At 36.6% G+C, this 144,179-nt stretch overlaps 2 protein-coding genes and 1 long non-coding RNA gene across 5 annotated transcripts in view; all 3 read right to left on the bottom strand.

The window, feature by feature from the left end:
- Positions 1-73,428, bottom strand: part of LOC127525418 (adhesion G protein-coupled receptor A3) — a 154,580-nt gene extending 81,152 nt beyond the window's left edge. For both annotated transcript variants that reach the window (XM_051917952.1, XM_051917953.1), the window contains exons 1-12: positions 72,827-73,428; positions 54,739-54,810; positions 44,729-44,800; positions 40,884-40,955; positions 40,646-40,717; positions 40,037-40,200; positions 32,180-32,393; positions 19,447-19,611; positions 17,784-17,967; positions 16,661-16,810; positions 11,468-11,629; positions 9,235-9,453 (exon numbers count right to left, since the gene is read on the bottom strand). In XM_051917952.1, the coding sequence (XP_051773912.1) occupies positions 9,235-9,453; positions 11,468-11,629; positions 16,661-16,810; positions 17,784-17,967; positions 19,447-19,611; positions 32,180-32,393; positions 40,037-40,200; positions 40,646-40,717; positions 40,884-40,955; positions 44,729-44,800; positions 54,739-54,810; positions 72,827-73,047 (1,767 nt within the window). In that variant the 5' untranslated portion in view covers positions 73,048-73,428. The remainder of the gene's footprint in view (positions 1-9,234; positions 9,454-11,467; positions 11,630-16,660; positions 16,811-17,783; positions 17,968-19,446; positions 19,612-32,179; positions 32,394-40,036; positions 40,201-40,645; positions 40,718-40,883; positions 40,956-44,728; positions 44,801-54,738; positions 54,811-72,826) is intronic.
- A 2,620-nt stretch (positions 73,429-76,048) lies between these two features.
- LOC127525426 (uncharacterized) lies at positions 76,049-86,833 on the bottom strand. 2 transcript variants are annotated; one of them, XR_007933335.1, is made up of 7 exons: positions 86,507-86,833; positions 85,559-85,688; positions 80,060-80,940; positions 78,813-79,141; positions 76,566-77,250; positions 76,407-76,490; positions 76,049-76,174 (listed from the first exon to the last, which is right to left on the bottom strand). It is a non-coding gene; the product is annotated as an uncharacterized LOC127525426 (long non-coding RNA). The 2 variants fall into 2 exon arrangements; XR_007933334.1 differs by having other exon boundaries at positions 76,049-77,250.
- A 6,178-nt stretch (positions 86,834-93,011) lies between these two features.
- Positions 93,012-143,612, bottom strand: LOC127525420 (gamma-aminobutyric acid receptor subunit pi). Its single transcript, XM_051917957.1, is given in 11 exon segments — positions 93,012-97,260; positions 97,262-97,428; positions 100,528-100,721; positions 100,977-101,129; positions 102,778-102,915; positions 107,237-107,319; positions 107,542-107,759; positions 108,960-109,027; positions 113,273-113,385; positions 130,995-131,071; positions 143,378-143,612. Coding segments are annotated over 10 exon segments (1,377 nt in total). The 5' UTR covers positions 131,039-131,071; positions 143,378-143,612; the 3' UTR covers positions 93,012-97,061.
- Positions 143,613-144,179: the final 567 nt, after the last annotated feature.

Here is a 144,179-nt window from a genome sequence, read left to right as displayed (position 1 = left end):
TACGTGTACGAGTATGTGTGTGAGTGTAAGTGAGTGGTCAAAATCCAGAAGATTAAACCCTCTCTGGTCATATTTGGACTCTTGTAGTGACCAGCGGCAGGCCATATGGCGACACCCGTACAGCCGAGAAGAGAAAGATACATCTATCACAGATGGATTCTGTGAAAACCTCAAAAACAGACTGAAACACACTCATGGCAGCACACTGAGATGAGTGCTTTTTCATTTGTCAAATACGGCACGTTTAGCCCATGTTAATCCAGCTCTAGGAGCACACATCAATGTTCATAGGTTTGGGTTCGGCAAACAAGGCAAATTCAGGTCAAAGCACACTAATCTTTAGTGAAATAATCTTTAGAAGTGCAGATATTTCTGATTTTGTGTCTTCACAACAGACACAAGCTTGAGCTTGTTTTACATTAGATCCAAAAGCTTGTGTTTTACCGTACTGTACTTAGTTACACTGCAAAAAATGATATTCTTCCTCAGTAGTTTTGTCTTGTTTTCCAGCACAAATATCTAAACATTCTTAAATCAAGATATATTTACTGGAGAAGCAAAATGACTGAAGATATTAAGTCTTGTGTACTGGAAAACTTAAAAAAATTAAAACTGAAAAAATTAAGTGACTTCATGCTTAAAACAAGAACAAATATCTGCCAATGTGGTCAGAAAAAATAAACAATGTAAAGAGAAAAGTTTATTTTTCTGATTCTATTAAATTTTGATACATTTTTCAGAAATTATCACTTGTTATTATGTAATTTTGCTTCTCAAGTGAATGCATCTTGATTTAAGAATATTTAGATATTTGTACTGGAAAACAAGAATTATATATTCATTTAAAAGAATTAACTGAAAACAACTAAAATATATATTTTTGCAATGTAGTAGTAATTGTTCAAAGTGACTAATAACAAAGCAAAGATGCTCAAACAAATGATATTTTTCTGTATCAAAGATCAGTGTTTGTTATTATTATAACTAAAACTATTAAAAAAAAATCGCTTTCTTTAATTAAAATCAAGCTCAAATAAAATAAAATATTAGATGAAACATGAAAATTAAAAATGTTGCCTTGAATAACTGAAATTTTAAGTTGAAGTACTAAAATGACTAATACTAAAACTGAAATAAATATAAATTTAATTTAAATAATGATAAAAATGACAAAAGCACGCTACAAAATTACTAAAAATAAAATTTAAATAAAAACTGAAGAATTAAGAATAAAAGCTAATTCAAAATATTGTTAAAAATATAATAATAAAAAAAGAATACATCAATAATAATAAAATAACACTAAGATTTGATGCCACTACTCTGGGAGAATATATATATATAATCTATTGGAAACAGTATTAGAAACATATATAATGTGTTGTAAACAGGAAAAACAGGCAAGCGAAAAGATCTGAAAGAGTTTGACAAGGGCCAAATAGTGATACTAGATAACTGGGTCAGAGCATCTCCAAAATGGCATGTCTTGTGGGCTGTTCCCAGCATGCAGTGGTTAGTATCTACCAAAAGTGGTGAAAGGAAGGACAAACGGTGAACCAGCGTCAGGGTCATAGTCGCCAAAGGCTTATTGATGCACATGGGGAGCGAAGGCAAGACCGTCTTGTCCAATCACAGAGAAAAGCTACTGTAATATTTAATTGCTGAGTGCTAATTTGACATGACTGTGCGTCCTACCTAAAGATTGTTGCAGTTGCATTAGAGCTGAATCACTATCCCAGCATAGTGGCTTTTAAACAACCACCATGTGTGAGAAAAAAAAAAAAAAAAAGTTTACATACATAAACTATCACAGACACGTGCTCATGAGTTCACGGCTCTGACACGATGAAAACACGGACTGTGATAAAGTGTCATTCACAGCAGTTAAACGTAACGAGGTGTTACTGTAATTAGCGTCCCTGAAAGCTCCTGCTCCAGCGTACGGCAGCGCTGCTGCTTCTCAGACGCTCCGATCGTCTTCATCTCAGCGTTTTAATTGAAGCCCACAGATGGGCCGCATGCACACAAATTGCAGGGCAATTAGTGAGCGTCCTTCCTCTTTTTTTGGGACTGTGGATGAGAAAAGTAACTTGGCTGAGATCACGTAGATGACTGCGGTGGAGACCTCATTCACTGACTGTAAGAATTAGCACATAATGAGATTTGGGGTTTGAACAGCAGCCATCAAGGGAAATAAGAAACAGATGCATGTGTGGAGTCACTGTGATGTGTGTGAAAAGATCTGTGCTTCTTCTGAGAGATGTCTGATGTGTGTTTGTGTGATCTTAACTGTATTTATAGTATTATATTGCTTAGATTTGATCAAGCTAGAATGAGAGAGAGAAAGAGAGTTAACAGAAAATGATAAATAAGAACCAATTAATACATTCTCAATGGTTTCTCTCTTCATTTGATTAAATGGAGAACAAATGGAGACATTTGCTAAAGTGTCCTGCATCTCAAATGTTCTTCCTGAGAAAAAGGCCCCAGTAATCTCACACGTTTGTCCACTAGAGCTCATGTAACCCCTCCTGTTTGAATTGCCCGCTCTAAGCGGGATTTAAACCCGGGTCCACGGCATGAGAGTCAGGCACTCTAACAAGGAGGCTAAAGACTTCAAAAAGAGATGTCTCAACTTGGAGATCTCAATGTGAACTCACACATTTCTCATCAAATAGTTCTACGATCAAATTGTCTGAGCTGCCTTCCACATTATTTGTGTTGATACTATAATTAAACAGGAAGGTGAATCTTTAATATCTATCTATCTATCTATCTGTCTAACTATCTATCTATAAATATTATTTAACATATAACAAACTAATCAGTTTAGTAAATGAACGAATTAGTTGAGTAAATGATTCAATGATTCACTCATAAAAATAATGTCTGCGTCCGAAATTGCATACTCTCTTGAGTAGGTACTAAAAAAGTATGTTCTGCATAGTATGAATGTGTGAAGTATGAATGTAATCCAGACGTACTACATCTGCCATCATGTGACCTACCAGTGCCACTCACGAATTCTCTCCCGTGGCCTTTACTATGGGAAAGTAAAGGTCATCTGAGTACTTTTTGCCTACTCTTTTATGAGTATCGTGAATTCGGACATACTTCTTTTGTCACATACTGTTTTTCAACTACTATATAGTATGGAAGTATGTGATTTCGGATGCAGATTTCGATTTTGGATTGTTTCCATCCTGAACGAATCAGTGCTTTTGAACGAATTGATTTAGTACATGAATCAATGATTCACTTGTGAAGACAGTCACTTGGCGCCACCTACTGGTGTGTTGGTATATCCTGCAGAAAGTGTCTGAAAAATGTTGCACTTTTGAGAATTTAAGCTGATCAAAATTGCAGTAACAAAAATCTATTGCAGTAATGAGAGTCACACTTAAAAAAATGAGCAAACACATGATAACAATCGCACAATGAAAAAAAAAAAAAAAAAAAATTTGAAAGGTCCTGAAAATAGGCTTCATTACTAATTTATGCAAACTGTATTTTTCATGGAGTGAAATGTGACCTAATCACATTTGTGAACCTCGAGAACTGAGATGTGAAAGACCAGCATCTGAGCAATAACATTTCCACTAGCAGGAGGCGCCGAATGCAAATGTTCTGTTCATTTAGTGTTAATTAACTCTCACAGCAGACATGTTTTCTGCCATTCAGAGACAAGTGGACAGCGGGCGAGATGAAGAGAAACAGCTAATTGAAATCAACAGCTAATTTCATGAATGTTTTCTGTACAATTATCTTATATTGTGATATCACTGATTTCAGATTTACCCACCCTTAAAAGATACTGGGGGTAAAGAAAAATGTTACTGAAATGCTACCTGCCATAATTTGTTTAAAGTACACTGAATTCAATTTATAAGCTTAAATTCAGTTGCTGTCTTAAATTTGTACATACTCAAACTGGACATACAAGTCATTTCAACTCATTTAAAAAAAAAAAATACTTGTATAGCTGAATGCTGTATAACATAGCATGTACATACATACCAGGTTAACAAAAATATGTTTCAAGAATGTTTTGCCAACATTCCCATTAAGTTATAAGAACATTATTTCTGAATGTTCTCTGAACATTCAAAATGTCCAGTTTATATGTATATATATATATATATATATATATATATATATATATATATATATATTTTAAAACCTTTTTTTTTTCTTCGTTATGCAAACGGTAAGGGAACATTCCATCTAATCATTTTTCAAATATTATTGGAATGTTACTTTTGAATGTTGTCTGAACATTCCGAAACAAGTAGTAACATTTAAAAAAATGTTTTGAGAATATTTTTAAATACCAGATAACTTTGAACAAACATTCTAGTTATGTTACTGGAAGAACGTTTGTTCATAACTTTGAGAGAACCTTCTTAGAGCATTCCCTGTTCGCTGGGTAAGAGTTGCTCTAAAGGCCAGTTAGAAACATGCACACGCTCACCGAATCACGCATCACTCCTGCAGATCACAGACAGTCTCTTACTGTACAGAGAAACACTGAACCAACGACAGACGCGCACACATGAAATCAACACCTGGGAGCCTGAAAGTCACATTTTTGTGCACCAAAAAAAAACAAAAGAACGACTTTATTCCACAATATCTAGTGATGTGAGATTTCAAAACACTGCTTCATGAAGCTTCGAAGCTTTACGAATCATTTGTTTTGAATCAGTGGTTCAGAGCGCCAAAATCACATGATCTCAGTAAACGAGGCTTCGTTACGTCATAAGTGTTTTGAAACTTCAATAGTTCACGTGACTATGGGAGTTTGATATGCAATCCGAACCACTGATTCGAAACAAAAGATTCGTAAAGCTTCGAAGCTTCATGAAGCAGTGTTTTGAAATAACCCATCACTAGATATTGTTGAATAAAGTCACTATTTTTGTTATTTTTGGCGTACAAAAAGTATTCTCGTTGCTTCATAACATTAAGGTTGAACCACTGTAGTCACATGAACTGTTTTAAATACGTCTTTAGTAGCTTTCTGTGCATTGAAAAAGGGAGTGTTATTGCTGGTGATGCAGGCCTCACTGAGCCATCGGATTTTATCAAAAACATCTTAATTTGTGTTCTGAAGATGAACGAAGGTCTTACGGGTGTGAAACAACATGAGGGTGAGTAATTAATGACAGAAATTTCATTTTTGGTTGAACTAACCCTTTAAACTAACTGTGGTTACTTCAGGGAAACTACTCACTGCTAAAACTTCTCTGGATATGAATTATTCACTTCTGGAAATGATAATATCAGTGATATGAAGACAATATCAAATTTGCATACACAAATGGACTGGCGTATGGCTATGTAATTATCAGTGAAAATAAATACACAGACCATGACCCAGTCAAAGTGACAGATAATGATTATAGAGAAAGTTCAAATGAACGAGACGAAGCTCTGCATTTCTCTTGCACACTCATGTTTAATTTTGCCCTCACAGGTCAGGTGGGTCAGATATGCTTGATGGTTTAGCTGTCGATGGAAGAGTGTCTTTATCTTTACTTTTATTCAGTGTGATAATGTAGTCGAGTAATTTACAGACTCAATTCTCTCTCTCTTTCTCTCTCTAGCGCAGTGGAGATGAAACGCTTCCAGTGTTTTAGCATTCAGAGGCGTTTCTCTGTTTGCTTCATGCAGGTGAGTGAGTGTCAGAGAGCTGTGCAATACATCTTTAATGCAGCTCTGCAGATGCAACGGCCTAAACACAGAGACACAGAAACAAATGGAGGAGATGAACATAAGAATGAGAAAATCTCACAGATGGACACAAATAATACAAAAGTATGACAAAAAAAAAAAATTTATTGTTTTTTTTGTTTTTTTCTGGCCAGAATATATTTCAAATATATGTTAAATACTGTCTATGTATGTTGTAAACAGCATCGCTTCATGAAATATACATATTTTTCATATGTACACAGCCACAGCCACCTGGGAATACCATTTCCATGAAAGGGTGTACATGGTCTGCAACAATGCTTAGGTAGGTGGTACGTGTCAAAGTAACATCCACATGGATGGCAGGACCCAAGGTTTCCCAGCAGAACATTGCCCAAAGCATCACACTGCCTCCACCGGTTTGCCTTCTTCCCATAGTGCACCTGGTTCCATGTGTTCCCCAGGTAAGCGACGCACACGCACCCGGCCATCCACGTGATGTAAAAGAAAACGTGATTCATCAGACCAGGCCACTTTCTTCCATTGCTCCGTGGTCCAGTTCTGATGCTCACGTGTCCACTGTTGGCTCTTTCGGCGGTGGACAGGGGTCAGCATGAGCACCCTGACTGGTCTGCAGCTATGCAGCTCCATACGCAACAAACTGTGATGCACTGTGTATTCTGACACCTTTCTATCAGAACCAGCATTAACTTCTTGAGCAATTTGAGCTACAGTAGCTCATCTGTTGGATCGAACCACACGGGCCAGCCTTCGCTCCCCACGTGCATCAATGAGCCTTGGCCGCCCATGACCCTGTCGCCGGTTCACCACTGTTCTTTCCTTGGACCACTTTTGATAGATACTGACCACTGCAGACCGGGAACACCCCACAAGAGCTGCAGTTTTGGAGATGCTCTGACCCAGTCGTCTAGCCATCACAATTTGGTCCTTGTCAAACTCGCTCATTTTTCCTGCTTCTAACACATCAACTTTAAAATGTTCACTTGCTGCCTAATATATCCCACCCACTAACAGGTGCCGTGATGAAGAGATAATCAGTGTTATTCAAACAAAGAATCACATGATTTGAGAAGATCTGAAATATAGTGCACGAGTCATATGTCATTTGTGGAGTTGAGTAAATAATGGATTTTCATTTTTGGCTAAACTATTCCAGTAAGGACAGACAGACGACAAAATGGTTTTTGTAATATTTGATTTAAATGTTATATTAAAACTGTATGTGAATGATGTGATCATTATGAATGATCTAAATCTTCCAGAGGCAACTGACACACAGCAGGCAAATGAAGACCTAATCAAAATATATTTCAAAGAGAAGTCAGCGGGTAGTTCACTTGTTAGTGTGCACCAGGGCAGAATGATGATCAATTATACCAACCCCGAGACTGATATATGAGATTAGCCTCCAGCGTTTGTGTGAATTATAGTGAACTTCACTGTTGCTCCTCATTAGACCAATGTTCTGCGTTCTACTCGATGATGTGCTCAACAGTTCTGCATTGAGTCCTGAGGATAAACTTAATCTATATATTTTACAAACACAAAAGAATTATCATAGAACAATCCAGAACTATGCAGCATTTCAAAGAACTGCAGCATTTCAAATCTGACAGCCATTCCGTAAACCAGTGATTCCCAAACGGTTTTGTCAGCTGAACCCATTTTAAGCAAAAAGATTTTAAGCTAATATTTTAATAATAAAAAAAACAAATAAAAAAAAAAAACATATTTGCATGTTCACACTGCTCTGATGTCAGTTAATGGTCACATGATATGCAGGTACTTTTCCAAAAGTTTGGAATAATAAGGATTTTTTTTCACAAAGGATCTGTTCACAAAGGCTGAATTAATTTTTTTATATAAAGCTTGTAATATATTTATACATTTAAACTTATAATATTTTAATATTTAAAACTATATATATTATATATATTTAAACTTATAATTATAGAATTTTAGAATGATTTCTGAAGGATCATGTGACAGTTTACTATATATTCACATAGAAAACAGCTATTTTAAATTGTAATAATATTTCACTATTTTTTACTGTATTTTTGATCAAATAAATGGTGAGCAGAAGAAACTTCTCTTAAAAAACATTTAAAAAAATCATAATTATTCCAAATATTTGACCGCCATCATGAGTGTTTTTATTGTTTTTTATTATTTTATTGTTTTACAATGGGGAAATATTCTATTCTATTCTATTCTATGTCTGCTGATGGATGGATGAGTGAAGCAGTCCATCAGTCAGGTAAACAGTGAGTCTCGGTGTGATTGTGTGTTGGAACCGTTCCTCAGACTGAAGCCTGATCTCCTCATCAGAGCTCCAGAACTCACAGCTGGACGTCCAGAACAGGCACACAGATATTATTAACACCTTCATCTCTCTCTGTTCTTTCCTCCAAACATCACACAAGCTTCAGCCCATCAAACCCAGACTCCTGTTTTAGCTTCATCTCATCACAACAGCCTTGTGTTATCAAGTCACATAAATTCAGTTTGTTTCTATTGTCGCAATCACATTGGATGGTCACTGTCAGAAAATACTGTCTCTTTAAATGGATTTCAGAATACTAGTGTGTTCAATAACAATAACATGCAGTTATAAAAACAAACCATCAGTAGGACTGAGCTTCACTGCTGTGTGAAAGAAACGTTAAGCACATATACACTTAAATGTTAAGTAAATATAAATGTATATTTATTTACACACATAAATATACATGTACAGTCTCTCATCTAAGAAAGCAGATGGAAAATACTGTTGACTCATGTTCTTGCTCTCTGGGGCGGATACAAACCTTTGTCCAATCAAATGCTGTCTAGAATAAGAATGCCCCGCCCCCTCAGTTATAAATACCACCAACTTCTGACAGGCAGTGCTAGTAACAGGTATTGGCTGTGACTTAAACTAAAGGCTAAAAACATGCCAACTTCCTGTTTCACTAGGAAATTCATCAACACAGAAAGAAAAACTATTTGGCCAGAGAGCGAGAGACATAATGACATAATAACTGCTCATATAACCCTGTGAATAAAATATAAAATTATAAAATATTTAAAATCAATGTTTATAATTTAAAATATTTATAATTCTAACATTTAAATAAAATATTTACTTGTTAAAGCATTTAGAGAATCATAATTAGATGACTTAAAACAGACATTAAAACCATTTCAAATTTATAAATAATTAATTATTTCAAGGAAAGACACTACAGGTGAACAGATGTGCAAATTAAGTGGAGATTTCTCACTCAAACTCACCGCCTTTACATCGAAATCTACAGATGCAGATAACAAACACTTAAATGTGTATTTTACAAGTTTTCTTTCCACTAGTCTAAAAGAAGACATGTTATGGAAGCAAAATAGACCTAAAAAAAACTGACCAGTGCATGAAAAAACAATGCTTTTGCCTGAAGTGTCTTGCCTTGATTCAAGTAACTTGGACAGAATAACTAGTTCAAAGGTTATTGGACACATTGGTTGGTTAGTGATGACTCTCACCTGGCTGAGCTGACCCATGGGTGACCCCGAGACATTAACCGTGTGACATCTGAAGTTGAGCAGGGTGTCGTGCTGTGATCCGGTGATGCTGACGCCCTCGCCGTGACCCACGTCAGCCACAGGGGGCAGCAGAGGTGGCCGCTGCACCACGGTACACAATAAACCCATCAGAGCGGCCGGTCTGACCATCAGGGCCTCCAGAGCGATGTTAGCAGAAACCTGCAGAGAAACAGAGACAGAGGACGTTACGCGACCTACTTTCCTCACACTAATTGCTTGTTGGAAAATAAACATCATTCATTGTACGAGGGTTCTGCTGAGTGAGTCAAGGACTGATTATGAAAATATAAAAAGACTAAACAAAGACTCCATTAACGATCTGAGTCTGTACCCTACATTATCAGAATAACAACAGACCAGCAGCTCAGAAACGGATGAAGGCAAATGCGTTTGTGATTACGTCAATATTTACACGTTTAGAGTAGAAACCCACCTGAGATACAGTATTATCTACAGTATTAGTCCACAGATTAGCAAACGCAAGGATCCCACGGCCCAAAATGCATCAGGGAATAAATCAGCAGCACACAAGCCCCTTTTTTAGTGTTTAATGAGCAAATCTCAAGAGTAATTCATGCCAATTCACAAAATAAATGTTTTTAATCAAAAGCAGCATGCATTTCATGCACAATATTGTTTTGCAGTGAACACTTCATTAAAATTAGCTACATATACATACATTCCACCTCTTTTTAAAGTGCATATTTTAATAATGCAATTTTTTTTCCCCTTCTCAAATCAATAAATTTTATGTTTTGTATGGAAGTCAATAACTTTGACTTTTTATTTCACAATTCTGACACTTATATCTAAACTCGGAATTGCGAGAAATAAAGTCAGAATAGCAAGATAAAAACTCGCAAGTGTGAGAAATAAAGATATAAACTTGATATAAAGATAAAGTTATAAACTCATGACACGATACCTGCTGATAACCGGCTGCTTTCAAACACTCCCGTCTGTATTCGTGTTTGCGCTCTGTGAAGAGCTCAAAGGTTTCTATTTACAATGTGTTTTTGCAGCGTTGAGCTTTGTAGCCAATCACAGACAGAGCATGCGAACGCAATGGCCAATCAGAGGCATTTAAAGGGCAACTATTATGCAAAATCCACTTTTACATGGTGTCTGGACATCTTGTAAAAAGGGGCATAATAGGTGCCCTTTAAGTCAGAGTTTGTTCAGAGCGAGCTCTGCATGCTCGCGAATCATTTCGTTAAAACCAACAAAGTCTGAAGACGATGTAAATAAGAGATTAATTGTGCAGCATAGACAGATTATTTTGATTATAACGGGAGTTTTCACCTGTGCTGCGACTGAACTAAAGTGATATCAGCTTCATTGATTATAAAGGCAGTGCTCTTTGATCGCTTTCTGATAGTATAACCTATTCATAATTTGAATAAAAGTTTTATTTTTAATGCTGCAAAGTTTTAGGAGTGACAACTGTATAAAATAAGGGACTAAATGTGAAACTGCGATGTTTGACAATGGATGGGACAAAAAAAAAAAAAAAAAAAAAAAAAATCGGATATATCAAAATAGATCCATGCATTAAAGTGTAAGTTCAACAGACCTGCCACTCGTTCTGTTACCTTGATTTTTTTTAATATTAATACTAGCTTTTCATTGGATTTGTTTAATGTTTATTTAACTGAACAATATTTGAAGGCTACATGCTAATGTTTTAATGTATTATTTACTTATAATCATTAATAGCATTAAAAATGAACCAATTTCATTTATTTAATTTTCAAATAGTTAAATTAAAAAAATGAAAACAAAACAATTACAAAAGTTTTTGCTATGGTACCAAAATTGGTACAAAGAACTGTGAAATTTGACTGGTATTGGTACCGGCTACTGATATGTTTGTACTTTTTGTTGTTTTGCTTTTGTCCTTTTTTTCCTTAACCTGTGCAAAATTCATTACCAAATAAGGTTGTATATGTCACCGTCTGCTTGTAGTACAGTTTAAATGGGATTCAACTATATCGTCATTGCGCATAGTGCAGCACAAAGCCAACGAAATAATTCAAGCAAGAATGTAAACACTGAATACATTTCAATATCAACTATTAAGTAGAAAAGGTTTTTTTCCTTCTCAGAAAAGCAGAAAAAACATTTCTCCCACATAATGAAATCTACCTGAATGAAAGCCTGTATAGAGCATCACCTTTGAGATGACGGTGGTGTTTGTGTTGAGCACGAGATCTGCGATCCGCTCCACGCACTGGACGATACGCGTACAAGCGCGAGCTTCGTTCTGAGCCATCCAGAGAACGTGTTCCTCCACCTGCATCATGTTACTTGCGATGACGAACACCTGGTCACCCAACTACAGAGAAACACACATTCATAAATCACTGCAGTTCAAACACACTGTATGTGTTTGAATTGCATATCAAATTTTCATTCATTTGGATCACACAACTTTGAAGGGGTCCTATTCTGCTGTTTTCCATGTTCATCTGTCTGTAGTGTGTAATGTTGCTGTTTGAGCGTGAAAAAGGTTTCCAAAGTCCCTCCAGCAGGAATTATTCTCTATATCATTGCACACTGTTTCTGAACTCCCTGAAACGCCTCCATTGTAGTCTTGAGTTTTCTTCCGGGAACAAACACGTCACAATATTCCTCATTTAAATAATTCCCGCCCAATCCATACACAGAATAGAGGGGCGGGGCCTGGTTGAGTTAGTTAGTAGTGTGTTGAAACTGATGGTTATGGTAAGGGGCGGGGCATTTCCCAAACACGCTAGAAGTGCTTGACCAATCACAACACACTGCTCCAGCCGACCAATCAGAGCACATTGTGCTTTTCAGAAGGAGGGGCTTTATAGAGACAGGAACTAAACAGAGCGTTACTGACAGACTGGGAAGAGAGGAGCTGCAACAATAGAGAATATGGGGAAAATAATGAACAATCAAGCATGAAAACGTGTTCTAGTAGAGCCCAAAAACAACATCAAGACCTCATAAAAGGGCATAATATGGCCTCTTTAACATAAACAAATAAACTTAATGTGATGCATATTTGTCAGTCATACATAAATGAAACAGGTAAGATTTTTTTTTGCACTTACAATAATCATGGTATAGTTTATTATTAACTATATGAATGTATTTGATTTTATTTAAATAATTTTAATTTCAAAATGCATTTACTGAAATTGCTTAAATTGTACAGTTAAAAAGTATGAACATGGTTAAAATAGGTCTAACTATGGAACAAGCACTGCTTGTTCAAATAGTTAAAATATATGAGATTGAAACAAATTTAATTTATTGATGATAAATATAAACCTGGTTATTGTGTATTTAAAAAACACTGAGTTTATTGGTATTACACAAGGTCACCAACCTGTAGAAAAAAAAAACAATCACAGCTCAGAAGAACGATTGTATAATGATCGCAAATGATCTTCTTCCTCAGTTTTTTATCTTATTTTACAGTACAAACATTTAAACATTCTTAAAACAAGATACATTTACTGGAGAAGCAAAATTGAGTGACTTTACACTTAAAACAAGAGAAATATCTGCCAGTGGGGTCAGAAAAATAAACTTGTTTTCTCTTTAAATTCAGTTTATTTTTCTGACGACTTTGGCAGATTTTTTTCTTCTTCTTGTTTTAAGTATAAACACTTCTTTTTGATCAAATTTTCCAGAAAATAACAGTCTTCCACCTGTCAGTTAAATCCACTCCCTACTCACTTGGTTAAAGCCTGCTTATCCACTTTATCTGGTATAGTAACCGATATTATACATTCTTCTCTAACTTCTGGGGTTGTTCCTTCATCTTTTAAAGTTGCTGTTATAACTCCAAGACTCAAGAAACCGGGTGTTGATCCTAACAACTTTTCCAACTTTCGCCCAATTTCCAATCTACCTTTTCTTTCAAAAATCTTGGAAAAGGTTGTTGCATCTCAGGTTCATGCTCACCTCTTAAAAAAAATAGCCTGTTTGAAAAATTCCAGTCTAGTTTTCGGCCATTGCATAGTACAGAGACTGCCATGGTAAAAGTTGTTAATGATCTGCTGATGGCAGCTGATTCTGGACTCTTAACCATACTTATCTTACTTGATTTAAGTGCGGCCTTTGATACTATTTCCCATCAAGTTCTTTTAGATAGATTACTCTCTATAGGTATCACTGGTGTTCCTCTCACCTGGTTCAGATCTTATCTTTCCAGACGCACTCAATTTGCCCACCTTAAAAATTTCAGGTCATACTCTTCATCTGTTACTACTGGTGTTCCTCAAGGCTCTGTTTTGTGCCCTCTTTTATTTATCATTTACTTATTACCCCTAAAACAGAAAAATAAACTTGTTTCTCTTTAAATTCAGTTTATTTTTCTGACCACTTTGTTACATTTTTTTTCTTCTTGTTTTAAGTGTAAACACTTCTTTTTGATCAAATTTTCCAGAAAATAAGACTTAATATCTTCAGTCATTTTGCTTCTCCAGTAAATGTATCTTGATTTAAGAACGTTTCAATATTTGTACTGGAAAACAAGACAATACTGAGGAAGAACATATTTTTCACCATAAACGGACTGTATTGAACTGAATTTATACAAGCCATCAAAAACTATAAGAGCACTGAGATTTATGATTAAGATGAGTCTCTATAGCAGAACTGAAGGTTATATCTCATTTACTTACAATATTCACAGCTCTTATGTGACCTTGAAGCTCGTAAATGACCTTTGAACCATGACTGGAATACATTATTGTTACTTTAACTTTAAGCTCTCACTAGGCAGTGAATGAGCAGCATTAGTATTAAATCTGAGTGTTTCAAGAGGGCTGTAAATGAAGTGTATGCTTAGCACACAGTTAAAGTCATGTTCTGTTTTTATTTACCCATAAAGCAGCTTTGTGCTAATCATATACAACATGCGGCTCTAATCACGAGAGCTGTAGATTCAGCACTTCAGAAATACAACAAAAAGCATCAACATTAACGCCTCAAGCATTCTCTACACAAGTACATGTGCATTGTTGCTTTCCAAAAGGTTTGATTCCCAGTCAATGCCCATACTTATAAAATACAACTTTGAATGCACAGTCAATAAAATTTGAATGAAAACCTCTTCCAAATGCATGCAAATGTTTGCATACTTAGCGTGGAGTGTGTGTCTGGCCTGAAGGTCACATATGGAAGGAACAGCTCTTCTTCTGTTATGTAATTAATACAAATTTCCCCGAAGCGAGTCTGTTTTCTCCTCATTCACACATTCAACCCCTTCAAGAGCTCTTCTGGCGGAGTCTGCCAGTGTTATTAAAATGCTAAACGTGTTCACTGAACACGTGTACATAACACTTAAAGCTGAAAATAGCTGATAACAATGTGCCGTGACTCAAATTGCACCTAAATTGCACAGTAGCAGAGCGCCGCCTCAATGACAGCCGAGCAAAACAAGCGTGCGGAACAGACATGCAGACAAATCCATCACTCGCTTTAATCAGACCAGCATATCAATACAGTCTTCATCGCATCTGACTGGACATCATATTAACAGGTCACTGCACTTCTTCCTCAATACTTTTAGGCCTAAATTTATTAAGATTTAAGTAGTTGAATTGCATTTAAAATGTCCATTCATTTGGATTACACAGTTTTAACATAAACAAACTAATAAACTTAATGTGATGCATATTTGTCATTAGGAATGGGTATCAAGAACCGGTTCCATTTTAGAAATGGTTCCAAATTACCCTGATCCCTCTGTGCAGGACTGACTGAATACAGGTACATCTCAATAAATTAGAATGTTGTGGAAAAGTTCATTTATTTCAGTAATTCAACTCAAATTGTGGAACTCGTGTATTAAATAAATTCAGTGCACACAGACTGAAGTACTTTGACAATGTACTTTGAAGTCTTTGGTTCTTTTAATTGTGATGATTTTGGCTCACATTTAACAAAAACCCACCAATTCACTATCTCAAAAAATTAAAATACTTCATAAGATCAATAAAAAAAAAAAAGGATATTTTAAACAGAAATGTCAGGCTTCTGAAAAGTATGTTCATTTCTATGCACTCAATACTCGGTTGGGCCTCCTTTTGCCTGAATTATTGCATCAATGTGGCGTGGCATGGAGGCGATCAGCCTGTGGCACTGCTCAGGTGTAATGGAAGCCCAGGTTGCTTTGATAGCGGCCTTCAGGTCATCTGCATTGTTGGGTCTGGTGTCTCTCATCTTCCTCTAGATTCTCTATGGGGTTCAGGTCAGGCGAGTTTGCTGGCCAATCAAGCACAGTAACACCATGGTCAGTGAACCAGCTTTTGGTACCTTTGGCAGTGTGGGCAGGTGCCAAATCCTGCTGGAAAATGAAATCAGCATCTCCATAAAGCTTGTCAGCGGAAGGAAGCATGAAGTGCTCTAAAATTTCCTGGTAGATGGCTGTGTTGACTGTGGACTTCAGAAAACACAGTGGACCAACACCAGCAGATGACATGGCAGCCCAAATCATCACTGACTGTGGAAACTTCACACTGGACTTCAAGCAACATGGTTTCTGTGCCTCTCCTCTCTTCCTCCAGACTCTGGGACCCTGATTTCCAAATGAAATGAAAAATTTACTTTAATCTGAAAAGAGGACTTTGGACCACTGAGCAACAGTCCAGTTCTTTTTCTCCCTAGCCCAGGTAAGACGCTTCTGACGTTGTCTTTGGTTCAGAAGTGGCTTGGTACATGGAATGTGACAGTTGTAGCCCATTTCCTGAAGATGTCTGTGTGCGGTGGCTCTTGATGCACTTCAGTCCACTCCTTTTGAAGCTCTCCTAAGTTCTTAAATCGGCTTCGCCTGACAATCTTCTCAAGCCTGCGGTCATTCCTTTCACTTGTACACCTTTTCCTACCACACTTTTTCTTTCCAGTCAACTTTCCATGAATATGCTTTGGCACAGCACTCTGCGAACAGCCAGCTCTTTCAGCAGTGACCCTCTGTGGCTTACCCTCATTGTAGAGGGTCTTGATGATCGTCTTCTGGACAACTGTCAAGTCAGCAGACTTCCCCATGACTGCTGTTGGGATTACTGACCTAAACCCAGTATTTATACCCTGAGAATGGTCATTTAATAGAACTTGAAATTAAATATTCTAATAATTTGAGATACTGATTTTTTGATTTTGATGAGCAGCAAGCTGTAATCATCAAAATGAAAACAAAAAAGTCTGGAAATATTTTACTTTATGTCTAATAAATCTAGAATATATTTAAGTTTTACTTTTTGAATTAAATAAAATCTTGGCAAAAAAAAAAACTTTTTCATGATATTCTAATTTATTGAGATGCACCTGTATAGTCAGAATCCTGATGGATTAAACAGGTTGAGGCATGATGGGATCTGATTCTCACCTCTCTGATATGATCCACCAGGCGGGTGAGTCTTTCTACCAAATGAGTGACAAATATCACATCCATCATGTCTCCAAACAGCGCCGCCCTGCTGGTGAGAGAGGAGAGCTGCTGCGCCAACACCAGCGCATTGGAGACATTCACTGGTATCTGGATTTGCATTAGAGAGAAAGAGAAAAAAATCTTTACAGAAGATTATGATGCCTTCAGCATATTATTTTTTTTTTTTTTTGGAAAAAAATAATACTTTCATACAGCAAGGATGCAATAAATTAATCAAAAGTGACATTAAAAATATGTATAATGCTACAACAGATTTCAATTTTTAAAAAAAATGCTGTTCTTTTGAAGTTTGTATTCATCAAAGAAAAAATTGTATCACAGTTTCCACACAAATCTGAAGCAGCACAACTTCAACATTGATAATAATCAGAAATGTTTTTTGAGCAGCAAATCATCATATTAGAATGATTTCTGAAGGATCATGTGACACTGAAGACTGGAGTAATGATGCTGAAAATTCAGCTTTGATCACAGGAATAAATTACAATTAACATATATTCACATAAAAAAACAGCTGTTTTAAATTGTAATAATATTTCAACATTTTTACTGTATTTTTGATCAAATAAATTCAGCCTTGGAGACTTTTTTCAAAAACATGAAAAAAATCTAACTGACCCCAAACTTTTAAGCAGTAACGTAAATGCGCTTTTCCAAATTCTACTAGTTAAAATCAGTGTTTTGGCTGCTAGGATTGTGCGTCAGATTATTGCATGTTGTCTGGGACATGTCTGGATGCATTAGTGGTTGCTAAACTTAAAATAATAATTGTGAAGATTATTGAGACATGCATGAGGAATTAAAAAGAGGGCCTGAGCCAATCAAATCTCAAAGAATCCCTTCGCTGTGGATGTTCTCGGGCTTTAACACACAAGTGATTCAGTAAATCAAGGTCTAGTTGAACATCTGCTCAGTATAATCAGGTGTATCGTGCCAGAAGCGATTGCAGCAGGATAACGGCCCTCCAGCAGCATCATTTGGTGCCCAGGCATCTAAGACTCCAATAAAACTCCATGTGCTATTGATGATAATGATGATGATGATGATGAAGATTACAGACCTGTGTGAGCTCATGCAGGCTGCGTGTGAACTGGCTTGCATATGAGCACTGGTTATAGTCATGCTCCGCCCAGCGGCCTGTGCGGTCACACCTCCGCCACGCCCTCTTCTCCTGAGGGGCGGAGCTAGCGCTGGCCACCACACACGGCAGGAAGGCCATGAAACCAGCCAACGTCTTCGGCCACCTGAGAAAGCAACATGTGAATGTGATTCAGCAGATCAAGTGTCTGTATTCTCTTCACTGTTTGAAGTCTCAGTGTTTTGAATCAGTTTTGGTGATTTTAGTGGATTTATGATCAACGTCATCCACTAACCACCAACAAACACAATATAGATTTTTTAACATTGATTTCAACTATCAACATATATTGATTTAGCATTTCAAACCCAACAAACTTTTTTCTCAAATGTTTTGTTTGTAAAGTGTGCTTGAGCATCTTTCTTTACAATAAATGCGACTTAATGGCACTTAATGCACCATAAATGGCTGTGATATTTTGCAATATAACACAATAACATTCAGACATTTTACACTACCATTCAAAGGTTTGGGATGGGTAACATTTTTTAAATGTTTTTGAAAGAAGTTTCTTATGCTCACCAAGGCTGCATTCATTTGTTTAAAAATGATGTGCTAGGTGGTTGACAGGATGTTGCTATGTGGTTGCCAGGGTATGCTGGGTGGTTGCAAGGGTGTTGCTATGTGGTTGCAAGGGTGTGCTAGGTGGGTGCCAGGGTGTGCTAGGAGTTTGCAAGGGTGTTGTTAGGTGGTTGAAGGGTGTTGCTATGTGGTTGCTAGCGTGTGCTAGGTGGTTGCCAGGGTGTTGCTATGTGGTTGCTAGGTGGTTGCCAGGGTGTGTTAGGAGCTTGCATGGGTGTTGGTATGTGGTTTCCAGGGTGTTCCTGTGTAGTCGCTAGTGTGTGCTAGTTGGTTTCAAAGATTGCTATGTCGTTACTAGGTCGCTAGGGTGTGCTAGGTGGTTGCCAGGGTGTACTAGGAGTTTGCAAGGGTATTGCTAGGTGGTTAAAGGGTGTTGCTATGTGGTTGCAAGGGTGTTGCTATGTGGTTGCATGTTGTGCTAGGTGGTTGCTAGGATGTGTTAAATGTTTGCAAGGGCATTGCTTTGTGGTTGCCATGGTGTTCCTGTGAAGTTGCTTGTGTGTGCTAGGTGGTTGCAAGGATGTTGCTATATGGTTATTATGGTGATGCTAAGTGGTTGCCAAGGTGTTGCTATGCAGTTGCTAGGGTGTGCTAGATGGTTGAGCTCAAACTTCTGAATGGCAGTGTAAGTGTGACTTAAGTGTCTTTTCAGGAAATTGATCATGTTCTGAGTTTTAACACAACACTTGAGGTTTGTGAACATGAACAGTGTCCATTTGTTGCTGTCAGTGAAGCACAAATGCTCAGTAATAAATTACACTAATTCCTCTGGTGACAAGGCTAATTTTCCAGCCCATTACAGACATGTCCTGCATAAACACAGAACATGAAGCTATAGAAGCACCAATCAGAGAACTGATATTAAAATACAACAGAGGAACAAAGAGGCACTGAAGCATCACAATTACAGTGATTTGTAAGTTGGTTCTCGGGCCGTAATGGCGTCTGTGTCAGTGTGTGATGTTGCTGATGGTTCACTGGGCTTCTGTAGCTGCGGACACACCTGAATTCACCCTTGTTGCTACTGACCCTCTCGGCCAAGCAGTACAGCGCTGTTGTCTCCAGCACCACGATCTCCATGCCGATTGAGCTGTTGCCACGGGAACTGGTCACGTGACACTGCCAATTACCGGAAACGCCGACATCAATGTTGGACAGGATGAGCTCGCTGCGAGACGGGGGTGAGACGACACTGAGTCACACTTGAACATCAGCCAGTTTAACAGACGGACAGAGTGAATCTCACAAAATCAGTCAAGAACACGTCTGATGAGCATTTGTGTTGAATTATCATGAACATAATGAAAAAAAAAAAAGAAATGTAAATTTTTTCTTTCTTTATTAAAAGATTATGGTTATCTGGACATGTTTTTGTGAGATTCAAGCTCTATGCATCTATTCAAATAACAGTATCACTTTACAATAAGGCCTCATTAGTTAATATTGGTTAATGCATTAAGTAGCATTAACAATGAGCAATACTGTACATTTGATGCAGTATTTATTTATTTTTTGTTAACATTAGTTTATAAAAACACTACTGTTCATTGTTAGTTCATGTTAGCGCAGGTTCATTAAATAATATTAACAGATGCAGCTTTTGATTTTAATAATGCAAATGTTAAAATTAACATGAACAAAGAATAATAAATGCTTTAGAAACATCGTTCAGTGTTCGTTCATGTTAACTAATGTAGTTAACTTAGGTTAACAAATGGGACCTTATAGTGTTACCCAAATAACACTGACGTGATAAATAAAAGATGCACATTTTGTTACTATTTGGGTTGCTGTTTAATAAAAAAAAATAATAAAAAAAAATCCATTAACATTTATGACACTGAGCACCAACAATCACAAGATCTAAGGTTATTCGGTCTCATTCAGCTCTGCATTATTAATATGCTAGAATTTCCAATGGTTTTTGTTCCTGCGTTTCTACAACATTTTCGAGGGAAACATTGAGGGACATGAACGATTCATGCATGCAAACGCTAGCAGAGGAATAGTAAGTGGCTCAGTGAGCGCGCTCAAATCTTTCACAGTAAAAATGATTAGAGGCTCAGAGAGAGAGAGACAGTGACTGCTCAAGCCCGTAATCCCTCACAGACACACACACACACACACACACACACCGGCTCTCCTCAGGAAATGTTTACTGTCTTTCCGTGATATAATGATTGTCAGTTCTCATTCTACATTTGAGTGTGTGGAGGCTGATGTTTGTGTCCTTAAACAAAGATAAACCTTTTTCACAGCAGACTGTTCTTTTTTAATTGTCAATTTTGTAGTTGAGTATTAGATTTACATTTAGCTCAACACAGTGTTAAAGCAGCTATCTGTAATTCTGCACAAAATCTGAAGGCACCAAAAAGAATTACAGTAACTAGCCAGGGTGTTGCTATGTGGTTGCCAGGGTGTTTCAAATTGGTTGCTAGGGTGTGCTAGATGTTTGCTGTCTGGGGTGTTCCAAATTGGTTGCTAGGGTGTGCTAGATGGTTGCTGTCTGGGGTGTTCTAGGTGGTTGCCATGTGGTTGCCAGGGTGTGCTAGGTAGTTCCAGTGGTGTTTTAAGGTGGTTGCAAGGGTGTTGCTTGGTGGCTGCTTACTGGGCCAACAAGATAAGAGTTCACTTCAGAGTCTCTATGATTACTTTTTACAAGGCTTTTTCAGTAAAAAAGGGGGAAAAAATAACCATTACAACAGATGACAAGCAACATGTCATAATTATAAAAGACATACTTCAGTAGAAATGCACAATTTTCTATGAAAAATTAATACCTAGAGTGCAAGGTAGCCCTGTTTAGTGTCTGTTTGGGAGATTATCCAGGTAAAAAGCGGCATAAATCATCCTGATGTGCTGATGACGTCTGATTATGGCACATTATTGTTCTCTGCTGCGGTCCGGCAGCACTTAGATCCCTGATTAACGACCTCGGACCCTCGGACCAGCCCGTGACAGCACTAGAGACTGACCCATCTGTAGCGCATATGGCTCAGAGACCGGTCTGAAGATCATGCGGTCTCTGTGGCGCGAAGCAGAGCTTTGTGGTCCGGCAGTTGTGCTTGTGCCACGTTAAACTGATAACCACACGCCAAAAATAACAGAGTGCTTCCCCTACAGAGATACGAGTGATGACAACAAGCAGAAATACACACAACAAACACAAAGAAAAGACTCTTGCTAAATGTCTTCTGTTGTGTTACACAAAATCAATGAAGTCATCTAGGATTAGAACAATATGAGGTTAAAATTTTATCTCTTTAATATTTATCTCTTTACTTATTGCTCCTAGACAAGAATGAAATTAAATATAGAGTAGATTGCATACCAACAACATGGCAACCACCCACAACACCGTCACAACCACATAGCAACACCCTGGCAACCAATCCATAACATATTAGCAACCACAGCAACACTGTGGCAACGACCCACAAAACAAACACATAGCAACATCCTGGCAACCACCAACGACAAATTAGCAACCTCATAGCAACACCCTGGCAACCACACACAACACATTAATAACAGCATAGCGACACTCTGGCAACCACCCACGACACATTACCAACTAAATACCAACACCCTGGCAACCACCCATAACATATTATCAACCACAGCAACACCCTGTCAACCACCCATAACTGACACATAAATTCACAAGCATAGCAACATCGTGGCAATCACCCACAACACATTAGCAACCACACAGCAACACATTATCAACCACAGCAACACCCTGTCAACCACCCATAACTGACACATAAATTCACAAGCATAGCAACATCCTGGCATCCACCCACGACACATTCACAATCACATAGCAACATTCTGGCAACCACCAACAACACATTACCAACCAAATACCAACACCCTGGCAACCACCCACAACATATTATCAACCACAGCAACACCCTGTCAACCACCCACAATAAATTCACAAGCATAGCAACATTGTGGCAATCAACCACAGCACATTACCAACTATATAGCAACACCCTGGCAACAACACACACACACAACACATTTCTAACAGCATAGCAACACCCTGGCAATCACCCACAACACATTAGCAACCACACAGCAACAACCTGGCAACTACTCACAACACAATCTCATAGCAACATCCTGGCAACCACCCACAACACATTACTAACCACATAACAACACCCTGGCAATCACCCATAACATATTATCAACCACAGCAAGAACCTGTCAACCAACCACAATAAACTAACAAGCAAAGCAACATCGTGGCAATTAACCACAGCACATTACCAACCACATAGCAATACCCTGGCAACCACACAAATAACACATTTGTAACAACAAAGCAACACCTGGGCAACCTCACATAATACATTAGCAACCACATAGCAACCACAAAGCAACACCCTGGCAACCACCCACAACACATTAGCAACCACAGAGCAACACATTGGCAACCACCCACGACACAATCGCATAGCAACACCCTGGCAACCACCCACAACATATTATCAACTACAGCAAGACCCTGTCAACCACCCACAATAATTGACCCACAATAAATTCACAAGCATAGCAACACTGTGGCAATTAACCACAGCACATTACCAACCACATAGAAATACCCTGGCTACCACACAAACAACACTTTTGTAACAGCATAGCAACACCTGGGCAACCTCACACAATTCATTAGCAACCACATAGCAACACCCTGGCAACCACCCACAACACAATCGCATAGCAACGCCTTGGCAACCACCCACATCACATTAGCAACCACATAGCAACACACTGGCAACCACATAGCAACACCCTGGCAACCACCCACAACACATTACTAACCACAGCAACACCCTGTCAACCAACCACAATAAACTAACAAGCATAGCAACATCGTGGCAATTAACCACAGCACATTACCAACCACATAGCAACACCCTGGCAACCACCCACAACACATTAGCAACCACATAACAACACCCTGGCAACCACACACAACATCCAATCATAATAGTAGTGAGTTTTGTACACAGTACTCACATTTTCTTCAAAATAAAATGAAATTCTGTATGTGTCCAAACAAGAGTAGAACAAGCATCAATGAGAACACAAAGACACACACACACACACACACACACACACACACACTGACCTACATTCACACAACAGAGCTCCATTGTCCAGCTGTCCACAATCGTCTCCAAAACGCTTCATTAGCAGCATTCACAATCATGCTCTGATATTTCACAATCGGAGGATAATAACAGGCCTGTAAAGTGTCGAAGTCAGGGGGCTTCACTGATGAATATTTCAAAACCCAGAGCATGAAAATAGTTCTGCCCACTATAGAGGCTCTCTTCCAGTCAGTATCACTGGAGCTTGAACAACAACAAGAAAAGGTAAATAAACGTGAAATATTAATGAAACATTGAATACTAAAAGACCAGTAAAAGGACACAAACGCACTCAGGAACACTTTTTCATTACTCTAGTGTTTGATAAAACTTATTAATTTAGTAGATCTAAAAGCAACCTACAGTGCATTCATGCTATAGACCTACATCTTATCAGCATGGGAATCAAACCCATGACTTTAGTGTTGCGAGCGCCTAAAGGTGCAGCATGATCTTCATTTTTACATATTTTTTTAAACTTTCTATTCATCAAAGAAAAATGTATCACGGCATCCACAAAAACATTTTAAAATAAATTCACATAGAAAACAGTTCTTTAAATTGTTATAATATATAATATTACTATTTGTACTGTACTTGTGATCAAATAAAAGCAGAGCATAGTATAAATTTATTAATATAACAATCATCTGAATAAACACAGTACATTCTGAATGTTTCTACACTATCAATTTAGAGAAGTAACAAATAATCAGTTCAAACATTTACATTTTAAATTCTTCCATGCACTTCATAATGAGTTGAACATTTGAATATATTTCTTCATTTCTTCCATCAGCAGTTTCAATTATGAGGTTTATTTGAGGATGATTTAAGGTTGATCTAAGGTTTGTCTCTGGTTTCAGCTCAACATATGAGACACTGACTATTCCATCATAAAATTCTCAATGTTCCTCTAAAGGTTGAACAAATATTGGCTGCTTATGGAGTCTGAGGCGCCATTAGATCAGGATGATGAAGTGAAATCTGGGTTTATGGGATTAAAGACGAGTTACATACTTGTCTGTACTATATAAACAGCAGGTTACGTGAGACAGTCAAGAGACTGGAAAAACAATGAACTTGACAGGAGTTTATTTGAAAGGATTTACTCATAGAAACACCGAAACACAAACATACTAAAGCAGCGAATGAAATTCACTAGACTAAGTTTGCTGGAAACTGTGAATGTAATTGCCGTTTAGGTCACTCAGTGTGTCAGTCTGTCTGCTGTTAGTCTTTCTCTCATCTGTCTAACCTGAGAGACAGACACAAACCCTCATCAGACAAACGGAGCCATAATGAAAGAATTAAACTCCAGTCGCCATGGTTACCACATCACATCACCCGAGAGCCAATCAGCCAAGAGAGGGCAAAAATCATCAGAGAGAACCAGAGATTGTGTGTGAGTGAGAGAGTTAAAATCAATATTTATAGAGAAGTCGAGATTAACTCAAAATCAACTCCATTTAAGTTCTTAATCATGTAAAGCCTGACATATGAAATAATAGTCAAGATTTTATTATTATTATTTTTTTTTTATTTCAAATGGAAAGGTTGATTGAATCTTTAGACAAAGTATAAAACAAGTTTGCATCTGTTTTTAATGAGTATCATATTTGATACATCAGGCTTTTATGGCTCATATAGTATGAGAATATGAAGGAAAAAAAAGCTCAGCTTCATTCAGAGACTCAAACTGAGCAAAAATATGCAATTTGGTGCAGATGCTGATATTTATATGGATTTATATGGACGCTTGTAATGTAAATCAATGAGATCTTTATAACAGTATAGCAGAAACTGACATAAAATGCATATAAATATCAATATCTGCCAATAATGTCTTAGTAAGATGATATTTAAATGCTTAGTTTTATGATCAAAGCTCTGTAGTTTTAAAACATATAATGCAATATAATGATGATTGAGAGATGAACAAATAAACCTTCCTCAAAAGCCTGATGATCATATTTGATACTCATGATTTTTTCTAATAAGTGAGGTCTGGATAAGTAAGTAAAACATAGTTGCTTCAGCCCAGTTGAAATATTACTAAAAATATCAAAGTTATTCTTGTGTTTACTTGATAAAAATCAGATTTCACAGCAGAAAGACATGTTAAGCACAAGCTGAAGGAGGACGTTTGTGGGTCAATGACGTGACGGATAATTTTTTTGTCCAAAGGCCTTAATAATCTTCTAGATCTCTTTTATTGAATCCAAAAGGTTTTAATTATATTTTGCTACATAAAAAGGTATTTTAAAGATTTTGAAGTGTCAAAAAGTCATTTGTTTTAACCGTCCAAAGGCCAATACAGCCATTTCATTTGTGATTAAAATATATTAAAATGTAATAAATGTATATATTTTTTATTTTGGCATGATTTTATAACATCATATATCAACAGTGCAAAATGGTTTTAAAAATTATGTGTAGAAGTTGTTGCTTTGTTATGAGAACGGAAAAATGAATTTCACTGATGTCATTCGGAGTAACTAATATAAAGGTACCATTTTGGATCAAGTCATGCGGTCAGTATCATGTGACAGGATGTGCCATCATTCAGACACCTGCAAAGGACCACATGGTCATGAAGCAAAGTAACTAACTCTCTTAACTATTTGAAAAATTCATGTTTTGACTTGCTCATACGCATGTCCCGAAACATCAGGTCATTTGGTACAACCGCTATAAAACATGGAAAATGTTGTAATATTTTAAAATATAAAATCTAAATATAAAATGTTTGATTGTTCTTTTGCTAGCTAGATAGTAAGATAACAAGATAGCTAGCTAGATATCAGCCTATTAGCATTTTTTTAAAATATCGTCATTCGGTATAACGAAAAGTGTCATTCTGTAAAAAATTTTGGTTAAACCGAATTACTTTTTTGGTGACAAATTTTGTCCATCTTATAAAAAATGACAAAAGCAGTATTAATTGATTATAAAAACCACATAATCTCATTGTTAACACTTAATAAAACTTCAAAATTAATTATGTCTCCATTAAGTTTTTTACACTTTTAAAAACCTTAAGGGTCAATGACCCTTGTACAATTATACTAAAAGACTTTTACTTAATAAAACAGTCTAAACTATTAATCAGATGACAGAAGGACTGTAGGAGATCGTGTGCGACAGGTTAACCAGCAGAGTTTGATCATTTAGAGGCCTTAGAAGTGTGTATCAAATTTGATACAGTAAGTTTATGGGGTAAATTCATGTTTCTGGTCTTCTTCTGAACGGTTTAGTTCAGTGCATGCAATTTTATTGAAAAAAAGGGTATATAATAACAAGCAGATTTATATAACACAATCCTAAAGTGTAATTTGAAACATTTCAATCCTCAGGTCAAAAACACAAACGTTGAACCTGCAAACGGTCCGACCTGGTCTTAAATCAAACAATTAGCGCTACGGAAAGAACTATGTGTGTAGACGTATGTCATGTACATTGACAGTTTAATAGCTGTGTAGGGCAGAGCTTCATAATGGAGGCTGTATATTTTTACTATAGTACAGCGTCCTGTAGGATCGACCACACTAACTCACTCCATCACTGCCAACATGCACGTTTACAGCTGTGTGTGTGTGATTCTGCTCTGATTAAGGGACTGGTGTTTTGGTTGGCTGGTGGAGTCAGACTGGGCCGTTCCCGTCTCTCTCTCTCCGTCTCTCTCGCCAGAGGATCTCCACGCTGCCAAGAGCAACATTACCGTATAGGTTCCACTCGTAAAATAGAGCAGCACCGTTTGTATGTACAAGGGGAGAGCGGCGATTAATTGAGAGGCCTAATCAGAATGAGAATGTCAAGAAATCCATCACATCCCTGCAGGAACAAGTCTTGGAATGAACGACGGAAAATAGAGAGAAGAATGAGAGCCGGACACAAAACAACAGCAGATGACAACCAGTTTTGAGTGTCCTCATACTCACCTGAATCACACCAGGACAGCTGTCAATCAAACATATCACATGACCAAATACAGCACAGAAAGAACTAGAGCTGCACGATTAATCAAAAAAACAAAATGGTGCAATTATCAAATCACATTACTGCGGTTCATTTAAATAAATATATGCGCTGTGTGTTTCAGAGTGAAGCGTTTGATTTAGTATTTTATATATTTTTATTTAGTAATAAAAACAACAACAATAATAAACAAAATGTAATTTTATTATTATTATATTGATGAAATTACATCCCTTCAAAGCAATGTTATTTTAGTATCACCGAGATACTATAATATTTTTATATTTTGCAATTTTATTTTAATTCTTGTTAAAAGGATAGTTCACCAAAAAATTTTAATTATCCCATAATTTACTCACCCTGAAGCCATCCTATGACTTTCAGTCAAACACAATAGGAGTTATACTAAAAAAATATTCTGGCTTTTCCAAGCTTTATAATAGGAGTGAATGGTAACTGAGATTTTGAAGCCCAAAAACGCACATCCATCCATCATAAAAGTAATCCATACGTCAGGTCAAAATTCACTCTTCCGCCGGAATCGACTCGCCAGTGATTACAGTTTAAAAAAGGTATAAATATAGATGTTTTTCTTACAAAAGCGCTTCGCTTCGCTTCAGAAGGCCTTTATTAACCCCCTGGAGCTGTATGGATTACTCTTATGATGGATGGATGCACTTTTTTTGGGTTTCAAAATCTCATCCCCCAATCTCTCCCATTATAAAGCTGGGAAGAGCCAGGATATTTTTAATATAACTCTGATTGTGTTCGGCTGAAAGAAGAAAGTCATATACACCTAGGATGGCTTGAGGGTGAGTAAATTATGGGATAATTTTCATTTTTGTGTGAACTAACCCTTTAAAGGTTTTGTTTCATTTAATATGTCTATATCATTTTTATATATTGTTATTTCAGTTTTAGTTATTTTAGTACCTAACTGTTTTTAGTTTTAGTTTAGTTAAAGCTGCAGTCTGGAAGTTTCACCTCTTTGTCGCCATCTCTGTTTGAAACCTGCAATTGCAGTTATATGCAGAATTAAATTAAATAATTGCTTAGCTTGGATCATGCCAAACCGTGCAAATGATTATTACTGTTACACTTGGTTCTCAAATTGTTAATGTTAACAACATCAGCATTGCGTGACTGTGTATTTTGTGTGTATTAGCGTTACCTGTAGATTTCAATTTCTGTAGCCTCTCCACAGTCAGTCTTTTGCTTTTGACTACGGGTGAATCTCCAGTTGTCACTGATGATTGCCATTTGGACCTTTCTGGATTACAGTCCGCCATCAAAATGGTAAGTTGAGTTATTTCAGCTGCTGTGAGAACAGGCTATAAATGATCCGCTACAAGCAGCATCCTACTAGCTGGAACTCCTTCCTTTCTGTTTACAGACGTGACGTAATGACGCGAAGACAAACGGCTGCATGCTCGAATTTCTCGCGGAAACCCACCAGTACCACTCTTACTGTATTATAAAACATTATTACAAGCTTACCGTTGTGAATCGGGCTAAGGTAAGAAGATAGTTTTGAACACTGGCTGGTTATCTACTTGCTCAAAAATTGACTTTGGATCATTTTTAACCAAAAAAAGTTACGGACTGCAGCTTTAAGTATAATAACTCTGCTTCAAATAAGCAAAGCAAACCTAGATTTTTAAAATTGCAATCACAATTTTCATCAGAAAAAAAAAATCAAATTTTTTCCTCAAATCATGTAGCCCAAGAAAGAACCGTGAGGTAATGCATCAAGCATACAGACTTTATTTTTATTTACATAATTTAATTGTGGCTGTTTGTGTCTGTTGTGGTTTTAATTCTGACACTGAATACATCTGGTGTATATTAAAGACCATCTGATTATGGAAGCATAAAGCTGGATCAATTCAATGTGAAATGCAATATGCAAAATGGAATATGTAAAGTGGCAATGACAGGGGAATATGTAAACATGTTAATGCAATTCCCTCAGAATGCATTTTTAAGTCCACATACATTCATTGTGCATTATGCAATTTCAAATGTCTTAATAGTGAGTATAAATGCATTTAAAAGATCTTGCCACCCATATTGCATTAACAAATGAAAAAGTTCCCTACATTTCTGCTAATAATTTTGCGAATTATAATGTGTACACCTGTATATTTAAATGTAATGTTAAAACAAGTAAAGGAAACAGAAAATGTAAATTGCATTATTGCATTTGAATTTTCAATTTTGCACCAGATGTCACACAAATGGCAATAAGGGAAAAATAAAATCGAATACACATATTTTACATATTATATTGCCATTTTGTATAATACATTTAAAAATTTAATTTATCCAGATTTTTCATATACCAACAATCTATGATTTTGTAAGAGTAGTTCTAGCTATAAAGATTTTATATCCAGTGAAGCTATTAAACAAAGCATTAAACTAGATGTATGGTAGTATTTAACTAATCAATCTGCTTCGTCTCACTTTCTAATCAAACTTCAGAAACGACTCGCTCAGCTAGTCCTGAGATTATGAGTGAAATCCGAGAGGGAATTTAGTCAGAACAGAACGAGTCCGGACTGCAGAGCAGATGACTCATATGACGGCTGAATGAGTCAGTGTCTCCTCTGCATACTAATAAACAAGTTTACTAATGAAGGGAAATTAGCGCTTGTGTGAAGTTGAGGAAACACCAGCACTCTTTCGCCAGCATGCAGCGCTCCGTCCTCCGCAAAAGGACTTGTTGACACAGGGAAACATATTTCTGTCGGCACTTCATCAATATTTATGCTCAGACGTTACTGCGTGGTGAGAGCTAGTTGAAGTAATTAACCGCCACATGGTTCACTTTCACACAAACAGACTCATGTGTGTGTGTGGGAAATGAAGAGAGAGCCAGAGGAAGAGGCACGGTGGTCTGTGAAGTGCTTGAGAGTCGGCATGTGGCGCATTATCGCCCTAATTACCATGCAGCATATGTTTCTTTAAGCGCACTAAACCTGCTCAACTCTTAGATGACTGCTGAAACACGCCTGCCAAACCTCTGCAGGGACTCACGGACACACAGAGCCACTTGAAACCGGCCAACACAATTCAGTCATGTCTTTTCAGATCACTATCAAGGCCGCTGATAACAAAAGGTAAACCGCAGTTACTGTACCATTCAGCACACAGGATGAGTGTGTGTGTGTACCTAATTAACCATATTTTGGGAACAAATTTGTACCCAGAAGTGAGCTAAACCTGACAAATACTCCCAAAATCTCCTTTTGGGGATGTCCTGATTTGCAATAGAAACAATAGAAGTATATGCACACCCATTTAGATAGCAAAGTAGTGTGTGTGTGTGTGTGTGTGTGTGGCCCATTTTTCTGCATGCTGAACTTTCCAAAAAAATACATATTTTTCCACCTCATGCCTAAAGTACCAGACCGTAACCATCATAGGATGACTTTCCAATGGCTGATTTCTTAACTATAATTCACAATAGGGTGCAAATAACTTGCAACCACAAAGAACACACTAGCGACCGCCAAGAAACAGCCTAATGTGATAATGCAATGAAACATGCCAAATTATAAATTTTGACCAGGTTGTCATTACAAAGAAATGTTTTTACATAGACATCAGATTTAGGAAATCTTTGCGTCATCATCATTCCCTCATTACATAAAAACATCTCTAATCTTCAAATGGACAAAGATAAGTGTTCCAGCTAAAAGACCTGTATCTCTTCTGCTTTGATGTTTAATAACAGAAACTGTACATTATCAATCGACAAGACCGTTGATACATTTTGGAACTGACAAAAGGAGGTTCAGGTACACCTCAGATACTCCGCTAAGAAGACAATAGTGTGAAACACTGCCAAAACCAGCTGATTAATCGCCCTGACCAATGAAGTGACTGTCTTCATGAGTGAATCATTGAATCATTCATTCAAAAGCACTGATTCATTCAGGAATGAAACAAGCAACTGTCTTTATGAGTGACTCTTTACTTCATTCACTTAACCGATTCATTCAGGAATGCTGTGTTTGAAATCACCTCCTATACCCTCATTCACTATTCCCTACATTAGTCCACTAATATAGTTCACTTAAAGGAGTGAATGAAAACGAGTGAATTCGGACCCTGAATGCGCCGGAAGGGCTGCTGCTTTTGCATAGTTTGTGCTTGCCGTTTAATAATCATTTGAAACTCAGCAAACTGGCAGCGCCAATTCTGTAGCTGTTGTGTGTACATCAGTTGTACACTCGTTATTGCGGTGCATTGTGGGATTGAATGAGTGCACTCGATAACATCCACTATGGTTTCGGACACCACTACAAATGGCTGTGCCCTCAAATAGTGCGCTATTTAAGGGTATAGGGAGCGATTTCGGACACAGCCACTGATTCACGTTCAGAAATGTTTATTCATTCACCCAACCGATCCGTTAAAAACACTAATTCATTCAGGTATAAAACAAGCGACTCTCATTGAATCATTCACTTAACCTATTCATTCACCAACACTGATTCATTCAGAAACGCCACTACGGCTTGTTTGAAGCAATGGAGCAAAAACAGACCGGATAATATTGTGTCTAAAATATTATGGTCTCACCTGGTAACGAGGCAGCAGTCGTGAATGATGCTGTCTTCCACATACAGGCCTCTCTCCTCCAGCGTATGGACGGGATGCTGTTCATGGCTCCAGGAGAGTCTGACAGAAGGGTCGAGGTACGAGGCGGTGCACTGCAGGGGCAAACGGTCCCCCCGGAACACCAGCTGCCTCTGGGTGGGAATGAGCTGCAGGACGGGCAGCTCCAGCGGTCCATCTGAGAAACAGACACAATGATGGAGAACAGAGTGCAAAATCAGGCAGGTGGTTGACATGACATACTAAACTCCACCTGAAAACTATTTTTATCGGCATTTCCTTTACAATAATTAGATTCAGCCAAGAAAAGACATTTAACCAATAGTCTAAAACTGCCCAAAACCAGCTGATTAATCACCTGCCACTCACATTTACTTAATCCAATTTAGTGTTACTAATCCTAAAACCGTCAAATTAAGTTCCATAAACATCCATAAAAGTTGCATAAAATTATAACTACCAGAAAATATTTTGAACACCATTTCTTTTGAGAGGCTACATGGAATATTTGTTCTTTTGATACATTTTGGAATTTCATTTGTTGCGCTGCAGGATTATTAAAATCAACTAGTGAAGACAAAAATGGTTATTCAAATGTTGATCAGTTACAGAACGTTCGATACACTTTCCTTTTCATACAGTACATTTAAACTAAAATCAATTGACATGTCAGACATTTTTTTACCTTTATTTTCCAATAAAATTACAAGCAATAAACATGCTATTAATCATTTACATATCAAATACAGTATATAATTTTGATGAACAGATATACAACAACAACAACATAAAAATAAAGGAAAGGGGAAAAAAAAAGCAACATGAGATCTATATGAGATCATCATATACAGTAGTGGCCAAAAGTGATTTAACCATCATATTAAATAATCAATTAAACCATCACAATATGAGGAAACTATTATATATTATATATATATATATATATATATTTATATATATAATACTCTCTATATAATTTTTTTTTTAAATTATTTATTTATTTATTTTTTAATGTTTTAAATATGAGGGAAGAAGAAAACACTAAACTTAGTTAAAATTATTTGGCAAAAAAGGCAAGCTACAGATTTTATTTTATGCAAAAAACAAATGCATAGAAAAATAAAAAGCTGACAGGAAAAAAGCATACATTGACTACAACATAATCAGTTATTAATATTTCAGTGGTTCTCTCTTGTTTTTGCATGTGTTCATAATTTCTTTGTTTGACAGCCTGGCCAAAAATTATGTCTGCACAATAATTTCTTTGCGTTATTATCACAAATAAAACAACTGATATCAAGCACAACTTACAAAATCATATTTAATAATTTTTGAATAAAGAGCGAAGATGTCAATTTTCCTAGGCCGGACTTCACTTTTGGACATCAGATCTAGTTTATCTTAATTACGTGTCAGATATATTTGTAAACTTTGCACTGTAAAAATGCAGTTAGCTATTACAACTTAAAAGTTTGCATTAGAATAAATTTCCTGGATTTAACTTTAATATCAAATATCCAAGCTGTCAATTTGTCAACTACAACTTCACATTTCGAGTCAACTTAAAATTTTAAGGTAGCACTAACACTAACAACTTTTCTATTTTGTTACAGTACTCTGATGCCGTGTTGAAGGGGTTGGTCTGTGCCTCGGACACAGTCATCTCATCTGACTGGACTCTCATATTGAGCTCTGATCAGATTAACCACTCCTGCTGGAATGACCCTCTCCAGAACTAACTTTATAATGACCCTCTCTGTTTACCCGACTCAGATTCCTCATGACTCAAGACTGACTCACCATCTGACGGACTCAACTGGATTAAAATAGTCAGACAGTTAGATGGACGCAGCCTGAAGCAAAAAATTAGATGGTGTTTTTCTTCAAATATCTTGTGGTTTTATAATGCCATATGACACAATCTGGCTCATTTCTTGACTTTTATGTCAAGCAAAGTGAACAAAATGAGCGCAAATTAAATTTAGCATGCGTGTGTGTGTGGGTAGGAGCTTGTGAGTGTGTGTTTGTGTGCACATGAATGTGTGCGTGTGAGTGAATGCGTGTTTGTGTGTGAGTGTGCGCGTGTGCGTTGATTAATCTTAGTTCGTGATAATTTTAGTGTTTATTAATACATTATTAAATTCAAAAGTCGTATATGTTAATATAAATTAATGTTAATACATGAACTAACAGTGAACAGCTGTTTTGCTACAATATAATTAAAATAATTAAGTTTTTTTTTTTATTTAATTCATAAAAAGTAATTTTCTGTTGCAGTTTATCTAAACAAGGCTGTTGTATTATCAGTTGTGTTTTATTTCAGAGGACATGCATGCAGTATTTGCAGCACTTTAACCGGTGCGTCCCTCTCTGACTTCTACACATCTTTCACCTTCTTCAGGCTCACTTGGCCAAATGAAAGCGCGTGGGGATCGTTTTGGCCCCTGAGCGGCCCACGGCAGCTCCTCCAGACTGCAGACACACCAGCAGCAGCTCTGAGCCAAAGTAAATGAATCAGTCGGCCCCAGGGCCGCATATATTATTACCAGACTGTCCTCCAAAAAAAAAAAAAAAAAAACGATTTTCAAGCACCATATTACTACCTATATTTACGTTTTAAAGTCATGTGCCCTCTAGCTGGCGTAAAAATAATGACAGTGTCGTGTTACGCCTGTCGTCATGAAATGACATATGACTGTCACTGCCAATCAAAATGCGTGTTCATTTAAAGGGATAGTTCACCCAAAAATTTAAATTTGATGTTAACCTGCTTACCCCCAGGGCATCCAAGATGTAGGTGACTTTGTTCAGTAGAACACAAATGATGATCTTTAACTCCAACCGTTGCGGTCTGTCAGTCGTATAATGCATGTCAATGGGAACTCCATCTATAAGAGTCAAAAAGACATGCACAGACAAATCCAAATTAAACCCTGCGGCTCATGACGACACATTGATGTCCTAAGACACGAAACGATCGGTTTGTGTGAGAAACCGAACAGTATTTATATCATTTTTTACCTCTAATACACCACTATGTCCAACTGCCTTGAGCATCCGGTGTGTGAGGTCTGAATGCACTCTGATGCCGGAAGTGAACGCTCGCACTCATTGACATATACACGCGAGACATCACTTCCGGCATCAGAGCGCATTTTCAGACCTCACACACCGGATGCTCAAGGCAGTTGGACATAGTGGTGTTTTAGAGGTAAAAAATGATATAAATACTGTTCAGTGCACAAACCGATCGTTTTGGATGTGTCGTCACGAGCCGCAGGGTTTAATTTGGATTTGACTGTGCATGTTTTTTTGACTCTTATAGATGGAGTTCCCATTGACATGCATTATACGACTGACAAACTGCAACGGTTGGAGTTAAAAATCATCATTTGTGTTCTACTGAAGAAACAAAGTCACCTACATCTTGGATGCCCTGGGGGTAAGCAGATAAACATCAAATTTTCATTTTTGGGTGAACTATCCCTTTAAATGCAATGTGTGGACTTTTTACATCATTTGTCCTATTTCCATTTAGCAAAACTCATTTTTTTTTATTAACAACTACACCCACCCCACCCCTAAACCTACCCTTAGTGATTTATAGTGCATATACTCTTCATGAGCACATGCGTTCCCTCGGATCAAACCCACGATCGCATGATCACATGATTTCATATTGTTATATATTGCAATGCTCTGCCAAGTGAGCTACGCGAAACCCAAAATATGACGCAGATAAAAGAGAACAATGCATTAAAATGAAAGTGTCCTGTTGTTGATAGGGGCACAACTTTAGCAAATGCTCCTATGGGTCGTATTTCATTAATTAAAATGAACGTGTCCTGTTGTCGATAGGGGCGCAACTTTAGTAAACGTTCCTATGGGTCGTATTTCAGGGAAGTGACAAACAACCTATATAGGCGTATTGGTTGGAGAACATGTTGATCATTACAGCACCACTCCTGAGAGACAAGACCAGCAGAGGCTGCTGTGGATCCCAGCGGAAGAGCACCTGATCTGGACAGAGGGACGCCGTCATGCCGCCTGCCCACCCTGGAGGACGAGCCACGACCGCTAATAACATAGGGTGAGTCTGTGTGTAATTACACTGGGCTTCTGCTCCATCTGCTACTCATCACAACAGCAGAGAATAACAAATAAAAGAGACAAAACGTGTGTCAAAGAATGAGAGAGAGACGGAGAGACTAGTGCTTGATATTGTTATTGAAAAATAAATAAATAAATAAAAACTAAATTTAAAAGACTTAAAAATGTGAAATGTTGCCTTGGCAACTAACGGAAATGAAATAACTAATTAATGAAGTTAATTAAGTAAAATTAAGTAAAACTGAATTAAAAAAAATTAAATAAATAAAGCTAACAAGAAATGTAAAAAAAAAAAAAAAAAACTAATAAAAATGACAAAAGCACGTAACAAAATCACAAACTGAAAGCTAAAATGAAAACTGGAAAGAAAAATAAAATAAATAAGAATAAAAAAATAAAAATAATAAATACTATAATAGAATTTAAATAATACTAAAATAAGGAAAACGGAAAATAAAAATAAATAAATAAATATACATTTTATTATTTTATAATAAATATAATAAATTTTATATATTAATAAATATTATAATAGTATTGAAATAATACTAAAACTAACATTAAAATAAAAACTGAACAATTTAAATAAATAAAAACTACATTCAAAATATTATATAAATATATATAAATACTCAAGCTAACATTAAACTGAAAACTGAAAAAAAGAAAATAAAACTAAAATGAATATAAAAAATTAAACATTAACAAATACCATAATAGCACATAAAAATACTGAAATTACAATTAAAATAAAAACTGAAAAGAAAAATAAAATAAATAAAAATATAAACTACATTCAAAATATGAATAAATACTATAATAGTATTTATAATACTAAAACTAACATTTAAACTAAAACTGAAAAATAAAATTAAAAAAATTAAATCAAAACAAAAACTACATTGAAAATATTGATAAATAATATACTAGTATATAAATACTACTAAAATGACAATGGACTATAGCAAAGCTACTTTGAAACTAAAATCTTACAACTCTATAACTACACATAAAGTAAATGTAGTTAAACTAAAGCTTTTGAAAAAACGTTTGGAAAAGTAGTTAGTTAACAGTTAACTAACATAAAGTAGCTGAAGCTGTTTAAGGGAAAAATATCTTTGACTACAAAAATGTTTAGAACTACTAGATGATGTCATGATCTTTGCCATCAGATCAGTATTTATGTGAAACAGAAACAATAAATGTGGCGGCATTAAACTTGAACAGATACTTATACACTAAACATAACTAATAAAATTAGCAAATGAATCTTTTTTGAACCATTTACTGAACTGAACCATCTGAGTGAACCAATTCACTAAAATGAATTACACTTCTCTGATATACAGACGAGAATCAGTAGTGCTCCTCATGTGAACAGCACTATATGATGCCTATGTAGTGTGTCTTAAATGAAAGTAGCTGCCTATGTAGACTGTAGGACGCACACTAGGTTTTGGAACAGAGCATCTTACGTAATGATGGTTTCTGAAACACACTGCCAATGTAAATTGTATGTGTAATAAACGTCCCGAGAGCGCTTCTGTTAGTGATCTTATGTTTCAAATAATACTTCACCCAAACACACAGCACAGCGCGCTACAGAAAACCACACAGACATAACGAGCGTCAAACTGAGCCTCGGGACAGCGGATCCAGTGGATGAGTGAGCTGGCATGAGTTTCAGTGTGCTACTGAAGCTCTGTGAAAATAACTGCTGTAATTCTGTAAAAGATGATTCCAGCGGTGCCAAAAATCACAAACACTCTCTGTAGTGCGAATACGTAGAGTAATGCTGACAATACACTTATATGAAACGTGCCAATTCATTTAAACTACACGTACCTCTATATGACACACAGCATTATGAGCTGTTCTGTTAACATAAAATAAAGCAATAAGCCATGAGATACAGATACTTAAGTTTAACAGCACGTCTGTCAGAATGTACAGCACAAAATAGCATGATAAAGCATCTATCTAAAGCATTTTTAAATAATTACATTTATTTACAGCTAATGTGCAGTTGGCTATATACAGTATATGATATTTTACACAAGGTTCATCCAAAAAGATCTCAGAGTTGGGACTGTTTTCTAACATTACATTTTTGTCCATTCATCAATGCAAATTTACTGCGACTCCAGCTATGCAAATGAGGCTTATTGTGAATTGCATGCCAAAATAACGCACACAAACATGCATAATTCAGAATTCATTCTTACTAAATGAATTCCTACAAAAAAAACAAAAAAAAAATGTGGGCATGTTTGTGCAATAATATTTTTTTTATTATAAAAATGCAAAATGTGAAAAAAAATGAAGGTTTTCAACAGTAAAATTTAAATAATTGTATTTTTTTTATTATTTATTTAATTCATAAAAATAAATCTTTCTGTTGCAGTCTATATGAACTTCAAAGTATGCAAACATCAGCTATGCAAATGAGAATCATTGTGAATTGAATCGGGCACCGATACTAAATTTCTCTGCCGATACAGATTATTCAAAATGATATGTATTTTAACTGTATTTTCAGCTGATGAAACACAGATTAAGTGATTACATGAGGCATGATACATTCTGGTAAGCTGTACTGTATCTTTCAAAATCCCTGTTGATGTTCATGCATGTGTTTTGAGACGTAACTTGTATTAATGTGGAAGAAAAGACTCGCACTCCGCGCTGCCGCTTGAGCTACAACAATGTCACGTCACATTTAAGAGCGTCAAAACAGCATGTATTGTTTGAATTTTGTGATAAAATGGACAGAATTTAAAAACTGAGACTTAGTTTCTTATCAGGAGTAACAAAGCACAAAGCCCTTTGTTATTATTGGATGGGAAACGCTACAAATAATGTTTGATGTAGCAAAAAAAAAAAACGTAGACCTGGCAACCCTGGCTTGAACTACGGTCATTCATAGGGTCAAAAAGAGCTAAATTCAACACAAAAAAGGAGCTAAATTCCACCCCTTTTGATTGACAGATATAATCAGCCCTGATCATCGGCTCTTTTTAAACAATCGGCTGATGGCCAATAGTGATAATAATAGCTTTTATTGGCCGGTACGGATTGTTGGCCGATACATCGGTGCATCTCTACACACAACACATGCAAAGTTTGCATAATTCTTTCCTCCTCAATACATTCTTACTAATAAAAATGTGGGGATGTTTTTGCAATATATATATATTTTTTTAATTCAAAAAATGCAAAAAATAAAGGTTTTCAACTGTAAAATCAAAATAAATATTTATTATTTCATATAATTTATTAAAATTAATCTTGCAGTCTATATAAACAAGTCTATTCTCTTAAAATGTTTTCACTTCAGAGGAGATGTACTTGCAGGACATGTATTTGCAGCACTTTGCAGCAAAAAGATTTTTAGAGTTGGATCTCTAAAATCATTACATTTTTGTCCAATGGTCAACGCAAACTTCAGCTATGCAAATGAGGCTTATTATGAATCGAATCGGATTAACAGAAAAGTGTGGGCGTGTTTGTGCATCACCTGTTTGCATAATTCCTTTAGTGAATCACATGCTAAAATAATGCACACAAATACAATGTCATCAGTGTGATTAATTCACTCTTACTGAATTCCTACATAAATTTGGTCACTCAAGATAATAAAATTCACCAGATATATATTTAATCTATTTACATTATTTTAGCATTGCAGAGTAATACTGTGTCAAGTCTTACCACAGGTGAGCTGGTGTTCCTGAAGGCTGCGGAGCTCCAGTCCATGAAGACGGCTCGGATACACACATACGGATTCATTGCCCACACGCACAGACTGAATCCTGACCCACGACAACAACCAGCGCAGCTGACAATCACAGAACAGATAGTCTGTGCCCATGCTCCTGGAAACACACAACAACAAGCTTTAAAAGATCATATTAGTAATATTATTGATTCAATGAGAACAGAATTTGAACTGAACTGAGCTGAGCTGAACAACAACACTAACTTTGCAACAACGACACTGTTATTGAACTGAACTGAATCAACATTTAACTGAATTGATCTGAATAATGAGACTATTGTGCTCTTAGAGCTAAAAATGTAATATTTCATAATTGATGAATTCTATAACATTATCTTTCTGGGTTTTTTTATGCAATATCCCAAAATTTGCATCAAAAACATGTGGGTGGGAACTCATTTTTGCAGTTTTGCTTCAATTATTGTTCGTCTTGGACCGGAAAGAGAATTTTGAACTCTGAAACTTTCAGTAGTTTTTCAAAGTACAATCAAATCATGACCCAGTTTAACAGATTTACACGTACAAAATAGTGCAAATCTTACAGCACTCTGAGGGAAGGCACGTGTGTGAAAAGCCCCTCCGGCAGTGTGGAGAAAATATTCCCAGACAGATTCCTGAAAGACACACAGACGTTACACTAAAACCTCTAAGACAATTCATGCCAAGGCATTAAAACAGAACTAAGAATATAAATTATTAGCGATAAACAGTTCCCAGTGCTCATAAGAGAGAGATAAAGATATATATACACAGAGAGAGGAAGAAAGAAACTGCACTCACAGTTTGGAGAGGCGGCCAAGGTCAAGAAACATATCAGCAGAGAAGCAGCCAATCCTGTTGCTGGAAAGATCCCTGAGGAAACACACACACAGACACACACAGTCTGTCAGCTGAGATAAATGATCTGACATCAAACACCAGCATCAAAACCTTCAGACTGGATTGTGAATATATGAAGATCTGTGTGAGTGTTTGAGCATAAACACTCCTGGATCCATTTGGGTTTGATTTGGTTATTTCTTTCGATACCAGTGTTGACCTTTCCTGACCCGACCTCTGGATCAGCGAGATTACTGAAACAACACATTAACCCAGACAAAAACACTTAAACAACTTCATAGCATAGAAAAATCTAATTCTTACATTTTCCGACAGGTGATTCCCTGTGCAAAACTCACTGCAATAACTGGCCAAGGCGTTACTATGCAGTTGCTGCGGTGATCTAATTGCTCAGGGGGTTGCCAAGGTGTTACTTTGCAGTCGCTATGGTAATCTAATGGTTTTAAAGCATTGCTCAGGTGGTTGCCAAGGTGTTACTATGCAGTTGCTGAGGTGATCTAATGGTTTTAAAGCATTACTCAGGGGGTTGCCAAGGCGTTACTATGTAGTTGCTGTGGTGATCTAATGGTTTTAAAGCATTGCTCAGGTAGTTGCCAAGGCGTTGCTATCCAGTTGCTATGGTTACCTAATGGTTATAGAGAATTGCTTAGGTGGTTGCCAAGGCATTTCTGGTTTTAAAGCATTGCTCAGGTGGTTGCCACGGCATTATTATGTAGTTGCTATGGTGATCTAATTGTTTTAAAGCATTGCATCGGTGGTTGTCAAGGTGTTACTATGCAGTTGCTATGGTGATCTAATGGTTTTAAAGCATTGCTCAAGTGGTTGCCAAGGCGTTGCTATGCAGTTGATGTGGTGATCTAATGGTTTTAAAGCATTGCTCTGGTGGTTGCCAAGGAATTACTGGTTTTAAAGCATTGCTCAGGTGGTTGCCAAGGCGTTATTATGCAGTTACTATGGTGATCTAATGGTTTTAAAGCATTGCTCAAGTGACCCCAGTAATCTCACATGTGTCTCCTCTAGATCTCAACAATGTCTCAAATCATGCTCAGATCCCAATATCTGGAATCAAAATGAAAACGATATAAACTCAATATGAACATTTCCTAGCAGGGTTATTTTAGAATTATTTTTTTGCTATTATAGTATTATATTAATATTTTAATATTAATATTATTCACTTTTATTTTCAGTTTTAATTTTAATTTAAGCTTTAGTAATTGTGTTATGTGCTTTTGTATTTTTTTTTTTATATTTCTACTTAAGTTTTATTTATTATTTACTGGAATTTTAGCAATTTTAGTACTTACACTTTATTTCAGTTAGTTGCCTTTTTTTTTTAACTTTCATTTAAGTTTTTTAAGTTTAAGTGTTACATTTAATATTTATATTGGATTTTATTATTTTTTTTGTTTGTTTGTTTGATTTTAATTTATGTCAGCTTAAACCATTAAAAGTTATTTTTTAAGTTTTAGATAACAATAACAGCACTGCATCCAAGACCAAATGATCTGACTATTATATGACTATGTGAACTATTGACTCCTTACTGTAATTTTATTTCTGCAGTTAAATTAGTGGGAGAAACATCTGAGACAGAGTTTACATTAAACACAACTGAGTCTCCATTAAATCACTAGAGCAATGAAAGAGCAACCGCTGAGCACCCGGTTTCTGCATCCATAAATGAACCGGTTACTCTTTATCAGGCACATTTCATCTGAAGAGACGTTCACTGAGGTAACGGGACCCTTGAGGAAAATAAGGGTTAAGTGCTTTAGGAGCTGGACTCTAATCTTAGTAACTCGCCAATTACTCCTACTTGAGACTGAACCCACGACCGGAGCAGATCCTGAACGTTTGGCAACCACAGCGACGAACCTCCAGTGATACGAACAAACCTTCCATTCAATAACTCGACATGAAGCATAACTCGGCAGCTGTGGTGTGTTGTGTGTGTGAGTGCGTGCGTGCGTGCGTGTGTGTGTGTGTGTGTGTGGTTTCATGCCCGCTGTAATGAGAAACATGCGCTGCTGCGGTGCAGTGGGAGCGGTTCAGTTCAGTGCTGTAATCATCGGTTGCGAGCTCTTAAATTAGACCTGCCGCTTAAATTATACGCGTACAGCAGCCTGGCACACACACATCCACAATCAGCCGCTCAAATCCACCAATCAGTGTCACATTAAACCGTCCACACGGCTCCCGTTTCTCCTGCCACATCTGTGCGTCGAGATGCTAAAAGCCTCTTCACAACAGAATTAACCTTCAGATCGGCTTCGGCTCTGATTCTGAAGGGTGTTGCATAAAGATGTGATCTAATATTCACAAATGGGGGATCAAATGTAAAAGTTTAAGAACATATTTTCCCAGCTATCCCAGCTAACAGGGAATGTTCTCAGAACTTTAGCTAAAGTTGTGGCAAGTTTCAAACAAACATTCTTCCAGGAATGTTCAAAGTGGTCTTTAATAATGTTCCCAAAACGTTAGCACAAAACACATCGTTCATGGAATGTTTTTAAATGTTGTAACTTGTTTCGGAATGTTCAAAGTTAAGTTCCAATAATGTTTGCAAAATGATAAAACGGAATGTTCTCTTAACGTTCATACAACCAAGAAAAGACGTTTTTTGTTGAACTTTTTGTTGTTTTGAACGTTCAGAGAACATTCAGAAGTATCTTTTGCAATGGGAACGTTAGCAAAATGTTCTAAGAACATATTGTTAGCTGTGGTGCTTCTGGCTCTGCTTTTACTTTTACTGCAAAAACTGCTGAAAAACTTCGAAAATCACCCGAATAAAGTTCAATTTTTTACACCTTTTTTATGCAAATTAATTTCTATTTCCTATCAAATTAAACAAAATAAATGTAATAATGACTTGTGGTTTAGAAACAATGTGCTCGGCCAAACTTAACGGCTACTAGTAGCCAATCAGATGAGTAAATTATTCAGTCACATGACTCGTTGTGTTCAGGAATAAATGTTTCCATCATAGTTTATGAGCATGTCTTCTTATAAAATGAAAAAAAAAAGTAATGTGCATTTTTTGTGTAGTTTTTTATGCAATATCCGAAAATCCGAAAATCAAATTCCTTGTATTATCTATTTAAACAGTACAGAATAGCATACAAATATTACAGAGTTTTGCTATTTTCTGAGCACCAAAAGTTTCAATAAAACCTGAAATCACCTATACTGTGGGTAATTTTCACACTGCAAATAATCATGTTCTTCCTCAGTGTTTCTGTCTTGTTTTCCAGCAAAAATATCAAACACTCTTAAATCAAGATACATTTACTGGAGAAGCAAAATGACTGAAGATATTAAGTCATAAGAAGATATAAAATATATGAAAATTAAATTAAATAAGACTTAATACCTAAAGTCATTTTGCTTCTCAGTGAAATATTTCTTGATTTTATTAATGTTTAGAAATTTGTACTGAGTGAAGTAACAGATTTAAAAATAGTACGTTTTTAATGCAACAGCCCCCATGACCAAAATAGTTTTATAATGTTTTATATAATATAAATAAGCACTTAATATCTTAATTTAAATCTAAAGGGTTTCTGTTTCCAGCATCAAGTAATTTATCTGTTATCACAGCCAGTCAGAACATATTGGATGTGTAAAATATGGGATTATGGACAGTTCATCTTTAAGAAACGGTTGGAAAACTGTTGGTCTTCTGATGAGAGATTCTAGTTCCAGAAACATTTCTAGAACATTGTAGCATCAAGAAAACACGATAATTGCAGGTTTTCATTATCCGAGGTCATAATCATACTTACAATCTCTTCAGAGCTGTCAGGCCATGAAACGCACCGGGGGCGATTCTGCTGATGAGATTACTTCTGAGATCCCTAAAGACATCAGCGAGAGAGACATAGAGATACATGACAAAAGCAAAACTATTGAGCGAAAGAACAGTTCACAGTATAAATAAATAAATACTACCATACAAAAGCTTGGGGTCAGTTTTTTTAAGAAATTAATATTTTATTCAGCAAGCACAAATTAAATTGATCAAATCAATGATTTCTGAAGGATCATGTGACACCGAAGACTGATCAGAGAAATAAATTACATTTTATAATATATTTTCAAATAGAAAACTCTTATTTCAAAATTGCAATAATATTTCATAATATTACTCCAAACTTTTGAACAGTAGGGTGTGTAAAAAAAAAAGGAAAAAAACTTGCATATAAACACATATAATTATATATCATGTATATAAATTATACATTATATATATAAATTATATACAAGTTATACTTGTATAACAGTGTAAATTTGCTGTCCCCTCAAAACAACTCAACACACAGCCATTGATGTCTAAACCGCTGGCAACAAAAGTGAGTACACCCCTAAGTGAAAATGTCCAAATTGGGCCCAATTAGCAATTTTCTCTCCTCGGTGTCATGTGACTCATTAGTGTTACAAGGTCTCAGGTGTGAATGGGGAGCAGGTGTGTTAAATTTGGTGTTATTCGCTCTCACTCTCTCATACTGGTCACTGGAAGTTCAACATGGCACCTCATGGCAAAGAACTCTCTGAGGATCTGAAAAAAAGAATTGTTGCTCTACATAAAGATGGCATAGGCTATAAGAAGATTGCCAAGACCCTGAAACTGAGCTGCAGCACAGTGGCCAAACAGTTTGCTGAAGACAAGCAGACTAAGGACATGGATTACTGGAACCATGTCCTGTGATCTGATGAGACCAAGATAAACTTATTTGGTTCAGATGGTGTCGAGCGTGTGTGGCGGCAACCAGGTGAGAAGCACAAAGACAAGTGTGTCTTGCCTACAGTCAAGCATGGTGGTGAGAGTGTCATGGTCTGGGGCTGCATGAGTGCTGCCGGCACTGGGGAGCTACAGTTCATTGAGGGAACCATGAATGACAACATGTACTGTGACATACTGAAGCAGAGCATGATCCCCTCTCTTCAGAGACTGGGCCGCAGGGCAGTATTCCAACATGATAACGACCCCAAACACACCTCCAAGACGACCACTGCCTTGCTAAAGAAGCTGAGGGTAAAGGTGATGGACTAAACCCTATTGAGCATCTGTGGGGCATCCTCAAACAGAAGGTGGAGGAGCGCAAGGTCTCTAACATCCACCAGCTCTGTGATGTCGTCATGGAGGAGTGGAAGAGGACTCCAGTGGCAACCTGTGAAGCTCTGGTGAACTCCATGCCCAAGAGGGTTAAGGCAGTGCTGGAAAATAATGGTGGCCACACAAAATATTGACATTTTGGGCCCAGTTTGGACATTTTTACTTAGGGGTGTACTCTCTTTTGTGGCCAGCGGTTTAGACATTAATGGCTGTGTGTTGAGTTATTTTGAGGGGACAGCAAATTTACACTGTTATACAAGCTGTACACTCACTACTTTACATTGTAGCAAAGTGTCATTTCTTCAGTGTTGTCACATGAAAAGATATAATAAAATATTTACAAAAATGTGAAGGGTGTACTCACTTCTGTGAGATACTGTATATATATATATTATATATATATATATATATATATATATATATATATATATATATATATATATATATATATATATATATATATAAACAAGTTTACAAGTGGTTTAATTCATAAAATGTAATAAAAAAATAAAAATTAATTAAAACAAAATGAATTAATTAAAACTAACATTAAAATGATCACATGATGGAAAGCCCTAAAAGGTTCTATATATGAAGTGTGTGACGGAACCCTTTAAGGTTCCATATAGAACTTTTCTTCTTAAATTTTATAACTCCACACTTCCAACCACACATAAACACTTCAAACCTCTGTGTTCAGCTCTGACTGACTGTCTCAGTCCAAGTGCACTAAAAATACATGACACGATATCATGATATGACTCCTGGCTTTCCTCTGAGGCCAAAACAAACTTCCTGAAATTGTGTCGCAGTGTTTCCTGTGTCTGAGGGGAGTGACAGGAGACCCTCCACATGTCTGTACACAATGAGTCCAGCTCACACACATTTGCGGACAAACCGTGCAGGAAAAATGTCATAAGACAGATTTTTGACCTTTCATAATCCTTCTTTCTTGGAAGATCGGAGGCCTTCTGGTTTCCTGTTTGGTTATTTGCGAAGCAATAGCAACAACTGAATGTTTTAGAAGCTTTTCAAAAACAAAAACACCAAGATATGCATTTCAAATCATTCATCTGGTTATAAATCACAGTTCTCAGCACTTTTGGATTGATTAAATGTGGTTAATGTGAAATATTTAACGCTCAAGTGTGACGGTCATTACTGCTGATAAATGGCTTCTGTCCGGCTCAAATGGTGTGTGACTCCAGTGAAACGGTAAGTTCGGAAACACTTTTGTTCAGCACCATTAAACTTTTCTGTTCATCCCACTTGTTTCCAGAGCGTAAAGGAAGTTTGCATGCCATCTTTCAAAAACGTTCATACGCAATATTTCATGGTCTTAAAAGTGCCATCTATCATTTGATATGCATCTGTGTTGATCAAGACGAAAACACATATGCCATGCATGCTTAAAAATTATTTGCATTAGGGTTCCTTTAATTCATTTAACTCAGAATAGTAAGGACAATTTACTACAACTGCAAAAAATGATCTTCTTCCTCAGTGTTTCTGTCTTGTTTTCCAGCACAAATATCTAAACATTCTTAAATCAAGATACATTTACTGGAGAAGCAAAATGACTGAAGATATTAAGTTTTGTTTCAAATTAAAACAAAATTAAGTGAGTTTATGCTTAAAACAAACAAAAAAATATCAATGTCAGTGGGGTCAGAAAAACTAAACTGAGAGGGAAAACAAGATAATGTTTGACCTCACTGACAGTTTTTTTTCTTGTTTTAAGCATAAACTCAATTAATTTGGTTTATTTTATTATTATTATTTATTTATTTTTTTTGGAAAGCAAGAATTAATATCTTAAGTAATTTTGATTCTCAATGATATGCATATTTATTCAATAATGTTTAGATATTTGTAATGGAAAACAAAACAAAAAATACTAAATAAGAAAATAATTAAAAAACTAAATTAATTAAACTGAAGAAAAAAATGTGAACAATTGTTTTAAGCATAAATTCACTTAATTTTGACTTTTTTTCAAAATAGATATTTGTAATTGAAAACAAAACAAAAATAATAAGTAAGAAAATCATGTTTTGCAGCATAAGAGACTCAGATTTGTGTTGTGTCTCTGGCTCGACTCACTGCTGTAAAGTTTTTCAAACTAAAGCCTGTTTGACATCTAGATGATTTCCTCATGTCTATACTGACTTTATGGGCTCAGCAGAGAGTTAAACACCTGATAAACTTCACCAGCCAGTAATTATCTTCCATAACCCATAATATCTACAGGGGAATCCATTCAGCCTGAGCTAAAGGTGGCGGCGTGGCTCGCACATGACACTAATGTGTAGATTTATATCCTAATCGTCACGCTCACATGTGTAGGCCTTTCAGAAACGTGCCGGAATGGAATGAATGTGTGTTTCTTCAAGACAATTAATGGAGCGTACGAGTGGATTAACCTAAACTAACAAACGGCAGACGCTGTAGAAGAGTTTGACAGAGAGCAGAGCTGAAAGTCTCTCATTAGTGAGAATCCAGCAGCGTTTTAATGACACTTCTGAGGGGGATGATTTCACTAAAACACCACGTCATGTTGAGAAAGTACTATATGTTTAAACAATCTACGTCTGTTGAGAAAGACTAAATGTCTAAATGTGCTTCTGTGAAGTGTCACATCACATCCTGTACAACATTATAAAACACAAAGGGAGAAATAGCGAGCATTCAAATGCTGCTTCAACAACCAGTAGGAAAGATAGATCACAAAGGAGGCGGAGCTGAACTCTGATTGGCCCCTTCAGTGATTCTGAGCTGGACAGTGATTGGTTACAAAAAATGAGCAACTGTAAATGGTTTTAAACTGTTTTTAAGAAGGCAAAATTATGACAAGAGACTTGCAAATGTCTCATAATGGGCTGATTAAAAATATATTTTTATCTCATAATTAAATTGATGACCAAAGTTGACGTGCTTTTGTTCTTAAATTGCTTGAAAAATAAGTAACACATGTGATTGTCTTGAATTAGCCACTAGAAATATTGAAATGAAAAATAAATCTTGTAACATTACAAATGAGTATCTCAACTGTTGAGATTAAACAGAGAGCAGTTCCTCTAAAGTTTCAGCAAAAACCTCAACAATCTCTCAAAATGTGCTCCGATTTGCCAAGAAACTACGTCTGCAATAAAAAGTCTTAATATGAACATTTCTCATCATATACTCCTGAAGCCAAATGGTCTGAGCTGCTGTCAACATTTAGCTCTGTATTCCTTACTGGGGAATTTTTAGGAGAAACATCCGAGACAAAGTTTGTTCATTCATGAAAATGCTAAAAAACTTTCTAAAGTTTTCTAAAGTGAATGAGCAGACGGTAAACAATAAAGATTTCCTCTGGGAGAGTAAAATAAAACTTTCAGTCACAATGGCACAAGCACTGAAAGGGCTTTTATTGTGTAATGATGCTGAGTTACTGGAAATGACGGTGACTCTAAAGCAAGATTGGGGTCAGAGCTCCGGTGTGTGTCCTACTAACCGAGCCAGTTCTCATCAGTCTAATTGCAACTGTAAATAAAAAGAGGAACACACACAGACACACAACAACAACGTCTACAATTGTTGCTGCTGTTTTGAGATGGACAGGAAACCAAGCTGGTGTAAAAAGGTCACCTATGCGTCCGTTGTGACATCACTGTCTAAAAGTCCACTTCCTGTTGCAGTTTCCTTCCAATAACAGGGTCAGCCATTATAAAGAGCTCTCAGTGGAACTGCTTGAGTTGAGAGCCAGATTTATGGTGACTGATGACCTCTGATACATCACTGTCTCTCAGGCCCAAATGTGCTATTTCACCGCTAACTCAAGGAACGTGACAGGAAGATGGAAAATAATGTAAAACGTTACATGCATGTGATTGTGGTCTGACAGTTTTCCGTTGTTGACATTTGAAATTAAATTCTGCATAGAGCCCTGATGAAGTCAACATGCTAAGAGCGCTAGCAAATGTTGGTAAGTTCCCTGCAAATGTTGATTTACTTTGCTGGAATTAATGCTAAACACACTTTTGAAAATATGATACAGAGTGGATGGATGGAGGGCTGGATGGAGGGATGAAGGGATGATGGATGGAAAGATGATGGATGGATGGATGGATGGAGGGATGAAGGGAGGGATGATGGATGGATGGAGGGATGGATGGAAGGAGAGATGATGGAGGGTGGGAGGGATGATGATGAATGCATGATGATGGATGGATGGATGGATGATAGAGGGATGATGAATGGATGGATGATAGATGGAGGGAGGGATGGATGGAGATATGGATGGATGGAGGAACAACTAAATGGAGGGATGGATGGAGAGATGATGGATGGATGGAGGGATGGACAGAGGGATGAGGAATGGATGGATGGATGGAGGAATAGATAAATGGAGGGATAGATGGATGCATGGATGGATGGATGGATGGATGGAGGAATAGATAAATGGAGGGATAGATGGATGGACGGAGGGATGATGGATGGATGGAGGAATAGATAAATCGAGGAATGGACGGATGGATGGAGGAATAGATAAATGGAGGGATAGATGGATGGACAGAGGGATGATGGATGGATGGATGGAGGAATAGATAAATGGAGGGATAGATGGATGGATGGACGGATGGATGGGTGGAGAGATGATGGATGGATGGATGGATGGATGGACAGATGGACGGATGGATGGATGGATTGAGGAACAGATAAATGGTGGGATGGATGGATGATGGATGAATGGATGGAGGGAGGGATGGACAGAGGGATGAGAGATGATGGATGAATGGATGGAGAGATGATGGATGGATGGATGAGAGATGATGATGAATGGATGGATGGATGGAAGGATGGACAGAGGGATGGATGGATGGATGGATGGATGGATGGATGGAGGGAGGGAGGGATGATGGATGGATGGATGGATGGAGGGAGGGAGGGATGGACAGAGGGATGGAGGGATGATGGATGGATGGATGGATGGATGGAGGGACAGAGGGAGGGAGGGAAGGAGGGATGATGGATGGATGGATGGATGGATGGACAGAGGAATGAGAGATGATGGATGATTGGATGGAGAGATGATGGATGGATGGATGGATGGATGAGAGATGATGATGAATGGATGGATGGATGGACAGAGGGAGGGAGGGAGGGAGGGAGGGATGATGGATGGATGGATGGAGGGAGGGATGGACAGAGGGATGGAGGGATGATGGATGGATGGATGGATGGATGGATGGAGGGATGGATGGATGGATGGATGGAGGGACAGAGGGAGGGAGGGAAGGAGGGATGATGGATGGATGGATGGATGGATGGATGAGAGATGATGGATGGATGGATGGATGGATGGATGGAGGGATGGATGGAGGGATGATGGATGGATGGATGGAGGGAGGGATGGATGGATGGATGGATGGATGGAGGGATGGATAGAGGGATAAGAGATGATGGATGGATGGATGGATGGATGGAGGGATGGATAGAGGGATAAGAGATGATGGATGGATGGATGGATGGATGGACTGATGGATGGAGAGATGGAGGGATAATGGATGGATGGATGGATGGATGGAGGGATGGATAGAGGGATGAGAGATGATGGATGGAGGGAGGGAGGGATGGACAGAGGGAGGGAGGGATGATGGATGGATGAATGGATGGATAGATGGATGGATGGAGGGAGGGAGGGATGGATGGGGATGGATAAGCAGTCTGCTGACTAGAAAACATTTTGGTGAGTTATTAATGTTAATATCAATATAATCATATTGTAATGAATCATATAATTAAATGACATTTCTGCAGTAGATTTAAAGCATCCAATCTGCATTCACTTTAGAGATTTTATCATAAATTCCTCTTTGACAGCTCTGTTCTGATTAAACTGACCTTCAAATATTAAACTGGGTCTTTTTTTAGTAATTAGTAACAATTTGCCAATGACCCAATTAACTGATATAAATGTTAATAAATACAGGCACATATTTCCTCTCACTGAATCCATTCATCACCTCATGACAGACGCTGAGCAGCTCGAAGCATTAAACCAGCAGCTGGTCTCAAACAGACCCTGTCAACAGCAAAGACAAAAAACCAGCGAGAGCCACAGAAGGATCCTTGAGCGGCTCGTCTGACGGACACATTCAGACAGGAAGTAGCAGCTGAATGAATACTGATGCGGCTCTTGAGAGGGACTGAACTCGCCTCAGTCCAAACGGCACCTCACTTATCAAAGGCAGACGGTCGAACCTCCTGCGAGCTTCACGCAGGAATCTCACACACCGCACTTCCTTCAGGGAAAACAAAACTGTCGGTCCATTTGAAATGAAGTGAAAACAAGTTTAAGAAAACAACCATGAAAACCACTTTGTGTTTCTGTAATGATGAGATCATTTGAGTCACTTTTCGACCACTAGTTTGAATCGGCAAATTCCTGCGACTGCGATCACGTCTAAATCACTGCATTAATAAAGTGCTGAAGAGTTTTAAAAGCCTGCAATACATCAAAAACAGAAGTTTCAGTTTATCAAGAGACGAAAATATTCTGTAAACTACTGTTGTTGGCGAAATCCTGTGTTGCCTCAGCAATGCCGGCGCACCGGTTCACATCTCATGCACACAAATTTCACTGCATATTCATAAAAGCTGCTCTCATCAGACCATCAGAATGTCCCGAGTAAATCTCACGCACCAAGAAAATGGCCCTGCAAAACACACAATGACCTGCACACTTCAAAAAGGAATCGCTTTTTCCAGGTATTTCATTGTTTTAAACCCCAACAGTATCATTTATTTATATATAAGAAGAACCTGTTACTCAAAATACTTCCACTGACTTATTATAATTTTTTTGTTGTTGTTGTTCAACATCTATCAATGATTTAAGAGATAAATAATTACAATATTTAAATGATGTTGGTGTACCGTACAATACTGATCTCACTGGAAAACTGCTGCTATTATATATTATTAATATTAATAAATTATATTAATTAAATTATATTCATGTAATATATTAATATTACTTTAATATGATAATTAAATTAATAAATTACATAAATTCGAATATATTAATTTAATATATTAATATTACTTTAATATAATAAATATACTTATCCCACCAGAAAACTGTTGCTATTTATTATATTAAATATAATCAATTGTATTAATATATTAAAATATTATTATTATTACTTTAATATAATAAACATACTTATCCCACCACAAAACTGTTGCTATTGTATATTATTAATATTAATACATGAATTTTACTGTAATATATTAAATATAATCACGCCACTGGAAAACTATTGCTAATATATTATTCTATTAATTCTAATACATTATAATAATATTAATATTACTTGAATACATTAAATATACTCATCCTACTAAAAAACTGTTGCTATTATTAATATTTTTATTGAAATTAATTTATAATATATTATTATATTATATTAATATTATTTTAATATATTAAATATACACATCCCACTGGAAAACTGTTGCTATTATATATTATTGATATTGAAATATTATATTAAATATGTTGTATTAATATATTAAAACATTATTATTACTTTAAAATAATAAATATACTTATCCCAACAGAAAACTGTTGCTATTATATATTATTAATATTAATATATTATTATATTATATTAAATATACTCATCCTACTGAAAAACTGTTGCTATTATTAATATTTGTGTGGATATTAATTTATAATATATTATTATAATATATTAATATTACTTTAAAATATTAAATATACACATCCCACTGAAAAACTATTGCTATTATATATTATTAATATTAATATATTATTCTATTAATTCTAATACATTATATTAATATGACTTTAATACATTCAAATATATTTTTCGGACCATACAACTGTTGCTATGGTTTCCTCCTGAAAATGATGCATTCACCCAAAGTGACGTCCAGTGCATGACAGTGATCTCTGGCTCAGCTAGTGAGACTGACAGGTCACGGTGAAGCTGGGATGAATTCAGTGCACAGAATTCACACACATCCAGCTGAACTGCATGGAAGCGTCTCACATCATTGACACAGGAACTAAATAAAAGCTCCCTGCCCTTTGCATGTATCTGATCATTTCTATGTGCTTTGACTCTGCATGGTGAAACTCACGGAAAGCAAAATATCAGCAGCTCAATGCAGCGCGTCTGGAGGGACGATAAGAGCTTAAATAAGGGAGTGATGAAGGACGAATCAATCGCCGACCTCAGACAGGGTCAACCCAAAGACTTCTTTACCTCGAAACGTACAATAGAGCTGTTTTTTCCTCTATATTCTCACTATATTATACTATATATATATATATATATATATATATATATATACATATACATATATGTCAGGCTTTATAAGGCTCATATCAGGTGTTCATGTCAACTGTTGCTTTAATACGCCACATAGCTCCTCCGGATATCTGGATAATACTGATGTATGTGTGTTGAAACACAGACCTTTACACCTGATAATCACCTGGAACTAGAAGCAGATATGAAAACACATACTTCTAGTGATTGATGGGCCTCATTTCATATAGTTATTGATATATACATTTCTACATGACTTGGAGCCAAATCTCCAGTCCCGCTACGTCTCCTCTACACAGATCTATAATGGGATGGAAATGGTGATTGTACTCACAGTCTCTCCAGAGCTCTCAGGCCGAGGAAAGAGTTATTCTTCAGCGCCGAGATCTTATTGTTGCTCAGGATCCTGAGGAGACACAACAACACAAAGCCATAATTACAGGCGAACCGCTGCCATCTAAGGATTTACACACACACCGTCATCTTTACAGCCACGGCGAAAATTTATATGACTGTAAATCTCCAGCCTGCTTTATATTGTTGGAGTATTTGTGGCTGTTTGTGGTCAGAGCGATGAAAACAAAACTTCTCCAGCAACACTTACTATGAAGTTGTTGAAAGTTTCAACTAGTTATGATGACCACTGTTTATAAAGGGTCGTATTTATATCATATCAGACACTTTTATCCAAAGCAACTTACAATGTATTCAAGGCGCATATTTAATTAGTTCATGTATATTCCCTATGACCTAATGTGGCCTTGTTATTGCTAGTGTCATGCTCTACTGTTGCTACAGAAACACTATGAGAAATCAAATTTACTTAGATCTATTTAACAATATCCATCAGAGTATTTCACTCTGATAAGAACAGTTTAAGCAAAAATACAGGCATTTACATAGAGATAATAAAGGCACGGTTGCAAAAAAAAAAAAAAAAAAAAAAAACTTGTAAGTGTCATTGAGATAGTGGAAAATGGTTATGAAATACTAAATTCTGATTTTGGTCATAAAAAAGACACTATATTTTACATTATATTATATCAGCATGTGTGGGTCTACTTTACATGCATGACAAGACCCTTGTGTGATTCCCAATGCACACAAACACATATAACGAAGGTCACGCATCTCTCATGGTGATCATGTGTGAATGCAGTAGCACAGATCACCTCCGTCACGCATTCAATGCAGCATTCGAACAGCTGATGAGGCAGTTTCAGTCTCACGTGGCCTTCAGGACACAGCAAAGACACACATGATAAAGGCAACGCAAAATGATAATAAATTGTGAACGCCAGTAATAATACACATAATAATAATACATAAATACACATAATAATACACATAAAACTAAGTAATCACACGGATCTCTGAAGAATCAGAAAGACAGAATCAAGAAATGCCCTCTGTATGTCACTCACTGTGTGTGTTTGGGTTTGCTGGCATCAGATTGGCTGTGTCTGTGGAGGGCGGGGCTTAGGAGTGAGAGGCAACGCTTTTATATTTTTATATATTGTTTTCAATATCTTTGAAATCTTCAACCTTAAATAATGGCGATTTAACCATTTATTAATGCTTTATATTTTTGGTATATCTATATCTATATATATATATATATATATATATATATATATATATATATATATATATATATATATATATAAAAACACACACACATATATTATGTACAGTATACTTCTATGGAAGCTTGTTTCCGCCACTAAATAAAAAAATAAAAAAGGTAATTGCGACTTTTTATCTCACAATTCTGACTTTTTTTCTTTCTTTTTTTTTTCAAAGAATTGTGAGATTTAAACTCGTACTTTCGAGTTATAAAGTCAGAATTGCATGATATAAAGTTCCATTTCTGACTTTTTTTCTGGTAATTGCGAGTTTTTATCACGCAATTCTGACTTTATATCTCACGATTCTGACTTTTTTTTCTCAGAATTGCGAGTTTATATCTTGCGATATCTTGCTATATTTATAGTTATAGTTATAAAGTCAGAATTATGAGATATAAACGTCAGTCTTTTTTCCCTCACAACTGGACATTATAACACGCAATTGTGAGTTTATATCTCACAGTTCTGACTTTATAACTCGCAATTGTGAGTTTAAATCTCGCAATTCTGAGAAAAAAATTCAGAATTGTGAGATAAAAAGTCGCAATTACCTTTTTTATTTTTTATTTCATGGTGGAAACAAGCTTCCATAAGCTTCAGATTTTAAATGTATGCCCATGGTGACCTGTTGGTTCATCAATGAATTAGCATATTAATAATTAAGACGCTTGCAGCAGCACTAAAATTTGTCCATAAAAATAAAAAAAAGGTGAGAAGACCGTCACTAGTGATTTCCAGAATACGACCTGTTAAAATATAATTTTATGGATTTGTGAGAAGCTGCTGTGAAAGTCACAATGAGATATCTGAAATGTTTAACAAGATTCATTGAACAAGAACCACTTATAAAGTTTTCTGATGCAGAGTTTTGATGCTCGGTCTGTGTGCTGCAGAATCGAGCGCATTATTCCTCGGCGTCTGAGTCTGTAAGCTCATGTACTGCGGCACTGACAGCCAGCTCAGTGTTTTTTGCAAAACTGAGCGTGTCGTGGTGCGGAGCACGAGGTCCTTCGCTCCCACATGCCTTTTCCAGGCCTCTGTCTAACATCCAGGAAATGGCAGGCAAAACATAATTGTACATTATGTAAACAGTGCATGCCGAAACTCTACAGTATCCTTCCAACTTTCTATTTACAATATCAATTATGTTCTCCAAGGATAAGCAGAGAGAGAGAATGTGGGGACAAATTAAATATCGTCTTTCTTGAACCGCTGGAGCAAATGGTCTATGTCATTGAACTCGTTGTGTGTGATTTCTCCCAGCAGCTAAAGGTTATGACACACACACACACACACACACACACACACACACACACTATTGCTGTCTGATATTCCCATATACAGTATGCAAAGTCCGACAGGACTTCAGGAAGACCCTCCTTTTTCAAGACAAATACATCACTATCAAACTACTATTACTTTTTTAGCAGTTTTCAGTGAACTGTGCACAATATGCAATATTTCTGTTTGGATAAAATATATTTGCCAAAACATGCATTATCACTCTTAAAAATAAAGGTTCCAAACTAAGTTTTTCACAATGCCACAGAAGAACCATTTTTGGTTCCCCAAAGAACCTTTCAGTGAACAGTTCTTAATAGAACCATTATTTTTACTTGAAGAACATTTTGATAAACTAAAGAAACTTTTTTCCACTATAAAGAACCTTTTGAGCAATGGAAAGAATCCACGGATGTTAAAGGTTCTTTATGGAACCATCGAGGTCAATGACAGCACATGACATCACAGTAGGCAGAGTCACTGCGGTCACACCCACTGAGTGACGGCATCGGTGCTCAGTGAGAATGCAGTGAGTTACACACCAAAAAATGGGAAAGAGCTGTACGATTGACTACAAACAGATTCAACAAGAAATCAAAATCTTTTTTACAGACTGCTGAAAGCTACAGGAAAGAAAAAATTGATCGCTGCAATTCACAGAAACAACTGGAATCCAGGCAGAGAAAAGATTTGCAGTTACAATTTTGTCTCAGATTCACTATATTGCAAAAGGTTTTGGGATGCCTGCCTTTATGTGCACATGAACTTTAATGAAATCCCATTCTTAATCCATAGGGTTTAATATGGAGTTGGCCCACCCTTTGCAGCTATAACAGCCTCAACTCTTCTGGGAAGGCTTTCCACAAGGTTTAGGAGTGTGTTTATAGGAATTTTTGACCATTCTTCTGTAAGCACATTTGTGAGGTCAGGCACTGATGTTGGATTAGAAGGCCTGGCTCACAGTCTCTGCTCTAATTCATCCCAAAGGTGTTCTGTCGGGTTGAGGTCAGGACTCTGGTGGTCAGGACCCCTCCACCAAACTTTACACTTGGCACAATGCAGTCAGGCAAGTACCGTTCTCCTGGCAACCACCAAACCCAGACTCGTCCATCGGATTGCCAGACAGAGAAGCGTGATTCGTCACTCCAGAGAACACGTCTCCACTGCTCTAGAGTCCAGTGGCGGCGTGCTTTACACCACTGCATCCGACGCTTTGCATTGCACTTGGTGATATAAGGCTTGGATGCAGCCGCTCGGCCATAGAAACCCATTCCATGAAGCTCTCTACACACTGTTCCTGAGCTAATCTGAAGGCCACATGAAGTTTGGAGGTCTGTAGATATTGTCTCTGCAGAAAGTTGGCGACTTCTGCACACTGTGCTCCTCAGCATGCGGTGACCCCGCTCTGTGATTTTACGTGGCCTACCACTTCGTGGCTGAGTTGCTGTTGTTCCCAATTGCTTCCACTTTGTTATGATACCACTAACAGTTGACCGTGGAATATTTAGTAGTGAGGAAATTTCACGAATGGACTTATTGCACAGGTGGCAACCTATCACGGTACCACGCTTGAATTCACTGAGCTCCTGAGAGCGACCCGTTCTTTCACAAATGTTTGAAGAAGCAGTCTGCATGCCTAGGTGCTTGATTTTATACACCTGTGGCCATGGAAGTGATTGGAACACCTGAATTCAATGATTTGGAGGGGTGTCCCAATACTTTTGGCAATATAGTGTATGTTACATTTGAGGGTAAAATCAAACCCTAGGTTATATATTATATATTGCATTAATACTGTACTGTACTTAAATATTTACCATCTGTTATTCTGCATAACAGTAAAAAAGTTTGTCTGCATTTATTAAAAAACATCCATTATGATGATCCTTGTGTTCTACAAAAGGGGATGATAGATAATGTTAGACAATGGATGGATGGATGGATGGATGGATGGACGGACGGACGGATGGATGGATAGACAGACAGAAAGACGGATGGATGGATGGATGGATGGACAGATGGATGATTGGATGGATGGATGGACAGATGGATGATTGGATGGATGGAAAGATAGACAGAAAGATAGATGTATGGATGGATGGATGGAAAGACAGACAGGTGGATGGATGGATGGATGGACAGAAAGATACACAGATGGATGGATGGACGAACGGACAGACAGACAGACAGACAGATAGACGGATGGACAGACAGACGGACAGACGGATGCATGAAGAGATTGGTTGGATGAATACATCCATCTGGGTGGACGGACAGACGGACAGAAATACAGACAGACAGATGGATGGATGGATGGATGGACCCATCCGTCCGTCCGTCCATCCATCCATCCATCCATCCACCGCAGGTCACTCCCGGATAACTGAAAATGGGAAAAGAGGAGGGACGTGGTTGGAACTGAGGTGACTGGTTACTGAAACCACGCCCACCTGGCTCGACGTGATCATGTTAGCAGGCAAAGGAGCTATCTATCTAAAATATTAATAAAGATAACAAGTTATATCATTTGAAAATTCTAAAGGTTTACTGTCAATCTACGGTGTCTTTTTTACAATATAGATGCTCCAGCAACAGTAATATTGTAGTTTATGTCAGGTGTGCAAATGACAACATGAAAAATCAAATGGCCTTCATACCTTTATAATGAATCCAATCCGTCGCACTTGGGTAAAATGTCCATGAGTGTCCATTGAAAAACAAACAACAGCACTTTTTGTCCACAAAAGCGCTAAATCCATGAAATATTGATCTATTATCTATTGTTTGCATCACATTTCTTCTGAATGATCTGCTCTCCATCATCGTTCTTCAAGAAATTATGCAACCTGAGCAGCGTTTATGTTGTAAAACCGCATGATCGTATATATCTCACAAACAAATGAGCCCGCGTCCGAAGTATAATTTTTCAAAATGCAGCAGTTTTTGTTATAATATCCAAGCGTGCTGTCTGAGTTTTCTCCTGCCATTGTCATTGTAGTAAATCTCAGGAACAAAACTTTCAGCCAATGCCACGATTCAACAACGTGTGCTCTGTTTATCTTCCACATGTGTGCACATGTACACAGACGTACAGCTGTCTCAAGTCTCGACCATTAACACAGCAAGCCATATTATTTTATTGTATATATTATTATTTTATAATTGTATAATTGTACAGCGGCTTGAATTAGCTGAGGTAAAGTGACGGCTCACAGACAGCAGCGGCAAACCTGTCACTCAAGTGACCACGCCCTTAATTATGCAGAACTTTAAGGCTTAATAAAATTTAAACAGACGAGTTATAAAAAAAAATTCACCCCCTCAGAGTTGTCATGAAGGGCAAAATTAACAGTATAGACCAAAACCACAATTTGTACCAGGCTGTAAACATGTTTTTCTGCTGTAAAGTTGGTCATTTTAATATGGGACTCAATGAGATTCTGCTCTCTTTTGGAGCCTGTCCCTAGTGGCCAGTCGATGAATTGCAGTTTAAGTCACTTCCGTATTGGCTTCAAGAGAAACTGGGGGAGGTTGCCGCTTGAGTTTACCGCCCTCTAGCTGCAAAAAAAGTAATAATACTTCATTCAATTATACTTCATGCTATCACCACAAAATTTGAACCAGATGCAGCTCACATGTAGGAGAGCATCACCAAAAAAGAATTTTTCTCCGATCTTATTTACTTCCTAAGTTATTCCATGTCAAATAAAAAAAATTGAAAGATAATAAAAATTCTATATATTTTGTCTTTTATCAGCAGTTTCTCAGCATGAAAAAATCCAAATGTAATGTAATTTATATTTTCTAAAAATATAAAAAGTGTTCTATCAAACGATACCTACCTTTTGACTCTCCTTGCTATAGTTTTGTGTATGTCACCCAAAAAAACAACTCTAAAAAAGCCTTCAGGTCTTAAAGGGTTACTATAACTCAGTTTGTATTCGTCTGAAAGAAGATAGTCATATACACCTAGGACGGCTTGAGGGTGAGAAAATAATGGGGTAATTTTTCATTTTTGGGTGAACTATCCCTTTAATTCATTATTTGATCCGACGGCCTAATGTCAAGATATTATTACACAAAATTTGACTAAAAATGCAGTTTCTATTTTTGATTGCATTCCGGTGTATATGCAATGACAACATTTACATGCTGTTTCTAATGAAGCTTAGAATTCATCGTTTTACTTCAAAAGCTGTGTTTGGGTTTAGTGTGTCCAGCAGCTCGTCTGTGGGTTTGTACACTGTAAGACTGTCTGTTTTGACATCAATCACACACACAGTATTAACTCGACGCTCCCGTTGGCGATCTGAACCCGATCTCCACACACCCTGCGCCGCTCTATTATTATAAGAGCGACAGAATAAAAATACTCTGAATTACGGCGGTCCGCAGGCACCAATCACAGGGACCACGTCGAGTAAAGATCACAATCTCAACTATTACAAACATCCTGAGCGGACAGCTCCATGATTTCCAACCTCCACGGCTGAAAAGCTCCAGCCCCTGTGTTTTTCTATAATATCAGGTTACTAGGAACAGCTAACCAAAATAACATATTTCATATGGACTAACATTGACCTTGGACATGAAGCAGATTTAGCCATGGAGCTCAAGTGTGTGTTAGGAGAGTCTTGAAGCGACGACAGGCACAATTACACAAAAACAAGAATGAGTCTGAGACCAACAGCAGCACGAACACAAAAGCAATAAAGAGCCACGAAGATCTATTGGTTTTGGACACGTACCACAGTATGACTTTCTTTGAGGTGCTGTACTTTAAAGTACCATGTAAACACCAAGGTACAGGAATACGGTAATCATGTGCAGTAGTACTATGGTTCATACCAAAATAACAGCGCATTTCAGTGCAAAAGCAAAACAAACCACCCACGGTCCAACTTAACCAGCCCATGTATGTGCTGGTTTAATGCAGCTCCACGCATCATTATTTTTTATGTGATCTTGCTGCTTTATATGCAAATGGAGCTTTATTTACAGAATGTGTTTTTGTGTCATTGAGAACTGAATTCAGAATGTCTTTTGAATTCCAATTTAGTTCCTGAATTTGAATTGAGGTAGCAAACAGGATGCAGAGTTGCAAGTTGTTTTGTCTGGAAGGTTTTGATGTTTATATATGGATCAATGACGTGATGGGTCTTTTTTTTTGTCCAAAGGCCATAATAATAATAAAAAACAAAGATATGACATCCAAAGTATGTAAGGTAGTACAACTAGATCTCTTTTATTGAATCCAAAAGGTTTTAATTATATTTTGCTACATATAAAGGTATTTTAAAGATTTTGAAGTGTCAAAAGGTCATTCGGTTTAACCGTCCAAAGGCCAATACGGCCATTTCATTTGTGATTAAAATATCTTAAAATACAAATGCAAGTCAGATATTGCTAGGTGGAGTTCCCTTTCCCTCTCTGTAATAGGTCGTGTGAACCTTATGTTCCAGCATGTTCCAGTCTGCATTAGTAAATCCTTTTTCACTAATTTAGATCAGCAATTGAACGGATTTCTTTGGAATAACAAGCCGGCTCGTATCAGGAAATCAGTTCTCCAGCTTCCCAAATCTGAAGGGGGTTTAGCGCTTCCAAATTTTCAATACTACTTTTGGGCATGTAACATTAATAAATTACTTTACTGGGTTGGCCTTAAAAGTTGTGCCTCTAGTCCGCCCTGGGTGCACATAGAGATATCTTCCTCTCGTTCTTTACTTTCCAAAATCTTTTCCCAGCTTCCACTTGGGGTACACAAACTTTCGAGCAATCCAATAGTTACCAACACTATTAGGATTTGGCTTCAATTCAGGAAACAATTCGGTCTTCACAAAGCTTCAATTCATATGCCAATTTCAAATAATCACTTATTCCCCCCGTCCCTTTCAGACAGCGTCTTTGATATTTGGGCAGCTAAAGGCCTTTCTACTCTGAATGACTGAATGAATGCTTGGTGGGTGGGGGTCTATGTTGCTGTGCTGACCTGTTCTGTTGCTTTTCATTTTTTTTTTTTTTTTTTTTTTCTTAGACACCATGTCCCATTCTGCAACTGTTGTAGCACCTTTTATATGTTTGCAGACATATAAAATATTTTTTAATGTCATATTGCAGACATTAAAAAATCAGGAGTAAAATATCTAAAAATGTAACAAATGTATATTTATTTTATTCTGGCATGATTTTATAACATCATATATCAACATAGTGCAAAATGGTATTAAAATTATGTGTAGAAGTCGTTGCTTTGTTATGAGAAAGAATGTCCGGAAAAATGAATTTCATTGATGTCATTCGGAGTAACTAATATAAAGGGACCATTTCGATCAATTAATGCAGTCAATATCATGTGACAGGATGTGACATCATTCAGACACCTGCAAAGGACCACATGGTCATGAAGCAAAGTAACTAACTCTCTTTTAACTATTTGAAAAATTCATGTTTTCACTTGATCATACGCATGTCCCGAAACATCAGGTCATTTGGTACAACCGCTATAAAACATGGAAAATGTTGTAACATTTCAAAAACTTGTACTAAATATAAAATGTTTGATTGTCCTTTTGCTAGGTAGCTAGATATCAGCCTGTTAGCATTGTTTGAAAATATCGTCATTCGGTATAACCAAAAGTGTCATTCGCTAAAACTTAAACCGAATGACTTTTTTGTGACAAATTTTGTCCATCTTGTAAAAAATGACAAAAGCAGTGTTAATTAATTATAAAAACCACATTATCTCATTGTTAACACTTAATAAAACTTCAAAATTAATTGTATCTCCATTATGTTTTTTTACAATTTTAAAAACCTTATTCGTCAATGACCCATATTATATATATATATGCACTTATTTGATCAATAATACAGTAAAAATTGTGAAATATTTTTACAATTTAAAATAGCTGTTTTCTATGTGAATATATAGTAAAATGTAATTTATTTCTGTGATGCAAAGCTGAATTTTCAGCATCATTACTCCAGTCTTCAGTGTCACATGATCCTTCAGAAATCATTCTAATATGCTGATTTGTCTTGTTTTCTAAAATAATTATCAAAATGAAGTGACTTTACACTTAAAACAAGCACAAATATCTGCCAGTGGGGTCAGAAAAATAAACTTAATTTAAAATGAAAACAAGGTTTTCTGACCTCAATTTGCAGATATTTTTTTTAAGTGCAAACTCACTTCATTTTGATATGTTTTTCATTGAACAATACTTAATATCTTCAGTCATTTTGATTCTCAAGATATTTTTTTACTGGGAAACAAGACAGAAACTCTAAGGAAGAACATGATTTCTTGCAGCGTGTCTCACAGTAAAACCTCTCAACACGTTCTCAACTCTCCGTCTCTTCAGGGCTCGTATGGATTCAACACATTCAGCTGTTCCAAAGATCAGAAGCTGTTTTATGATATTTAGGAAAGCAAGCGAAGGGTCCGGCCATCTTATGACACTTTAAATAACCCCAGTATTGACTCGCCTCAAGAGGGACGCACCGCTAATGTATCCTTGGCAGACACTCTGTTTTCATTTCTTAACATTTTTAGAGAGCTGACACTCCAAACGCGCTCAGACACATTCTTGGGGTTTCTGCAAAGTCCAGACGGATTCATTAGCGTCTATGAGACGGAGCGTATCAGTGTATGTCATGGGAATTCAAATTCATTTACTGGTCCATCTGATGCAGGACAAGCAAAACTTTTACGTCACTGAGCACAAACGCCGTCACAGGTACAATAAAACCATCAACAACAGCCTCCCCTGTGTTTACAAGATAATAAAAGAAAAACGTGGCGCACTTACAAACACGTATGACTTTCTTTCTTACGTGGAACATAAATGAAGATATTTTTGATGGGGACTGCAGCTGTAGAGTTAAAAAAAAACATTCAAAAGTTTGGGGTCAGTAAGCTCATATTTAAAAACAACATGAAGGAACATCATTTGAAGTTTACACTGTATCATCAGCTATGAGGAAACCTGCAGTGATTTCTGGGAAAGATTGTCATCACTCACTGATATAAAGGACTTCGCAGATCTGAAGATGACCATATCGATTTCTTAATCTCAAAGCCATGCGGAACTCAAAATCAACGCTTTATGCGTTTTCTTACATGAAAAGAGTCCAAAGCTGCAGGGCTGAAGTGTATTATGAGATCATGTAGTCGCTTCTATCTGTTACTCTGCTGCCCTGCAGGTTTTCCCACTGTCATTTCACATTTGTGATGACAGACACTTCACCGTGTTGACCGATGTCCTTCAGTGACTCTCACAAAATCACAGACACTAAAACTACACAGAACATCAAGAGAACGGATGATGAAGCAGCATCAGTGCAGTGAGAGACGAGATTGATTGACAACAGATGTAATATTGCACAAAAACCCACAAAACCAAAAATGAGGAATAGTTCACCTAAAAATAAACCCTCACCCACATCCGCATGTCTTTTCAAACCTTTATGACCTTCTTTTTTCAGTGGAACACAGACCAAAATATGTTTAGCAAAATGTTCTTTTCTATTCAATGAAAGTGAATGAGAACATATGTTGTTAAGCTCCAAAAAATTACATTCAGTGTCTTCTAAAATCTAAACACTACCAGCGGGAAAGTCCCTTCCAAGGAAAGTCTGTTCACTCGGCGGCCATATTTGCAACGCCTCTGAGCAGCTATTTCAGACCAAGTCCTATCTATTTGAATGGGGGAATCCTGAAATCTCAAAAACTGCTTGGCGAACTCACAATTAAATATCAAATTTAAATCAGCAACGAAATCTGACATCAACTGTCCCATAAATGAAGACTTCAGATGCAAAGGCCTCTAAGGGTCGTCTGAATTTTTCTTCTAAAATTAGCATTTTTATCAAGCTCGTATATTTAGGTTCAGTAATTTCACTTTAATGGCAATTAATAAGTCCTTTTCATTGCCATTAAAGTGAAATAACTGAACATAAACATACAAGTTTGATAAAAATGCTAATTTTATAAGAAAATTTCAGATGGCACTTAGAAGCTTGCTTCTAAAGTCTTTAAATGTTGTTTCTTATGCTCAAATAGAGTTTAAAAAGCTTATTTTTTAGGCTAGACAAGCCAATGCGCATGTGCAGTCCTAAGCGCGAGTCACAGGTTTCTATGGGGAACCGGAGCTTCTAACGGCTGCTGTAGTGACGCAATTACTTTATCAGTCAGTGACTGGCTCTTTTACTTAGAAGGCGGGACGTATTCCGCCATATTGCGCGTTGCAGTTTCGCCCATTCATAACTAATAGGAGTGAATCATCTTTCTATATCTATAGCCTCTTCTTTGCTACCGGTCAAAATGTTTTTGAAAGAAGTCACCAAGGCTGCATTTATTTGATCAAAAATACAGTAAAAATTATGAAATATTATTACAATTTATAATAGCTGTTTTCTATGTGAATATATAGTAAACTGTAATATATTCCTGTGATCAAAGCTAAATTTTCAGCATCATTACTCCAGTCTTCAGTGTCACATGATCCTTCAGAAATCATTCTAATATGATGATTTGCTGCTCAAGAAACATTTCTGTTTATTATCAATGTTGAAAACAGTTGTGCTGCTTCAGATTTTTGTGGAAACTGTGATATTTTAGAATTCTTTGATAAACAGAAAATTCATAAGAACTGCATTTATTTGAAATAGAATCTTTTGTAACATTATAAATGTCTTTATACTGTCAATTTGATGCATTCTTGATTAATACAAGTATTAATTTCTTTAAAACAATAAAAGAAAATCTTACTTATGACAAAGTTTTGAATGGTAGTACATCAGATTTTTCACAAAAATAAAATAAAAAATAAAATAAAAATCAGCTTTGCATCACTGGAATGAATTACATTTCAATATATATTAAAATGGAAATTTTAAATTGTAAAAATATTTTACAATATTATTGTTTTTACTGTATTTTTGATCAAATACAAGCAGCTTTGGTGAGCAGGCACATCAAGGTAGAGTTAATGTTAGGGTTTAGTAAGAATTGAATAGAAAAGTAAACTCTTTTTGAAGCCACTTGGTACACATTTCACCTATGATAAAGCAAAGCAAGCTTAATGTTTCTAATGTTTCTGCATAGATACGTTTTTTCATGACATCACGCTGCAATTTTAAGTCACTGAAAATCTTCCCCTTCCATTTGTTTCTCACCAACTTTGATCATGAGAAAAAGTGAAAGAGGCTTGAGAAATGCTGTGAAGATTTTCCTTAAATGTCAGACAGTTCCTCACACAATCATATGACTTCAGAAGACTTATAAAACATAGTGCAATAGTTATGATAACCTTCCAATGCTTTATACTTTTTTTAAGGCTTAACAGTAAAAACCCCTTTCCACTTTCATTGCATGGAAAACAGCGATTCAGACATTTTGCTAAACATCTCCTTTTGTGTTCAACAGAAGAAAGAAATTCATACGGGTTTGGAAGGACATGAGAATTAACAATGTTGAATTATTGACCCCATTAAGACAAAGATAAGATGCAAACATTTAGAAATAAAGATAAACCTACAACCACGAAGACTAAAAAATGAGAAGTGCCCTAAATCAGTTTATATAAAAGAGGCTTTTAATGAATAAAACGAAATGAATTAAACATGAGTATCTGCTCCGTCTGTTGCACTTGCAGGGCGAAGCATCTTGCCCAAGATGTTTAATGGAGAAATGATGCCAGAATGATAATGAGGGTTGAACTGAACTACAGTAAATATCATAATACAAGTGTCTGAGGAGGAGAAAAATATGTGAGCTGAGTGCGGTTTATTTATCCTGAACTCAGAAACAAAAGTGAGACGAGGGAAGTCACCGCAGAATTATGAATGTCATGCTTCCTAGAGCAGGAAAAAGGCTTCCTGACAAACCAGAACCAAAACAAGCCACGGATCAGAGTTTAGAAGACAACAATCAGATGAACACAAGCTGAACACATCATACACTAGCAGTCAAGAATCTGGACTCGTGCTCTGTACAGAGCGCAACAATTGGATCTGGAAGTCAAAACTCCATTCATTTTCTCCATAGGAAAATTTTTTAACAATAACTTATAAACCTTAAAAGACAGCATTACTGTGAGCTACGAGGTTTTTAATCGATGGTATTTTCTTCTGTTGAAGCCATCAGCAGATTTCATCTTATTAATGAAATAATCATGTTTACCAGTGGAATTCGTAGTGAAAACTACATTACCCATGATGCTGTACAGAAAATTCCACCAATCAGAGAGTCACAGTGAGCAAATCACTAGTTCCGCCCACTCCCATGAAGCACCATGAATGACGTAATCGAGTCGATCTCTACGCTCTCTATGCAATATATATATATATATATATATATATATATAGCAATAAACCTTAAATGAATAGTTTTGTTTCTCCATTGCTTTTAATTTGATTATGTTGTTCGCAATGCTTCATGGGATTTCCCTCATTAACGTTGTTAAAGGATTAGTTCACTTTCAAATAAAATTTACCTTATCATTTACTCACCCCCATGTCATCCAAGATGTCCATGTCCTTCTTTCTTCAGTCGAAAAGAAATTTAGGTTTTTGATGAAAACATTCCAGGATTATTCTCCTTATAGTGGACTTCAATGGCCTCCAAACGGTTGAAGGTCAAAATTGCAGCTTCAAAGGCCTTTAAACGATGCCAGACGAGGAATAAGAGTCTTATCTAGCGAAACGATCGGTCATTTTCGAAAAAAATACAACTGTATATGTTTTATATAAACAGATGATCGCCTTGCGCGTGCTTCCGCTTTCCGCATTCTTCAAAAAGCTTACGCTGCATGTCCTACACCTTCCCTATTCAACTTACGGAACAGCCGTTTTTTTTCCGTAAGTAGAATAGGGAAGGTGTAGGACATGCAGCGTAAGCTTTTTGAAGAATGCGGAAAGCGGAAGCACGCGCAATGCGATCATTTGTATCAAAGTCCCTTTAAGACAAGTCATTTCACTCGGCGGCCATCTTTGAAACGCCTCTCGGGCATCCTGGGCATCATGCAGCTCATATCTCTTTGAATGGGGAAACATCAAATTCTCCAAAGCTGTTTGCCAAGCTTTCGATTAAATTTCATATTTGAAATCACCAATGAAATCTGACAACAACTGTCTCACAATTTTTTTTTTTTCCAAACGCTCAAATCATGACAAAAAAACAGTATTTAGGCTGGATCAAGCTAATGCGCATGCGCAGACCTAAATGCGCGTCTCTTGTGCCTCATTTCGGAGGCGCGCGTCTGACTGTTTCTATAGAAACCGGTGCTTCTAACGGCCGCTGCAGTGACGCGATGACTTTACAGGTCGGCGATTGGCTCTTATTTTGAAGGCGGGACTTATTCCGCCATATTGAGCGTTACACTTTCTCCCATTCAAAACAATACGAGTGACATGTCTTGTGTTATTCTATAGTCTTTGTTTGTATTTATAAAGCATATACAGTTGTATTTTTTTCGAAAATGACCGATCGTTTCGCTAGATAAGACCCTTATTCCTCGTCTGGTATCGTTTAAAGCCCTCTGAAGCTGCACTGAAACTGTAATTTTGACCTTCAACCATTTGGAAACCATTGAAGTCCACTATAAGGAGAATAATCCTTGAATGTTTTCATCAAAAACCTTAATTTCTTTTCGACTGAAGAAAGAAGGACATGAACATGATCTTGGATGACATGGGGGTGAGTAAATTATCAGGACATTTTTTATTTAAAAGTGGACTAATCCTTTAAGTTCATATTCTTGTATATTTGTATTTTTGTCCGATTTTTAAATACTTTCTTGCTTCAAATCAAAGCTTGTAAAGTTGTGATTCACCTCGTCGCGGTTGATGATGTATTTTTGTATGTTTGCATCACCCTTGTTCCCTCAACTAAACCCAATCTTCCATTGGCTTTTGGATTATTGCAGAAAAAAAGCGAAATTTTATGATTCTTGCACATTTTGTTAATGAAAATCTCACAAATTAGCACAACTCTCATGAATTTTGAAGCCTACAGTAAATACAATAGGCAGAAGTCAAAAGCTAAATGACTATAAAGGAACTACACCATGGTCACATGACCTCAACATCACCATCAGTCTTTATTAAAAAAGAAAATCCCTCAAAGTTTGAGTTAGAATAGTTTGCAAGAGTGGGTTAAGGACATATTTTTGCAACATCGAGATAGTTATTGAAGTGAATTGAGCTATAGAAATAAAGTTGACTTGACCTGTTCAGCGTGAGACATTCAATGTCCCTGACAAACTCTGCAGTCCCATTTAGACTCTTTTTGAAACAAGTCAAAGCTTTAAAAGGTCTCATGGGTGTATTATTAATGTATTTTATGTAATAAAATGAAACAAAAAAAAAAATCTTGAATACCTACTAAAAGCCCATTCAAAAAACCCACTGACTTCAGCACAATGAAACCGGAAGTGCTAAAATGCAACTTGTTTCTGGGTTTGACCTACAAAAATACATCATCCCTGCAGAACTCTATTATGAGTAGAATTATAGTGCAGTGATGAAAACTCTGAAATAACACAAATGGAAATTAGAAATCAAAACCTCTCTTATATTTGAGCTTCTTCTCTGTCTAGTTTCCAGCTCTGATCATTCATGAGGTGCTTTACCCAACATTGTATTCAAAAATCATTTCAAGATTTTAAAACGTTTAGAAGAAAATGTGTTACGACCGTGAGAAAGAAATTCAGTGAAGTGTCCAAACTTTCGACTTCAAGTGTAATTTCTCCCTCGTGGCCTGTGAAAGATGTCTGAATGGAATCAGAGGGAATAACTGAACATAGATTTACGAACAACAGTCTTTGGTCAACAAGAGCTGTGATGTATAAAAACACAAAAGCAGTAAACTTCACTCCAGCAACACGTTTCATTATTTACAAACAGAAACCATTTTATCACTCATTACAGCCAGCAGCTAAAACCATTATAATTAATTAAAACACGACTCACATGTATTAAAGTAATGCTTACTACAAGCCCTCGTTGCAAACGCAGGTACGCCAGGGGAAAATTATTTATGCAATTAAAAATGCATTAGGAGTTTTCAGAGAGCGAATCACAAACGCAGCACTATTGCCCAGAAATCACTCTCCTCAGATTCAATATGGTGCTTTAAAAGAGACTATCTCTAAGAAAAGTTCTTCAAGAGTTCTTCACAGCACCTTTGGGTTTTTTCTTTTCTTTCAAAAACCCTCTTCTTATCAAGAGCATGTTTAGGGATTCTAAAGTTGCAACATAGTTTTTTTTTTTTTTTTTTTTTGGAGATCAATAAAGTTCTTGGTGTTTCTTTATAGTTCCTCAGATCAGCGTTTTGGTCAATTAAAATCACATAAAACACAAATATTTAAATGGTTCTGATATCAGATTCTAATTATGACAATTATTGACTGCAGTGTTGTATTATTCTAGAAATCTGTAGCATTTCTTACATGATTTTCTTCCATGGATTAATCACTTCTACTCCTGTTTTTCTCTCTCTGAAGATATAAGCATTTGCTGAATGAATAAATGTAAAAACAAAACTGATTTGACTCAAAATAATATGACAGGCAAAAAAATGTATGCATTAATGCATGGGTCGTCCATACACTCTAAAAATGTTGGGTTGAAAATGGACAAACCAGTGGTTGGGTTAAATGTTTGCCTAACATGCTGGGCAGTTTTATTTAACCCAACTACAGTACTGTTTAAAAATTACTATATAGCTGGTATAAAATGAACCCAAAATATGTTGGAAATTAAAAATCAGACACATTATTACTAGAGGAAACAATAACAATCAAAAGGTGAACATTTATTAATAAGCAATTTAATAAATGTTTATTGTTTAATTATTATTCATTAAACTCATTAATAAATGTTCATTTCCAACATACTTTGGGTTCATTTTAAGCAAGCAATACTTGAGTTAAATAAAACTACCCAGCATGTTGGGCAAACATTTAACCCAACCACTGGGTTAAAACAACCAAATTGCTGGGTTTGTCCATTGGGTTGTTTTTAACTCAGAATTTTTTTTTTTTTTTTTTGATAGGAGATTCGGATCTCCTATCAAACGGCTAAACTGCTGAAATCACGTGACTTTGGCGCTCTGAGTCACTGATCCGATTCGTAAAGCTCCGAAGCAGTGTTTTGAAATCGGCCCATCACTAGATATTGTTGAATAGTCGTTGTTTTATTTTGTTGGTTTTTTGGCGCACAAAAAGTATTCTCGTCACTTTATAATATTAAGATAGAACCACTGAACTCACATGAACTGTTTCAAACATGTTTTTAGTACCTTTATGGATCTTGAGAGTTACAATGGCGTCGCTGTCTACAGAGGCCTCACTGAGCCATCGGATTTCATCAACAATATCTTAATTTGTGTTCCGAAGATGAACGAAGGTCTTACGGGTGTAGAACGACAGTAATAAATGACATTATTTTCATTTTTGGGTGAACTAACTATTTAACACACATGAACACTTAAGTGTGAGAGTTACTCACAGTGACACTGTCGTGTTGGGTAAAGAGCTGGGCTGCATGGTTTCCATCAGGTCCGCATCACCACACAAAACCTTCACGCGCACGCTCTGCCTATTAAACTCCTTTGATCTCTCTGAAGTGCAATGACAGCTGTCAATCATCAAGTCAGGACAGTATCTGCTGCTGCACGCGCTTCTCCAGCAGCCCGCGAGCGCCGCGCACAGCACGAGGAGCACCTTCATTGCGCACTTGAGGATGATCTATACAGCGCACTGTCACGTTACTTCCAGCCAATCCGGGATACAATTATTGATCATCTCAGGGTAGATCAAATACAGAGGACTATTGGTCCCTAGTGATCAGTGACAAAATATTACCAGTTCTGCATCATACGCCAGTTTAGATGTAGGTTTGCATCCTCATTGCACGCGCTTCTGTTCATCCTTATTATCCAAAAGTGAAGAAAAGTTTTGTTCCAGTGCGCGTCTCGGCGTTCAAGCGCGCACTTCAGCGCATTAGAGCCAGTGTGAGTAACTTCTGCAAGTATGTACTGCTGTCAACAGGTTGCTGTAGGTGGATGAAGTAACTTCTAGCGATGCGCGTCCTGTCACACGCGTTCCTCCTCCCGGCGTCGCGTCCTACTATGCTGAAGGCCTGACTTACGAATATTCAATATCGAACTGTGACGTTTCCCAGAAGGCTGACATGATTGGCTGGTGGGTGGGAGCTACGGGGAAGGGCTGGCTTATGAATAATAATTAAGCTAACAGACTGGCCGTTCCAGAAAGGTTTCGTCAGCATGCCGTCATTAATATTCATAAGCCATGCCTTCGCCATAGCAGGATTTATAATTGTCCCTCCCGGTGAATAAACTTTCTCGGTAATTTTATTGGCTCAAAATCCCACATGACCGCAATTCTCCTTTATTTAGTCTAAAAAGGCGTGGCGATGTAGGATTTCACATTTCTTATGACATTATTATGAGTTACCATCATTACTGGCATACATCTGCACACTTAATGTCATTACCACAAGCACTTCAGCAAACCCTTGTTGGGGTTTTGTCCCTCATACAAATGTAATTTTACCTTTAAGATTTTCTTCTCTCATATGATGGACGATAAGTGCTATGCATTTTCTTGTAAAGGAAAAAAAAAGAATAAGAGTGTTTTTCCCTATAGAATTGTCTCTTTCTGTAACTAGGTTACTGTCTGAATGCCACGCTGAGATTGACGTCAAATAGTTGCTTCATAATCAGAGACAGAAAAGACTAAAGCAGCACATCTCATTTTGAATTTGCAAAGAAATGTTTTACCTTTATTTCCAGGTACATTAATAGTCTTCTTTATCCCCTGACAACCATTCAGATGAAAAGGAGTGGAGATAAAGGACTTGAGCAGGACATCCAGCAGGAACACAGCGGGATCTGGACCTAAAGCCCAAATAATGATCAAGACTAGATCTTGCATTAAACTGACTGAAGTCTTGTTACATCAAGAATTCAGGTTTCACAAAGCGAGTTTTTGACAAGGAAAAAAAATACCGATATTTCTTAAATGCCACATTATGGAATTAAAATGGGCTTACATTCAGAAAAAAATCTTTCCCTCACAAGTAAATTCTTAGAGCAGATAAAGTCCAATCCTGGAACAGCATGATGGTAATGAAATAATCTACGCACTGTCAAATATCTTATCCAATTGGTTCACTGTTTCTTTAAGGGTGTTGAATGTATATGATTATACCTATTCTAAGAACATTTTGCTGGTGTTCCCATTAAATTATAAAAACATTCCCTGTTTTAAAAGTGTTTTTTCTTGGTTATGCAAACATTAAAGTCCCCCTAGTCAATCATTTTATCCTTTAAAACTCATCTTTGATCACCAAAATGACATTTAAACATTTTCCTGTGAAATTTTTTTTTATTCATGCCTTAAAATAGCTTGAATGTAACTCTACACCCTTGCTTCATTTAGTATACATGGATCTATGAATATGCTAATTAGCCCCGCCTCCACTCACTCAGAGATCCACTCTGTCAACTTACTGAGGTAAACGCTGCACAATTGTATTGTATTTTACAACGTCGGACACATAACGGTAATTAATATGATTAGCCTTTTGCTTGACTACATTATCAAACAGCTAATAATGTGTTGCTAATGTTACACAAACCATGTTCCCATTCGCCATCTCAGAGTCAGGCAGCTGCCTTCTAAAAATCAGTATCCTTAGAAATGCTTTGAACAGTTCAGAAGTGGAGAAAGGCATATAGTTCATCATAACATCATAAAATACATCATACACCTGCTATATTGCTAAATCTACTCGATTTTTTTATTTCAACAGAAAAATATTCTGGGATAACCTGGCTTCTTGAGACTCCCCTGCTTCAGAGTGGTAATAGTTAATGATATGGTAAAGCCCGTCGGCACGTTGACGTGATTGGTTACAAGGTAGTTTGTGATGTAAGAAACACCAGCGATTTTAGATCACTGCAGTTTTAAAGAGAAAATCCTCAGCAATGGTGTTGACTTATGAATCTGCACATAGTTTGTCTTAAAGTATATTAAAAACACCACATAGACATATAAACAACATTAAAAACTTAATTTTCACTACAGGGGAGTTTAAGGGAACATTCCATTTTATCATTCTTCAAACATTATTGGAATGTTATTCTCTGAACATTCCGAAACAAGCAGTTACATTTAAAAAAATGTTAGATGAACGCCAACTAAAACGTTTCAGGTTAAAAAAAAACGTTCCATGAATGATGTTTTTGTGCTAAACATTTTGAGGACATTTTTAAACACCGAATAACTTCGAGCGAACGTTCTATTAATACTTGAAGAAAGTTTGTTCATAACTTTGAGAGAGAACGTTCTGAGAAGGTTCTCTGTCAGCTGGGTAATGTCTCTGTGAGACAGAAGCTCGAGCAGCTGCTTCAGCTCTTATAGAGCCGAGAGCGAGACAAACTTCCCCTCGAGCCACGCTGAATCTGCTCTCATTATTTACTCTGAAGCGAGGCGCTTCCTGACCGGCTGACCAACCCAGAGTCTCTCATATTTCACTGCATGACAGCCAAACATGAGGCAGCTCTTTTCCCCTCAACCACTGACAATTCCTCATGATCTCTCCCTTTTTCTTTCTCTGGGGAAAGGCAAGCAATAAAAAACATGGTTGGGTTTTGCGTTCCTTTCAGGTTTCTGCCTGGAGATGTTTAGACAGATGTAGCTTCACCTCGGCGCTGGAACGTGAGAATCTTCCCTCGTGAGACCGAGCCACGCTGCTCTGACATCATCATCTGAAATGATGAATCTTTAAACGGAGAGTAAAAAGCAGGCGCACAGATGCAGTCCGTCTCTCCTGTAATGAGAAGCAGAGATCTTCAGCAGCCTCTTGATACTGAGTAAATATTTTCTCAGTGGTAAAGAAAGAGCATTCAAACCTCCCTAAACACCAGAGCGATAAATAAACGGATGGAGAATTACAGACTGAGTCAGTGTCTCAGATTAAACACAGGTGGAGGTTCACATTTCAGAAGTTGAAGTTTTGTGTCTTGAAGGTAATTCAACATTATGAGATACGAAACTGTTACCTGAATCCAGGGTCAAAATGAACAGTTCTCAAGAAAGAAAACTGACAAAAAATGGCCTTGGCAAGTAAATATCTTCATCTGGATCTGCAACAATACATAGTTTCAGTCAAACAGTGACCAGAAATACATTGTATGTGAGAAAATGAGAAAAAAAGTCACCATTGCCCCCAATCTTCTGTACTAAACACGCATCAAATTCTTATCTTGAACTTTGCTGGATAAGAAAAAAAGATGTGTGACAATTATAAACCCTCATTATGGTATAATTAGGAAGCATTCACAGCAAACAAACAAGTAAACAGCCGTGTCCTCTGCACAGGTGAGCCATCAGGTGTTCAAGAGCTGTTCAAATGCTCTGGAGGGCGTCCCGACACGTCAGGAGTCCCGTCTGACCTAATGAGTGCACTTGTTCCTGACTGCTCTGACTCTGAATCAGCAGGACATGCGTTACAGGTGCTGGCAGGTGCACATGAACACGTGTTCAGGGCAGATGGGCAGTGGGACATACAAGACACTGTCTCTTCCTGAAATATCAAGAACACTGATGAAGAACACAGCAGTGAGGAACTATTCCTACAGCCAAACTAATTTCACAATCAATAAATGGGCTCATAATTAAAAATGAAATAAGAACAAGGTAGGAAAAAGAAAGACAGAGTGAGTGTTTTCACTCAAGAAGGCTGTAAATGTCATTGTGAGGATGTGGGCACCAGCTGCATCTGATCCAGGATCTGTTTTGGTGTGCTGTCCGCTCCTCATTCACATGGTTCTGGTACCAGGGCGGGTCTACAGACCGCCAGCTACTAAACCTCACCAAAAACTGTGGTTTGGCTCCTCATGAACACTGTAACCAACAGGACAGACTCCATGAGAACCAGACTTTAGTCTTCATGCACGCACTTTAAAATCTTCTTTGTAAATGCACGTTATATTATTGCGATTTCTGAAATCAGATTACTTTTTTCAAGTAATGAGTAAAGTACACATCTGAAAGGTTTGTTTAAAGCGGCGCCCTCTACTGTACAGGCGTGAATTTGGATTTTCTTCAGCCTGAGGCTTATTCATTTTACATTTGGTGTGATAAGGCCTCACATTTCCCAGAAACAGAACTTTTTTGTAGTTTTTTTGGTCTGTTTTTGAGGAAAAAGTAACACAAAAGTAATGTAATTACTTTTCATAAAAAGTAACTAAGTAATGCACTTAGTTTACTTTTAAAAGTAACTTTCCTCAACACTGGTTATTAAATTATGTTATAATATTATATGATTAAATAATAAAAATATATAACAAATAATATTTTATATATTAAATCATGACCTAAATTTATTGGTTCTCACTATATATATATATATATATAGCATCTATAATTTTTGGTTCTCACTGTGTTTCTTTGTTTAAAATGTTAAAACTATTATGCATTATATAATTACATTATTCATATTATATTAGTAAATAATAATAATATTTGACATATTATATATAATTTAGTATATACAGTATGTTTCGTTTTAAAACTTATGCATTATATTATTATATTATTCATATTATATTAGTAAATAATAATATTTGACATATATAATAATTTAGTATATACAGTTTGTTTCATTTTAAAACTTATGCATTATATTATTACATTATTCATATTATATTAGTAAATAATAATAATATTTGACATATATAATAATTTAGTATATACAGTATGTTTCGTTTTAAAACGTATGCATTATATTATTACATTATTCATATTATATTAGTAAATAATAATAATAATATTTGACATATTATATATAATAATTTAGTATATACAGTATGTTTCATTTTAAAACATGCATTATATTATTACATTATTCATATTATATTAGTTAATATTAATAATATTTGACATATTATATATAATAATTTAGTATATATACAGTATGTTTTGTTTTAAAACTTATGCATTATATTATTACATTATTCATATATTAGTAAATAATAATAATAATAATAATATTTGACATATTATATATAATTTATATTTATTAAATTATTTTATTATATATTACATGATTAATATTATATCAGTAAATAATAATAATAATAATAATTATTATTATTATTATTGTTATTATTATTAAAAAATGAAAAAAACAATAGGAATAATCCTATCGGGTGTGTGTCGAGGGAACCAGGGTGATGCCTACAAATTGCGACTTTAAGATTTTCTTTTTAACCCATTTCTATCTTGCAAAGAAACCCTTGTTTTGGTGCAGTGATGCTCTTCACTGAAGTCAGCTACAGTTCTGATGTGATTTAACGGAGGCAGAAGCTTCACATCAGGAGGTTCAACAGCACAATTTACAGCCGCTCGAATAACGAGAGCTGTTGTCTTATTCTCCCCTCGGGGAAACTGCAGTGGATTCTGACCTGTTCGACACGAGCCTTCAGCGGGAGCGGCCAGGGCCGCCGTAACTCGCTTAGATCCGGCTGGGATAATTAGATGTTGTCTGGATGGAGGGTCCATGTGGAGTTCTCCCATGAAGGAGATTTCATGCCATGTTACGCAGCTGTCTGAAGGTTAGGAGGGCGAGACGGCGTCTCTATTAAGAGGGCACATCGGTTGAAGCCTCATATTGTCAGATGTGTGAGTTTCACAGAGTATTACAGCGTTCTGGTCTCCAGCTTTCCCAGCACATGACCATCATGGTGAAGAGACGTCCTTTGTTCAGTGTAGAAACTGTATGATTTTCCTTGTCCTGTGAAAACAACAGATGTTCAGCACAATTTTCCATACAATAAAAGTGAATACAGATGGTGTTGAGCTCCAAAATGTACATAAGCACCACAGAAGTATAATAACAGTGGTCCATATGATTTAAGTTATTCACTGAAGAAAAAATACTCTCAAAACTGCACAAATTTGCAACGGCGTGACTGGTTGAAACAGCGACTCGCAAACTTTTTTGTTATCCAAATCCCTTTGAGCTAAAATATTATCTTGAAGTCAACCTGAGATTTTAAATTAATATTTCAAAAATTTAACAACACGTTCGCACGGTCACGGTTCTCTGATGTTGGTTAATGGTCACATGACAAGCAGGTAAACAATTAAAATATTGAATCTTTTTGTAATGTTTTATTTTGATTATTTTTATTTTAAAAACATTATTTTTAACTAATTTTAAATCAGTTTAATGTAATTAATATTGATTTATTTAATTAATAGCCTTTTATCAGCTCTCAAACCCTCTAAAGTTTCCTCACAGTTTGGGAAACACTGGGTTAAAAAAATAATAAAACTGTTTTCACATGATAAATAGCATTTGCTAGTGATTTATGTAAAATTCAGCATGACATATAGAACCGAACTTGTTAACTAAACTAAGACTTTAGTTCATCACGTTAAGTGAACACGTTAAAAATGATTTTTTCAAAGTTGTAAATAAGGCAAAGATTATTGACGTAGAAGTACATTTTACATTTTACTTCCAAAATGTCACATTTAATTCAATGTTTTTCCTTCAATTTCTTTGTAAATATTAGTGAAATTTACTAGCAATTGCTTCTACACTCAATTTTTTCAGTGCATGTTCCACTAATAATTCTAAGACGCTAATAATTTCCTTCATTTTCTCTACTAGATCTATTGTTTTATCATTCCAAACCATACACACGTCATTATAGCTCTGTTGGTTGATCTGGGTCATAGTTTGGTGTGTTTGTGTTTGCTGTTTTCCCATCACACATCTGCTCCGGCTGGAGTCTTTGACTGGATCAGGACCACAAGAGTCCCTCAGAACCTTCCCTGACCACAGTAAAGGCCTGATCAGAGCCGGCCCAATGGCAAGGGCACGCAATCCCACAATGCAACTGCTGCTACTACAACCCTGAAAAAACCTGGGGTCGAACACACACACACATTAATGCAGAGGCACTGGAGGAGATTGTAATAAACAGGGTGTGTAAAAGAGAATAAAAACAAGTGAGGGTGTGGAAGAAATGTGCAAAGCAAACAGATGTGTGTGTGACTGAACCAGAGGAAAGAGGAACCTCCGTATTCCTGTGAGCAGCTGCAGTGTGAGTTTGTGCTGAAAGGCACCTGCGTTGTGGGATGTGGGACCACCAGCGTAAAGCACCTGACTCTATAGCTACAGGAAGGGTCCAAAATTAACACTCAACCAATGCCAAATAAAATAAGAATGGCTTTGGAGAGTAAATAAATGTAAAGTACTTTTAAGTTGGATGGTAACTTCATTAGGAACTGCAATATAATACAGGGTTTATAGACAGAACGAAAAAATAACATTATTATTTATTATTTTTCAGCATATTCTGCTTGTATTGCTGTCTTCCTTAGATTAATTGTTTCAGATTGTATTATTCTTCTCACTTTGGTGGACAAAAGCATCTGATAAATGAATAAATGTAAATTTAGTCTGATCCTCACTGCTGTAAGTGAAGCAAATGATTGAAATAAAAACACATACATACAACCTTACAAATCTGTGTGATGGAAAATTTACCTTCACACAGTATGTTCACTTTGGATGTTTACCTGTAGAGACAAAAATGTGGAAATTTTGTCATATTAAAAACAGCAAAACAAACAATAATGAACAAAATTACAATGTGTCTTGTGTTGTTGTGCACTGCTTCATTTCAGAGATGGAGACTGAATCTTATATATACTGTATTATGATTGAAACTGCAATGAAATGGGATTGAACTGGTTAAACTGTAATGACCGATGTCTCAGTCCAGTTCTCTCTCTCTCTCTGGGAAACTGAGTCATGGTTTGGGTCAGAAGCCACGGTGGGTCTTTACAGACGTACATGGACTGAGATGCAGCTGTGTCAACATCACACACTTCTGACGTATACACAAAGATTGAAAATGAAAAATATCATCCTTATTTCATACCAACACAGCAGAGTAAACCACCATGACTCGTTTTACCATGAGCTATACTGTTTTAGTTATATATATATATAGCTTGTACTATGGACAATGTTTGAAACTTTAGATTGCTAGCACTGCTCGAGAACTGCTTGTGTTACTCATTTGTAAGTCACTTTGGATAAATGCATCTGGTAAATGAACAAATGTAAATGTACAATACTGCACAGGAACTTGAAAAGGTGAATCCTTTAAGGAATTGATTCACTTAAAAGAACCATCCAAACAAATTGATTCACTATAGCATGAAATCAGCCTTTGATATAGGACAAAAAAAAAACATTTAGCAAAAAGTCTGCATATTGCAATGCTATTTGTTTGCAGTGCAGAAAAAGTTATTGGTTTTAAAGTAGCTATAAAGAAGAAGAAGCCATCAGATTGAATTAGAAGAGACAGAAAGGGTGAGAATCAGTGAATCAGCAGGTCGAGTCTGTTCTGCTCAATTCTTTCGTCAAACTTAAAAATTAAACGGCCTCCGTTTCCTCTCCCTCTCTCACTGAAGCAGTTTAGCCGTGTGTCTGGTGAATATTGACCTGACGCTGCAGACGGTTTGAGCTCAGGGCAGCTGCAGTACGCCGGTCAAGAGTCAGGCACATATGAAGGATAATCGCCTCACTAAAATAATGCAACGCTCAGTGCAACAGTTAAAGTCCTGAACACCAGCTCAATGTCAGAATTAAAAAGAATGGATATAGCTGAAGGGTCAGTGTTTGGCTGGATGTCATGCACTAGTTACAAAGTCTAAAGTAGGCCATTTAAAAATAGCATTAGTTTCTATTTCTGCATCATTTCACACTCACAAAATCTGCACAGAACGGCATTTCCAACACTCACGCTCTCAGGCCACCATACTAAATCTCTCTCTCTCTCTCTCTCTATATATATATAATATATATATTTAAATATGACTTGCTGGTACCCCTCAAGTTTATTAAATGTTTTAATAAAAAATTTTCTTGGTCGTACGACGGTTAAGGGAACATTCCATTCTTCAAACATTATGGGAATGTTACTTTTGAATGTTCTGTGAACGTTCTGAAACAAGTAGAATGTTGATGCCACTTTTGTTCCATGAATGATGTTTAAATAACATTTTTGTGTTAACTTTTAGAAAACATTATTAAATACCAGGTAACTTTGAAAGAATGGTTTATTAATGTTAATGGAATGTTCATAACCTTGAGAGAACCTTTCCAGAACATTCTGAGAACATTCCCTGTTAGCTGAGCTGTTTCTAAAAATTGTATCTTATACAATATTAACCTTAATAATTAAGTATTAAGATGAAAATAAAAATGAATGTCATCAAAATCTCATTCCAGCCAGGAAGCCAAAGCTGGCAACCCTGATATGCAGTAATATATCATCACATGCTCTGATTGACTGTATTTCAGTGTGGACAGATGAATTACTCACTAGAATCTTGTTTGTGTTGCACATGCACATTTATTGCATGAGGTGTTGTACATTCGCACCATTCGCTGACACTTTCATGAACCGTAAACGTGTTTATATTTAGAGCTCGGGTTTAGATTCGTGTGCATGGGCTTTTAGTGCACTGTCATTCTTCATTGGGGTCACAGCCGTATACAAACACTGCATGCTGGGATATTTTTATCAGGAGATGTGCACTCTGTCAGAGTGCTTCTCTCCTGAGCGTTTGGGGCCTGTTTTCACTTTTACAAAAAGAACAGACAAAAGCCTTGGATGAAAAAAGTGGACTAAAATGTTGTATGGGTCTGTTCCAAAACTTGTGGGGCTGCCTACATAGGGAGCATCCTTTCAATGCAGCATGCTCTACACATAGATAGCAGCTTATAGTGTTCAACACCTGAAGAGTAGTGGAAACTGATTTCAGTATGAGTTTGATGTTATGTTGCTAAACTAAAACACATGATGGGTGAAATAGCCCATAGCATATACTTTTTTTGTATTTAATGAAACCTACACTACTGTTAAAAAGTTTGGGGTAAGATTTTTTTTTTTTTTTTTTGGTAGAAATTAATACTTATATTCATCAGGATGCATTAAATTAATCAAAAGTGACAGTAAAGACATTTATAATGTTACAAAAGATTCTATTTCAAATAAATGCTGTTCTTTTCAACTTTCTATACATCAAAGAATTCCACAAAAATCTGCAGCAACATTTTCAACACTGATAATAATCAGAAATGATTCTTGAGCAGCAAAACAGCATATTAGAATGATTTCTGAAGGATCATGTGACTCTGAAGACTGGAGTAATGATGCTGAAAATTCAGCTTTGATCACAGAAATAAATTACATTTTACTATATATTCACATAGAAGACAGCTATTTTAAATTGCAATAATATTTCATATTTTTTTACTTTATTTTTTATTAAATAAATACAGCCTTGGCGAGCAGAAGATTTTACTGATCCATATATATATATATATATATATATATATATATATATATATATATATATATATATAGACAACTCAGTTTCACTGAACTTGTCACAATGCATTTTAACTTAACATTATGAACACATACTATGCCTTAAAATGCTGTCTATGTAGGAAGCTCACTGGGTTTTGGAACAGTCTGTTTGTGTATGTTCATGTGTGCATTTGTTTGTGGTTTACACAACATGAGCAAGTGCTGATAACCCATACCATAATGCTCCAAACATCAGTTTGCCTTCATATATAAATATTTAATTTGTCTGTCTGGTTTCTTCAATCACGTTTAAAATACTCATGCGGAGCTTCCACTTCATGAATTACTGGATGTTCCGATCATTCCAGACGGAAGAGTAAACACATATCCATTAAGCATCTTCAGACCCGCTATGAATTCAAATGTGCTCCGAGCATCTCTAACTAAATCTGATGTTCACCGCCGTCTAATGACTTCAGAGCTGTTGTTGTGCCTCCAGCACTGAATATTATCACAATCATTCCGTGTTCATGTGTGTGAAAGACCTGAATCGGAATCTTTAATGACTTTTTTAATGACTGCCCATTTATACAGGAGGAGTTTTTAAAGTGACCAATCACAGTTCATGTTGTTTTTGCATGATGTTTAGGAGCAGAAATATCTAAAATATATGAAACTCTGAACTCAGAATACTGTATGTGTAGCAAAAGATTAGAATTTTTGTTTTCAACACTGATAATAATCAGAAATGTTTCTTGAGCAGCAAATCAGCATATTAGAATGATTTCTGAAGGATCATGTGACACTGAAGACTGCAGTAATGATGCTGAAAATTCAGCTTTGCCATCACAGGAATAAATTACAGTTTACAGTATATTCACATAGAAAACAGCTATTTTAATTTGTAATAAATTAATATTTCACAATTAATTAATTGTGAATATTTCAAATATTTTTTATCAAATAATTGCAGCCTTGGTTAGCATGAGAGGACTTTCAGAATTTCTGTCTGTCCAAAATAATAAAAGTACCATCAAAAGTATCAATTGTTTAATAGACATAACTCTGATCATGCAACTATTAGCTCTACTGTAGCAGAATATCCACGAGAGGTCAAAGCTGGCAGCGTGAGAGGTCAACGAAAGGTCACAGTTTTACACAGTCTGGGCTGCGACCACAACGCAGCCCTGACGTATCAGCAGAGATTGAGTCAACTAGATCATCCACTGTGAGGGCCTCATCGACACGACAGCCACGACACAGTTCCTCAACAACCGTCCATACCGGCGTGATGAATACGATCCTAAATTGGATGGAACTGAAATAAATACTTTTAATGTTGCGATCCTATTGGACTTATGATAGCAACCTGAATTGTATCAAAGCACTGTTGGCCAGAGGAGAACTGGCACCCCGACTAAGCCTGGTTTCTCCCAAGGTTTTTTTCTCCATTTTAACACCAATTTGCCACTTGTCTGCCACCTAATGTCACCTGATGGAGTTTGGGTTCCTTGCCGCTGTCGCCTCTGGCTTGCTTAGTTGGGGACACTTGACTTGACATTTGATTTCAACAGTGCTTTGATCTGCCTGCATTGACACTATTCTTTAAGAGCTGCTGTGCAGCCAAACAATGTACCAGTTATCAATGTAAAGCTGCTTTGACACAATCTACATTGTAAAAAGCGCTATATAAATAAAGGTGACTTGACTTGACTTGACAGTCTGAAATATCATAAAGGCAAATTGCTTATTATGGCACTAAACTAGTTTACTGTTAAAGGGATAGTTGACCCAAAAATGAAACTTACCCTCATGTCGTTCCAAACATGTATGACTTAATTTCTTCTGTGGAACACAAAAGAAGATGCTTTGAATAATGTCTCAAGTGTTCTTCTTCTCCAAACAATGGAAGTGAATGGAGACTGAGGCCTTTAAGCTCTGATAAAGACAAAAAAAGCATCATTAAAGTATCACAGCAGTCGCCCATATTTCTTCTGAAGTCATTTGAGCAACATGCAGCCTACATTATAAATAAAATTACTACATTATACATAAAATATGTTGAAATAAATATTTTTACAGCATATAAAATAGTTGATACACTTTACACATATATACAAATACACATTTCACTGTAAAAAAATATATAATATGTGTCAAATAGTGCAATTTCTAAACTTGCAATTTCTAAACTTTTTTATGACTGGTTAAAATATCTATCAAATGCATTTGTGCGCTGTTGTGTTTTAACTTAACTAGTAGTGAATTTTTGCAACCCTAAACAACCAGCGTTCAATTTTGCTAATTTTTCCAAATTTTACCCCGATGCAAATTTAAACAAAATAACTAAATGCTTCCTAAAGACAAAGTTAAGTTTGCATCAAAAATATCAATGCTTGGGTTTCTAAATCCTAAGTCTTGCATAAAATTCATAACATAATGCACTGTGAATGGACACTTTACAGGTCAAGTCTGTGCTTATTGGCCAGAATAAGCTGCAACGTGTTCATACAAGTCTGTCTGCTGTGTGTTTGAGTGTTCATGGTCATCTGTGTGTGTGACATCATTCATGACTCATCAGACAGATGAAAGATATATGAATGAATCAGTGAAAACAGCCACAGGCATCACAGCAGTATCTGTGTTCTCATGCTCTGAACTCTAATTGAAAAGTTTTTTAAGGACTTCTAGGCACAACCGCACAAAACCCCATGATAATCTTCATCACCGTCATCCACAGCACAACAGTTACTCACACTTCTTCAGCGGTCTGGCTTCTGAAACCATTTTCTCCACAGGTAGATTCGTGTAAGCCTTGAACAAACCAACCAGCTCTGTGATGAATCTTTCATTTGAAGCAAAAAAATATGGGAAAATCAGAAAAAAAGAAGAAAAAAAACAGCATGAAATACATCATTAAATGAGAAACAACAGTACAATATAAAACTAAGTCATTCATTGATAGTATTTTCTTTTTGTCTTTTCCAGAGCAAATATCTAAACGTTCTTAAATCAAGATACATTTATTGGAGAAGCAAAATTACTGAAGATATTAAGAACAATATTCAAATTAATTAAAGGAAAACAAGATGATTTTTCTTACCCCACAGACAGATATTTTTTTCTTGTTTCAAGCATAAATTCACTCAATTTTAATAATTTTTAACAGAAAACGAGACTTAGGGCTCTATAATACACCCAGCGCAATGCAACACCAGTGTTTTTTGCTAGTTTCAGCCTGACGCAGTTATCATTTTCACGTCCAGCACCACATTGTTTAAATAGCAAATGCACTCGCGCCCATCTGTTCGCCCATGGGCATGCTGGTCTGAAAACGAGATGTGTTCAGGTGCATTGTTGGCGTGTTGCTATTTTGAGGCAACTGAAAACGACTGCACTGTTGACCAACAAAGACCTGGTTTAAAGTCAATGGCGCAGTATTTTTTATTTATTTAAAGGGCGCGTTAGTAATATGAGCCTATAGTCGGGTGCACAATGTGCGTACACTCTGCTTGTTACACACACAGGGACGCGCAGCAGCACACAAACATGCCAAATATTAAAAATAAAAGGATTACAATGTAAAAGATTATTATTGTGTACATAAAGATAAAAATGCCTACAAACCCGATTCCAAAAAAGTTGGGACACTGTACAAATTGTGAATAAAAAAGGAATGCAATGATGTGGAAGTTTCAAATTTCAATATTTTATTCAGAATACAACATAGATGACATATCAAATGTTTAAACTGAGAAAATGTATCATTTTAAGGGAAAAATAAGTTGATTTTAAATTTCATGGCATCAACACATCTCAAAAAAGTTGGGACAAGGCCATGTTTACCACTGTGTGGAATCCCATCTTCTTTTTATAACAGTCTGCAAACGTCTGGGGACTGAGGAGACAAGTTGCTCAAGTTTAGGAATAGGAATGTTGTCCCATTCTTGTCTAATACAGGCTTCTTTGTCGCATCTTCCTCTTTATGATGCGCCAAATGTTTTCTATGGGTGAAAGATCTGGACTGCAGGCTGGCCATTTCAGTACCCGGATCCTTCTTCTACGCAGCCATGATGTTGTAATTGATGCAGTATGTGGTCTGGCATTGTCATGTTGGAAAATGCAAGGTCTTCCCTGAAAGAGACGACGTCTGGATGGGAGCATATGTTGTTCTAGAACTTGGATATACCTTTCAGCATTGATGGTGCCTTTCCAGATGTGTAAGCTGCCCATGCCACATGCACTCATGCAACCCCATACCATCAGAGATGCAGGCTTCTGAACTGAGCGCTGATAACAACTTGGGTTGTCCTTGTCCTCTTTAGTCCGGATGACATGGCGTCCCAGTTTTCCAAAAAGAACTTCAAATTTTGATTCGTCTGACCACAGAACAGTTTTCCACTTTGCCACAGTCCATTTTAAATGAGCCTTGGCCCAGAGAAAACGCCTGCGCTTCTGGATGATGTTTAGATATGGCTTCTTTTTTGACCTATAGAGTTTTAGCCGGCAACGGCGAATGGCACGGTGGATTGTGTTCACCGACAATGTTTTCTGGAAGTATTCCTGAGCCCATGTTGTGATTTCCATTACAGTAGCATTCCTGTATGTGATGCAGTGCCGTCTAAGGGCCCGAAGATCACGGGCATCCAGTATGGTTTTCTGGCCTTGACCCTTATGCACAGAGATTGTTCCAGATTCTCTGAATCTTTGGATGATATTATGCACTGTAGATGATGATAACTTCAAACTCTTTGCAATTTTTCTCTGAGAAATTTTCTGATATTGCTCCACTATTTTTTGCCGCAGCATTGGGGGAACTGGTGATCCTCTGCCCATCTTGACTTCTGAGAGACACTGCCACTCTGAGAGGCTCTTTTTATACCCAATCATGTTACCAATTGACCTAATAAGTTGCAAATTGGTCCTCCAGCTGTTCCTTATATGTACATTTAACTTTTCCGGCCTCTTATTGCTACCTGTCCCAACTTTTTTGGAATGTGTAGCTCTCGTGAAATCCAAAATGAGCCAATACTTGGCATGACATTTCAAAATGTCTCACTTTCAACATTTGATATGTTATCTATATTCTATTGTGAATAAAATATAAGTTTATGAGATCTGTAAATTATTGAATTTCTTTTTTATTCACAATTTGTACAGTGTCCCAACTTTTTTGGAATCGGGTTTGTACATGTCATAATGGATAGTCATCGCATGTATCAGAATTACCTATTTGCAGTAATGACGAATGAAATTGGCTAACTATTTGACCAATCGTGGCAACAAACACATGTATTTAAACTAACTCGTCAGGTTGAGGGTGTCTATATTCCACCATGTAAATAGCGAATCCGCCATGGAGCAAGCGCACCTGGCTTTTAAAGGGAATGGGAGATGAGACTCTGATTAGTTTATTGCATATTACAGCCAAAACACACCCCTGACTCATTGAGAGACTAAGTACAACACTTTTGGACCATGCACCTGGTGCGCCGACCATTTTTTCCGTCGTTAAACTAGCAAAAGTGGATTCAGACACGCCCTAAGTGCACCTGTGCCATGCGCTTTAGACCATGCGCTTAGATCGTTAAAATAGGGCCCTTCATAAATAAATTTTGCTTCTCAGGCAAATGTATCTTGATTGGGAGCTGCACCAATCAAAAGACTGTATAAAGCATTAATACCAATACTACAAATAATAATAATAATAATAACAACAACAACAACACAAATGCTTCACTGTAGATGGATTATTATTGTTATTATTATTATCATCATCAATCCATCCACAGTGAAGCATTCATGTTCGGCAGTGACACTGATGCTGCTTTCTGATCATTACAGCAGTTCATACGGCATAGTAACAGTGTCCAACAGCGACACCCGCAGGTGAAGTTACAGCGGGAGGCTTGCCTCCACTGTCCCCATTGACTTTAAACAGACACCCTAATGTGTGCCGTGGGTTTAGTGGGGGGTAATTGAGAATGAATGGGGGAAAGTCACGTGAGAGGAGGCAATGCCTCCGTCGCGCTTTGTTTGGATATGATCGATTATGGTTGGATATGATTGGTTCACGCGATAAATCCCGCCTCTTGTTTTCCAGTGCGTTCTTATCAGCCTGATTGGAGGCGATGCCATTAATGGGAACACTAATTAAAAAGTAAGTAAACAACTCAGCCATTTCACCGCTTTATGTCACTCAAAATCAAACTTAAAATGGCCTGAAAACATGATGACTGTGGGGGGTTTTAGAGAGCAATCAGCTTGGGGAAATTAAAGGTACATCTTTGTGTCTGTGACCAATGTGTACAAGCTTGATGACTGCACAAAATCAGTTGACTATTAAAAAGAAAAGCTGAACACACACACACATAATATATATATATATATATATATATATAAAATGTTCATTTAACCAGGAAAATTAAGAACAACGGACATAAAATAACAGACATTTGATATACAGTATATAAAAAAATTTGAGGACTTTGCCTCCTCATTTTAAAACACCTCCGCACACCACTGATGTGCAGGTTGTTTGAAGAGGATCTGAAAGCTTCCTGTAACAACAAATCATTTACACAAAGTCCTGCAGGATCCACAAAGAAACATAAAACAGCACCACAGCAAGGATGACGGTGCAGACCTGCGGCATACGGCTTTAGTCCACACAGATGTGTCAAATAATTCAAACATGGAGTTTGGGAATGTAAGCAGCTTAAAATGCTCAGAGATGTTTTCAGTCGCGTTTCTCATGGTCTGAGTGACTGCAGTGGACGTCTGCGTGTACAATCATCTTTCATAATCGCATTAGGCTGAAGCCTGAGGAATCATAATCTTACTGCAGCACAGTGAACTGTGAGTGAACGGCGCCACCTGCTGGACACAGACGCTCAATCTGCCTGACTGGCTGGGGAATAATTTTGTGTTAGTGGGGTTAATTGTCTATTGATTTCATTTGCTGACCCGAGTGCCTTCCAGAAACACAGTGTTTGATTAGGCACTTTTGGCTGCTTTTCATTTTGTACCGCAGCGGAAAGAATCAACCAGAGATAACAAATGAGCTGCAAAAAATTATGTTTTTCTGACACCATTGGCAGATTTTTTTTTTATACATTTTTCAGAAAATAACACTTGTTATCTGAAGTCATTTTTGCTTCTCCAGTAAGAATGTTACTGGAAAACAAGGCAAAAATACTAAGGAAGCTCCTGTTATCATCAATATGAGAGAGTTACATAATGATTCATGAACAAAACAGGAAGAAAAATCACCAATAAGATCTCATCAAATGATCTGAGCTTCTATCCATATTATGAGACTTCTATCCAAATAATAGCGTCTGAACGTCACATTAACACAAACGCCGTAAACGAGATCATCTGTCTTTAGCCAACTCAGTGATGCTCATCAACAGATTCATAATTAAAATCCAGTAGAGGAATGATTCTTCAGGTGACGTTTGTCTATAATGTGATTACGACATCAATACTCATAATATCAAGTTTTATGCTCATTATCAGGATCGTTATTCAATCTTGTTAGTGTTTAATTAGGCATAATGAGTGATGCTGCAGTCATGTACATCCCATTAAATTATATTGATACTCCATGATCTGAGGAGAGACATAATTGAACAAATCATTCTGCACTCAGATAAACACACAGCAAAACACACACACGATTATCGGTAAAACTTTACAATAAGGTCTCATTAGATAATGCATTAACGAACATGAACTAACAATGAGCAATATATATTTACAGCATTTATTAACCTTTGTTTATTAACTAATACAATTTTGATCTTAAAAATGTATTAGTAAATGTTGAGATTAACACACACACACACACACATATATATATATATATATATATATATATATATATAGGCCATTCTACAGAATTGGTTCAAAGTCAGAGTTGGAAACGTCTTGGAAAAAAATTATCTTTTTCCACAAATTTTTAATGTATGCAAATTGTATAATATCCAAGGTACACATTTCTAGTAATTATGCAGTTAATTCTCATATTGTATTTTCAGCAAGTTTTGGAATATTTTTCTCTCCCCAAATTTGCCACTACTGAAACACAATAAAACATAATTTAATAACAAGGGTTACATTGACCTATTAAGATTTTGTTTACATCTACCTTGTAAATATATTTTTTGCTATTTTTAAAAAAAGTTTTCACCGGTAAATCAATAACAATTACAATTTTAGCAATATTTCAAATGTAATTTATGAGATTTGTTGTATTTTGAATCCAATTTTTCTTTGTAAAAGGCATAAAGTTTATCATACTGATTTCAAAGTGAATTATTCATTAGTTTGAATATACACTGAACCAAACACTATAATAACATCTTAGCTGATAATTCAATATACTTTATTTTTAACAAAACATCCCATGTTTCGGTTGTGACTGCACATTTTCGGTAGTGACAGTAATGTGTTGGTAGCGACTACATCATGTTACACAATTTTAACTCGCATTCTAAAACACTACTAAAACATATTAAAATACTAGTGATTTGCATAACTGTACTAAAATTTTGGAACAACAAAAATTATTCCAATATAATTTTCACAAGTTGAATTTTAAGGGTTAGGGTTCGGGACAGACACCTCCCAATTTAAAGTACCCGATTAATGATGATTTGATATTTAAAATATCAAATTAAAATAACTCACTGATATTTAAAATATTATTGTGGGATTCAATAGATAATAGAAGGATATAGTAAACATCTAAAATTTGAATACTTAAATGTTTTTCAAATGTGTTTTTTGGTTGTGGGACAGCAGTTTGCACCAATTCTGTAGAATGGCCCATATTTAAATATATATATATATATATATATATATTATATTCACCATATCACAATCCAGCCGATAATGGCTTATAACTCAATGGCAGAACTTTGAAACTACAGCACTTTGAACAAACATTCAAATTATTTGTTGGAATTAAGTGTGTAATCATGTATATTTATACAAAGTACAAACATTCTCTGCCCACCGGTGATTGACGCACAAAATGAGTTTAGGGGTTTATTGTTTTCTCACCCATCTGGGGTTTTGTTAGCGAATACACATTAAAATATGATGATGACGAGCTTATTATAGCGCTGTCATGATAATATCTTCTTCAGCGTGTGACAGAGCGTTCAACAGCGTTGTTGTTCTTTAATGATTTATGTTGAACTTCCATCTATTGATCCGCAGAAAATGCTCAGGAAGAAAAATATCACTCATGGATTCTTGTTTGTCTTTTTTATTTGAATTATAATTTGTAGTGTCATTATTAGCATCATGAAGTAAACATCAAGTAAACATGCAGTATTTACAGTCGCTTTTCTATTACCCTCCGTTGTCTATATGCAAATGTTACATTATACACACATATTAACATCAGGATGTTCGAGGGCTTCAGCAACACAAACAGACTGTATCTGCGAGATCAGCATCCCAAAACACTCTGAAATTCACTGGGATGTCATTATGATCGATAAAGTGATGATGGAACTATATAAATGATGGGAAAATAGGTGAAGATGTGGACATTGATCAAATATGCATCAGTTTGCAGGTTATAATTTGAATAGAAGAGCTAAACAAACAATTTATATTGTTTTAGGTGGATTTCTAGACTTGTGAACTCTTTGGCTTACTTGTTTGGCACTGTCATCATCGTCCTATTTACTGGACCAGAGATTAATTATTTTCATAAATACATGAAGATTTCACATGGAGTGTGTTAAGCTGCTTTCTAATATTGGTGTAAATATAATTATACTTTACAAGGATGCTAATTAAATCTAAATAAGGTTCATGAACGTGTCTTACAACAGGAATCGTTAAAGAAAAATTCGATGAATTCTGAATATGCATCAGCTTCATTAAAATACTATTATAGTTTTTTAATTATTTGTTTTTATTTTAATCTTTTCTTTTTTTTAATTTTAATTTTATATTTTAGTAATTTTGTTGCACATTTTTGTCATTTTTATTATTTTTTAAATGTCTATATAGTTGTTGTTTTTTTATATTAGTACATCACATTAAACTAAATCAAAATGTGAAATGCTGCCTTAACTAGCTGAAATAAAACAATTACAATTAATTTATTTCAGTTAACGTTTATTTTATTTCAAGTACTAAAAATGTTTTATGGTTTTAACGATAATAACTCTGATATGCATAATTAACTAAGGTGTTATTGCATTAATTCTCAACTTGCCAAATTAAAAACAACCTATGAATCAACACAAAAAAGTCCCATAAATATGACAATATTAATGTAATATATTACCCTAAAGTGGTACAGAAACATGCATTAAATTGAAAATCAAGCACTTTGTAGTTTGAAACTCTGAACGGAAGGCATTCGGCGAGAAATGAAGGATCCGACTGCATGCCAGTGGCAAACGCCCAAAACATCTAAATGAAGCCGATTAAAAGCCATAGCTTACGAAAACAGCAGATCCATTTGAGAGCATCAGCAATCCTAAATGAAAAACCAGTTTTCAAAACCCTAAACGAGGTCCAGAGAGGAAAATTCGTTCATTCATCTGACCATTATGACATCAAATGCTAATAAAAACTCAATCACAAAGAAAAGGTGAGCATCCACAGCTTAGAAAAGAGTCCTGGATCATGTCCGAAGGGGGCGTTAGTGTGGCTTGTTTGCACTGCCTGTGCTTATTTTAAATAAAGCAAAATTCAAGCATCAGTTTCAGAAAATACATCAGTTTAGATAACCATAACCCAAAGTGTTTAGTCCAGTACAGTATGGGCCATTGACACTCAATCCATCTGACGAGAGCTTTAATGCACGTCCCAAAGACATTTAATGTATTCCAGATAGTTTAGCATCAGTCACCACATGCAGTCCGTGGCCTTTGGTGATTATGACTTGGTCTGGTCCATATCTGAGTCCACAAACACCTCTGGTTCAAAACATGAATCATTAAAGCCAAGTCGCATAAAGAGTTTACACAGCCCCTGCGATCCATCGATCCCGTAATGTGCAAGAAAGAGGCTGAGGCCGGAGGATTTATGGAAGCAATAAACTGTGCGATGGCTTCGGTCTGCCCTCAACACTGCAACTCTGCCGTAACTCATGCTCGAGGACCACAGACACACGAGGAAGACACGCTGTTCAGAGAGAGGAGGTATTACAGTGTGGAAAAGTCGGACACAAGTGAAAGAAAGCTGTGATGTACTAAAGGAGAGAGAGTCGGTCTGCTTCACCTAAAAATCACAATTCTGTCATCATTTACTGACCCTCATGTCTCCAACGGCTCTCAAATCTCATTCATGCTTGTGTTTAATTCACATATTGCAAGTCAAGATGTATTGAGCCGGGCTGAAGCCAAAAAAAAAATATATATATATGTATAAAAATGTCATTTCTGAACATCCAGTTTTTTAAATGTTTAAAAAACTTTTCTTGGTCATACGAATGTACAGGGAACATTCCATTTTATTCTTCAAACATTATGGGAATGCTACATTTAAATGTTCTCTGAACATTCCGAAACAAATAGTAACATTTAAAAAATGTTATATGAACTAAAAAGTTTCATGAACGATGTATCAATAATGTTTTTGTAATCTAGGGATGCACCGATATGGCCGACACCGATAACCGATAATTCTTTATTTTTGAAAGCCGATAACCGATATATTGGCCAATAAATCTACATCCAAATTTTTATAAAAAACAAAAACAGAAGTCTCACCATTAAAAGCCATGTCCCAAACACACAATTATAATGTTCTCATTATAATTTTATGTAGTCTACTGCAGCGCAAGTCTGTCAAATATTTTCCTTTTTGAAGTGATTCCAATCATATTTCAAGCAATTCAACCATCATGGCGAACAGTGCACATCTGAAACGTCTCAGCTGAAGGAAATAATCCATTTTTTATCAGCTTTAATATAATCGGCCAGATTATCTTATTTGGCCGATAACGATAACGTTAAAAATGAACATATATCGGCCGATACCGATATGGTGGCCGATATATTGTGCATCTCTAGTTATTAAAGACCAGATAACTTTGAACAATTTCATATCATATTTGAAATGACTGCAAAACTGAGATTCGAAAGAAAGTAATTCCTATTTGGAACGACTTGAGGGTGAGTAAATGAGTTTTTCTCTTTGGGCAAACTACACCTTTAGGACATCAACTTGTTAGGCCCTTTTTGAATAACATTTTACTGCATCATACTATTTCTGTTAGACTTCTGGACAGGTCGAGCCATCCAGCAACGACTTACAGCCAGTGATGATCAACACACATGTACACAAACGAAAGATATTCACTGACAGTTTCCAACAATCACATTCACACACCTTCAAATATTAAAATGTTCCCCAGAGCATCTACACGTATCCCAGCGGTGACGCTTCTTGGTAAAAATCCATCATTTGCCATCATTGCTATAACCTCTATTACATTAACATTCACCAGCATTAAATGATTTATCTCTGTTTAATCTCGGTTAATTATTGGCAATATTTCAGGCTGCATTAGCTACAACAGCAGCCTAAAACAATGGCTAAATAGCTATTTAACCACTGGTTAACATTAACATTATCCAATAGCCCACACAAAGGGAGAGGAAAGTTGATTCAATTTTGATTTCATGTTGACTTTAAGATCTAGTCTGTTCATCATCTTCCACACGTCAAGTCAAACTGAGACTTCCAGTAATCTGATGCTAACCAGTATGACTAATGACATCAACTTGCATGCATTTTCCTCAATTTATCTGTAGTTATTCAGAGGATTTAATCACCATCAGTCACAGCAAACGTCCGACCTGATGCTACTATCATTGAGATTCATAAATAGGACAATATGGATGTTACATATATATTACACATCTACATCATACTCATCGGGTTCAATACAAGTTAAACTCTGTCAACAGCATCTGTGGCATTTCAAAGCTGGTAAACACACCAACTTTCACACAATAAGCAGAAGGACATTTTCCATAGAGAAAAAGCGACTTAGAAATTATGTTGGTAAGTTTATCCGCCTTGAAAAGTGATCCACTGCAAGAATGATTTACAACACAAACAATAACAGGGATTTACTGTATAATTTAACAAAAATATGAGCTTCACATTTGTGCTTTTAAATGCTCTATTTTATTTACTATAGCACAAATGCTGTTGATAGATCTTAACTTCTCTGTCGAGTCTATATTGGTCTTTCAGACAAACACACGCACACTATCGTACTTACACACACAGAACGCACAGAAATGATTCAACATGAAGTGCTGGTTAAAAGTACAGGTAGTAGGTCCAGTAGAGCAGATTGATGAAGACGAACGACAGTGGGAAGGTTAACCGGGAGTAGTTGTCTATATAATGTGGGTTTTCCACGTGACAGCAGTTGATTGATCTCAGGATCTTCCTCAAGACGGAGATGTTTTTGGCACAGCGGCTGAAGAGCTCTGGTGGGACCTCAGGGGGTCTTGGCTTCGCTGGCGGTCGGGCTGGAGGGCACGAGTCCAGGCTCTCCAGCGGGGGTGGACGCGGGCGCCGAGGCCAGAGAGTCTTTGCGTCTCTTTACCCGGGAGGAATTGCTGGCGATGGTGGTGACGATGCCGTTCATCTCCTCCTCGCAGTCATGCATGTGATGACCGTACTGACAGAGACCAAAGCAAATGAGCAATAAAGTTCAATAAGAGGAAAACTAAAGGCCACAAGTATGATAGTAAATTTGATGAGATGATGATGTAAACAATAAATGATTATAACGATGATCACGGTGATTATGACAATAATGATAAAGACTATAACTGAAATTTTATTAAGAAATTGTAAGTGGTTTTTACTTGTGCAAAAATCACATTAAATCACATATTTAACACACAAATGAAGCAGTGACACTTTAACACATCTACAATGGAGCACATATAAACACACACACACACCATATAACACATAACAGCATGTTCAGGTTTGACTGTAATATTGTGACAATTGCAAAATACTTTAGTACAAAAAAAATGCTACACTTTGTCATTTTAATATTATAATAATGACTTTATAATCTAAACATAAATCTAAAAGAAAAACCATTGAGTAATCCTCTGCAGCCATCTAGTGGCTGTAGTTAAAAAAATCATGTTATTTTTATTTTTAAAAGTGTTTGTTTTCCAGTAGATGGCAGCAATCCTCCACTAAGCCAAATCATATTTTTCATGTTATCACCATGAATGAAACTGAGAAATGTAGATCTTTTCAAGTGGATTTTACATAAAATGTTGCTATTTTATATAAATGTATATATTTAAATTATTACAAATTGAGGCAAATAAATAATAAAAAAAATAACAAATCCCCCAAAATTGCACAACTTTACTGTAAAACATTAATAAAGTGAGCTTAAAAAAGTTACATTATGTTACAAAATCACATTTTTCTCTCTGGTTATGTTAGCTAGTTATGTAAGCAGAAAAAGGAATACTGTTGCCCTATGTGTAATAGCACAGCAAGCAACATAGCATAACATAAGTAATATATTAGCCTATTTATTACATGAAGAATTCAGATACAAAAACCTCTAAGTCTGTCTGACATGTTTTCTTTTAAATGAACATTTTTTATCAGGCTCCTATCCACCTTATTCCTACGCCCCATGATGCTTTGCGCAAATTATGGGTGTAACTTCCGTTAAGCTGTAAACAGTCAGTGAAAGGCTCGCTCTATGAGCACAATAATACGTTTTTTTTTTTTTTTTAAAAACTGGGTACAATGAGATGACATTATTCTACTCACACTTCAAACAGGGTACTTTCAACAGGCCATGAAAAAGCGTGATTCTTTCCACAGCAATAACGGACGGGTTAAATATAACTATAGTAAATATAACTATTACTGTATTATGTAATATACATTGCCTTAATAAAAAATGTTCATGAACTTTCAGCATTGTGTGATACTATTGCAAAGTGATTTCCATCATTTTTACAGATAATAAATTGTATTTACCTGTGAAAACAAACCTGGAAAGAGCCGTGAAGCTTTGAGGAGAAAAACGAGAGATTCTTCGTGCATTCCAGTGAATTATTAATGGTATATATCGTAAATTATATCGGGAGAACAGACCACAAATGTGCAGTATATGTTGTCCTTTTTCATACTATTACAGCGGTATGCAAAGGGACAAAAGAAAATAATCACGAGGATAGAAAGCAGCGGCTGAAAAAAGCTCTTGCCATAGATATTCTTGTTATAACATGTTATGTTAAAATACCAAACGTTACGTTATTCTCATGATGTCTGAAAATAAAACATGAAAGAAAAATTGACAGCTCATTCAGTCAAACTGACGGATAAGCTTTATTTGTAGGGCAACCTTATGATTTGAAACGATTAGTTTCAGTCTTTTTAAATGGAAGTTCCCCAAACTGGAAGTGCAACCCATAATTCGAAACGCAGTAGGCTAGTCAGGAATAAGGTGGATTAGGTTCAGTAATTTCAATTTAATGGCAATGTTAATATTTATTAGGTTAATAGTTACAAGGGTATTAGTCAGTCATTGAAATGCCACTTCAAAAAACTAGTCAATTCAAAAACTAGTCAATTCATTGTGACTGTCTTTTGCTGCAAAACCAGTTAAGTCTATGTGTGCTTTTTTTTTTTTTGCAAAGACCTCTAAGTCCACCTCTTTGGACATCAAGACATAGTAAAACGTCTGTTTCTGTCAGTTTTACAGCAGCAAAAGGAACACTGTTTGAAATTCTGTCATTGCCAGTGTAACGACGGACAAAACATGATAAAAACTTGCAGCTTGGCAATTGAAAGCCGGCTCACATGCACACCGACATTCATCTTGAAATCATATTATTTGATTCACATCTTCCGATTGGTTCTTCTGTGGACTTAGAGGCTTTTGCTGACAAAGGGAAGTGGTGTTTAGCAGTTTCTGCCAACAAACCGGTATTTCTGAATGGGCTGATGGTGGGATTTAGCGGATTTGAAGCGAAAGTATTTGTTGAACGTATACTATGTGCGGAGAGCATCCTCTCAATATCATTGTCTCTTTTTTGACGGAGGTGGTGTTTAGCGGCTTTTGCATCTGAACTCTTCATATGCATAATATTATCACAAGATGAGTAATAGCAGCATACATGCCTTTATCTTTTAAATGTTTCCCCTCCTCCTTTTTCCTCTTTTTTTCCTAAAATGGAAAAATGGGCTTCTGGTGGCTTAGACCCTTTTCTTACCATAATTTCAATTTGTGTTGATTTAGAACGTCTCCCACTCCTGCTCTCCCTAAAGACGTCACATGCTTAAATCCACCAGTATTGCTAAGGTGTTTTTGGTGGATGCTATGTGCTTTCTAAGTTGTTCTGGGTGGTTGCTAGATGTTTCCTTCATGTCTAGTGTGAAAAGCATCTCTGTGATCTTCTGGTCTTTAGATGTGACTCGGGTTCCTCCTTCAGTGTGCGTCCGGGTTTTTTTTTCACCTGTTTTATCATTCAGTGGGTGAATGGAGCATCTGATGACTTAGTGAAGTAGAACTGCACACATGATTTGAGGAATCATTCATGTCTGGAGCACAAACACTGCAAGACGACGCATACCCTCAACTTTAACACCCAGTACAAGTACAGTATGAGCAATAATAGTGCTGCTTACCTTATAAAACACCACAGATGTTGATGAGTACAGGATGATGATGATGATGATGCTGATGATGATGATGATGAAGGCAGAGCCCTCGGGCCTCTCTTACCATGAGTGCGTTGTTGCAGTCGGGGTGATGCAGCGTGCAGAAGTGGGCCACCGCATACTCAATCAGTGCTCCAAAGATGAAGCTGAAGCAGATGCCCAGGTACACGTCTATGGCCTTAATGAAGCAGTTGGCATTGGGCAGAGATGTGCGGGCACCCATCATCAGTGTGGTCATAGTCAGGACAGTGGTCACGCCTGGAACAAGCACAGACAGCACACAGTCTGCTGAAACGCCTGCTGAGTGTTTATGAGTCATAAACTTTCTTTCCAATGTATTGGTCTAAATAGGGTCTAAATATTAAATCTCCACTTAGTATAAGGAACTAATTTATGTTTTATCTGCATGTCTTTTCTTCAGCGTAACATTCTAGAGGAACAGTTTGGGGATCACTCAAACTATTTTATTTTTTCAAAATAAAAATTACACAGTCAATGAAATGCTAACTGTACCTATGCAAATGCGTGCAGGGACAGATGATTGGCTGATCCAGAAAGAGACCCAGGAGAGAACCACCAACAGGCTGGAGGGCACGTATGTTTCCAAGATGAAGTACAGGATGCTCCTCTTCAGCTCGAAATGAAAGACCAGCCTGGGATAATTTCCTGGGAAGAGAATCAAAGAATCTTTTCTCAGTGATATAAAACATTAATGCTAAAGTAGAAAGTCTTCTGCTTCAAGACCATCAATAAATCAGAGATTTAGAAGTTATTGGAGTGGTTTCTATATGTCACTCTTAAAATTATGGGAATAATGACCACATCCAAATAGAGGGTATGCACGTGACGTCACCGTCGACCGTTATAACTGCGGTTACGCCCACTGAGTGGCAAAAAGACTGAGTGGCAGCATTGGTTTTCAGCGTGAATGCCGCGAAAAACACACAAAACGTCCAAAACGGGAAAGAGCTTTGCGATTGACTGTACAAATAGCTTTGACACAAAATCTGAGGTATATTTTTACAGACTGCCAAAAGCTACAGAAAAAAAGAAGCAAGTGAATCGCTGCAATTCACAGAAACAGATGGACTCCAGGCAGAGAAACATGGATTTGCAGTTATCATTTTGTGTCAAAACGATGGATTTTGGGGTAAAATCATACCCTATATATTGTATTGTTATATATTGTGTTGACAACTCATCAATTAAATATTTACTGTCTTATATTCTGCATAATTGGGTGTTTTTAAATAAACACTGACAAAAACTATACCAGTTTTAGGGCTGGACGATATGACAATATATATAACATTGAAGTGATCGCTCCGATTTAGACCTACCTATATTGTATTTATATAAAGCGTTCACTGGTAGATTTGCTTTATGTATTTCCCCGGCGTCGAAATCAGGCACATATAAATGTCAGGAAACACGATTCCTGGCTGCATGTCAATATCCATGGATTAGGTTTCCTTGACATGTTATAAGGAACACTTTCGAGCTCAAACTTTAGTGTAATTGTTTGTTTTACTTGCATTTTTGCAGTTTCCCTTATTAAATCCAATTATGCAGCAGGTTCTTTTGTCACTCAGTCCAGCTGAGGGACCGTGTTCTGGCGGGAAAGTGACGTCAATGCATACCCTCTATACGGGAGTGAATTCACCAAATTATTTTTCAGGAGTCACACCTGAACTCACACTGATCATCATTCCAGCTAGCAAAAATATGTTTATATAAATATGTTTAAATAATATTTTGCTAACATTCCCAATAAGTTATAAAAAAGTTATTTCTGAATGTTCTCTGAATGTTCAAAATGTCCAGTTTTTTAAATGTTTTAAAGTTTTTTTCTTGGTTATGCAAACGTTGAGGGAATATTCCATTTTGCAAACATTATGGGAACATTAATTTTGAATGTTCTCTGAATGTTCTGAAACAAGTAGTAACATTTAAAAAATGTCCAACTAAAACATTTCAGAAAAACATTTTATGAATGATGTATAAATAATGTAAATGCGCTAAGGTTTTGAGAACATTATTAAAGCCTGGAACGAACGTTCTGTTAACGTTACTAGAAGACCACTGGTTCATAACTTTGAGAGAACCTTGCCAGAACGTTTGCCAAAGTTCTGAGAATGTTTCCTGTTAGCTGGGATAGTGATAATCTGTAATAATCAGCAATAATCTGCCATAAACAAGAAACATGGACACAGACAATCCTGTTTTGGTGCTATTTTTGATGAAATTATGATCTAGCATATTTTAGTAAACTGCTCATCAGATATTTGACTACCGTATTTGTGGCCTTGTGTACCTGTTTCATATACGGCCTCAGACACTGAGGTGTAATGATCCTCTACAGTGTACTGGGCCAGCCTCAGAGTGTCCAAACCACTCACAGAATCATTCCCACGTGCCCAGTAAAACATCACGTCATTGACATTATAACCCCCTGTGGACAAAGGAACAGTTCTGCTATTATGACAGTATGAACAGCACATGTAAAGATCACACTTTCATATGTGGGAAACAGATCAGACATGTCTCGTCATATTCATCCTAATTGCATGCAAAATTCACCCTTGAATCATATAATAATTTATGAATTGCACTATAAGTATTACACAGAAAAGCCATTCAAATGTTTGGGGTCGGTAAGATTTTTAAAAGTTTTTGAAAGAAGTCTCGTCTGCATTTATTTGATCAAAAATATAGTAAAAACACTGAAATATTATTACAATTTAAAATAACTGTTTTCTATATAGTAAAAAGTAATTTATTCCTGTGATCAAAGATGAATTTTCAGCATCATTACTCCAGTCTTCAGTGAATAAATAAATGAATTGTGCATCAGATCTCACATGTTGTGAAGGTTGTTTTGAAAACAGTTCAAATGCTTAAGCAGAGATTTTAAACTAAATGTCCAACGTTTTTCAAAATATGATCCCAGATTAAATGATATTATGAAATTTGATGAGCAGGAGAAGATAGTTTGATATGTGCAGGTTAATTTTCAAGTGTCACCACATTGTGAACAACCCTACAAAATAAAACAAAATGATTTGAGCATAAAATCAGGCTTGAGGTGTGAATGCATTAATTCATATTTATTTACATATTCAGTTATTAATAATATCTATACACACATATATTGATGTGTAAGTGACTGTATCAGAAAACTCTGTAATTGTTCAAAGATAAATGCCCACAAGTGTCAGTGTGTAATATCATTATGTGTCCTCTTGGTGGCGCTGTGTCACAGTAATCAGATAATATGCAGCTGTAAGATCTGTTTTCTTGCACCAGATGCATGTGACGTTCATTAATGTGTATTTTCCCATGAGTTACTCAGACTCCCTGAGGACAATAATGGCACATGACAGCAGGAGTGTTTATATCACTACTGTTTGTGCGACACTCTCACATTATATATCTGTACAGTAACCCGTGATTTAAGAAACACTGCACTGCAGAAACAACAGCAGGGTGTGAGTTCTGTGTTAACTGCATGCGATACTAACACAACGAGACTTTAAAGACCCTCGTTTGAAACAAAGGCCCCTCAATCTACCACGTCTCCATAAGAAATGATCAGACACAAAGATGGAGAATCTCTCGGCTCCTGTCACCGTCAAATAAATATTTGAGCTCAATTTCAGATGCCTTCGAGCTCTACGTCGATATGAAGCTGAATACTGTACATTTCTAAAAATAAATATCCCTGGAGGAAGTCAAGATTGCATAAGAATGGGTGGACTAGACACATCTGGCATTCATCACACGGTTTGATGTTCAAAATGATTGTATTTGGCATTTGCGTTCAGACAAGTGATGTACAAGTAGTCAAGTTTAAGATTAATTTGTGGCAACCTACTGGATATTGTCATGTGATGGTATTTACTTCATGCTGCCATTTCTGGGTGTTTTCTAATAAAAGCACAGCGCAACTGAAGTGATCAGTGAGCAAAAGCCATTTTATCTGAGCTTATTGTCTTTGCTGAAGTATCTATAGCGAGAAATGTGCCCACCATCGTTAGTAGATGTATTTAAATGATCATTTTATGGAAAAATACACTTTAAAAATTCCAAAAGAACTGACTGTTCATATGAAAGATAATTCTCAAAAAAAACTTTGCAAAAATTCTGGCCTTTTCAAATTTGGGGCAAAATGTGCTTAAATCATCTTTTTTTTGTGAAAAATACACTTAAAAATTGCAAAAGAACGGCACATTACGTTTATATGAAAGATTGTGCAAATAATTCCCTTTAAAAAATCTCTGTGAAAAAATGTGGTCTTTCAGAATTTGGTGCAAAATATGCTTAAATAATATTTACATGAAAAATAAACTTAAAATTGCAAAAGAACTGCACAGAATGTTTATATGAAATATTTTACAAATAATTATTTTACAAATAAAACTCTGAAAAGTCTGGCCTTTAAAAATTTGGTGCAAAATGTGCTTACATCATCTATGCATGAAAAATACACTTTTGCAAATTGCAAAGGAACTGTTCACATGAAAGATTGTGCAAATAATAATGTTTGAAAAATCATTGCGAAAAATGTGATCTTTTATGTGATCCTTTATGTGATAAAAAAAATTGTGACCTTTTAAAATTTGGTGCAAAATCCGCTTAAAGGTGCAGTGTGTAAATTTTAGCGGCATCTAGCGGTGAGGTTGCGAACTGCAACCAACGGTGGCCGTCTGGCTGACACATGACAAAGATGTCGTCGTCTGAGACAGCAGAGAGTAGACAGTCAAGCAATGAGGTTTCTTCTTACTTCTAACAAAGAACAGTCTCTGCTTCTAATAAACCAGACAACAACTACTACTACTACTACTACTTCTTTGTGCGTATTCAATGTAGTGACGATGGAAACTGCCTCTAAAAACAGGAACGATTTAGAAGAACAACATCATATTGATGAAACATAGTTTGTCCATTTAGGGCTACTGTAGAAACATGCCTGCACAAAATGACTACTTAAAGGGTTAGATCACCCAAAAATGAAAATTCTGTCATTTATTACTCACCCTCATGCCATTCCACACCCGTAAGACCTTCGTTAATCTTCGGAACACAAATTAAGATATTTTTGTTGAAATCCGATCATTATATCTGACCATTACCAAGTCATTATTTTGTTTTTTTTTGCCGCACCAAAAATATTCTCGTTGCTTTATAATATTAATATTGAACCACTGTACTCACATGAACTGATTTAAATATGTTTTTAGTACATTAATGGATCTTGAGAGAGGAAATGTTATTGCTGGCTATGGAGGCCTCACTGAGCCATCGGATTTCAACAAAAATATCTTCATTTGTATTCTGAAGATTAACGAAGGTCTTACGGGTGTGGAACGGCATGAGGGTGAGTAATAAATGACAGAATTTTCATTTTTGGGTGAACTAACACTTTAACATGTAAGGGGACCTGAGGTGTATGTAGATAGAAATGGCCCATTCTAAGGTAATAAAAACATAACAGTTCATTATGTAAGGTCTTTATACACCACTGAAAATATAGTTATGTATATTATTTTGCATTTCTATCAATAGATCCTACTAAATTTTACACATTGCACCTTTAAATAATATTTTTATGAAAAATACAATAATGTAATGGCAAAAGAACTGCACAGAATGTTTATATTAGGGCTGCACAATTTATTGCAATTAAACAGCACGCGATTTGGCAAAGGCTGCGATTATTTGCAGAGCTGAATGGCTCTGTGATCAGTAGTAAATGCTTCTCCATCTGATAGTCAGAGGGCGCTCTTGCACAGAAACTCTAAATATGCCCTGCCGCAGAAGTAGATAACGCGTCATATCGCTGTAGCTGAATAAACAGAAGATTGAAAAGCTTTGATTAATCAAACATGATTAATAAACACACGACTGCCTTATTCTGTGTAAGAAGCCACATCATCTCAGAAGGATGCTCAACTGCCGTTATGTAGTGAATTTGGAGTAAAAACATGTTATTAAATGTTGTCTTTTGTTGGACAAGATGTTAATAAATGCTTCTCATGTCTGGAAAGACGTTTGACGCGTGTTGCTTTTTCCTTATTTTGCCTTTTAATTTGCGGAATGTGGTACGACTCAGACGTATCTTGAAATTCACCCATGGGCGGCCGCTAGTAGCTTTCTGTCGTGTCATTAGTGAAAGACTCTACGGATTGTGGGCGACTCTGAGACAGACAGGCAGAGACTTCAGAACCTCCTCTAACCCTCCTACTCTTCATGCCGCTGTGCTCTTATTTAAGCATAAGCAGAAGACGTGGAAGAGAGCCACATCCAAAACTCACAGGCGTCTAAAGAAGAACGAGAAGATCAGAGAACGACAGACAGGCGGAGCGATAAAGACAAAGATAAAGGCAGCAGCTTTACGGCCCAAACGACAGCAAATCAGGTTTCATGGGACACAAAATTGACCCAAATCTAGTGGCTGTCACACACATATCATGCCAAATGCTTCTCAAGGGCAATTTTGACTGATTTCTGCCTGTCTGTAATATTCATTTATATAAATGACCTTATGCAACTGCACATTTGCATCGCATACAAGTGCAAGGAAAATTAACATATTTGAATGCGACTTCTACAGTTGTGCAACACCAACATGTTCTTACAAAATATGAATATGAAACATTGTGCAGTTATATGAGTAGAGATGTCACAAAAAAGAGCCACAAAAACATCAGCTTGTTGCCAGAGCAACACTTAAAAGACACAGTAAAAGATGGAAAATGCTTGAGTTTTCTTACAGCTCTCCAGTTGTAATGTGCACGTCTGTTTGTCCATGGGATATTTGGTCAGGTCCATGTTACAGGCCACAGTGGTGGTGATCCTACAGAAAACACATAGTTCAGATATTCTCATCATTTCTGATATTTAAATGTAATTCAAAGAGGCACAGGCTGCATAACATCCTATACTTAATCAGTATCTTAGTCTTGTTTTCCAGTAGAAAAATCCCAACATCCATAAACCAAGACATTTAAGCACGATGCAAAACATCAAGACCGCTTAAACGGATTCACAGCGATACATCTGTGCTACAGACTCTCACCGGAGGGCATAGAGAACCGTTCCGTTGGGAAAGATCCGGATCAATCGGTTCTCCACTGTAATGTCATGGAGGAAGGACTTCTTGGAGTCCACTATAAAGGTGTCTGGGACCCACAGCAGCTCCACCAGTCGCCCGTCCAGACTTAAACTCTTATTGCCTTCAAACACCAGCCTCTCATCCGTCCAGCGCTGCCGTAGGAAGATGGTGGCCGTGTAGTCCTGCGGACAGGATTTAACCATGCAGGACAATCATGAAGGAATGAAGTACTTGTAATACAACAGCAGAGTATCCTGGGATTTAGCAAAATATACAAACATTTTATGAACAGCGTATTAGAAATTGTGTGGGATGAGCCAAAGTTTAATACTTGAGGTAAAGAATTTGAACAAACCCTTAACTTTAAGTACAAGCAATAATAATAATAATAATAATAATAATCAATGTTGAATTATCATTATTATTATTATTATTATTATTAAACAAATAATACTACTACTAATAAATATTTTTTAAATATTATTTATTTTTACTATTTATTATTGGTGTCAAAAAATAAAAACAACAACAATAATAATAAATTTGTAAATATTATTGTTTATGTTTAATTAATTTATTATTAGTAGTATTATTCTTTTGTATTTTTAAATGAATAATAATAATACATGTTTAAATATTATTTTGAATTATTATTAATATTATATTTAATTTTTGATAATTATTTATTTTCCATTATTGTTGTCATTTAAAATATAATATAATAATAATAATAATTAATAGTAATAAATGTTGAATTATTATTATTTATTATTATTTACTATTATTAAACAAATAATAATACTACTAATAATAATAATATTTTTTAAATATTATTATTTAATTTTTATTTATTATTGATGTCATTAAAAAATAAACATCATCATCAATAATAATAATAATAATATTAATAATTTGTAATTATTATTTATTTTTTATTCATTCATTATTGGGAATATTATTTTCTGTATTTTTAAATTAATAATAATAATAATAATTAATGTTTAAATATAGTTTTGAATTATTAGTAGTATTATATTTATTAATAAACAAAGAATAATAGTAATAATAAATATTTTTTAATAATTATTTATTTTTCATTATTGTTGTGATTTAAAAATTAAAATATCAGTAATAATAATAATACATCATTTTTTTAAATTATTTATTTTCCATTATTCATTTTTTGCAATATTTTTTTTTTTAAATTACTGTTGTTGTTAATAATAATAATAATAATAATAATGGTGTGGGATGAGAAATGTTTATTAGCAATAACTAAATAAATAACTAGCACATTAGAATGTTCAAGTTATTATTCATGTAAACTGCTGTATTTAAAATATTTTAATCACAGATGCGTGAAGCTGCACTGATCCTCTCACCATGTTGATCTCTGAAATCGTATCAATACTGGCGATGTCCAAACTCATGCCCACCGTGACAGGACCATCTAAAGAACAGAGATGGAGAGAAGGCATGTAAATGTCATGTGCATTTCAAGAACACAGCTCTGCAGCACATAATCATTCTTAGAAACGCTGTTAAAGATGGAAACCCTGGGAGCGAAACTCCGCGCTGTACTCTCTGCTCATTAAAGCTGATAAAGTGGAAAGCATATGTTTTACTTCTTTAAATCTTTACATTTACGACGTAACACAGTGAGTCAGAGTCATGTAGATGATTTGGGTGAACATGTGGTAAACAGTTTTGCGCACAAACAAAAAACAGCAATGACTTCAGTGGAACACAACAGGATTTTGAATATTTGCTGAGGCAATAATCAAAACTGCTCCCATCATTGTTTTCCGTACACATACTGCTCTTTCTACGGCTGTTTTTACATTTGGTTTCGCCATTTGAGCTGATTCAATTCCATTGTACATTGGGGTCCACAGTATGTGATTATCAGGGTGAATACAAGCAGCAGCTGTTTACCACTGAAACTAGGCAATGACTTTCACTGTTATTGAAGTGTTTGTCCCTTTGGATTCACCAGTAAATCACACACAGAACGGTGCTCGCGTTTCTCTGCCGCAAATTCACTGCAAGAGATGTGAAGGATGTGAGCAGAAAACAGCAATTTATTCTGAGACAAGCAGCTGTGAGAAATACATTATACTGTATGTGTGACGGGGAACATTGAAGATGCAAATTATTTGCCATCAAAAGCAGATTGCTTTCATACCAACTGCAAACTGTACTGGAGTTAACTGGAGCTTTGTCTCATTAAACAGCTTAAGTTAGTCAGCTACTTTTACATTTGCATTCATGCATTTGGCAGACGCTTTAATCCAATGCATTCAAGGTTTACACTTCATTAGTTCATGCATTTCCTGGGAATCAAACCCATGAATTTGGCATTGCTAGCACCATGATCTACTGTTTACAGGAATACTTTTGTTAGTTGCTTATTATTATCTCCTAAATGGCTTTAAAAAAGCACATCATTATTGTTTTAAATTCATGTGTCTCGTAATCTTGAATCAGAATAACTTCCCCTCCCTCTTGACAACTTGTCACTCACATGAGATCCACTAATAGCAAACCACAACCATCCAATCAATTCCCCACAGACAAAATCAAGCCCCGCCCTACATTTGTTCTTGTTCCAGAAGCCGTTTCACTCGAATATATGGGGAGAAAAGACTACAGCAACTTTTGTTTCATGCCGACTTTAAGTTATAAGCTGACAAACTACAGTTTTAAAATAGATTTCTGTTGGAGAAACAGTGGAGTAGAGAGTGAAGTGATGCTGGTAAGAGACCAGACTGCTGGAGAAGCAACAGAAAAACATCAATAATTTACAACAGGAGCAACAGGAGGAGACGAGGAGAGACACACAGACAGCAATGAGTTTATCTAACCTGTGTGTGCTGAATTTATTTCCTAGTTTATTTTCATTAGGGCTGCACGATTATGACAAAAGTCATAATTGTCGAATTATTCCCTTAAAGCTGCAGTCCGTAGTTTTGCCTCTTTGTCGCCATCTCTGTTTGAAACCTGCAATTGCAGTTGTTTGCGGAATTATTATCTTTACGTGCATTGTGCCTCGGCACGACTCCTCAGCGTGGATGAATCTAATGTTTGCTGTCAATCACCACATCGGTGTGGATACTGTACTTTGGAATCACAGATTATAGTCTTGGAAGTATGGCCAAAGTAAGAATTTTCAACGGAATATGTCATCTGAACAAGTAAGTAACATGTCTGCCACTTTTGTTCTGACTGGGGGAAAAAAGCATTACAGTGATTAAATCTAATCTAAATCTATCGCTTAGCTCGGATCACGTCAAACTGTGCAAATTATTATTATTGGTATACTTTCTCAAATTGTTAACATTAACAACATCAGCATTGCATGACTGTGTATTTGGTGTGTATTAGCGTTACCTATAGATCTAATCTCTAACATTTATTTGTCATACCATACCATCAAAATGATAAGTTTAATTATTGCAGCTGCTGTGACAAAAGGTTATAAATGATCCGTCTCACATGCGATATAGCCTACTAACTGGGACTCGTTTACAGACGTGACAAAATGACACAGAGACAAACGGCGACATACTCAAATTTCCCATGAAAACCCACCAGTACCACCGAATTATAAAACATTATTACAAGCTTACTGTTGTGAATCGAGCTAAGGTAAGGAGATAGTTTTGAACACTGGCTGGTTATGTACTTGCTCAAAAACTGATTTTGGATAATTTTTAATCAAAAAAAGTTATGGACAGCAGCTTTAAAATTGTAATTGCGATTATTAATTATGATTATCACAATTACATTGAATGATGTTTTGAATAGCTTTATACCATTGTTTGAAACAACTGCATGCCATATTTTTATGTAAAAAATAACCCAAGCTGAAAACATTCTTCATGAAAATTGTTATTGCTTTTCTATAGCATTAAGCCTCAAATGTCAAATATACAATGGATTGGTTTCTTCTTTAAATAAAAAAGTAAACATATTCATGTTATAATAATAAGGGCTTTCGCACCATGTTGTTCTAGGAACTTAGTTATAGGAAATAGCTACCAGGCCACCAAAACTAATGTTCCTCTAGGGCCATTTTCTTGGTTGCATTCACACCGCCAGTAGGAACTCTGAAGTTATGAAAACTGCACTTCTTGTTATGACTTTTATTTTTGACAGCGCGGCAGACTTTTATTTTGACGGTGCTGAGAACAGCTCAGCCAGAGACTGAGCACACAGTGCTCACATTCTCCTTCTTCATTAGTTTACGATCTGTTTAACAGTCCTGTCTAATACGTTATTAGATATAACTAATATATCTAATATAACTAATATATATATCTTATACAAAGAAAGTAGACAGTGTATGAAAAAGATTTAGCTTTTGCCGTGTGGTTGATGCCCAATGTCGCTAGCTGAGCAGAAATACATAACCATGTTTCGCATGGTCCGCTCAAAGTCGTGCTGAATTTTCTCCTTAGCGTAAGGTTGAGAGGTCACTGTTTTCCATGTTTGTAGAATTAGTTCATGGAGCAAATATATAGGCTGTGTACACGGTTTTTAAAAAATGGCGGGTGCTGGTGTTTCACGTACGTTCGACCAATCAGCGTACACTTACACGTCACTGGTAGTTTCTTTTGTGCTGGGTTAGACATTTTACACTCTAAAGTAGTCATGATTCGCCTCTCACAATGTAACATGCTTTAAACACACATCTTAAAGGATTAGCTCACTTTCAAATGAAAATTACCCCAAGCTTTACTCACCCTTAAGCCATCTTAGGTGTATATGACTTTCTTCTTTCTGATGAACATAATCGGAGATATATTAATAAATATCCTGACGCATCCGAGCTTTATAATGCCAGTGAATGGAATCAACGAGTATGAGCTGAAGAAAGTGCATTCATCCATCATAAACATACCTCACACGGCTGCAGGGGGTTAATAAAGGCCTTCTGAAGCAAAGTGATGCGTTTGTGTAAGAAAAATATCCATATTTAAACAAGTTATGAAGTAAAATATCTAGCTTCCGCCAGACCGCCTTCTGTATTCAACTTACGAAGAAAGTGTAAACTGGCCTCAGGTCAATTATACTTTTTCCGTAAGTTGAATAGGGAAGTAGGATGTAGCATAAGCTTTGTGAACTGCAAGAGTTTTACACTTTCTCCGTACGTTGAATACGGAAGGCTGAAAGTGAACTAATCCTTTAAGCACGCAGAATAATATAAGTGGATATTTTTTGTTGTTATCGCGCCTTTGAACAATTACGAAATCGTGGCATCCGTAATCGTAATCGTGATTAGAAATTCGATTAATTGTGCAGCCCTAGTGAGCATGCATATTGCATGCGTCATCGCAATTAATAATGCAACACAAGTATGCACTGCATCCTCAGAGATGCCATAAGAGGAGCTATAATGGGCATTAACATTAACAGTAAGATTTCTCTGTCAGGTCAACTACAGCTTAAAGAGATTCTTGCTGAGAACCGTTGACATGTTTTGCATGTACAATGAAACAGTGTCCTTAGTGATTTCTAAGTGTCTTTCTTTCCCTTTCTGATTGATGATGCTGTTGCTTAATTACATTTAGAATTCACATCTGAATGTATAATATAATGGAGCATCAATCAATCTGTTTTCAGATGAACATGTGAGGGAGTAAAGCGCCTACAATATACACATGCATGCATTAAACATTCATTATGTCCTCACTGTCAAAGAAAGGCCGGAGGTATTTGTTGTATCCTTTCATCAGCTTCTGGATGGTCGGAGGAAGAATCTCTCCCTCTTTCACCTCGGCACTGAGCAGAGAGTTTTCCAAAAACCTGCAGGAGAAAAAAGGAGGAATATGAATGAAGAGAAAGAAAGTTTTCACCAAACGCTCTCTCACATCCTCTGCACATTTACGAGCTCATTATTTCAGGGCAGATCGCTGATGGACGATTTTGTTTCGGCAGCCCACACTGATAAAACTGAGTGTTCAGAGAACCCAGAACAACTTTAAATTAAGATAGAGAGAGAAAGGAGAGAGAGGGCGAAAATAAGCTCATTTTCATAATTGGATTACTTTGATCTGTTAGTGTGGAAGACTTGAAAATGTACCATCAGCACTCGGATTTCATCACGTTTGACTTTTGCGCAGAACAGCAAAATAAACCACTGCACCTTCAGCAGAAACTAAGGCGCATTTATGATGCCATGAAGTGACATGTACAGTAAATACACTACAGCTCTGAGACATACTAGATGAGCATGGTAAAAACCAAATAAGTAAAAATAAGTAAAAATTATCTACTGTGTTACTGTACTTGTCATCAGTATCATGCACATTACATAATTAGAGGATATTTGTTTACAATTTGAATTAGTTCATTTAAAAGTAAAAATGACAAGGCTTCTACAGGGGCTGCTTGAGGAGAAATTCTAATTGTGATTTTTCTGCAAACTGCAATTGTGATTTAAAATGCAATTTAAAAAATTCCACGTTTGCTGTGCTTGTTTGTAGGGCTGCATAATTTGGCCAATATTTTGTGATTGTATATCAATAAATATAAAATATTATTAATAATAATAAGTATTATTATTGCTAAAAACAAAATAATAAATATTATTACTATTGTAAAATTCACTATGCATATTCAATATGCAATATGACAGTAAAATAAAAAAAGAAAATAAGAAAAGAAAATATAACAATATTTTATTTAAATATTTTATAATTATTCTAATTTTTATGGCTGTCCCAATTTCTTCATTTAAAAAAATGAAACCATCAAACTCTTATTTTTAGGGAAAACCGCAGGGAGCCCTTCTCTTCTGTTGATAAGCACATTTGCAAATTAATTTAATTATATAGCAGGCTTTGCGATTTGATAAACACACTATGCCATATTAAGATTTCTGGTTTTATTTAGATTAATCATGCAGCTCTACTAAAGACATCATCTGTATGACCATAAATGAGTATTTTAAGTCACTCTTATAACAAAAAAATCCAAATGATCGTGTCAACGCCTCCGTCAAATCCTGAGGGATAAAAGGAAATAATGCAGATGTAAATGTTTTCATGCTAAAGTATTTAAGGAGGAAACAGGCCACTCACTAAAATCAAACATTTATATTTGTTCCAAGATCAAAACATCTCCACATTACAATTCAACACATTACAGCCGCTTACTGTACTTTTATCAACCATCTTGTTAGTGTTTATATCTTCCACTTCTAAAAATACATTTTAGGACAAACATCTGAGAAACTCCATCAGTCTGCTGAGCTATGAAAGAGCAACATCTGAGAAGCTGAATTTCCAGCTGTGCAGCTAAATACTGGCTGAAAATAAACTACAAACAGCCAAAAGACACAATCCTAACCTCTCTCATTACAAAATCAACCCTGCTTCCTCTTGAATGTTAGGTATGAGGCCTGACATCCATCCACACCAGTGTTCAGTAGGAGGAGTGTGAGTGACAGCGGCGGCGCGTGTTTTATCATACGAGCGGGAGTGTTTGTGTGTGTTTGTTGTTCTGCCAGGCCTGTGAGGTCATGTGTGGGATGAGAAGGAACCTCTCCAGCTCAGTTTCTGGCAGTGTTTGCCTTTGATTTCACACAGTCAAGACACTAGAAATCCTAACATGACCTTCAGTTTCCACATATCAGGGTGAATCTCACAAAACATTGTCCAGGTCACAATTCACTATAAAAACAAATAGCAAAAAATATGAACAATATAAGAAATATGTTTACACTGAAAATCCTAAAAATACTCTTCATTTTCTTCAAGATAAAAACATAACGTATGCTCAAAGTGCTTTTGATTTTGGTTAAAATATGAGCCAGACTTTGTGACAGGTTTTATGAGATGCACAAATTAAAATAAACACACTTCTAAAAGAAAATCTGACAGCTCTTGTTGTTTCTTAATGATTAAATTTAGAAAAGAGGGGAAAGCAAAAAAGAGACGGTCGATAACTTCAGACATGACAAGCATTTCAGATCGCACTGGAAGTCATGCAGCAATGAAATACAGCTTACATCAACTCATCTGTCATAAAATTCTGAGATTGAAAGCACCTCATTGGGGCCACTTTCAGATAGAATTTAGAAGGATCCATCTGCAAATACGATTCATTCCTCCAAAACTTGGAATGATTTGGCAGACGGCATTGAGTACGGATGCATTTGTATTTGCATAGACATAAACCTGCAGAAATCAGGCTGTATGGATGCATTACACAAAAAATGTCAGTGTAATGATGCACTGTCCATCTGCAGCCACTTCTGGACACTTAAATCACATGCGCACGCCAACACTGGCTTGAATACATACAACACATGTTCTTTTATACTTTGGAAACTGTGCGCCCCATCTACTCATTCCCACAAGTGAATGCAATTGACCTCTTTATGAACTGTTTCCCATCCATGCTTTAATAAAAACAACAGAAGTTAATGGGAATTTGAGGCAACCAAAATTAACAAAATACTCCCCAAATTCAAGATAAGGGGGCACAATTAAACTAAATTTATTACAAATGTTGCAATTAAAGTGAAATGTGAAAATGAATGATGTGTAGATTGTGCATTACATTTAGATCTGCACACGTTGCATCTAAGATTTATTTTTGTGTATTTTTGCAGAGTTGAGCAATCACACACGTTTCTGTTGAGCTTATTAATGCAGCGGCCAATCAGAGTTGTTTACATTAGTCACCAGTGATCAAGAAATTCTCTTTGTTTTTCGTGCTACTAAAATAACCAAAGTGAAGTCTTGATTTTCTAATGTGTAAATAAATGGATCTTAACTTGTTTTGTCTGTGTTGCATACAAAAATATGATCCGCCGTTTCCCCCCCAAAAAACTGTTTTATGTATTCTATTAATCAATATTAATAATCATTATTACTATATCAGGTGCAATAATCAACAATACTAATTATTGCAATAATATTGCATCCCTACCCTGTAATGAATTCATGTTTTTTTTAATGTAATAATTTATATACTTTATGCAGGATATTTACATTATACAACATTATGCAATAGTTGTATAAATGCATGTAAGCCATGTGAAAACTGACCTTAAAAAAAAAAAAAAAAAAGCCCCTGGAAATAAATTCCAAAGGGCAAATGGAAAAGTTAATTTCTGACCCTGCAACAGACTTCATTAAACACTTGAGCATAAAAAGGTCAAGTGTGTTATTTCTCTGTATGTTAAAACACTTCGTCTAAGGTTAATGTCACTATAAGTCACTTTGACTTCCTGAAGAGTGAAATACTGTGAATATTTTAGGAAATGTAGTTAAAGGAAGAATGCATTGATTCCCCATATCTGACCTAAATCTCCAGCCCAGACATGTAAAACAGAGCAACGTTCTCCTCACATCATTAGTCTCTTTCATCCCTTCCGGTCCTTTTCCTTTCTCTCTTCATCTACGACTACCAGGCTGGTTTGATCTTCGAGGTGCTGAGGAGGTCATGAGCATCAGCGGTGACACACTGACAGCATTTTAAAAACACCTGCGACAGCCAGACACGTACTTTAACATGCAGAAACCTCAAAAACAGTTACACTGAAAAAAGAATTAGGTGTAGAAAGAATTTTCACTCAGAAATTGCTAGTAAATTTCACAAACAATTACAAAGAAATAACATTCGAGTAACATTCAATTAAACGTGAAATTCTGAAGTAGAAAAATCTGACATTTTTACAACTTCAAAAAATCATTTTTACAGCATACCTATGCACATGTATTATGTATTTTTATCTTAAAAATGTCTTTATGAAATGAAATGCCTTAAAAATGTTTTTTTTATCCATTTAAAACTGTTAGGAGGAGTTTATTAAAGTAAGAGGCCTGGAAATTGCCAAAACTGCACAAAAATCGTAGAGGAAATTCAAAATGGCTGACTTCCTGTTGCGTGTTCATCATCCATCATCAGAGGAATTACAAGAGGTTCCTCGCACCTTGGTGCTCAGGCCCTAATGAAATCAGGTGTGTAATCTATACAAAGACACTGGTGATGATTTTCTCTTTGCACTGAGCACTTTTGTATTTTTATGGCCTCTGAACAAAGGCTTTTCTCAAAGGACACTGTGTGTGAGCTATCGTGCTTTAATATGAACTTACTTTTTGAATGCATGTGATTCCATACATCTCAGTATTTAGCTCAGTCATTGACATTGTTTTACTTATGCACAGGGACACACAAACACAAAGCTTATTCACTCTCAGAAAAAAATTCAATGGGGTTCTATATAGAACCAAAGTTTCTGTCAAAACACAAATCCAGTTACTGTTTTGCTACAATAAAACAACAGAATGAGATGATGATGATGATGACGGTGATAGTTCATTTTAAATTATTTAAATTTTTAATGTAAACGTTTGTAAGGGAAACCAATATTTCATAGTTCCATGACATTTGTCATGACTGACATTTTGGTACAAAAAATTCACCCAATAAGGTCTAACACCTAGAGAAAGATCAGCGTCAGCATTCCCATTCATCTCAATAACAGATGCTCATCTGGGGTTTCTAAAATAATAAGGCACCATTAAAGAATTGTGTGAGGAACAAGCCGCAACTTAAATTGATGTTATTCAATAAAAACTTAATTCAAATTGTTCCACAGAGAATACTCTTCAGAATATACAAAAACCTACTTAGATGTTACACAAGCATGCGTAAATGTTGTAATTTTGCATATCTGACAGCGTATATTAGAGTAAAGCTGTGATAGGGCCATACAACACAACTCAAAAAGTGTTTTCTCTCATCCTCTTCCTCTCTCATCACTCATTCGATTCGCTACAGAAAAACCAGATGGAGGTGTCCTGCGTTTCATTGTTCTCAGCAGATTCTTTGGGATTTACTGCGCCATCCTTTCTTTTTCTCTCACACACATTCTCGTGCCACGATTCCCTGCGGCTCTGAGCAGGTTGCATGTTCCCGAGGTCATGGACGGATGGGTCTGGTGAAGCGCTCATTCTGCTCTGTGTTCAGTGTTTCAGTGGGATGTGATTTGATAAGTACATCTAATCAATGTAGTCCTGAAGATTACTCCTACCAGCAGTGAATGCTTCACAGACCCTGAATTACAGACTATAGGCTCTTCAGCCACAATATTACAGGCTCTTCAGACATAAAACAGCCATTATTACATACCATTAGGGTGATATATAATTTCATATTAATCCTTACTGACCTTGAGGATGTTTTACGTCCGTCCATCCATCCATCCATCAAAAATGAAAATTATGTCATTTATTACTCACCCTCATGTCATCTTCAGAACACAAATTGAGATGTTTTTGATAAAATCCGATGGTTCAGTGAGGCCTGCATCACCAGCAATAACACTCCATTTTTCAATGCCCAGAAAGCTACTAAAGTCATATTTAAAACAGTTCATGTGACTACAGTGGTTCAACCTTAATGTTATAAAGCGACTAGAATACTTTTTGCACACCAAAAATAACAAAATAGCAACTTTATTCAACAATATCTAGTGATGGGTGATTTCAAAACACTCAAAGCTTTACAAATCTTTTGTTCGGAGCGCGTATCAAACTGCCAGAGTCATGTGAACTATTGAAGTTTCAAAACATGACATAACAAAGCCTCGTGAACTGAAATCATGTGATTTTGGCGCTCTGAACCAGTGATTCGAAACAAATGATTCTTAAAACTTCGAAGCTTCATGAAGCTATGTGTTGAAATCGTCCATCACTAGATATTGTTGAATAAAGTCACTATTTTGTTATTTTTGGCGCACAAAAAGTATTCTCGTCACTTTATAATATTAAGGTTGAACCACTGTAGTCACATGAACTGTTTTAAATATGTTTTTAGTAGCTTTCTGGGGATTGAAAAAGGGAGTGTTATTGCTGGCGATGCAGGCCTCACTGAGCCATCGGATTTCATCAAAAATATCTTAATTTGTGTTCTGAAGATGAACGAAGGTCTTACGGGTGTAGAACGACATGAGGGTGAGTGATTAATGACAGAATTTTCATTTTTGGGTGAACTAACCCTTTAACCATTTCATTTGATAGTGTATCTGCCGATAGTTTTCTCCAATGAAACAGTGAAATGCTTGTGAAGTGACTCTTAGAGCAGCTCTGAAGATGAAGTTCAAGTGTTCATGTCCTCATATAGTGAGATGACACATGCAGTCTTTAATATTCACACACACACACACTAGTCCATATCGCCATTTGTTAGTGTACAGCCCTGCTTCTGACTTCATCCAAATTCTGTGGCATTTCACACTATTTACTGTAGTAAGAGGAACACAAAGCTAGTTAAATGTTCAAATTAAAAATGCATGACCATAAGAGAATGTACAATCACTCAATTTAACTCGCATTTAGTGTTCCAGTCTTTGTGATCTGGAGACGATTTTCTTTTTCCCACAAATGCTAGTTAATGTTACTGCACTGGACTAAAACTTGCTGAATTTTCTTACAAAAGGTATAACAACTTCCCAAAAATAATTGGATATTTTTTGTACTTTTTTGGGGGGGGGGGGGGGGGTTTCCCACCTTGTTACACTTGTGCTGTTCCTGATAAAAAATGACCTTGTAAATCTATCAATTTGCTATATAATCATTAAATATTGGATACAATCTTTTTGTCAACTTGTTTACTTTCAATTAGCACAGATTTTGTATTTCTTTTTGGAGCTGATTGATCGTGATCTGAACTCGTGAATAAGCTTGCGTGAACTTTTTTCACTCCAAAATGGAGTTGCATAAGCTCAGATCAATGAGGCCTACAATCAATCAGATCCAAAAAGAAAACTGAAAGAAAACAATCTGACAAAAAGATTGAATCCAATATTTGGTGATAATATAGCATAATGAGAGATTTACAAGCAATTTAAAAGTCCGCTATTTATCAAATCCAGAACAAACTGACAATTGAGAATGAAATCATGTTGCAAGTTATGTTGCAAAACACTTCACATGGTTTTTATGCTCTAGAGGACAGACTGTCATAAAATGGTGTATCAGTACAGACAGTAATCTTTCATAATCTGAAAGTCTTCAAGGAGCGTCTGAATGGTATCAGTAAATAACGACAGCGCAGGCGAAAGCGAGGGTGGTAATTTTTGGACGTGCACCAAACAGTCTAACATGTCCACAGCCCACGAGCATCAAAATCCACATATGCGGCGTAATCGATCCATTCCACCTGTCTAAGTGCATTTGCAGCAGATGTATTCTTATCTATGTGTGTTTGTTCACTGATTCCCCGGCAATTCAAATTTAATTTCATAGCTGTCAACCTTGAGAGATGTTTCTGAGCCTGTTGACTTACCAAAGTACTCATGAACACACTTTTCTGAGACTTTTCGTTATGAAGCAGAGATCTGAGCTGTAGAGATGTTCAGATTGCACACATGCATCATTTCTGATGCAAAGACCGATGGATGGATGGATGGATGGATTTAAACAGAAATTGGGAAAAAATAAAATGGATTTCAGAAGGCCCAAGGCACTTCAAAACTCTCAAATATTATCCTAATATTGTAATATTGTCCTTATATTGTAATCATTACGAGCAAAGGTTGTAATTAATGCCTAACACATTTGTCTGCTTAACGAAAACATGACATTAACTAACCACATAACGTATGGCTGCATCTCACTGCCGTATGGACATTAAAAGGTTAGTTCACCCAAAAATGAAAATTATCCCATGATTTACTCACCCATCCTTCGCCATCCTAAGTGTATATGACTATCTTCTTTCAGGGGGGGAGTTTTGAAGTAAAAAATAATGTTTTTTTACTTTTAATAAAAACTTTTTTACTTTTAATGTTAAAGAGGTAAAGGGTGAGTACTTACTGACAGAAATTTCATTTTTGGGTGAACTAACACTTTAACATTTAACACACTCATCATCTCTGGCTGATAACAGAATACTTCCTAAATTGAAACAAGCATCTTCTGTAAAGGTGCTTTGAAACAATATGTGAAAAGCACTATACAAATAGGCTTGAACTGAATTCTGATATGATCACACATTGATTAAAGCTACGGTCATTAATGAATTTAAAGCTCCACTAGTGGCACGAAACAGAATTACGACAACTAAAGGTAGAGAAGGCATCAGAATGATCCAGGTGATTCATCTCTAATGTATCTCCGTTTACAGTGAGGCTATCCAATAAAAAATAAGCAGTAGAATAAAACATAAGAAGAATAAAACATGAGTAATGAGCGAGTATAAATCCGTGGCTGTTTTTCATAGTGTCAGAGCGGTTCTCGGACTGTGCGGGCATCCAGCACTTTTGCACTTCTGCACACATCTCAGCTGATGTCCAAAACATGTCACCTGCAATGTTACATGTCCTCTAGGACACAGACAGCCAGTGCAGGGATGAGGCAGCTCCTCAGGACAGTCAATAGCAGGAAAAGTTTCAAATCTGTTTGCAAAATTGAATTCAGTAACAGAAATCACGGCACCACATAAATCATCTGAATGTTTTAACAAGAGTCGTGAAGCAATATTGTGTGGAATGACCTACTTAGCAATTACACAAAGTACAGGCATCACCCCATTTCTGAGTTCTGAGGAAAGCATCACTATATTGCTTATACTCGGAACAAGTACAAAAACTAGTGTGCAACCATCCTATAAACACATGCAACACTTTATCAACACCCTGTCAACCACATACAAGTTTTGCATGGGCAAACACTTTTCATTAAATGAAAAAATTTAGTGCAAACTACTGTGTAGAGAGCAAATAACACAGACTAACCAACCTCCAAATGACATTTATAACAAGTACTGAATAAAAAAAAACAAAAAAACAATACAATCACGTTGCTCTGTTAGTGAGCATTCAACTAAAAGCCTATTAACAGAACCCAGCAGGAGTGTGTCACAACAAATCCCTTTGTGATTCACTACATATATCTAGGAAACAATAACCGCCTAAATGCATTTCCGCACATGCCGAGCGCGCTGAGTTTGGACACACTGACAGCTCATTTTTACAGAGCCAAATAGAAGATAGTGTGCAAGAGAGGTCAAGCATTTAGTGGGAATATTTTCTGCTTATTAATTCAGCAATAACAGCCTCTTTTATGTCAGTAAGTGCACCTGAGAGAAACCATTACTGCATTCAGCAGTGTAAATATCAGCCGAGCGCTCTTCAAATATGCCAAGGACAGTTTGAGCTGCATAGGGGAAAACGCCTGATGATTTGTCTTCATGCTTGGACTACATTTGTGAGTTTATTCAGTACAGGCTTCTTTTAAGTTGAGGGAATGTTTCAGCACAGGGGATGGGAAGTAGAAGTTTTGCTCAAATATATATACCATATACCTCGTGCTCTTTTCAAACCATCTAGCTGGTGGCATGATCTGCTTTAAGAAATCACAGAAAAATATTAATTTGAGTGAATGAAAACTATCTATGTTTGGCTATATCTGTGTGGCGCATTAGAGAATCCCTCAGGATGGTTGCTATGGCAACTGCTCTCATTTTAAAAGTTTCTGATGGGAAAAAAAGTTATTCATACATTTGACGATCATTTATAGAAATGGGAGCTTGGAACGAATTGGATCAATTTGGTTCAATCCTCCAAAACACAGGCAGTTAAATTAGTGGTGTTTGCCAAGTCAAGCTTTACTATTACTACTGCTCATACTGTGTGTTAAGATTCAAACACTAAGCATTTAAACTTCTGTATAAATTTCATCCTGCACCCTAGAAACTCCCTAGCAACAACCTAGTACACCTTAGAAATTGCATAACGGCACACTGACAACCACCCACAACACCCTAGCATTTTAACAGTGACTTCTGTGTGAGCAAACAACTTACATTCCCTTTAGAAAATGTTCACATAACATGGATGATTTTCCGAAGAGCTTAATATAAGAATATAGAGATTTTGCAGGTCAAAATGCGATGAAACCTATTGCATCATGAAACCCTCCAAGCAGGCAACACTGGTAACAATAAATCATCACGTATAATCTCAGAGAGAGCCTTCATGTGAAGCCATACGAGTTTCACTTTAATATGTCTGTTTATCCAGATTTTAATATGTCTGATTTCTATTTGAACTCATCTTTTAGAAATAAAAATCTTCTGTTTGATTTAAGACCTATTCAAAATAGAGTTGTAAAAGCTTGTTTCTTAAAGGGGACCTATTATGCAAAATTTACTTTTGCATGGTGTTTGGACATAAATGTGTGTTGGCACAAAAAGTTTGAACTTTTTGTATTGTACTACCACTGTGTATTTAGTGTGGTTATCCACTTAATTTTCGAGTATCTAATTTTTCTTTTCCTTTTTAGTGACCTAGGATAAATCTGCTTATTATTACCTTTGCCGTTATTTTTTTTTTCTTCTTTTTTTTTTTCTCCATCTTCTTCTTCAATGATTATGGTTTATATTCATGTGTGTTTTGTTTAAGCTGGAAAATGTTCAATAAATATATATAAAAAGTCAGTCAAAGGAGTAATAACACTCGCAAAATTCTGGCAAAACCCTCGATAGTAGCCTACCATTCCCAGGAATCGACGGATTTCACGACGGGTAGCAGGCATAGGGAATTTACCAATAGCATCAACCTTAGCATCAACTGGTTTCACACAACCCCGACCAACCACCTTACCCAAATAGGTCACAGTGGCTTTTCCAAACTTGCATTTGGCAAGATTAATGGTTAAATTGGCTTTGGCCAGACGTACAAAGTGCTCTCTAATTTGGTCAAGATGTTCGGACCAAGAAGAACTAAACAAAACAACATTGTCTAAGTAAGCCTCGCACCCTGACAACCCAGAGAGTACTCTACCATCTGCTGAAATGTGGCGGGAGCATTTCGGACCCCAAAAGACATAACAGTGTACTGAAGGAACCTGTCAGGTGTAACAAAAGCAGACAATTCCTTAGCACGAGATGTCAACGGCACTTGCCAATAACCTTTTAGAAGGTCGAATTTGCTGACGAATTCCCACCAAGAACCATCCCACCAAGAATGCTAACCTCAATGAACAACCCAAAGTCCTTATATAGTCTACACCCCTAATTATCATTAATTAATTAATATGGGGAGTGACGCAAAACTCCCACAGTCTGCCACCAAAAGGTAAGGAGAACACTCAGGGTCATCACAGTTATATACCCTGAAGAAGGCTTTCAAGCAATACTGCGTTTTTGATATATAATAAAATGTCCTTCACCACAAGTGTAGCTAAATCCCTCTTCATTAATGTAAGACTTATGTAAGAGGGTCAAACATGTCTGCTCAACTCCTGTTTTAATCACACAGACAGGTGGAAACACTTTACTTGTCCCACATCACTTAATCCATGACTTCATCTGTCCTCTGGCCTCCAGTGAATTGAGACGTATGCTAGCATGTGATCGAGTGTATGTTCATGTCTTTGTGTGTTACGCCACACACAAGAAGCTTTTAAGATTTCATTTCACATTAATCCACCTTATCTTTGCCAGAGACAATCTGAAATCCCTCGCTGAGGCCGCTGGCAGTACTTGTGAAGCGCATTCTCGGCCTGTGGGGAAACACGTTCATGACGCTCACGCTCATCAGTAGCATGACAATGTACAGTACATGATATCACTGTGCCAAATGATAATGTATGATAAAAATCAGTTGACTGAAGACTGAATTTCCTACACAGAATTAAACATTTGTCTGCAAGCCAGCAAGAAAAATTTCAGATCATCAAAGCAAACTGAACTGCGGACTAGAATTTCCACAATACTATACATTTCACACTGGTTGGTGTACACGTTCCCAGCAAATGGAAAGTAAGTTTCACTCATAATGTTTTACCCAATATAAAATGTCACATTGTTATCGTCCTTTGTTCAGAGTATAAATGTATATAAGCCTACAACTGTAAACCAAGACCGTACATGAGACCTATATAAAATGCTGATATCGTAAGTCTCATGTTCGGCGTGATACTAGTTGCATCTGTCTGGGTGTTTTAAACAAGACTCGAGGGCCAATCTGTGTGGCTCTGTTTCTGCTTTTACTCTTGGATCTTCTCCTGCTTTGTTCTTTCCCAGCAAATGGAAAGTGGGAGATGAAAAGGGAGGGAAAAAAGATCATTCTGTCCCAGAAGAGTGAGAGAGAGACATAAAATAAGGCACAGGCGTGTTACTCAAGTACGCCTGTAGCCTCCATAACCACGCATATACATACACAACACTAATAATATAACATAAATAATAGGGCTGGATATTGACACAAATTTCACGATTCTATTTGGATTCACAAGCTTGCATTTCGATTCCGATTTGAAATATAAACATTTAAATGGGGGCTTTCATAAAAACTTGATGGATTTATTAAAACAAACAAATCAAATATTAAAAAAACAGTAAAAAAAATTATAATGAATATGTAATATGGTGCACATATTTAGCAAAACCTCTCTAGTGCACCTTTCTAGAGTTCTTTTTCTAGCTGACTAATGAGTTTATGGTCACTGAATGGCTTTCCTAAGGTAAATATAACGTTACATGACATTGTTTACAAGTTTTATTGACGTCTTTCCGCGGTTGAAACACTGATTGAGTGATTACATGAGATATTATATGGATTTCGGTAAGTTGTATGTTTTAATATACCTTCTGATGTTCATTCATGTTTATTTCATGCTGTATCGTAAAACGTAAGAGATGATCCGTCGCACATGCTTCCCTTGATCTGAGGCGCTACAGCAATCAGTCACACCACATTAAAGAGCGCCAAAACGGTATTAATGTTTGAATTTCATAATGAAATGGACAGCAATAAAATATGAAATCTGAGACGTTGTTTCATTTCAAAAGTAAAGCGCAAAGCTTATTGCAATTTACTGGATGGGATGCGCTCTACAATATTCTGTTCATTCATCAATTGAAAACAGCAAGATCGATTCTTGGGTTCATGAATATGAAAAACGATTAAATTCGAGGAATTGATATTTTTTTACCCAGCCCTAATAATAGCACTACCTGGATCTACTGGTCTATCCGAGCGCTTAGTTTTGTTACAGCTATATTCACAATATAACTTATAACTTATTACAGACCTGCAAACACACAAGATGTAAAAAAGGTGACATGTTTATGAATTAAATCCCTGCAGGGGTATCTGGGAGCATTCTCCCTCAGAAGAAAATTGTGATTTTAACATGTAAACGAAGCATTCTGGTGCACCGTGCAGAAAATAAAGGGAAAAGACACCACTTAAACTTTTTGGCACACCAACCACAACTTATTTCTTCAGTCTTTTGGCCTGCACAAGTCTTTCAAGTGCCTGTTTTCGCTTCTTAGCAGTTTGCCTCTTTCTTACAACATTTTTTCCTCTTCGGTTTCAAGCCTATTCTTTACAGCACTTGAGGATGCCTGGCAGTCAAACTCGATCCTCCTCTCTCAGACTCTAGGCAACTTCTATTGTCGCTGGCCCTTGTAACTTGTTCCTGCCAAATTGATGATTTGACAGAGCCTCCTGTCTACTAGACTGTCTCCTCAACCTTTAGCCAGGACCAGCTCCATCTGCACCTCAACCCTGACTCAAGCTGGGCTACATGAATAGCATCTTCCTCTTTAAGCTTTCTCATTCTGCAAAAGAACTGTCCAGATATCAGCTGGCTTCAGAGCTCCTTTTTCATCAGCATTAAAGTTTAAGACTGACCCCAACTGCATCTGTCAACTTTAAATAATCCGCCAGAGCCGGTGTTTCGGTTTAAAGCAAAGACTTCACCACGCTCGCTGATTGAAAAATACTAGAGACGTTCTTTGCCCCATATATTACCTAATGTAGTGGCAGCTAATTACATGATATATGACCAAAGTAAAGCTCACACGCAAATATTGAACACCCAATTGTTATTTCGTGACTTGAAGGAAAAATGCTTCACTACTTTTACATATCTAAATTGAATACATTAGCAAACAACACTGATCATGTTAACACGATCAGACATTAAAACAGTGGGTCTTGTTTCATTATGTGTTCATTTTTATTTCCCTTGTAATTTTCGACAATGACAGATAGATCAGATAAAAATACGGATGCAGTGGGAGTTAGCCTTAAACTCAGCAAAAGGTATTCCGATTCATTCTGAAATGGCGTTGTAATACACTGATGTTAGCTTATGTGCTAACAAGATTGGGAAAAGTTTGATAACGTTAGGAAAAATGTATCACAACATGCTTACTTGACTTACTAACAACAAAGTAACTTGATTTGGCAAGTTAAAGCATTACATCATTGGTAGAAAACTTACCTCAAAATTGTTGGTAAAATGCTGTTATCTTGATTCTTATTAGCCAAAAGACTTGAGGTGCCACACCAAAGATGTTTTATTGGGAAAAAGATTGCGACAGCTCAAGAGAGAGTCTATGTTCTCACTCCAGTTTATGGGAAATTAGCCCATTTTCAATTCTGATGGTTCGTGCTTGCAATTTCACCCCGACCCACAATTCACATAAATTACATTTTTTGATACAAAACGGCAAATTCCGCAGAAAAGCAACTAGTTTGCAGGTATGTTATTGCTATATTATGAAAGTTCAAAGGGACTTAACTAAAATAATATAAACTGCAAAAACAGCTAATTGCAAACATGACCACCTAAGACCATCTAAAATGTATGTCAATGAATTGACAGCAAACTTGCAGCCCACAGACATGCAGTGAACAACATGAATGACATGAAATCAGAGATGAGAGAAATCTAAGAATGTTTTCCCTTTATAAACTGCTAGGACAACTAAACATGTTTCTCTGGTTTCTGAGCATGTTCAGCTGAATTACAAACCACTGGATGAGGTTAGAATAATATTAAATTTCACTTAAATTTCCAACTTTATTTTGTTCTATTTGTTGGTATATCAGAATATGAGAGACAATGAGAAGTTTCAGCTCAAAGAGTCAGAAAGGTCCTGATGCTTAAAACAATGACATAATCTGACAAATGTGCAATCCCAGATTTATACAATTCGTGAAGAGTTCCCTGGACCTTTCATATAATCTCCATTTAAAACATTCATCTCTTCCAGACACAAAAACAATCACATTATCCTTAAAGATCTCATTCATGAACATGCTGGAAAGACAGAGCTGAACTAGTACTGAACGATTGTTTATCTTATGCTCTTTCTGTTGTAGGATGTAAACAATGTGTTTGAGATCAGGATAAGTGAGATACAAATGCTTTTCTTTCAGAGTATTTCTGTATCAAATCAACTGGCAAATGACATGCTGAAGATAAACAATGCCCTTTTCTTTAATCTCATGCGGATTTAGTCTGATAATCAGGGGATCAAAAGACACACAAATGCAGCTCAGTTTCTGTATTTGTCTGTGTCCATAATAGTGTTTCCTGTAACACTGCAACAAAACACATAGAGGCAGTCTGAAGTGAATGTAATGAGATAAAAAACAAAATAATAAATAAACAACGTATCTGGTTAATGCATTGTGCTTGCTTTTTGCATGCATTAACAAACGAACAGCATGACCACTGTAGACTCATGTTGATTCATTAACAATGTCGATTTATAAACAATGGAGCAAATCTTAACTGCCTGATTGTTACATTGTCGAAGAATGTAAACTAAATTAAACACACAGCTCTAATCTGCTAAATGCAACGATAAAGCAATGAAGATATTATAAATATTAAAGGGTTAGTTCACCCAAAAATGAAATTTCTGTCATTAATTACTCACCCTCATGTCGTTCTACACCCTAAAGACCTTCGTTCATCTTCAGAACACAAATTAAGATATTTTTGATAAAAATACGATGGCTCAGTGAGGCCTCTATTGAGAGCAAGTTAATTTACACTTTCAAACACCCAGAAAAGTGGTTCGAATCAAATCAGTGGTTCGGAGCTGCCAAAGTCACTTGAACCATTGAAATTTCGAAGCATTGTTTACTGAAATAACGTTACTTTGGCAGTTTGATTCACGCTCCGAACCACTGATTCGAAACAAAAGATTCGTAAAGCTTCAAAGCTTCATGAAGCAGTGTTTTAAAATCACCCATCATTAGATATTGCTGAATAAAGTCGTTATTTTGTTTTTTTGGCGCACAAAAAGTATTCTCGTCACTTCATAACATTAAGGTTAAACCACTGTAGTCACATGAACTGTTTTAAATATATTTTTAGTACCTTTCGGGGCACTGAAAGTGTAAACTAACTTGCTGTCAATGCAGGTCTCACTGAGCCAACGGATTGCATCAAAAATATCTTAATTTGTGTTCTGAAGATGAACGAAGGTCTTACGGGTGTAGAACGACATGAGGGTGAGTAACTAATGACAGAATTTTCATTTTTGGGTGAACTAACCCTTTAACAACATGATTTTCTGTAAAGCTGCTTTGAAGCAAGGTGTAATGTGAAAAACACCATACAAAAAAATTTGACTTGACAAACAATACTTTTAATGAATCAGTAAAAAACAAGACTCACAAACCATCTCAAACTCATTAGTTACTGGACTGAATCAGTCACTGCTGCATTTCCCAAAAGCATCATAAGCATAATCAGATCATAGAAACCACTGGTTATGAATTAACATTCTGCAAACACTGATGCATGTGTGTTTGTTCATGTACAGAAGAATCTGCACAGCCACCACATGTAAAAACTGTGCATACGCTCACTCATCTTCATTATTGATGATAATCAGAGGAACTGCTCGAGTCTGGAGCTCAGGGACCGACAGGCACACGAGCCATGAAAGCGTTTGATTCAAAGCACTGCAGGAACTAGGTGAGTGTCAGAATATATAAATCTCCCGGTTACTGTATCATGCCTAGAGACGTTCCTCATTCTTCATGCACGCACATGTATGTTTGTTTGCGTGGGTATATGTTCATCACAGTCTCTGTAAACGCAACCGTCAGGCAGAGAATCAGACTGTGAAAAAGCTCCCATCATTCCCGCTGTGTGTCCCAGTCTGTGATTTGCTAACATTGCACATAAGATCTGATTAACATGAATCTTATCTCCACTACACATCATCCTTTTATTTGTACTGATAACCAGCCATGGTTAATAAAATCAATATTTACTAATACATTTTTTAAATTAAATGCTGTATCATCACATTAGTTAATGCACTGTGAACTAACATGAACAAACAATGAAGAATTGTATTTCTATTAACATTAACAAAGAAAAATGAATAAATGCTGTCATTGTTAGCTAATGCATTAACTAATGGGAAGAGTTTCAAATTCATTTATCAAAATATGCATTTCTTGTGGGTGAATGTATGAATTTTATTTCTTGGGTAAATTTTCCTTTAAAGAAATGATGAATAATTACATCCTTTACTTGGAAATGTACTATACTAGAAGCACATTTTATAAGCCTGATTTAGAAACATCAAACACGATTGAATGGGTTTGATCCATGACAGAATCCTCTTACCTGCTGATGAAGAGGAGGGCAAATAAAGAGCTGGTGAAAGTCATGGTGAGCGAGTGAGAGCTTCAGTCCGCTGGAGTCTATCTGAAGAAGAACAGAAGCAGGTCATTGAGAAGATCGCCACACATGCTCTCGTTCTGCATGCACAGGGTCAAGACATGCTTTGACATGCTCAGCAGAATGAATTTTTGATTCAGAATTTTCATTTTTGGGTGAACTATTCATTTAAGCTACTCTGCTAATTTCCTACATATGAAACAATTGCCTAAAAAACCAGTGAAACCGACTCAAAAACTGTGTTGTCTCCAAACTTCCTCCCAGTAGGCATCACAGATGGCATCAGCCATCTTCTTCAGAGCAATACTCTCCGTTTGAGGGAACTACTTGCTCTTGAGAACAGACAGACATATTATTTACCCTTTAGGCCAGTGAAATCTGCTCGATAATGCACTGTAGAGTTCAACACACCCTTCAAACACCAGCCTAACAAGTCAGCAGCTGATACAAACAGAAGGTATTCCCAATCAAGCGGAAGTCATTCCACCGTAACGACTTTCCCAGAAACAGCTCCAGCACTCATCTACACATTAAGGTAATTAAAAGAAATCTTAATTCTAAGATTGCTGCTTTACACTGGAGTTGCGTTCTCTTTTTTTCTCAAATGCACCTCGCTGGGAGGATGAAAGAGTATGAAACGTCTTCAGAGATATCAAACATCCAGATGGCTCATCCAGAAGAGTCTGACTCTTGCCGTTTTTCAACTAGGGAAGCAAAATGCATGCTTACGACATACTGAGCATGCAGTGGAAGTATGCTATGGTATGAAATAAAGAATACAACAGAGTGCAATAGAGTATATATAAAGTGTGAAATTTTGTCACTCAATGATCCAGAAATAAATACTAACCCAGAGTGAAATATGAACCGTGTGAAACATGGAACGCATTTAACTGTTTGGAACGACACCATTTTTAACAATTTTAAACATGGAAATGCCAATAATTCTAGTATCTAGTATATTCAACTGCATGTACATTCAATAACAAAAAGTAATTGATCAAGTAATAAAAACTGACCCATTGTATATGTGTATATGCTTATTAGAAAATTTCATTGTTAGCTTTGCTTGAACATCAAACTCTGCTGTGTCATTGTGAATTGATTCTATTTGCTTCACATGAGGAATGATATTTGTGTAGCATGTGGAGTTGTTGCGTATGTAGAGCTGTTCAAATCGGTCACAACTGCAGGTAAGATGCTGCCTTACCTATACACATACCTGCAAACTCCAAAGTGCCGACAATTTTTGTGATTTTAACATATAAACTAAGCATTCTGGTGCAGTCCCACAAAAAAATAAATGGAAAATACAACATTTGCTTCAAGTAAAAAAAAAACATTTATTGACACTAGGTCTGGGCATTGACACAAATTTCACAATTGGATTCGATTTTGATTCAGAAGCTTGCGATTTGATTTCGATTTGAATACCTTCAATTCAACAATGATTCATTTGGGGCCTACCAGGTACAGTACATGGCAAATTTCCTCAAAGAAAAAATATCTCCCAACTAATGCTGTAGACTATGCAGGGAACCACAGCTGGTACATCATTATAATATTAAAGGTTAAAATTAATTGATTTGTAAGCTACTTACATATAAATTACACATAAAGAAGTTTTTATAATAACGTTATAATACATTTTGAATGCGATTGATCCGCGATTGATCGATTAACACTACATATGACATGATACGGATTTCAGTAATTTGTACTGGATCTTTCAACATACCTTCAGTATTCATTCATCCTACATCCATTCATGTTTATTTCGTGTTGTAAAGCAGAAAAGATGATCAGTTCACTTGCGCTCTGCCTCTGTTTGAACAGAAGCGCTACAGCGATGTGTCAGTCACACCACAGAGCGCCAAAAAAGATCACGACAGCTCGAGAGACGTTTATGGTCTCACTCCAGTCTATGGGAAAATAGCCCATTTTCGATTTATTGTGCCTGCAAACTCACCCTGACACCCCACACCCCTGAAAAAATAAGTCTTTGGATCTACACGATTCACATAAATGACATATTTTGATTCAAAACGACCAATTTCACCGAAAAGCAACTAGTTTGCAGGTATGTAGGCCTATACAGATAGTAGACCAAAACAGCTCACTAGGTTTGGGAACAGAGCAAAAGAGACACACAAACACACAACTGTATACATACACACACTTGGCTTCGCTTACGAACACACATGCATCACTCCGGCAGATTTGATGCACAGATGCAGCAGATACCGATAGTGAAAGTGGCTGTATGTGTTTGCAGTCGTCTAGCCAAAAGCTCTATGTTTAGATAGCACAAGAAATCGTGCCATATCTGCGTCCTTGATCATAATCACACAGCCGCCGGGTCACACACAGTCATCAGATCCGAGCTAATGTGCGTCCGTCCAGCGGATCCTCCGGCTCAACAGGAGTTTGCAGCAGATTGTGGCCAGTGCCTGAGGAAATTGGATTGGTGCAAGTGTGACTTTTGAGTTTAAGTTGACATGAAAAGGGCGAAAGGAAGGGGGAAAAAAGTGTGGGCTTTGGCATCATGTGACACAGATCTAATGTCCTGTCTTACTGTTTTCATTACTCTCTTGCTGTTTCGTCTTTCTCTTGCATCTCTGCCTTAAAGAGCAACTGAAGACCGTATGCAACATGCATGATATATTCCAATCCAGCTCATATGTGTGAGGTGAGAATAATCAATGCTTTTTCAACTTTATCACAAACACATAATATTAGGGATGCTCCGATCAGGATTTCTGCAGACGATACCAACTACCGATTTCTTGTAATCATGATCGGCCGATCCCGATCATTCAAGCATTATATAAGTGATATGCAAGCTCTCTGTTGACTGTCACTGTTAGCCCCTTACACCCTGAAGGCAATTTCAATGATTTCATGCTATTTCAAGTAGGGGTGGGACAAAATATCGATAGGGCAATATATCGTTATCGATTCTCATATCGCATGGAGAAGGACACGCTGGCCCCAAATATAGATATTTTAATTAACAAAATAAGGTGGTCTAAATAACCTGCACTTATTCTTTTTCATGGGCATTTTGCTTTCATAGTTAGTTGTCTAGCAATATATTAACGCAGAATTGCTGTATCATGATATTATCGGTATCGTGAGCCAAATATCATGTATTGTATCATGAGGTACCCTGTGATTCCCACCCCTAATTTGGTCATTAGGGTGAGTAAATGATGACAGAATGATCATTTTTGAGTGAGCTGTCCATTTTGGGTAAAATATGCTAATAATTTGTTCACCTCATCCTCTGCGAGGATAATATAAAGGCTTAGACAGATTCCTCACTGAAACATTTAGTAGGCCTAGGGGTGGGTGCTATACTGGCATTTACCGGTATATACCAGTATTATGTTGTGCCATGATATAGATTTAGCTATACTGTGGATACCATTAAATATTCATGTATTTTAATTTTGCATTTATATTGTTTTGTTTAATTTTGTACTCTTTACAACACTAGTAATGACGATACAGATTCGAGGCTGAACGTTTAACTTTTTGTCTGCTACCGTGTCCAGCGCCTTACTACACAGGCATTAGTAATCAAACACAGAGAGCATTGAAACAGTCCAAATTAATAGAGCACAAACCGCCTACTTAAAAACACAACAGCAACAAACAAGCGTGCATATAGGCAATAGGGATGGGAGAAAAAATTTGATGCACAGATGCAATGATTCTGGATCAATTCTGAGCTTAGTTTTTAACCGCAGATGCGCGATGATGGCGCGTGTGCTTGGTGCGTGTCCACTGGCACGGAGCAGAGCAAGCATTTTCAGTTATTCCTACTAAAGTTGAGCGTGAAGCTCGGAAAGTTCGGAAAAGCTGAAGCACATTACATTCGTGGGATTCATTGCGCAGGATATGAGAGAGCTGTGAGAAACGAGTGCTTTGCTTGACGTTACGCTTGCAGTTTGTGGTCTTGCCCGCCGGTAGGCCTATTTTCTTTACTAATGCTCTACAAAGGCATCATTTAGGTTGTTTGGAATGCCGTCAGCTTATATATTAAAAATATGAAATTCACTGACAGAAGGCTGCTTTCGATTTCAAATTCTCATCGGCGCTTTGTGAAGAGCACTCACGCATGTGGCTGTGTGTGACTAGTGCTTAAATGTACTTCTTCTCAAAATGCTTTTATGACACGAAATTGATATAAACACAGTTATGTCTTAAAGTATTAAACAGAAACTTTTTATATTTCAAAAGAGATCTGTGCATTAGTCTGGATGCAGACTAATGCACAAAATCAAACAACCAGCTGAGAAAGTGAAAAATCACTCACAGCTCTTGAATGGAAAATGTTTTTTGTTTATTGCTTGTAATGTTTCGTTGTTCCTCTAATATTGTGATATGAATTTTAGCTCATATTGCCCACCCCTAGTAGGGCCCTATGATTTCCACGATGCAGGATGTGGAAGGAATCGCGGGAATCCAGTCATAAAAACAGAATTAACTGTATAATGCGGAACTTCACGGAATTTGTCAAATTTTTGATGAATAAATAAAAAGTAGGTCAGTATAGGGGCAGGCGCTATATCGGTATGAACGTGACTACCGGTATTATGTTGTGCCACGATATGGATTTTGCTATACCGTAGATACCGTTAAATATTCATGAATTCTAATTTTTCATTTATATTGTTTTGTTCAATTTGGTACAAATCGACAAATCACGAGCCTGAAAGTTTAACGTTTAACTCCTGTGTCCAATTTGTGTCCAAATTAATAGAGCACAAACCGCCTGCTCAAACACACAACAGCAACAAACAAGCGTGCACAGGCAACTGCAGTGTGCGAACTTGTGAGATTTAACAATAGGTAAAATTGAACAAGATGAGCATCAGCGAACACGCAGAAAGTCATGTTGATGAGCATGAGGAAGAATTGGTTAAAAAAGAAGGGAGGATCCTCTGTCGTATGGAACTGGTTTGTGTCGCCGTGTTGTTGTAGCCAAAGGTGGAAACATCAGCAATCTCTTTAACCACTTGAAAACCATACATGTCTGCAAATATGAGGAATGCACCCAAATGTGTGCAACAGATATTCCCGGAGGCGGAGCATGCCCAAAGACAAGCATGGCTCCCACTCAGCAATCAATAAAGTCTTCATTTGCTGCCGGTACACCTTATGACAAGATGAGCAAAAAATGGAAGGACACAAGTGCAATAACACATCACATAGCGAAGGACATGGTACCCATTCAACTGTAGAGAAAGAAGGTTTCAGAAAGTTGATTCAACTCTGGAGCCAAAATACGAGATCCCTAGCCGTAAATATTTTAGCCAAACATGCCTGCCACAACTTTACACTGAACATGCGGGGAAAGAGTTTACAACGAAATAAGTAACATTGCATTTTTCTCCACCACTGCCGATCTATGGTCAAGCCGTACCACAGAACCATACATAAGCCTCACAATCCACTACATTGACGGTGACAGGAAACTGCAAAGCAAATGTCTACAGACTTCATATTTTCCTGACGACCACACCAGGGAAATAATCACATCGGGTCTGAGGGATACACTTTTGTGTTGGGGTTTAAAAGAGTCACGACAAGTATGTATGACAACCGACAGTGGATCAAACATGATCAAAGCACTGCAGCTGAACAACTGGACAAGAGCTAAACAACTACATTCTGGCAATGGCACCAGACAATGAGACTGATCCTTTGGAGTGGTGGCAATCTCATGGATCTAATTTCCCACGTGTGAGTTGTCTGGCAAAGAAGTACTTATGTATCCCTGCCACAACGCGCGTTCTGATGACGGAAGTGATGTCTCGCGCTTATACTTCAATGAGTGCGAGACATCACTTCCATTGTCGGACCTCACCAACCGGATGCGCAAGGCAGTTGGACATAGTGGTGTATTAGAGGTGAAAAATGATATAAATACTGTTCGGTTTCTCACACAAACCAATTGTTTCATGTCTTAGGACATCAGTGTGTCGTCACGAGCCGCAGGGTTTAATTTTATATTTGTCTGTGCATGTCTTTTTGACTCTTATAGATGGAGTTACCATTGACAAGCATTATACGACTGACAGACTGCAACGGTTGGAGTTAAAAGTCATCATTTGTGTTCTACTGAAGAAACAAAGTCACCTACATCTTGGATGCCCTGGGGGTAAGCAGATAAACATCAAATTTTCATTTTTGGGTGAACTATCCCTTTAATAAGACCAAAGATTGGTCATTTGATATACCCAAAATGAATTATATCTCATGTTTAACCACTATCTACATAAGAGCCAGCGGCAAATTCACGAAGGACTGGCCAGGATAAAGTTTTTTGACCATTCAAGCGCAATAATCTGCGAATGAGAACTGAATTTCAGGCCTGAGCCTGGCAGGGCGAGTTCTTTTTCGAGGCTTATTGCACTTAATTACTCTTTTTAACATCAAACACATCCAATGCTGTACTTTCTCATGCCATGCATGTTTCTTTGTTGCTCTAAGATGTTAATAACTGCGCTGCATGGATATATTTTACTCCCTGGAGTTGAAGCAGAGCTCCGCACACACGTCCTGACTCCTGCATCGACACAAATTAAGAAATTACGGCTCTTATTAGAATGCTCTCATTCTTAAAGTACCAGTATTAATAAATTGTGGTATTGTAGCGCTTTTAATAGCAGGGTATCACAATACCTTTCTAGCACCATTATATCATGCAACAATATATTACACAATTAAACGGTTATTTTACCCAAAAATGAAATTTCTGTCATTAAGTACTCGCCCTCATGTCGTCCCAAACCCGCAAGACCTTCGTTCATCTTCAGAACACAAATTAAGATATTTTTGATGAAATCTGAGGGTTTCTGAACCACACATATGCAGCAACGTCATTGCACCTTTTGAGGTCCAGAAAGGTAGTAAAGACATTGTTAAAATAGTCAACGTGACTGCAGTGCTTCAACCTTAATGTTATGAAGTGACGAGAATACTTTTTGTGCGCAAAAACAAAACAAAAATAACAACTTTATTTAAGAATCTGAACTGTTGTCATACGCAGTTGATGTAGTAAACGCAGTGCAGGCTTCCGTGTTTACATCCGAACGCTGACTCATTATTGGCCGGCTCCTGCGTCAACGTCACACACACATGCGTCGTGCTGCTCATGTGAACAGTGTCGGCCAATACTGAGCTGGCATTCTGACGTAAACACGGAATTGTTTTTAATACCTTTCTGGACCTCAAAAAGTGCAATGACATTGCTGCCTATGTGTGTTTCAGAAACCCTCGATTTCATCAAAAATATCTCAATTTCTGTTAAAAATTATAGGTTTATGTTTTGATTATTAAAATTTAATTAAGCCATTAAAATGGAATTCAGAAAAATTAAAATGGAAAACAGAATTCGGATGGAGAAAAAAAATGATATTTGGGAAAAAATCAAATGGATTTCATACGGTCCTACATACAATAACAAAGAAGACAACTGGAACTCTTAAATTTAGACAGTGCTCTCTAGCACTGTTGACAAAACAATCCACAATCTGAGGCATTATTTCTCAGGTGTCATCTATATGAAATTATGGTAATTCCGACCTGACGGGAACACCTCACTCCAGAAGTTTAGCCTCTTACAACAGTGAAAAATCCCAAGGATCTTTCATTCAAGTGAGGACTTATACACAGGGGAGGGCATATGAGAAAAAAAAATGGATCAGCTGTCACACTTTCTGCAAGATTTCTCACTCAAGTTTGCAAAGAACCCAAAGGTCAAGGCAGAGGAAGCTAGAAAACTGAAATCAAGACAAGTAAGACCCACACTGCTGAAAATGCAGAAAGAGCCAGAAAGCTTCTTCCATTAGTAGGTGGGATTTGGAGAGACAGCCACGTAGAGCAACATGACAACCCTCCCATCGAGCCAGAGATAATGTGATTGATGGCCAATCAAACCTGTAAGACTGATGGAGTTTCCGCTTTAGGAAGGCCATCAATGATCATATCCCATGTCCCTTGGGTGGCATCACTGTTATCTTGTTTTTGACCTTCAGTAGGACAGAATACTGCAGTCATTCATGACACCAGCAGCACAACCTCTCAACCCAACTATTACTCAGTGTTTGTGCTCCAGACATGCATGATTCCTCAAATCATGTGTTGTTGAGGAGAATGTGTTGTTACTTTATAAGTGACCAGTCACATTATTTTCATCTGATGGATGATACAACAGGGCAATTAGCAATTGACAGGTGAAAATAAATCCTGGCCTTCAAGTGAAGTCGGAAATGTTGTAATTATGAGTGAACCCATGTTATTTTAGTACCATTGATATACTATTAGATTTTGTTACTATTTGGAATTAGACTTTACATTTTTAATATTTTCTGTTTTCATTTTAATTTTACTTAACTTTTTAGCAATTTTGTTGTTTTTGTCATTTTTATTTTTTATTTTTTTTTTACATCTTTGTAGTTTTTATTCATTTTAGTTATTAGTTATTTTAGTGCTTCAAACTTAAACTAAATGAAAATTAGAAATGTTGCCTTAGCAACAAGATGAAATAAAGTAAGTTTTTTAGTTTTTATTTCAAGTAATAAAATGTTTTTTTTTTTTTTCTTTTTCTGATTTTAGTTTTAGTTAACAATTATAACCCTGATTGGAAGTTGGAACCTCTGAATTCCAGATGATAATTATAGGCGTGTCGATGTCGATGTATATTTCATGGTTGGCTTTATGCAAAATAAATGTTTTGTTAAAGGGGTCATGACATGTTTTTTTTTAATTATTTTAATGTGTTTCTTGAGGCTCACTTATAATGTTAAGTTTTTCGCACACAAAAAAATTGAGGATGCAGCTGCTGTCAGATTCAATACAGTTGCTGCTTTATCTTTCAACAAAAGTTTCTTTGTGAACTCTCCATTACACTGTGCCTCGTTTACAAAACAAAAATGTTCCGAACAAACATATAATCCTCTGAGATGATTTGGGACAAATAAACCATCCACATGTTCCTGACGCCTGGATCCTTCTGAAGTCTGTACAGAGACACAAAGAGATGTTTATACTGGACACGTCAAAGTTAACGTTCCTTCACTCTTCCATTTGACCAGTTGTTGACAGATTCAAGCACGTGAAGTATGTCAGAAAGTGACACGCATCTGTATACCGTATCCAGTGTAGACAGCGTCAGTGATTATAATGAGTTTTATTAGTTTTTGATGCAACGCAACACTCGCGTCCAGTGTATAGGCAAATGTTAGCCGTTAAGTATAGTCTCAGCCTCAGACGTCAGACCCACAGACTGAACGTCTGATGCATATGGCACACTTAACTGGAAGCACTTCAGGATTTTCGAAGTCATCATCTGGTTGGTTGAATTCTCCAGGATGTCCGGGAGACCTGTGTGTCGCGTTCTTTAACAGTCCACTTGAAAACAAATGCTGTGACGCCAAACTCCCTTGTGGAAGCAGAACTCTGCTGTGTGTGACAATGAGCGCTCATCAGGGTCAACTAAACGCTGGATTTTCAAAAGTATTTGAAGTTCGCGGCTCCACTGTTGCAGTAAACTTGCATAACGTTCTTGAATGAATAATTTATTAGATGCACAATGGTCTGTTATTGTAGGGACATCGACTTTACATTTTCACACCCCTAAGCATAACGCAGAACAAAACGATCTGTGATTGGTTGCGTTACATGTAGGGTTGGGAACCGAGAACCGGTTCTCATCCGGAACCGGTAGTGTTTTTTGAAAAGAACCGAAACCGTGCAAGATTTCTAAGTTTCGGTTCCGAAAACGGTTCTGGTGTGATGGGTGGGCAAAGTGCGGGGAGCGTATCCTGTAACAGAGACATCTCACCTCATGAATATTATAGCAATGAATGCACTGAAAAGCCCTCGCGCTACTCATATACGTCAGATTTCAATGCAGAGAGAGAGAGAGAGAGAGAGGTGCCCAAAGCTGCACGATTGATCTTTAAAAGATCGCATTCTCGATTTCATCACCCACATGATCTATTTCCTATTTGACAACGATTCGCCCGTGTATATTAAACCTTTGACAAAAATAAAATCTGCGTTCGCGCTGCTGTTGATCTGAAGAGTTGTCATGTGTAGATATAAACAGCTTCACAAACAATCTTTTCAAACGCACAGTATCATTATTTCTGTGTGAAAAATATTCCAATTATAACAGAAGCATACAAAAGTTTATTATTCAGATAGAAACGCTGATGTTACCGATCAAAATATAATAAATCTGAAAGTTACCTTCCGAACTTCAAATAACGACAGTATTGACTGCATTGTTACGCCAATAGGTGGCAACAAATTACTGTTAAAAATGTGTCAATAACTGAATCATTCTTTTAGAAACAAGTCTTTATGAATCCAACTTACAAAAAATGTCACCTGTCTGAATCTTACATGTGTGTTGTTCAAGCATCTTATCTAATTTGTGGTAACACTTTACCATAAGGTTCATTTATGAACTAACCATGAGCAATACATTTGTTACTGTATTTGTTAATCTTTGTTAATGTTAGTTAATAAAAATACAGCCGTTCATAGTTGTTCATGTTACTTCACAGTGCATTAACTAATGTTAACAAATACAACTCTTGATTTTAATAATGCATTAGTAAATGTTGAAATTAACATTAACAAAGATTAATAAATGCTGTAGAAGTGCAGTTCATTATTAGTTCATGTTAATGTAGTTAACATATTAACTAATGAATCTTGTAAAGTGTTAGCGAATTTGTTGAGATTAACAGTCTCTTAAATTCATTTTACAAGAATAATAAAGACAAAAAGGACTGTTTGAGGCGAGTGTTGTGCATTTTTCCCTTACTACTATTTTTTAGTAGTTGTTTAATTATTTTAATGGAACCGGAACCGGAATCGTTAGGCAGAACCGGAATCGGAACCGGAACCGGAAAATTTCTCACGATTCCCAACCCTAGTTACATGTCAGTCAAACGTCCTCTTGGGCGGTCCTTGACCAATGAAAGCTGCGATAAAGTCCAGACCTTCTACCCTCAGTCTGAAGGTCTGGCTACGCGAAACTAGCCGTTAAGTGACTAAATGCCAGTGGGCGGGGCTTATGGTGAGATGAACATCAATGTCATTATGATATGTCACTGAAGGCAGCATTAGTGAAGTAACTGGAGCATAAACTGCAGGACGATTTACACAAAAGTTTAATAGTTGCACTGAAGTATGAGCAATAGTTGACACGGCAAACACTAAATATAAATACCACTGCCCTGATTCTAATGCTCTCTATATATATTATGCTGTTTTTCACTCTACTTTATCAGAAGTAGTAAATCCAACTCCAATATGACAATACAGTAGTTTCTGAGTGCCTGATCAACCTCTAAATCCTCACACAGGCAATCTCACAGGGAATATGGCACTCTGAAAATCCCGGTTCTGGAATTTTGATGATAAGGTGAGAGACTATGTTCCCCACAACTCTCTTCTAAAAAAAAAGTCATTTATGTTAATCCTGTTCATTCCCACTCCTACATTTGCTCTGCATGTCATGCTTGACTCAAGAACTGCTGTGGGAACGACATCAGCATAGCCATATGACAGTAACACTGTGCAGTGTTATATTACATCTTATCCACAGCTGTAACACATTCTAATACAAACCATTTGATTATTAGATTATGTGCTCCTTGCATATTTATTTTTTAAAAAAGAAACACTGTGCCAAAAGTATTGGGCTATCTGTCGATTAACTCTGAATATATTTTCACTGTTTATAGCCTAATATGAAATGCAGTAAAAAAAAAAAATAGTAATGCAAGACAACCAATCACATTATCCAAATCTTCAACTGCATAACGTGCCAATAAAGTGAATTTGCCAATGACTGCCAACCAAACCCCTCAACGCCTTTTGAGAATGAGATTAATTCCGCTTCTTCTTATCTTCTTAACACACAAGGCATACACGACAGAGACATATTTACATTATATAACGTTCAACAACAACATATGTGCAGATTTTGCTCTGCACACTACATTTATTCAATCTGAAACAGATATACTGAATACGAACCGCGCTTTACGTTACATGGATTAAACTGTTGTGTATATTATTGTAGTCTAATCCAATATATACCGTTTAAAATTATCGGGAGTTCACAAAAACATATTCCTTAAAGTATCATTCTAATCATTTTTACATTTACCTTAACTTCGTAAAGTTTAATTTGCCAATTCTAATTTAAAACTAAGCTTAGTTTAACGGCGCAACCGTCCAGTTCACCGGAAAAAAAAATCAGAAATCCAGTCAAAGCTTTCCAGTCAGTCTCTTACCTGTGGCGCCGCGTGTACACGGGCATTTCTCAGAAATATCAGGATGATCTGAGCTGCCTGGTCCACAGACACATTGATCTTCACTTGACATCCAAATAAAAGTTGTAATAAGCAGTACTTTACTCCGGTTTATGGACGTACGTTAAGAGCAAGCGTCCGTGAAGCTGCGCGCGAGAGCAAATGATTCCTAAGCGCGCGCTCAGACTGGGATCACGCGCCTCCCGCTTTTTCCCCACAAGAGAAGAGATTCGCTCAGTCAGTGTTTGTGATTGACAACCGTGTTTACTATCAAGGGTGACTAATAGTAGGCTACAAAAGAGCGGGTACTGTCTGTTTAACCAGCCTTCACTTAACTTTGGAAGAACATTTGTGCCATAATCTTAATTACGACATAAAAAGGTCATAATTATGACACAAAAAGTTTTTTTTAAATACACAAAAAGTATAAATGATGATATACTAAGTCCTAATATGTTGAAATGATGAGATAAAATCGAAATGATGACATACAATGTTTATGAGATAAAAAATTATGACTTTCTAATTTCGACCATTTAATGTCACAATGACAATGGTGACATTTTAAATCATAATTTCTATGTTTCATCTCATATTTATGACTTAGTAGGCTATGTCATAATTATGATTTACAATAGCATGATTTTTCATCTTATGTGGCAGAAATGGGCTTTATTATAACCATAGTGACAGATAGCTAAATATCAGCTTTGTACTTTAAGGAATTCATTTTAATTCAAAATGTAGAATTTTGAGCCACTTCTGGTACTTTAATCTTCTGAAT

The sequence above is a fragment of the Ctenopharyngodon idella genome, chromosome 13, assembly GCF_019924925.1.
Source record: "Ctenopharyngodon idella isolate HZGC_01 chromosome 13, HZGC01, whole genome shotgun sequence".
In the NCBI taxonomy this organism is placed as follows: Eukaryota; Metazoa; Chordata; class Actinopteri; order Cypriniformes; family Xenocyprididae; genus Ctenopharyngodon; species Ctenopharyngodon idella.
This window is presented reverse-complemented; position numbering and strand designations above follow the sequence as displayed.